At 43.1% G+C, this 144,179-nt stretch overlaps 1 protein-coding gene across 4 annotated transcripts; it reads right to left on the minus strand.

Moving 5' to 3' along the window:
- Nucleotides 1-4,113: 4,113 nt before the first annotated feature.
- On the minus strand, nt 4,114-103,885 carry glra1 (glycine receptor, alpha 1). Of its 4 annotated transcripts, XM_076739240.1 has the most exons (11): nt 102,530-103,885; nt 79,924-80,048; nt 79,621-79,632; nt 70,512-70,550; nt 50,363-50,430; nt 39,717-39,940; nt 35,023-35,105; nt 33,777-33,914; nt 25,529-25,743; nt 20,583-20,729; nt 4,114-5,285 (listed from the first exon to the last, which is right to left on the minus strand). In XM_076739240.1, the coding sequence occupies exons 1-11, from the start codon at nt 102,598-102,600 to the stop codon at nt 5,001-5,003; spliced, it is 1,407 nt and encodes a 468-aa protein (XP_076595355.1). In that variant the 5' UTR covers nt 102,601-103,885; the 3' UTR covers nt 4,114-5,000. The 4 variants fall into 4 exon arrangements, with proteins under 4 accessions (XP_076595355.1, XP_076595353.1, XP_076595351.1 ...); XM_076739238.1 differs by lacking the exons at nt 70,512-70,550; nt 79,621-79,632; XM_076739236.1 differs by lacking the exons at nt 70,512-70,550; nt 79,621-79,632 and having other exon boundaries at nt 4,114-5,309.
- Nucleotides 103,886-144,179: the final 40,294 nt, after the last annotated feature.

Below are 144,179 nucleotides of genomic sequence, written 5' to 3' on the forward strand. Positions count from 1 at the left end.
GAAAGGGTATGAATCATGTAAAATGGTAGCTGGATGATATGCTTATAGGTCCTCGTTTTTTAGTTGCATATTCAACCCCCACATGGCACGAGAGGAAATGTACGTACGCTCAAGAAAATGAACGACTGCTGTTGGCAAAGAGGCTGATGGACAAAGGTGACGTGTCCCAGATGCAGCGTCTATGGCACATTAGGAAAAACGAATAATCTGAATTAGACTGAGCCTGCTGACGAGCTCCGAGTCGGGTTGAGGCCATGATCAGAGAGGACGCATGGGGGGTCATTAATGCAGCTCTGAGGGGACTCCAGATGGTGCCGTTTTCTATTTGCAATTCTAAAGCCAACAAAATCTATATTCATTGCTTATTCAGCAATAATAATGTTATTGACGGCCTCTTGGTTTTAAACTTTTCTGTATGGGGTTTTCGGGTCTGTATGGAGCTAAGCTAAATAAAAGACTGGGACTAAGCTAAAAAGCATGTTTGCTTCTTTTTTAACTGACTGCTCCTCTCATGTTCCTACAAGACGTCTAAACGTATGTAAGCTTAAAAGTCAATATTACTGGCAATCTAATTTTAACATTAGCTTTGAGCTGCTCTTCTGAAAACCTGAGGGCTTTATCATTGGTGTCATGAGGACAGGGTGTAACTGGGCCCAAGCTAAAGCTAGCTTTTGATTGGCTAAGTATCGTGTCTATTCCGCTTACGTTTTGCTACATTTTTTTCTATGTACGTAAGCGAAAGAGCTGATGCTACTTGCCAATTTCAGCATTAGCTCTGTGCTGCGTTTTGGACAAACTACGGGCTTTTTTTTTGCAACTTTACCTGTGATGCCTGCGAGATATAAAGACCGCAAAGGAAGGGCGTAACTTGGCACAACAAAGAAATGTTGTGTGGAAGTTGCATACAGAATTCTTCGTGAGTAAATTTACTGGTTCTTGTTTGGACTCCTCAAAGCTAAGAAACGACGCCATCTAGAGTTGCTTTTGGGCAAACCAGTGTGCAGCCGACTAATTCCTTTAGCTAGCTAAAACTACTGAATAATTAACAAATTACTAAACACCAGGATGGTAAACAAACTTCAGATTTCTAAAATTCCCCATCCAAACGCTTGTTGACTTTTACAGAGAGTGGTAGAAAGCATCCGGACTGGAAATGTTACAAACTGGCATGGGATGTGCGTGGTCCAGCACAGGATGAGCGTCAGTGATATCAGTGACATGAAGTGTCTGCACGAAGCCCAAAGGATACTAAAAGACCCCAAATACCCGCCCATCCACAGCCTGTTCACCCTGCTGCCCTCTGACAAGCGATACAGAAGTATCTGCTGCTGAACCACCAACAGAGCAGCTTCAGACTCAACATTTATTCATCCATTTCTATACTTTTTGTTTTGTGAGTAGCACAAAGGAACTTCAACTAGCATTTCATCGTACAACCTCGTGCTGCAGGATGATAAGTAACTGAATCTTGTACTTTGTACCTGGTAGAGTCGCAGAGGGGATAATTATCAAATGAATCGAACACAGGAAGTTATAGATTTGTCTGTGTGCTTGTGAAAAAGAGGTTGAGTCCATCGCTAAAAGGTGTTCACCATGAAGCTCAGCAGTGGCATCCTTCATGCCAGCTGTAAATTTAACACTAAACATGAGCAAATCATGAAAAAAAATAAAAATAAAGCATCCTTGCTGATCATGGCCTCGAAAGGTTTTACGTCATTGTATCTGGGAACGATCCACTGAATAAAATGCATAGTTTTTGGGATGAAGCGAATTCTATGGCACCTCCACTTTAAAGTTAAAACATGTTGGAATGTGAACAGAAGGATGTATGTGCGTGGCATAGCCCTTCGGATCAGTCTGACACACATTTTGAAATAACTGAGTTCCAGAAAAGTAGAATTAAATTTATGAAGGGATGAAAGACATGGGAAATATCTGCTGTACGCACATGTGGACACACCGTAAGAATGATCTCCTCTCATTTAAACAAGAGTAACAAGATCAGAAATGTCTCAACGTGTCATTTTTACTTGTAAAACGTGTTTTACAAGTACAAATTGTGTAGGTATAAAGGGGAAAGGAGGTGAGGGATAGATAGGTGACAAATAAAAATAACCAGTTTTCTTTAAATATGAAGCAATTCAACAATGTAAAGGGAAAATGCAGAAATGTTTCATATCAAAATATGTATATTATAATAGTATTTGTATATCTGAAATTAATCTGGCAAACCCAATACTGCAACTGGCAGCCACATTAAAAAGACATACTGAATATAATATCACATCCTGCAACAAATTTGAACACTTGGCCCACAAACAGCAGCAAAAGGCAATGACGACTACATCAAACATGAAAAACAAAAACATATCTTTGGTTTTGCATCAAAGCCAAGTTGGACTGGGGCTTAAACATTTTGACAAGAGGAAACTTTCAATGAAATGTTATTTTCAACTTCGACTGTTCTGTATGTGACGCTCAGAGATGTCAAAATAAATCACTCCACTGTACTTTTATTGTGAAGTTAAATACTTTTAAATTCTGCTCTTCCAGGAAACACAGAAACACCATGAAACTTTTCTTTGCATTACAATTGAAGAAACATCTGCCTGAAGCGTGAAACAAAAAAAAACTCCTGACTGAATGACATTGAAGTGGCCCGCTGAACACTGCTGAGTGAATAATAATAATAGTTGTGTTTGTATTTAGCATGGAGCTGGGGGGCTGTTAGCTTAGCATAAGGCTAGAATCGGGGGGAAACAGCATTAGCACACTGTATTTCTGCTGTTTGATCAATACACAAAACCACATACAAAACCAGTCATGCTAAGCTAGGCTAATCACCCCCGGCTCCAGCTCTGCACTCACTGAACTATTCCTTCCAGAGCTGTTGGTGACGCTGTGGCAGAAAGTACTGAATGTCACGTTTTAAGTGAACAAATAGAGAAATTCAATAGTTCAATTAAAATATAATGAATCTCAAAGTCAGTATGAAACCTCTGCAATTCTGTTTTCTACAAAACTGGAAAAATTCTCTCGTTTGTTTTGCATTAAAACTTCTCTGTAAGTTTCTGTCGTTTGTAAAATAAAGAAGCACTTTGGGATTTGTTGAGTAAACGATTTAAGGTGACAGAGGAAAAACATGAAACAACCATTTGTGTAGAAAAAGAAGGAAAAGACATGAACCCACGCGAATTTCTGACTGGCTCAGAGGTTTGGCTCAATCTGCTCGTTGATGAGTTTGACTATAAAACATTTTTCCGTCCAGAAATCTGCACGCATCGGGACGAAGTACCTGCACAGGTTCCCACTTCATCGCTGAGGTTTATGATAATGAGACGGAGCTGCTAAAAGGAAGGAAAACTCATAACTGCATAAACTGATGAGTGCACAGAGAAGCCTGAAACAGAAACAAGTGATCTGATGAATCATCAATCAAATCAACTGAACTGTTAAATGATCAAACCCGTCCAACGTGGCTGTGGCAAAAGAAATCCTCTTGTTACACTGCGTGTGCACGACGATGTGGCTTTTCACAAATGAAGTTTGCAGCTACAGTTGGTGCGTGTGAATGAGATGGAAATACAGTTAATTAAGGTATAACAGGTGCTATATCTGTATAATTTACTACATATGTCCTCTCAGCTGGGGACAGGGAGGGAGGGGTGTCACATTAAGGCGGGGTCAAAGCAAGGAAGCACTAATAAGATGTAAACATATCTGTGGTTCAGTCCCAACGAACACAACGAGGAAAGCAAACGAGGATCTGCGTTTTACTCAGTCCGGGATCGATTCGCTCTTTCTCCGCTCGATGAAAACAAACGAATATCTCAGGGATCAAAAAACCCAGAAGAAGCCTGTGAGGACACGCCGGTCGCTGCAACGACCGACTTCAAACCGTTTCCCTTCCTCTTGACGAAAAGGTCAGAGCTGCAGAGCGCTGCACAGCCACAAGCGACATGTTTACTTGGCACATAAATAAACCAAAAAAACAACAAATGCAATATGAAAGAAATGGACGACAGGTAGAGGAACACGTTGCCCACAGATAAATGAGATATTTTGTCTCATAATCTTCAGCACTGCTCGTCCAGTGTTTATTTTTTTCTTTTTGTCCCGTCACATGATTGACAGCGGCAGCAGCAAACCTCATGTGTCTCACGTGTCTTTGCAGTTCGAGGTTTTCGTGGTGTTGGCGGCAGGGCAGGGAGGAAAAGGGTTGAGGAGTGCTTGCAATACACGTTTGAAGCAAATCTAGATATATAGAATGCGTGATCCTTGCATCGCTTTATTTAATGGAAGCACCGTTCCGCTTTCTTTGCTTTTTTTTGGTGAAAAATCCCTCATTTCCAGCCTTGCCTGCCTTTGGAAATAAAGTTCTTTTTTTCCCATTTATGATAGATATATGAGTATATTACACTGCTGTATGCTTCTCGCGCATCCCCCACCCCGTCCCAACATCACTTTCATATAGAATTATATATCTGTCTTCACACAAAAAAAACCTAAAATCACATACAAGACTCTCTTGTCGCCGTCTTTCTCTCCAGTCCGTCCACTCCCACAGTTTGTTGGGTGTGCTGGCAAAAGTCTGTGTTTACTTTTTCATCTTTTCATTAATATATTGCCACATTCATATATCATGCATTTTACTGCATTGCTATTGCACTGGTCCGGATAATTCAGGAGGTGTGACGAGACGGGATGGGGTTGGGATTTTGGGCAGGAGAAGAGAATAAAGGGAAAAGAAAGCAATAAACATCTCAAATAATGTCTCGTAGGTGTCAGGTGAGGTTGAGGGGGGGCGACTGCCACAAAAAGCAACTTATCCTCGACCAGAAGAGGAAGAGGATGAAGGATGAGGACGAGGAAAGGAGGCGTGGTTGGCGTGAAAAAAGGGGGCAATGATATCTCCCATCAAAGTCATCGCTGTCTGTTTCCTTCTCTGCATTCTCCTCTTCACACTGTTCTCGCCCTCCTCCTCCTCCTCCGCCTCTCGACTACTGCTTGTGGATGTCCTCGCTGCGAATGATCTTGTAAATGATCCAGTAGAAAATGTTAAAAATGAGGAAGACGAGCGGGAAGGCCACGCGGGACACCGTGTCGATGCGCTTGGCCCGGCTGATGAACAGCTTCTTCATCTCCTCGATGCTCTTCTCGGGCGCGGCCGAGGCTGGGGCGTTGTTGTTGTTGCCCTTGATGGCCATGCCGTCTTTGGCCTGCAGGCAGGCGGGGCCCATGCCGTAGCCGGGGAAGCTGAAGCGCCCCTCGCCTGTCTCATCCTCCTGCAACACAGGCCAAGACTCAGGCTGTTAGGAACCAGAGAAAGACGTTACTGTTGGCGGTGTGTGTGTGTTTGTGAACGTGTGGTGTGTGTGTGTGTGTGTGTGTGTGTGTGTGTGTGTGTGTGTGTGAATGTAAGTGTGAGGGTGTTGGAGGTAAGTACATGCAGGTGTTGGAAAGGTGTGTGTATGGGTGTGTGTGTGTGTATCAGAGGTCAGTTTCAGTCAATTTCAGTTCAGTTAATTACAAAGAGATTCAGACATGGAAACCAAATATTCCAGATGGCATGAAGTGAGGATGAAGAGTGAGGAATGGAGTCGTTTCATTACGCGTCTGTGTGCATGAATAAAACTAGAAGGTTGAATTTCTTTTCATATTCCCTCTTTTTCCTTTTTTTTTTAAAATCATTTCTGTCACATCTGCATCCTGGTTGACCATAAAAATGAGTTTGGATCCCTATAAAATAAACAGCACGAGCTGATGATGCCACGTGTCGGGTGGCATATAGGATACGTCCTCACAGCCAATTTAAGTCACTACGCTCGCCTGGAGGAGAAGGCTTTCATGCATTTTAACACCACCCAAGCACCTGCTTTGGTTCAGAAACAGCCACCTGCATCAGTCTGCGTTAGTTAGATGGAGGGAAACATGCTGCTGTTGATTCGGCTTCCATCTCCACAGCCTCCTCCTGCCCAATCAGCAGCTAACGTTAAGTATAATCCTACTTTTAGCTAATCTAAAGTCTGCCTGGAGTCATATTCAGTCAACATACCGCCTGTCTTTTCCTGTGTTCTATTTTCAGCTCATGATGGCCGTTATACTTGATGGTTTCTAACATTTGCTCTTCTGACTTGTCATTATCAGTTGCTTAAAATAGTAAAACGATGACTGACATCGGCTGCTTAAATATAATTATCTGATTGCAGGAACTGTTTGACTTCTAGAAGCTAGACTGCAACAACCACACACTAGAAGGATCTATAAGATCTAGAGATCCGTGAAGGATCATGGATCTCCAAATACAGGAAGTGAATGAAGTCCTTCAAACATATTTACAAGCAAACCACAACTGAATGCTGGAGAAAATACATGAAACACATCAGTGATGAAAACAATATAATGACAGAAATGTGGCGACGTAACAGAAATAACAGCAGCAGTTGAATATTTGTGTTCTTCTGTGTTCATTTCTCTCCTTTCAGAAACACACCTGATCTTCAGGTACATTGTTTGACATTTACAGTGTCACGCCAGCACATGAAGACTGACGTCGTGACATTTACAGCACTGCTGTTCAAACAGAGGGCCTGTTTTCCAATGGTCAGCTGTGGCTAATTGATTGGTATATGGATGAGTGGCAGTTCATTAGTCCACGAGTAATGAAAGAGCTTTGAGCTGATTGGCTTTCTTAACGTTGGCCATCCTTTCACCAGAGCTTTTGGATTCACCCAACCATTGGCTCTGCTCGCAGGCATGAGGAGAACAGGTAAACTCCACGCAGAAAGACCCCAAACAGCAGATTCATAAATTATGAGCTGAACATTGATCACACAGCTCGTATCTCCCCTTTGTAAAAGTCATCAATACGAGCTGGAGCTGAACACCGAGCGTGTTTATCTCACCCGCCAAGGAGAGTGAGGGGGGGTGAGGTGGACTGGTTGAATGGATTGGATTGATTGACATGCGCTGTACTCAAGGTTATGGCGTGTGCGTGGCGTTTTCACCCGGGCACGGTGAGATATTGAAAATCCTATCTGCACTGTCACCCTGCCTTTTCATTACAGGAGACACAATGACTTCCTTATCTGGTTCAGAGACTCCAACACAAACACTGCGATGGCCTGAGAGACACTGTGTGTGTGTGTGTGTGTGTGTGTGTGTGTGTGTGTGTGTGTGTGTGGAAACTAAACTAGGAAAATAAGAGGCGCTCCAAAGTGCCCTTCAAAGTTAAAACAACACCCGTGAAATTAAAAATTATCAGACAAAAAGCCCTCCGATGATTAGAAGTCATCTTTGTTTGGATTCACATTTCTGATAAAAGACGATGTCAAAAAATTTACGCATGAATGCGACTTGTGTCCCCCTCTGGGCCACTGTGGGAGACTGCGTGGCAGAGTATCAGCAGGGAATCTTTCCAGTGCATTCTGGGTAAGAAAAAAGGTGCTTTTTTTGTGTTATGGAAAACAAGCAGGAATGCAGCCTGAAGCAGGAGGAAGCGTTGGCAGCAGGAGAAGTTAACGACTGACGCAAAACCTCTGCAGCAACAACAAATCAAGCAGCCAGTAAAAGAAGACGGCTCGACTCCCTCCTGTTAGAGCAGCCTCGAGCTTCCAGCAGTGGGGAAAAAGGCAAAATAAATAGACAATAAACCAATAATAAGCCAATATCCATCAACAAAATGACAGACAGGAGGATAAAAATTCCCCTAAATCAGATCAGAAGCACAGGATGGACTTTTCCTACTTTTGTGTGTGTGCTGGTATGTATGGCATTCGTGTGTGTGTGTGCATGCATGTCAGTGTGTGCATCTATAGATATGTGTATGGGTGTGTGTCAGACCACCAGGTAGCGATCCATTTTTAGCACTCCATGTCCCCGTTCTGTCCTTGCATCCACAAGAACCCATCTATTACTGTTAATACATGTACACACACACACGTACACACGTACACAGGGTGTCTACACATTAGCCACGATGCTAACCGACCTCTGCCCGTCCTTCAGTGACGCTGCTAAACTATTACAGATGCTCTGCTTTATTCTCCCTGCCATGTGATTAATGTGGAGGGCGGAGGGACGTGAGAAGGAGGCGCAATGAGGAGCACAACAGAGGGAGGAGGCGTGATGAGAAAAAGAAAGAGAGAGGAGGAGAACAATAAGGGAGGTAGAAGAAAGCCCTGCAGCCTGACAGACAGTGTTCAGGGCAGAGACCCCTGACTGACACCAAACCTCCGCCCTCGGCTTGCTCAGGTGATTCATTAAATTCAAGCCTAATTAGAAATTTCCTCCATTAACACAGCGAGGACCAGGCTAGCAGTCCATGGATGGATGGGTGGATGGATGGATGGATGGATGGATGGATGGATGGGTGGATGGATGGGTGGATGGATGGGTGGAGGCAAGGACAGAGGAGATAAACAGTTGGGGGAATGAAGCTTTGCCCTTTGGTTTAGATGAGGGAGGAAATTTATGGCCTCGCTTTGGATGCAGCTCACTCGCCTCTTCTTCCCCCGTTGCTCCTCCCTCCGTACTCTCTCCACCCTTCTCCTCCTGCATTACACCACCTCACGGCTCCTTCTACACTAATTAACTTGCGCGTCATTTAAAAAACACACCACCGCGTGAAAACAACACACACACTCTTCTGTGTCCACCTGTGGTAAGCTTCAGCCAATCACAGCAAGCGGTGTCGCGTTGCTATGCAGCTTTTGCTGCACGGCGGATAACCTTATTGTTGATGTGTTGCAGCACCATGCTTGTTATGTTGATACTTGTTCATACAGATCAATGCTTATGGTCCACAAAGACGCACAGGTGATGCATCAGTCCGCAGGTAGCCTCTAACCTGTGACCACAAATACCGCCAAAAACCGGTGAGCAAAGATTTAGCACAGCAGGCCGAGACCAGGCCACCACTGAAGACAGCTGATCAGGGGTTGTTGGAGCTGCTTCAGCTTAAGAAGTCAGTATTTCTACATCCTGGTTACAGCCCTGTCTCGGGCAGCAGAGCCCGGTGGCTGTGGGTCAGGGGTCTCTCCCCTGTCACACACACAGATCATCCACTTGTCATAATGGGCACAGCTCATATCAGATTAGCTCTGCTTGTACTTCCAGGATGAATTCAAACTGTCCATTTCAAAAGATTTATTAAAATAAATAACTGGAGAACTGTCTGTGCATCAGGTAAATGTGAATACTCTGGAGCATCAATTGTACTTTTTCCCCCCACATTTGTTCCCATTTATGTAAAAGGGCCTTTAGATAGGAGAAAGAGGTAGAAAGTAGTGCATTTTAAAAAGTGATGGGAGGGAAATATGAAAAAAAGGAGAAAAGAGGAAGAAAAAAATGCAAAGGGAGAAAAACCATCTGTAAAACGGAGCCAGAGCGATGGAAGAGCGAGAAGAGGGGGACAAAGGAAGAGAGAAAGAGAGCAGGAGGACCTCTTAGCTCGCTCATCCATCATGCTTTCCTCTCCCGATTGAAGCATTTATATCTCTGCCTCCGCTGATGTGATTAATCGAGCAGATTAGCAGGAAGCAGGACGCAAACCACGTCAGGCCCGCTATCCTCCGACATCTCCTCTGCAAATATTACCCTTGGATACTTGTTTTAGAGACCCACATTTACATAAAACACGATTCGGAAAGGTGTCAGCCTCAACTAACGCCGGCATCAGTCTCTCCTGAAGGAGGCTGGAGGAGGAATTCCTCGGCTTGCGTTCCGCTTTATCATTTCCCCCCAGAAGCAATTCCAGCCGAGCAGCGGGGAAGGAAATATATTATAAATTTGCCTTTGCTGATCAATTTTCTGGTGGATTCATCTCAAACCACCCTCCACCCTTTCCCCCTGTTCTCCCCTCTGCCTCTCTGCTCGATTAAGGCCATTTGAGGCTTTTTAGGATGTTTCAGCATCAATATGTCAGCGCTGAGTGGATTCTGTGGAGCTGAGAGGAATGTCTGAGTAGATGTGGGTTTTTTTGCTCTATGGCTCTACTTAAAAAGATATTTAAAAACACTAATATTTTTCTTAGAGCTGGTTAGATTGATATCAGCTGGGATGAACACCCGGGAATACGCCTGGGATCTCTGACCACTATCTGATGACGCCTCATGTGCCTTAAAGCCAATTTAAGTCTCACTATGGCTGACCGCTTATGTTGTGTTAAAATGGGGGAGAAAACTTGGAAAGATAGTACACATGCTGTGATTGGCAGGTCCTTTACAGAAAAAAAGTAATTTAAAACAAATTTCCTATATTTCTATAACTCCTAACCTCTTGGATTAAGTCCATAAACATCCACCTGCACTTGTCTAGATTGGTTAGATTGTTCTGTATGTGGTCAGACCACCTTAAGAGCAGCACACAACATCACAATGAGCATCATCGCATGTTGACAGTGAGGTGGAAGCTTATGCCACTGTCCTATTTCCCATTGTTGCCCCGTGACGACGGTCCAGAAAAGCATGAAAGTTGATCACATTAAATGGTAAATGGACTGTATTTATATGAAGCTTTTCTAGTCTGGCAACACTGCATTCACCCATTCACACACATTCATGTGATGGCACAGCATCGGGAGCAATTTGGGGTTCAGTGTCATGCTTCAGGATATTTTGACATGTAGACTGCCGAGGCTCAGCGTGTTTTGGCTGCATGTATCTTTGTCCGGCTGCTTCTTGGCTGAAACAAGACACACTTTATTCGGTGAAGCAGTGACACTGTTGCCTTGTCAGCATCTATGGAGCTTCTTTGTATACGGACAGAAAACACCAGTGATTAAGTTTTAGCTTTTCACACAGATTGTGGTAAAACAACCTTCGGTAAATGTTTTGTCTGGCTGAGGTTAGTGGGAGGAAAACTAACCTGAAATATGGCAGGACTTCGACATCCGGGCCACAGCCCTGCAGTTCTGCTCGACCAGGTGAACCAACAACCTTGCTAATTAGCCTGTGTAGCGTTTGTATTAATGAGTCATTCTAGTGTCAAGCCAAAGTTCAGTTACTGTAAGAAGAAAGGACATAAAAGCATGAAGAAAAGGGGCAGCATGCTCTCCCCCTCCTCCATTTGTTTCCATTGGAGTCCCTGCTTGCATTAAAGCATGGTGTGTTAATGTCTCCTGCTCATCAAGCCGCTGACCTGGAATGATTATCCACATGATCTGCTGCACTGCTCCTTTCGCTGTCTCCTCTTTCAGCATTTGATCTGAATAACATTTCAGGGAAGCCACAACACCTTCAGCTTCATGCATTAAGTCTGATGTTTAAATGTCAGTTAGGGTTCACTTCAGCTTAATGTAGGGTTAAAATTAGCCTTTGATGTCAGATTCATGCTGAGCCCCCACAGAAACACCCCTAACCACAGCTTCATGTAATACTGTGTGATTTCATGATAATACTACATTCAATTTAAAGGATAAGCTCGGTGATATTCTAGCTTTGTTGCTGTTGACAAACCCTATCGTTGAAGTATTTTGGTCTTCTCACAGACATAAATCTTTAAAAATGTGTAGTCTTGGACACACAATACTTGTTAGAATGATCAGTTGACTGTTGGTTTTGGCCTTGTTGTGGGATTTGTTGACAAAAACAACATCTGTCATTAAATATAAATCTCGCAATGCACAAGAAGTATACTGAAAGCAAGTTAAATGCATATATGCACATAAACCTCCTTTTACATTCCAAACACAATATTTCTGCAAATGTTATGACGTACATCCTGTCTGGTTGCATTTTTACATGAAGCATTGCATGTAATGTAAGATCTGACGAAATGTATTTTGCATATTTGACATGTTTTTGCTGAGTGAAACTACACTCATTTATTACCATATAACTGCACACAAAATACCTTCACAGCATCTAACGGTAAACTTAACGTCTGCATGTCCATCAGAAGACATCATGACAGCATTTTTCTTATTAAGCTCTTCTTGATACTTGTTTTATTGTGGAGATATCGTTCAGTGCTGCATAGCTTTTACAGCTCAGTGCAGTTACATTTTGAATTTAGTGATATTGTCTGTTTGTACATGCTTCATAACGTGATGTTGCAGCTCCAAAATCAAGTGGAAAAGAACTGAAGTAAGTTAGTAAGTCTTCCAGTCCAAAAGGTCAAGCCTTTAGTCTTGTAAAGACACGGAGAACCTGATGAGGATTCATGTTTTAGCTAATCCAGCTGCTTTTAAGAGCATAATAAGGGCAAGGGGTCAAATCGTTGCCTCAGCCAACAGTCAGCTACATAAATATGGATATTAACATAAAGATCTGCAAGGTAATTGGTTCCAGTGAGTCATATTCAAGACATAAGTGTCATTAGTCCAAATGCAGAATACATGCTGGATGAAAACAAAGAGGGCTTCCACTCTGTCAATTACTGTAAGCGCTTCTTCTTCTAATGAGGGAACAGCGAGTGTGTTGCACGACACTTCACAGCCGACTTGTCAGTCTGAAGGTTGAGTTCAGCCCGCGGAGATCACTGATCGCTCTCCCTGCGCCTCTTCAGGCCTCTTAATCCCTGCGCTCTCTTATCTGCCGTTGTTCTCAAAGCTGCCGAACAGCCTGTGAGATCAAGGCATTTAGAGCAAACCAGCATGTAGAGCTTCCCCCCCGCCGAAAAACGCCTAATCACAGCTAACGAGCTGATTATAGCCGATCAATCAGGAAGTCGGTTTCCCTAATAAGGCGCTGTCATTGTCAAACAGCGGGACGGCGTCTGCAGTCACGGGGGGGGGGGGGGGTCACACCCCTCAGGCCACTTCTCCAAATGTACATCCCTTTTCCCAGAAGGCTGAGCGTGCCAAAAAAAGAGCCAGCTGCAGGGGAGGACGCATGTCAAGGCTCCACGGTTGCTCTTATTTCTCTCCTCATGTTGTTGAGGTGAAGGGAACTGGAAGAGGACAGTCGTCCGGCTTTAGTAGCTTTCTACCTCCAGGCTGAATGAAACAGGGTTTAATGTACGTTTTTTTCATTCCTGTGATACTGGATGGGATTTCTAATGTAGGCCAGTTATTTTTGAGGCATCTGACTGGAGTCATTGCACTCCAGAAAGGATAATTCCTCACAAATGATTTATTTTAATGAAAGCCTTCCTTGATCTAAAAATACTAATTTGCATTCTGCGGCCTGAACTTCAGAAACAGCGGCGAGGACGCGCTGACAGTCCTGATTGAAATGGAGGAGAGAGGCGGTAATGTTCGACTTCCCTTTGATTTCTAAAGGGGCTCTCTCCTTTTCAGTCTGGAGAGCTTGTCTGTGTTAAACAAGCGAGCTGCTGCCAGGCGGGCCTATCCTTCAAGGATGAGTGGCGCTATTGATCTGATCCCTCTGCAGTAGTTTGACTCACCCAGCAGGGGGGGATGTCACTCTGCCTCACCAGTCAGAGGAGCCGGCTCTTCCTCTCAACCCTCTCACTGGGCTGTGGTATCCGCCTGTTTGATACTCTGTCTTTCTAATTAGACAGCCCTCTGAAGCAGGTAGCCTCAGTGCGATTGCTCCTGCTCTTTCTCTCTCCGGACTATCAGTGTCACTAACGAATCAATAAAGCATCAGGGTAGAAACCACAGAAATCAGCACAACTGGGACTACCACAACTACTGCAGATACCTGCACTGCAACGCCAGCCTCAACTCCAGCACAGAAAGGCGAGCCCAAGTGCAGCACTGTATTCATGTCAGAGCAGGGATGGCAGTGCTGGAGTGCAGCTAACACTGACGTACATATCAACACATTTCAGCCAAGCCCTCAGGTTGATCAGGCGCTTTGCAACTGTGTTTAAATCCACGAAAAGCTCCACTATTGCTTCCAGAAATCACAGAACCCGTCGGCCATCCTGCTAGTTTCCTTTCAATCTCATATATCTGCTTCCTCTGCTTCAAAGAACACTTTCAAAGCAGCACGCATACATCGTAAGAGTTGCATAAAAGCCATAAAACCCTCAAGGACATTCTTCACTCAGATTATCGAGACTTCCAACTGTACTCAGCTGCACCTCACAGCTATTCATCACTGTTGTAGCCACAATCACAGTAAACAGATCCCTCCAGGGAAGTATTGCACTAATCCAATACATCCTACCATCCTAACACAATTACCACACATAATTGAAGATGTGTGCTAACCATGCTGGTAATTCCCATAAAACACCACTAGCTGAGCCGTAAAGTATGTTCCTGCTAATGCCAACGCAGATTGTTTGTGTTTAGATTAGATTAGTTTAGCTTCTTGTATTTTCCTTTCTTGCTAAGGAAAACTTTTCAGACAGCACATTCATTAGTAATCAGTCCATAATAAGACATAATCCCCTTGAGGAGTGATGCTGTTGCATTTGTAATGGCTGTAAACAGGCGCTCAGTGTATTATTATTGTAAGAAAATACATTCCTGGAAGCGTTCAACAGTGAAAGAGAAGGTCTGGACCCTGACCGAACTGCACATGAATCTAGACCAGACCATGTGTCTTCATTGACTTGACGAAACCTTAAGCTCGGGGCATTGGGTACTGACTGAAAGTACCCACATATGAGTGTGAATATCAGACTGTTAGCATATCTCCGGTCAGATCTCAAGAACCTTAAAGTCGTCACTGTCAGTCAGTGCTAATGTTCTCGCTAATGCTAGCAGGAAGACGTTCTCAGCGTTTTTAAAGACAACCAAAGCTGATCAACAAACATCCATCTGTTGACCCTGCTGATGTCCAACACTTAACCTGTGATGGTGCCTTTAAACACAAAACAGTTTGGCAACCAGAATCTCTCTTTGTCTTCGAAAATTGCATGAACACCGACCTCTTCTAAGGCTTCTTCACCTAACATGCTCTGTCTCTCTCTCTTGCTCTAAAAAAAGGAATTTACTCTGCACTTATGTGTTACTTGATGCACCTGCAGCCTTGCGGCACTTGTGTCAGGTGGAACATGGAAGTGAATGCTGAGGCATTTACGCTCAAAGGCTTCTGCTTGATCTACTGAGGCTTTGAATGTACCTCATTGGTATGTTGCTTGGGTCTGTCAGCTGAATACGTGTAAAAGATATGATTAGGGTTAGGCATCTGAAACAGTTGTTAAACGTTGGATGTGAACTTGTCGCTGTAAATATGACTGACTCCTACAGATACAGGGTTGGTTCTGCACGGTGTCAGTTATACTGTGATTGAGTGTGTTGCTTTTACTGCTAATGCTTCTCGTGTTATTAGCATTCGTGCTGCCTTCCTCTCCAGCTTTTGTTTTCGGTGGTGCTGGGAGGGCAGCACCCCGCTGTAGGGTAGTTTTAGTGGTAGTTTCCTCTGCAGAAACCTGACTGATAGCCCTCTCAGAGCCGTAATGGAGGGCTGAGGATCACATTAGGCTCACATTAGAAGGACTGGCCAGAGAGGTTAATTAAGAACGTGTGACGCCAGAGCACTGCCTTTCTCTCTCACTGTGTGTCAATGGGTTTTCACCATTTGCTGGATTTATTTCACAGCAGAGCAGCTGGGATTAATGGTGATGATCTCATTGAGGGTGCTCATACTTTTAATAATGAATTTTATTCTTGGGTCTTTTTATTGTGCTTGAAATAAAGTAAAAAGACCCGGGAGCCGAATTTAAAACTGCTTTACACTTTTGAATGATCCCTACATTTGGAACGTCTTATGCAAGCCTCTCTGCAAAATCCTGTTTCAAATGCAAATACTGAAAATTCCTCTCTGTGTTTTCGTAGCGTCCTTAGAAGTCCTTTTAGTTCTGCTGAGATTTCTACTGGAAAAAGAGAAAAGCTCCTTAACGTGTTGAATCTGTCAAAGGTTGTGATGAGACCAGGTTGCCGGTGCATAAGTGAAAAGTACATTTAATTGCAGTAATGAAGTACAATTTTGAAGTACTTATAATTTGCTTGAGTACCTTCATTTTATCCTTCTTTAAACTTCTAATCGACGACTTTTAAGAGGGAAATATTGTGTTTTTTTTGTGTGTGTGAGCAGCGGAGGGAGTATTCAGATGGTTGCAATCTGCACACTCACCACTAGATGTCACTAAATCCTGCACACTGGACCTTTAAAGTCATTTATTTGAAAGATGTAATTATTTCTTAATTTCTGTTTTTATTTCTACACAAAAACATGAAAAGATTATAAAATATTGTGTATCATTATAGATTAAACCACCCAACGGTCCACAAGGTGATTAAATTACCTCTATTTCAGCTTGAAAATCCTGTTTACATGTTAATGCACCAATGATATCATTCCCTGAAGTACCAATCTACAGAGTACAAATGTATTTATCTGTAAGTGAGTATTTTTACATTGTAGTATTACAAGTTTTACTTAAGTAAAGGGTGTGAATATTAACCCCATCACTGTTTTGGTCTGTCCTCTGTTGCATATTGTCTTCACCATGTGAATAAGCCTAAAGTTAAGCTTCATCTGATGAGCTGAAAAGTTGTGTTATTGTACGTTTTATCTCTTTTCCTCTTGTGGCTGAGTAACACTGAACCAAATGAAATCTAGTACCTTTAGCCAGACTAGCCAGCTGCTCTAACCATTCCTTTAATGTCTACTTTTCAAAATACAATAAAGGTTTTAAATTCATGTTTGAAGTGTGTTCAGAGCATCGGCACTAAAACGTCTGACACAGAAAGCACAAAGAACTACGTTCAATTTGGTTCGAATCTAATTAAAAACAAACTGTGTGGTGGTTGATTTATTCGTGCAGCTGCAGTTTTATGGGAATAACCAGTGATGCACACTGGAACAGAGCATATTAAAACTTCCTATAAGCTGACTCTGATATTATATTATATATTGTCTTTTTCTTATCTGTGTCTTATGCTCCTGATGTGGAGCTTAAACTCTTCATTATATTGTCATGCTTCATTAGGTGATGTTTCCACTTGCACTAACATCTCTGTCATTTGGCCGATGCTTTAATCAAATTGCCTGACAGTGCAATAAGTACATTTATTTTTTAACGTGTGGCTCGGGTGTGAAAAGGCAGAAGTAACCGGCTAAGTGTGTATTCACATGCATTTGCTTTCTGCTACATGCTATGGATAGAAAATTCCTACTAAATAAATCACACAGTGTGAAAAACAGACCGCGCAGTCACCTAAATTCACCACAGAAAGAACCATCAGACACATGTAATGACTGAAATTAAACATAAAACACAGCTCGGCTCTAGTCCTGATTTCACCTTCGGCTGCACAACATGACAGTAAGAGCCTCTCTGTCAAAAACACATCCTGTTACGTAAAAGTATGAAATCCTGAATTTTTATGATGTGAATGAAAAAAAAAAAACATCGATAAGGATTCCTCAATAACATTAATGCTGCGTCAGCCGTGAAATGATGTGACCTCAGCTGAACGAACCAGCTCCTTCGTTAACAAATTAACTCAAATTACGTAACAGGTCGATGGCCTAAATTCACCTCCTGCTTTCGTCACAGGAGCAGAAATAAACTATGTAAGAGAAAACTATGCAAAAGGTTTGGTGTACCAGATGTGGGTCAATCCTGAGCCCGCGGTGCTCTCGCTCTCTGCTGCTGCTGTCAGGGGGAGAGAGGCTCGAGAGACGCAGAGGGAGACATGCCAGCGAGCAGGAAGTCAGGGTTGTGTGTGATTTACCTGAAAGTGCAGCGGCAGCTGGACCGCTAATCTACCTCTTCACCTACCATCACAGCTCAGGGGATTGGGGATTACAACAATAGGATTTAGGATTTATAGTTTTTTTATTTTACATATCTTTTTCCCACAAACTCTGATTCGTTTTCCCGTCTCAGCTTTTATTTACTGAGCCCGATGTGGGATGTTAGAGACTGAGGACGCGTTCACAAACAGCCGGCTGTGATTTGTTCACCTGAACTCTGAAAGTTCCTCCTTTAATTTGGATTTGTCCAAAACGAGAATGATGCTGATCTAAATTTAATCCGGTATAATCACGTCTCAGTCATCGTCAATGAAAGGTGGTTTCCAACCTGGTCAGGAGGTCACATGATCTGAGGGGGCCGCAAGATGATAAGGAAAGTTACCTGAGTCATTATTTTTATTATTATTTCAAACACAAACTCAAGTGTTTGGCGAGTTAAACATCTTTAGGTTTTGAATTACTGGTGAGAGGAAAACAATTTGAGGACATCACCAGCGACTCTAATCATCCCTAAAACAGGAAAAAAGAGAAAATCTATTGCAATGTTATTATTATTTTTTACTGTCCTTATATATTATTTTTCTACTGTGTTACATATTTATATGTTATATTTAGATATCAAATATTTACATATTTTACATGTGCAATTCAAATATTCAAGGAAATATTATTTTTTATACATTTTTTTTTTATCCCTTTTTATTGTCTGTTTGTTCATTTCCTATATCTGCTTTTTATTCTTGCTATTACTGCAGTCTGTGACATCTTAATTTCCCCGGTGTGGGATCAATATACTTTTATCTTATCTTCAAAACGTGACCTTCAGCCTTCACTTCAGCCTAAACCTGATCCTGACTCCATCCTTCACCTTAAACCGTAACAATCGAATCTTGAAGTGGACTTCGTGGCACCGTGTCCTCACTTCACAGGTCCTCATAAATACAGAAACGCATGAACATGCACACACGCACTAAGACGTGTCAAACTCAATCAAGCAGCTCCAGTCATGGCAGGCACGAACACATGCCCTACAACACCAAAATGCACGACAGCACTCGTGAATGCACTCATGCATGTTCACCGGCTGTATAGATACAATCTCCCCCTCCCTCTGACACACACACACACACACACACACACACACACACACACACACACACACACATCCAGGATGTTGGGAGAGTTTACTGCAGGCTCATCGTTGCGTTTCTTGTGGGTGTTTGTGTTTTCTTGTCCTCCACCCACACAAACACACAAACCACCAGTTTCACAATCAACCAGCACTTCAATATTCCCCGCAGGCCTGACAGCTTTACTCCTTATTCAATACAGCAGCCTGGGACTGATAAATCCAGCTGGACACATAGAATTGATTGATTAAATGCTCCAAAGACAAAACTGACGAAGGAAAGCAGACGAAGGAAAAAAAGCCTGATACATCTCAATAACCCTCCAGGGAGAAATTGACATTGTGCTTTGTCATTTTTACTAAATATATCCAAAGCAGTGTTGAGAAATTAAACGAACTGACATATTTTCAGGTCTCCGCTTTATCTTCATGTCATCAAAAATAGGCTTCTTAGGCTCGGAGACAGTTTTTAAAAAAATAAGGTGGTTTTGAGGCGGACATGTTTGTTTTGGATGTCAAAAGATGGAAAGACAGAGCTTGTTGATGCGGTTGTGATGTTTAAACACTGCTGTTCTCCGTCAGCGGCGGCCAAATTAACAGGTTAGAGCATCATTTTTAACACGATGCAAAGACACAGACGCGTTTAAGCAACACAACAGTTGCTAAAAACGAGTTATTAGACATTTTGAGCCACTGTGTTCAGTTAAGTTTCACCAAAATTCACATCTCAAGGTCTCAAATTCTCAGTCATATTACATGATCTTCATCACGGCTGTCATTGAAGTGGAGATGTTCATGTTGACACTTACATCATCACAGGATGCATTTAATGGCCTTTCTGGAGCTTTTGATCATATCACATGGTCTCTCTCCACATTCAAGAATGAAGGTTGAAGCTCAGCTTTTAAGCCACCAGCTCCGTCTGCTGATGAGGATCATGCAATGTGACTGAAAGCTCCAGAACATCTACTAAATGGACCGTGTGGTGCAGGTCAGACATGAGAGGGACTGAAAAGCAGGTTGCAGCAGTCACAGCTGCAAACACGCTGTTTCTCGTAAATGATGCATTTCCACAAACAAAAGTTTCAGCGCAGAGGGAGAAGCTCGATGTTTCTTCTCCTCGTCTACATGGTGAATCCATTATGAGCCTCGTCTGTGTTTGCTCCGCGGCGCAGCTTTTAATCATGCTCAATGCTCCTCCCATGAAACATTGATGGCCTGTGTTTCTGCTGGCGACGAGCGCCGCACAAAGCTAATATCAGACACCCAGTGAATCTGTCAGAGGGCCCGAGGATGGAGGAGAGCGGGGAGTTTTATCCACACTGCATTCTGGTGTTTACAGTGCCAAACGTCACCTCAACGACCACCTAACAAGCCCAAATATTTTATTCTGTTAAAAGCTTTAGGCAGCAGAGGATTCCCACGGCAGCGCTACCACTTCTCATACCTTAAAAACAACAACTTTGTGGTTTTAAACTATTTGTTTGTCTTCTAGCTGAAGCTTGTGTGTGGACAAACCGCTGAACTGATTGTGTTTGACCGTTGGAAAACAGGGTTCGTCTGGTTCCAGCTGAAGGAAACAGTTCAAAGGACAGAAGAAGTGAAGAGTTTGATCAAAAATGGTGCTTATCATCACTAAAGCTTTGTCAGATCCTTATTATTCTTTAAAAAGCTGGTCTCATTGTCTTTTCTAACTCAGAATCATCTTTGGAGCTTTTTTGAATCTCACTCTTCAACCCAGCTGAGACTTGACAAAAAGCAGATCAGATGGAAAATGTAAATGTGGATGGAAATGTTTGACTTCATGCCAGGTGTGCCAGAGTGTTCACCTTCATGTGTCGTCGCCTCCGTCTGAAGCGCAGCAGCTCCTTGTGCTGGCGGGCGATGAAGTTGACGGCGGCGTACTCCAGCAGGGCCGAGAACACGAACAGCAGACATACGGCCATCCAGATATCGATGGCTTTTACGTAGGACACCTGCAGAGGGGGAAGACGGCGTTAGAGGCTCATCTGTCGGGTCGTGAATCTCCCAGCAGCCACGACGTCTCGCTTCATAATCCTGAGATCATCAGGATTTGAGTCTGAACAAAGCAGCTCTAACGACTAAAGTGATGATGGGAAGAAAATGAAATGTTTACGTCTTAAAGTTTCAGACTGTCAGGATAAATCGATTCCTCACACAGCAGAGCTGCAGTTTCTCATCGTGTCCTCAACTTTTGTCTTTAATGATTTTCTGCACTCTAAACACTGTATACATGCACACTTTGCTCCCTGGATTAAAGGAAATCAAATCCTCAAAATTTGAGCTCTTGATGATGAAAAATGTGTATAAAAACTATCAAACATCAAGATAAGACAACCTCATTGATGCATCTTAGTCCTGGATTAAAATCAAACTGCATTAAAGCAAAGTGGTCCAAAGCGAGAGTGAACGTGTTCATTTTAAGGAATAAATTCAGAATTTTGAGTCAGACAAACTGTGACTGAAAGGAAAAAATATTTATTTTGAGTCTAAAAATGACTTTGGAAGATGAAAACATTGATATCGACTTTGTAAACGAGTAACCTTAACTGTAATACAATCCATAAATACTAATGTGAACAATTTACATCAAACAGGCTCCAAACTGTAGGAACGTGTTCCTGTTTGCAGGCAGCAAGAGGACACTTTCTGTCTTTTGGGTTGACTTTTGTGACGTTTTCATTTTTCCATGAACCCCAATCGCAAGTATTTATGTGTGTGTGTGTGTGTGTGTATTTGTGTGTGTGTGTGTGTGTGTGTGTGTGTGAGATCAGTGAGACAGAAACCTCAAACTGCAGCCAATATCCTGCATTAATAAAAAAAATATTCCAATTATGTCTGAATGGATTAAAGCTACATACACAACAGCAAACGGCACATCAAAGTATTTCCATTTGATGCACAGAGAAGCAAAATTATATTTGTGCTCCAGAGAGTGTCGGTTTAAAGATCCCATTTTACGTCCTTCTAAATAAAATAAAGTGCTTACAGATCAGCTACAAAACGTGGCTGAATCTGTAGCAACCACACTCACACTGATGTGTGAAAATCAGTGATTCACTGAGCGAGAATCATGATGGTGAGGCAGAAACACGAGCGGTCAGCTGTGGGTTAATCCACGTTTGATGGGAAACACCGAGAAGACAACTCTCCTCTTTAAAAGTCATCTGCTGAAGAGCTCCTGACACTTCACCTCCACCGGTGAAGCTGCAGAGGGTCAGACGTTAAACCACTGCTGCGGAGACTCTGCATGAGCACAAACACGTGTGACTTCCTCTGCACATGCTAACGTTTGCTAATTGTTTAGAGCTGAGATCCCAGTTTTGTGCTGCTTTATTTGGAGATCCACCAGACTGAACGGACAGCCAAGACACAAGATACAATCAGCACAAAACCAGCCGAACGTCAGCAAGTTTTACATACAAATACTGCGGTTTGATGCATGATGGGCTAAGGACTGTCCGGATAATAAGGGCTAAATGACGTCTGGGTGGATCACTGTCTGATTGCTATCTGCCCGCCAAGTACCATTATTCAAGTGCATTCACCCCGGCCTGTCATTACAGCTCTCCATCTCCACACGCAATTACACGGAGCAGCCAGAGAGGGAGATCCCTGCTCCACCGCAGCGAGAGAAACCCCACAATCAGCCGTTTAAAATCCAATTAAACTATGACTTTAGATCACTTTCACAAACACACAGGGCTTATCATCGCCGCTCGGCCTTGTTGTCATTTGTGCTCGTTTGCGCCGAATCTGATGCCTGTGAAAACATTTATCTTCGAATGCCTGACCGCCCCCCCCGCCCCCCCGCCCCCCGCCAGAGCTGCTGAGAGCCGCTGAGGCCTGAACGGTCAACTGGTTCACTTGGTTTGATGGTCATCCAGGCAGAGAGAGAACCAGGGAGCGAGAAATGGAAACAGAAGAAGAGCAGGAAGAGGATTCTTACATTACCCCGGATTAGCATTTAAAAACAAAAAACAAAATGGGTTTTTAAAGCTGCTGCACACAGAAAAGGGGCCATATCTTCTATCATTTACCTTGAAATGAAAACCTTTTTTAAACAAACAGGAAGGAAATGTTTGGGAGATAAATGCAGCCTGATATCTGCTCACCTTTTCTCACTAGCCAACATTCAGATTTAGACGGTCGAGGATGTTATTTTGGAGTCGTTTGGATGGATTTCTAAAATTAGAACAACGCAGATCGAGAAAACGAGACAAACGCAAGCAGAATTCTGCATTTCCACGAAGCAGCTTTAAATATGTGAAACGACCTTTTAAACGCTCCTTTTATTCCTTCACATAAATACATCGGCCTCTGAAAGGTGCTTGAAAGGCTTCCTGGGAACAAAGCACTAAGTGAAGTAAATGAAGCAGATGGAGTCAGAGTGGATCCACCGAATGTTGGACGTCACGTCTCTAAACACTTTATTTCCTGGTGTCCTTTTTGTTTTATTGCCAGTTTGTGGCTTTATAACTTTCCGTAGCAACGTTTGCAATCAGCAATAAGCTGAAATAAGCTTTTTGTTCATTTTGGTGATTAAATTGCTCTTTTATTTGGTGCTTGCAAGATCTTAAAAGTCAAAAGAGAGGAAGAAAAAATGCCTCAAACTGCAATCACAGTGTGTTTGGGTGCTATAATGTTGATATTCAGAGTCGTTGATGTTGGTATTCAGATTGGTTGAAAGCAGCTGACAGATCGTTGATTTGTGAGTTTTGGTTTATCTTCATATTATGGGTAATGTTATGCGAATGTGACGTTAGAAAAGTCAGATTAGCACAGTCAGTGGTGGAAAATGAGACTTTACTTTTCGTGAAATGATGATTGATTATCTACACTGAAAAACCAAAACCTAAACGCTGAAGGAAGGCAGCTTTCGGAGGATGATGTGAAAGCTGGTTCTCACCTGTGCTATTCATTATTTCTTTCAAGGCAGGTAAGTGCTGCTTGTTGCCCTTTAAGTTCACATAACCAACCTCTGTAGCAGTGTTTTCATGTAGCGTTTTGGCTAATGGAGCTGCATGTTTCTACATTTTGTCTACCTGCAATATTAACATCATCTTCATCATCTTCGCTGAATAATTCTCAGATAAAACTTTAATATTTCCTCTCCTCATCCCTTCTCCTCTTTCCTCGTCTCCTTTCCTGCCTCGCCTGACACGGCGAAGCCCTCCTCCGTGGCATGTGAAAAGAGCCGTGTGTTTAGGCGTGTGTGTCTGCTATCAATCACACACACACACTCAGATGTACGTGTGTGTGTGAGCAGTATGCCTACCTAAGCTCAGCTGTGCTGTGTGATCATTATTGTGACAGCTGAACTGCAGAGGAATCACGGTTCACTTGTTCAATTTTTAGAGCGCATGAAGCACCTAATGTCAACAAACAGTGAGCGAGTGACTGTGTGTGTGTGTGTGTGTGTGTGTGTGTGTGTGTGTGTGTGTGTGTGTGTGCTGGGGATTACAGCTTCCCTGGACATAATTATACAATCCTACAGGCTCACGCAAAGTCTGACCGTTATGTTTTTTTTCTTTAATCTTTAAATCCCTCACAGGGAAAGATTTCTCTCGTTTTTTCCAACTTATTTTTCTCATCTTTGTTTCCTTTAACGTCTCGTTTTCATTCTTCTCCTGCCCTCCATTTCTCTCATCCCTCCTTTTTTCCTCCACTCTAACATAAATTTGTCAATGAAGAGGACATTTTCCATCTCTCCCCTTTTCCTTTTCATTCGTTAATTCCTCTCTGTTTCTATATTTACTTCATTTCCTCCTCCTCTTCAGCAGAATCTCTCTTTCTCTACCTCGATTCTCTTTCACGATCATCTGGTATGGTTTTTACCTAAATGCATCATTTCTTCGCTGTACTTTTTACTTAGACATTTGCTTCTTCTAAACCCATTTAAGCTACTCATAAAATAAAGATTACTTTATATTTATAGTACTTATATATCATTGTTTAAAAGGGGAGTAACACAATGCTGTGCACTGATGATATTATCCTATCATAGTTGAGGTTGGACAGTTAAGTAGGAAAATGGAGTCTGAAGCTAAACAACACAGACATGTTCCAACTGACGCTGCTGATTAGCCTAGCTTAGCATAAAGACTGGAATCAGGGGGAAAGCGACACATCCTCACACCTGAACAGCTGAATAGATTCACTGCCAAAGAGGCTTCGGAAGAGTTCAAAATAACTAAGTTACTGTGACGCCCGTGATGTAACTTTAACGCGTACATAACTTAATATAAATCATCGTCGACTTTCGATTTCAGACGGGACGTGAACAGCTGCTTCTGTGTGTGTTTGATTCATCCATCCACTCCACCTTCCTCCATATGAGGACTTTCTTCCTCTTTGTGCTGCGTCACCTGACTTCCTCCTTTGCTCCTGTCGTACTTGCTGTGGCCACTGGAGGCCGCCACCGAACAACACATGTAAAATGGGTCGTAATAACCTGTTTGTAAAGTCGGCCTGTTTTTTCTGGTCTGTCCGAAGCTACCGACACCTTTCAGCTCACTAATGAACGCTGTCTTTTGGAGAGGATTTGTGTGGGTAGTGCGGCTGCCAGGCAGCTACAGACACTGCTAGAAGCACAAATAGTATAAAACAGTACGACCGTGTAACTCGCCTGTTCTCCCAGATCGATCATAAAACATGACTTTCTGCTGACTCTAAAAAAATGTTTCATATATAAAATCATCGTTTTGCTCCTTATGAAAGCTGGCACTGAAAGGCGCGTTTGATTCGTCCTCACCTTGGGCAGCGAGGCTCTGGAACCGGAGCTCTGCGTGGTCATGGTCAGCACAGTGGTGATGCCCAGACCCACCCGGGCGGGCGCGGCGTCCATGTTGATCCAGAAGGAAACCCAGGACAGGATGACGATGAGCAGAGAGGGGATGTACATCTGGATCAGGTAGTAGCCCATCTGACGCTCCAGGTGGAAACGAGCCTCGATACAGGTGAATTTACCTGGAGGAGGAGATCAGGCCAGGGGGGAGGGGGAAGAAGGGGAGGAAGAAAGGATTTTTTTATTACAAGAGGAAGAATTTGGTGGTGATGAGAGGAAGTAGAGTCGATAAGAAAACAGAAAAATGTTTGTTACGGTGATGAGATTCTGGTAATTGAACAAGTCAGTTTTAGAAAGACGGCTTCTTGACTGGAGAAATAAACTTGAACAAAGCCAGAAACGGTGATAGAGGAAGAGCTGCCGATTTCAATTCTTAAAAACTTCTCTCTAAAAAAGTTAAAAGCAACTGCAGGTTCAATATGAATGAAAAAAAAACTCCCATTATTCCATTTTATTTAAATCTACTGTGATGTTGAGCATTTTAAAAGCAATAGAAAGAGCTGCACCCTCCAAAAGGTTATTATTTTGTAATGAGAAGGCTTCAAAGATATTCACCACTTAGTTATATATTCATGGAGCCAATCATTTTGTCTCAGTAGGTGTCCTGTTTTTCCACATGCATATCTCATTTGGAAATGACTGATCTGCAGAGCATCAAGCACAAGAGGTTGATTCCAGGAAAAAGAAATAATAACGCTGGTCGAGGTTTAAACTACTTTCTTTTGTTTGTCATCTTTCATCAGTTTCCCTCAGGTGGTGCCGTTCCATTAGCAGTGAAGAGCGTTTCTGAATTCCCCATTATCTTCATCTGAACAGTCACATTATCTAAACACCGACACAGTCGTGTCCTCTGGAAAAAAACTAGTGGAAATGATGAGACGGAGGGCTAAATTAAAAAGAGTGATCCAGAGAGACGAGGAGGAAGGTGAGGATGAGGAAGGAGTCGGACCGGCGGTGAAAAGGAGGATAAACCACGGAGGCAAACACAGAAGGACCGAAGGCAAAGTCGACAGCTTAGAGACAAAATGTCATCCTCCTCCAGCAGGCGCACTAAGCCAAAGTGTAAGTCATGAGCGGAAAATCAGAGAGACACAAATGCTCGGCTTCGCTAAATATCAAATGAAACCAAACATGTTAAATATTTGAACACAAACACAGGAGGTGTTTTAGGATTTTTGCTGCCAGTTACTTGTTGCAATAACAGCAAAGTGTCTGAGAGGTGCCTCGGAGCAGCGTGGCGCTGCAGGAAGTGTGATGACTCAACAGAAAACGGGGAAGTTATTGCCTCGTCCTCCCTCATAAAGCAGAGAAGACGCCTGTGTGCTGCTGCTAAATTATCAATGAGCGAAATCTTTAGTTGCAGCTTTAACCTTCGTTGGTGTAAATTTTCATCATTTAAAAAAATTAGTTTGCATTGCTGTTTGCTCCATTCAGTCTTTTTTCATATGAACCCACAGAGTGTAACACCCATCGAGTGTGTGTGAAGGTGCACTGCCAGCAGGGGGCGATAACACACACTTTCACACAGGAGTTCGATTCCCGTGTGAAGCAAATACTCACGGAAGAGAAAATGAAGATAAAGCTTAAAATGAACAAACGTTTAATAAACGAGCAGCAGCGGTCTGTGCGGCAGACAGGGGGCGACGTTTCCTGCTGCTGCAGCTTCACATTAAAAGCATTGAACTGGCGAAAGACGAGGAATGCAAGGTGTGATGCAGCCACAGTGAGCTGATGGACGAGGAGCTGCAGGCGACGGGCTGCACACCTGAAACTTCTCAGCCAGGTAACAAACTCCTTTCAGTCTCACTGTGCTCTGCTGTCCACAGCCTCACACTGTGCGCAGAACAAAACCAGATCAATTATTGTCCGACTAAATCAACAGTTTGTTTTGCTGCAGCCAGAATTCTGTGACCTGCAGCATTAAACCACGCACCACCAGGTAACCACAGGTGTCGCCAAATCAGCCTGGGCTGAAATGATATCTAACTGTAAAACCTTGACATACAGGATAACGCTGACAGCCTGATGAGCGACCTTCGGACTGGAGCGCTGACCATCGAGTAGAAACTTTATAACACAGTAAAGAATATCTGTGTCGTTTTTCCAGCTCTTAATAACTTTAACTTCCATCATCCTCCGATGAATGAAAAAAAAAACATAAACTAGATCGATAGAAAAAGACAGAAACACAGTCAAACACTGGGCAGTTTCACTGGAAATGTTCCCTCAGTGCTTTGTTTGCCTCACAGTCCAGCTGCTGCTTCCAAAGTCAAGAATGAACCTTCAAGCTGGAGAACTGACAGTCTGAACTGAACCAGATGGTGACGTTACTCATTTCACCTCATTGTGTGTTCGTTGGTAAATCAGCCGAGTTTGTCTCTTTCTCGTGACACAAACATCAGCTTTGAAATGACAGTTTTAACCCTCGTGGTGTCGCCTTCCTTTAATTTGGAATTTATTGCTTTCTTGTGGTGCAGAACTGTGTTGCTGCAGCTGAAGGTCTGGTGATGTACAGCTGCCTGTTGTGGTCTGCCAGGAGCTCTGTTAGTCCTTGTGTGGCTGTGAAGGGAAAGTAAGAGGGGATGTTTACGCTCGCAGCATGTTGCTGTAAAAGGGGAGTTGATGGATTAGGAGGAATGGGGTCAGGAATTCACCTCCTTCTCCTGATCTCTCTGCTGCTGTTTTACTACCATATGCGACACGTCTTGTAGGCAAAAATCTACAAAAGCCCAGTTTTTGGTGCTCAATCCTCATTTCTTTTGGCTTTTCTGCACCGAACCTTGCAGCGATCACCTGCCAATCAAACACTGTGGGTGGGACTGTGGCGTTTACTCTCACGACACAGTTTGACTTTCTGTAGGTGGCGCTCTTTTTCTGGTCTTTTGAACCAATAATCTAGCACTGTTAATGTCACTACATGCTTTCTTTTGGTTTGACACATTATTAAATGAATCTCTGATGTTCTCCTGAACAGGTTTGGATGAAAAAGTTTTTTAAACATATAAATACTCTGTAGAAAAAAATGCTGCGGTGTGTAAAACACGCAGAAAAAAGTGGCATTTTCTGCACAAAAAAGAAAATCTGCAATAAACATAATTAAATTAACACACACTGCTGAGGTCTTATTTACACTGCAGCACAGGAGCAACAGTAACAAATGTCCCTTCTCCTCTTTCTGTAATGTAATGAGCGCACCGGGCTTCATAATAAACCACCAGAGAGCCAGAGAGCAAAATGGCTGACGATCCATTTAATCAAAGAAGATCAATGGAAGGCGGCCTCATCAATTAGAGTTAACCCCAAAAGACGAGAGAAGAGAGGAAAGGAGAGGAGAGGTGATGGCGAGAGGAGGAGGAAGAAAGAAGGAAGGAGACAATGACAGCAGCAGCAGCAGCAGGAGGAGGAGGAGGGAGAGAGGAAGAGGAGGAGAGTCGATGAAGTCGGACTTGATTTATAGCTGTGATACACTTCAGAGCTTTTAAGTGCTGTCCATATTTTCCATCTGATAAGAAGATTGAAATTATTCAGCCGGGCTCCTATCTCACTGTGGGGGCTGAGTCTGCGTGTGTGTGTGTGTGTGTGTGTGTGTGTGTGTGTGTGTGTGTGTGTGTGTGCGCGTGTGTGCTGTACACACTTGTGTCGCTGTCTGGCATGTGCAGTCGTGTGTGTGTGAGTGTGGGTGCGCAGTACTTAACACTGCAGTGTCCTTAAAATCCATACTGTACCTTCATTCATACTCTGTGTGTGTGTGTGTGTGTGTGTGTGTGTATGTGTGTGTGTGTGTGTGTGTGTGTCTGTCTGTTCTTGTATGTCCAATTGGACTTTAAGTTAGTGGGTTGTTGGTTCACTATTTCAGTCAAGACTGAAATATCTCAACTAATACTGGATGGATCTGCCTCAGCTGCACTTTGTGTTTAATGCTAGCATGCACATGCTGTCATGCTAACATGTTAAACTATGTATTGAACAGGATGAACATTATACCTGCTGGCCGTCAGCGTGATATTATTGGTGTTGTGAGCATGGTAGCATGCCAACATTAGCATTTAGCTCAAACTGCTGCGCCTAAGTACAGCCACACAGAGCTGCTAGCATGGCTGCACACTCACTGTCAGGTGACATCACATTGCTTTATGGCAAACCCTGGTTTGGTGACGAGGTTTTCGGGTTAGGATTAGAATCAGGTTTAGGTTTGGAAATGATGACAATCGTTTCCTGTATGTGTTTGTATCAAACACACCACAAACATATCGGCAGCCAGGAAACCAAAGCACCCTGCAATGCAGCAGAAACCATAATTAGTATTTCAAACAGGGCCTTTTCTTTGTGTGTGTGTTGGCTGGATGGAGGGATGGAAAGAAATGAAAAAGACAACAGTTGGGAGAGAGAGAGAGAGAGAGAGAGAGAGAGAGAGAGAGAGAGAGAGAGATGGAGGGAAATGCTCTCTCTCTCTCGGAGTCACAACAGACTGCAGCTAATAAATCTGAGGAAAAATGACACCTTAATTCCCTCTTAATGCTTGATTGGGAAGCAGCGAGGCGTGTGCACGCTCAACCACACACACTAACACACACACACACACACACACACACACACACACACATACACACACACACACGATCGCACACATGCGCACAAACGTACGTGCACACAGTCACAGAGGAGCAGCACGGCTGCAGAGTAATAGGCCGGAGATGAGATGAGAAGGAGTCAAAAGGAGAACTACGGGAGCAGGAGAGGAGGAGCGACTCAACGGGATTGAGGTAAATTGTCCTTGAAGAAAGAAGAATGTCAGTTTTGTACTGAGGAGAGAAAGAAAAGACGACAGCAGGTTTGAATTTGTTAAAAACAGATTCAACAGGGGGCGCTCTGCAGAGCGTTTTAGCCTCTTTTAGCTCATAGTTTTGGTCTTACAGCAAGTTTACAGAGTCAGCACTCTGATCCAGCCATAATAATCTGTCCAGCACCAAACAGCAGAAAACTGGGCCCCTGTTGACCCCCCACATACAACCGTCAGTGCAGTGTGAAAGCACTCTGACGCTTCAAAGTTCCCTTCGAGTCCAGAACAACCAGCTTTGCAGGAATAACAGTAGTTTGAGTTATTTGACTAAAAACATTTTAATTGTGAATATGAACCATCTGAACACAATATGAGAATAAAAACGCTCTTAAAGCGAGAATTAAGCAGAGAGTCCCTCCACAAACCACAAACATGGCAGGATGATGTAAACTGTCTTGTCCAAACAATTAATGGATAATGTTTTGTTTGTCATTTTCAATTATTCAAACAGGAAATACAATGAAATGAATCATACATGACGTGAGACTGACTGAGAGGAAACAGAATTACATGTATTTATATAGCAAAGCTGTGGATTATCACTTCATTGTCTCTGCTCTGTGTGCATCTGCGTGTGTGTGTGAGCGCGTGTGCATGTGTGTGTGCGTGCGTGTGTGCACGCGCATTGGTGCTGAGTCGTGTCAAGGCTTTTCGTCTGGAGGTGGATCGTTCATCTCCTCAGCGGTGACAGCAGACGTCAACCTCTGTGTGAGTGATGGCTCTGAATCTGAACTAATCAGCCTGCTGCACACACACACACACACACACACACACACACACACACACACACACACACACACACACACACACACACACACACACACACACACAGCCTTTGACCAGTGGTTTGGTGTTTTGGAGATGGATTTTCCTGAAACCTGTTGTTTCCGTATTTTTGTAGAACTTCTCCTTGAAAGTTAGTTTTTAGTTTTCTGATTTATTGATTTATTGATAAATGAATTCAGGGCAGCATCAGAGCTTCTACAACTAAATAATAATTGACAGATTACATCTGATTATGATGTTCACTTCCTGGTTTATGTTTAATCCTTGAGTTAAGAACTTTGTTCTGTAACTGGACGTGTTTCCTGTTAACTGGATGCTGGATGGGACATAATGCAGGTTAGGCACCTTCAAAATAAAAGCATGTGGAGTGTCATAATCTTTTTCTGGTGTATGAAGGTTAGATCTTCGATTCTGACAACCGAGTCACAATATTTTGAGAAAGAAGCTGTGATGTTTAAAGAATAAAGAAGTTCATTTCAAAATAAAAGCACCATATTACATTATTATGTGTGAGACCTCAAAATGAGCAAAGTTTCAGCTTGTCTTTCTGCAGTGGAAAAAAAAAATCTAAATATCCAAACGTTTACAGCTCAGTTTCTGCTCCACAGCCGTCACATACATACTGTATGTAGCTGCGGATGTATCCTGTGTTTTCTCTGGAGTGTAAGAATTGTGGACTGGCGAGGTGGACTGCACAGATGGTTTTCAGCCACACTTGGAGGACCTGGAGGGAGAAACAGAGCGTGGCGGCCGTCGCCGTCCTCCCCCATCCTCTGCTGGATTCTCCTTGCTCGACTCTTATTTCTCCTCCAGATCCTTTTCATACATCTTTTCTTCTTTTCTTCCTTTGCTATTCTCAACGCTTCTCCTTTGATGTCGTCTTCTCTTCTCTTCCCTCTGATTTTTCTTTTGTCCTAATCTCTAATCTCCCTTCATTCTACTCTCCTACAATCTACCCAGAAGTCCTCAATTTTACTATAAATTCACATTTGATGTGAGCATCTACAGACACTAAAACTCTGAATCTGACAAATTCAGAAATAAATCAACAGTTATTTCTGAGTTTGTGGCTGAAACAAACTTCGCAGCCACAGTTTTCCTTCTGCGCTGCACACTGAGAGTTTCTTGACATTGGAAGGAGAGGAAAAAAATATTTGGGGGATATGAATTTCCATTTCAGTGCAGTATTCCTCTGTTATTTCCACATTTCACACTTTCAAATGAAAATGAATTTCTCTCTGACTCATGCAGCCGAGTCTCGAGGCAGACATTTTTAACATCTCCCTCTCTTAATTTCAAAGAAGACGTGCCAGGTCTGAATTTTGATATATTCTCCCTCATTAGAGAGACACATCCCTCTCTTTTGTCTTGCCTTGAGTCCTGCTTTCTGCCTTTCTCTCCTTGCTCACTCCCTTTTCCCTCGTTCTTCCTCTCTTTCTTTCCATCTTTCCTTTTACAGAGCGAAACCAGGAGGGAAACGGCGACTCGATGGAGAAGATGGAGGTACGGAAGGTTCCTTTTACTGTTCTGCTGACGAACACTTCTCATGTCGTGTTTCAAGGTTTTTCACAGAAAAACGAAGCGACGTCTGCAAACGGATTCAGAAGGTAAACTCCGGTCCACGCACATGGCCGAGTCCTCTCACTGCCACATATATCAAACGCACCCTTCTGATTACGGTGGTGTATCTGTGCTATCAGTGCTGCTGCTGTTCATAAGACATCTCATCACGTCCGCCTCCACACCAGCAGCCACCTGTAGGCTCTGAGTCTACGTGAACATATTCCACATCCAGATAAAAATCGAGCTGGCCGGCTGACATGTTATTGTGATGCACTGCAGAAAATTTCTTATGAAGTATTTTTTATTATTGTGGCCTAAAAAGCAGAATCTCCCTGTTTTATTACATCTTGGATCTTTCGTAGGTTTGGTCACCAATGCCCTCAGATAACATTGCACTCAGGAGGTTTCCCGGAAAAAACAACGTCATTTGGTTCGAGAAAACTGAGACAGTGATCAATTAGTATTGATTAATTCCAGTTATTTCCAGAGTAAAGTGTTTCAGTAGAAGCACAGCAGGTCAGTTGAACATGCAGATGTGATTTAGTTGTTTTTGTAGATTTGTCTCCAGGTAAGCTTTCAATTCAATCATTTACTGAGCAGAAGCCTTCTGGATATCAACAACTGCTGATAAACCGAGTAACTGTCTCAGATCTCTGTTCTCCCTGAACGAGCCAATCGGCAGAATAAATGTTGGCGTTGTATATTTCTGCAAACTGCGAGTATGTTTGTTATATTTTTCTGGAAAACTAATGAAGGTTGTTTGATCCGGTTTCTAATAGAAGTCACTGAAAGCTGATTTGCATTGTTGATGCATTTGTCAGGTGTTTTAGAGGAAACAAGACCTTTACGACTCTGGAAGAGAAAAAAAAATGATTGACTGAACGACAGCTGACTGAAGGAGGACAGAAAAGAGGGAACTGATCAAAGACGCTGTCAGGAGCCTCCTTCGGCCTTCGTCCCACTCACCTGTGTTGTAGTGTTTGGTGCAGTAGCGCAGGTCCTTCTCCTCTTTGAGTATGAACTGAGGTAGCGTCAGGCCGTCGGCCACCTGCACGGCTCCCTTCTCATCCCACTCGAATATGAGGTCGTTCATGGTGTAGCCGACTGCAGGGGGGAGCAGAGAGCAGGAGGTTAGACTGTTTTCATCACTGTGAGGGTCACTGCTTTCACTCCTCTTCCCCTGCAGAGGAGGAGGAGGAGGAGGAGGAGGAGGGTTTTTCTGTCTCTGGTCGGGGTGCAGGTTCACCAAGCTAGAAGTCCACCCCTGCAGGGTTCTGGGGTTAAAGGACCAGCTCAAATCAAAATTCTGTTCCATCTCTTCCACCGTGTCATGTGTTGATGATGGCTAACAGCAGCGTCCTCGGCGAGCTATTCCAGCGAATGTGTTCATTTCAGCAGTGAAACGCCTTCATGCAGCAGAAGATGCCAAAAATGTATTTAACGGTCATTTTATAACTCAAGTTTGGATGCTTTTCATGCTTTCAGATCAGCTGGAGAAACAAACATTAGGGAATAAGGAAGGAGGAAACCGAACAGAAGGGAAGTAGGGAAATAAGAAGGTGACTGTAATTTTCCTGCTCATTCTGCTCGTTCTCCTGTGCTCTTACTGAAATAGCATTTTGAATGCAGTGTGGTTCACTGAGGTATTTTTTCTTCTTTCACTGAAGTGAAAGATCTGAAGACTTCTTCCACCATTTGCTATGAGAGGCACAGGCGCTGATTTCTGGGCTGATCTGCTCCTTTAAGAGCGTTTCACCAAAGGGAAACAGTGCTAATAGTAATACTAACACTAACCCTGAGGGTAAAGATGTGCTTGTCCCAGAGTCAGACAGTGACATTATGAAGCTTTTCAGAATCTGTCGCCTGCTTTTGATACCTTCATCCGAACTGACACCGAGCGTCAGGACGGTAGCAGCCAGCCATGTATTGTTCTTTCTTTCTTTTATGATGGCTGACCCTTTGTGGAGACGCAGAACTCTTTGAACTTCAGCTGCTGTTTCTGTGATTCCTCTCACGTCTGTTCAAAGAATGAAAAGGCCACAGAGAAATCTATATCATATCTCTCATCCTGCCAGCTGCTCAGTGACTGATCGACTGATGCTCTCCACGTAGCCCTGACTCTGTGTGTGTGTGTGTGTGAGTGTGCGTGTGTGTGTGTGTGTGTGTGTGTGTGTTTTTGTGTGTTTGTGTGTGTGTGTCTGTAATTACTCACAGCTCTCCAGCTGCATGATGCAGGTCTGGACGTCCATAGGGAAGTTCTTCAGATCCATGGGACAGGCCAGGACCAGTGTTATTCTGCAAACACACACACGCACAGACACACAAACACACACACACACAGACACACAAACAGACACACACAACATCACTTAGTACTCAGAGGATTATCCAGATCTTTATCAGTTACTCAACCAGCCGGAGCCAGACCCGAAATGAGCAGCAACAGACCAGGACGTGTTTGAAATTGATAGAAATTAATACATTTATTTATTTCTTAAAAAAAAAAAAAGAGTTATTCACTGCTGTTATCGGGACTAATCGTGCAACAATAGCTTCAATTTAACAAATGGGCATCACGAGCCGCCATTTACATCATATACGCATTTAATTTTTTGCGAAGATAAAAAGCATTACAGAATATAAAAGCGTAATTACTTGAGAATGAACGAGCAAAATTCACTGAAATCCAAGATTTGAGGTTGAAAGTCAAGCGAATTAAATAATAAATGCATTAACTGACATTTTTTGTATTATTTCAAATGTAATTTATCGAGAGTAAATGCCACAGATCTGCTGCTTTGAGCTTCTAAAATGTGAGGTTTTGCTGCTTCTGTCTGCTGCGTAAATGAAATATTGATTTTAAAAAACTGAACTGTTATTGAATTGAATTGGACATCGTTTGAGGTGACTCTCATTTTCCGTATCTTTCCTTAGTCTAAACAAAAAAAAACACACACGAAAAGACCAAAATCCGCAGTGAGCTGACCCTCTTAACGTACCCAAAGCCTGATATATCTGATTAATTTGTGCCATAGAGCACTTTGACTCAGACACACACACGCCGTCCTGCTGCCCCAAATATTCACTCGAGCACCAAATGTGGATTAACCTGCTGCTGAAAATAGACCCCAACAAAAGCACCATTTCCTCCTGTTTTAAAAACTACAGCGAGCTGCTGTTGAAGGAAGTGAACGAGCCGATAAGTATACGATCTTAACCTCTTTTAAAGATTTCCATATTCAGAAGGAACCAACGGGTTTGGGGCCGAGTGACACAAACAGGAAGGGGAAGTCGTAAAGTACTGACACACGGACTGACATATTGGTGGTTTTGGTCTTTTCATGGAATTCATTGACAATAATGAAGATAAACTGTTAACTTTATCCTGTGATCCTTTCATCCAAAAGTGTATTTGACAGATATTCGCTGCAGCCTGAACTGGAGACGGATTTTTCTGAGTAACTTCCCGAATACTGATTATCACAATGGAGGGAACAAAATTCCAACAGGAAGTAGAAGTTAGAGTTTCACTGCAGAACTCTTCTTCTCTGCTGGAGGACTAACAGGGTGAAAACCTGTTGCTGGGCAGGCGTGCTGTAACATGGGAATGAATCTTGTTTCATGCAAGGCTGATCCGTGAAACTGGGAAAATTAAAACGTTCAGGGCAGCCGGTCCCGCGTCGCGGCGACACATTAGTTTTCAGAGTCTGAGGCACCGAAATTAATTACTGCTGTCACATGGAGGGAAAGTATCTCTGCAAACGCCAACTTTTCCAGGAAATTAATGGAAAAACTATTTTATAGCTGATATGATGCATTGCTGAAATTAAAGACTTCCATTTTAAATGAGATATCTGCCATTTTAAAAGTAAAACACATTTTCAGCCATTATTACTGCTCCACTCGACCCACCAGACCTCAGTATTTACTGATAGAAAATTAGCTGCCTTTGTGGAGCTGTTTATTGAAAATTAGGGACACCGGACAAGAAATGAATAAACTGAACTGAGAGATGCAACCAATGATTATTTTCAGTATCAGTCTGTTACTGTTCAGTTAACCACTATGTTGTGCAGCCTGTAAAATGTCAGTAATTATAAGGAAAATTAATGCAATAACATATGAATCTTCAAAAAATGGGTTATTCCTATCACAAGGTCCATTCAGCATCACATGACCTTAAATTTGCATGTATGAAAATTTAAACATCGACAAACTGATGAAGACCATGAGATGTGAATCTTAAGGACGTCATTTCACATCAGTCAGGATATACGATCAGTGAAAGATGCTGCTGCTAACTCCCATGGTGCTCTGACTGTAATGCTGTTTGCTGTCCTTACAGTATGTGATAAACTAAACTCCAGCTCTGCTTTCTGCAGAGCTCCAGCTGTCGGCAGGTCGTCGTGACCATCGGGAGGTGATGCCACTGCACGCGCTCAGTCCTGCTGTTCTGCAGAAGACTCTGCTGCTACAACACACGTCCAGTCGGCCTGATGTACCAAATAAACTGTGCCGCGTCTGCACATTGTTAAAAGTCCCTGACAGGATGCTGAATATGTATTACACACATGATGTAGCCTCCGCAGATGTCCCACTTTCTCAGAAAGAAGATTCAGCTCTGTGGTTTCCTGCCTGCTGCATCGTGACACCTAAATGCCAAATGCTGACAAAGACGGTGCCTTGCTTCATAGTAGTGAAGCTGTAGGTGGAGCTGAACCTGCAACTGCATTACTCCTGCAGGAGAGAGGCTGAATTTAATAACTTTGACGATGACTGACAAAATGAAATATGCAAAGTTTGGCAAAACAATAAATTTAATTTCTATAGACAATTCCCCTCTAAAAAGGAGAAATGTGCCAGCATCCAATCAACTAAAAATCTGCTGTTGGGGTAAACAAACATTACTTCATAACCTCTATGTGGAGAAAAGTAATTTTTGGGAGCACAGTTCCCATAATGCTTTGAGAGATGCAAGAAGGAAGTATAATGTTTTAATGGAGTCGGTGAGTTAGCTGTGGGCTACACCTGAGTTTGAGGGAAGCTACTGCTGCAGCTCCAACTGTGTTTGTGAGTGGACCAACTTCCTGTTCTTCTTCTTCTTCTATTAGATTTCTGGAAGGAGTGCGCGCATGCTGTGAGGCGTAACGCTGCCCTCTGCAGTCATCTGCGGCTTTACGGACGTTAGGCGAACGTAACTTCCTGTTGCTTTTAGAACGCCGTCCATTACAAATTAAAGTCTTAAACTTTGGTTCCCAACCTTCAGTATTTGGTTAAGGTTAGGAAATATAGTGTGATTGTAAACATAAGGCAAAACCAGAAAAAGAACCAATGCTGTTGCTCGAGAAACACCTGTAACATTGGTAACAGGTGACAGTGTCATGATTGGGTCTGAAAGGGGCATCCTGGAGAGGCTCAGTCGTTCACGAGCGAGGATGGAGCGAGGTTCACCACTTTTTGAACATGATTGGCTAAAGATTACTGCATGGACTCAGGAACACTTCAGAAAACTGCTGCCAGTGAACTCAGTTTGTTTGGAAATTACTGATTCTGTTTTCTGCCTTGTTGCAGTCACGGTTGTAAAATAAGGTGTCCTGCTTCTTGAATTGCTGTTTTTCCTCTTTCTTTTACAGAAAGCAAACTTTTTTCCCCAAAAAATACACGATACATTTTGTAATAGAATTCTTGAAATTCAAGTTTCATAGATTTTCCTTTTTGATATCGCTCCCCACGAGCACAGCCGGGACCACATATCAGTTCAGAGCAAGGCCTGCATTTTCTTTTGAAGTACAGCAGGAGATTGGACTACATGTGAATCTGATCGTCCAATCTCGAAAAGTTCACTTTCATCTTGGAGGAGACGCGGCCATCGGTCATGACTCCTCCTCATACTGCTCCACCGTTGAACGATAAACATCAAAAAACAGAGTAAACAACATTTACAAGACCCACTTTCCCCCCCTTCCTGCGGGACGGTTTAATATCCCGAGCCGCCTCGTCGCCTCCGAGATCAAGCTGATCAACGGCGGGTTCATTCTGACGGTGTCAAGTTAAAAAATGAAAGCGACGGAGGGGGAGCGCAGGGTTCATCCCTTTTCTGACGATATTTATAAAAGGCCAATCTCACTCCTCCTCCTGCTGGACATGAAGGTGAAAACTGAGGTTGATAATGGATAAGACTCGCTGCTGGAATACTAACAGGCTGAGTAGATTACCACGGCTGCTGCAGCGCTTTCTCATTCGCCCCTGAGCAGAGGCAATAAAAGCAGGGAAGAGGAGGAGGAGGAGACACCGGCAGGCTAAAAGGTTCGTCGGTGGAAGGCGGCCATAACTCTGACAGCCTTGAATGGGATGTCTCGGAGATACAAAAAAAGGGGTGGGGGGGTAGAAGAGCTCTGGAGGAAAAAAAACCCTCCGACTTTGATGCAATAAGAAGACTCTAAAGCGGAGGACGAAGGCCGCCGGAATGCAATAAACAGCAAGTCAGAGCAGGAGAGTCACTTTTTATCTCCTATCATGGATTTATAGCTGATTGTTTCAATATAACCTCCAAACTTACAACCTTTCACCTTCCAGCTCAGAACTTTTTCTGTTAGCGCTGCATCCGCTCACTGAGTAGTCACCAGCATCTGCACACTCAGCTTCATTTACGTTCATTCTGTTGTTAATCTGGAGGCACATAAAATAAAGATTTTTAACCTGATGATGGCACCAAATGAATCATTGGGATCAAAAAAGACGGCAGTTCATCCTGACGGGTTGTGCACGGCTTTACAATAAGGACAACAAAAAAGCACAAAGGTGCGAAGTCACAGTTTCCTGAACAACCCGAGTGAACTGATGTGTGCGTGCTGCAGTCATGAGTTTAATAAGCAGACTTTTGTCACAGCTCACACCTCCACTCACCGTATGCTGTAGAGCACGTTGCCGTTTTTAGAGATGCGCAGCAGCTTGTTGTCGGTGGTGACCTCGTGGAAGTTGGCCCCCTTCTCATTTGCAAAGAACAAGTCAGGTTTCCAGATGGAGTCCAACATAGAGGGGTCGAGGTCCAGCGAGTCATCGGGGTACTCGCTGTAGGCCAGCCGAGGGTCGTTCCACTGCTGTCTCAAGAAGATGTTCACTCTGTAGTCCTGAGAGGGGACAGAGAGGACGGACGATATGGAGAGTTAGGGAGGGAGAGATGCATCTACATCTGCAGCTATGGATGGATGGATGGATGGATGGATGGATGGATGGATGGATGGATGGGTGGATGGATGGATGGATGGATGAGCACACAGGCAGTGGTGTAGTAGTAAGACACGTTCCTGGGAATAAAGCTGCTAACAGAGCAAAGATATATTTAACAAAACAAAATAAATGGTTTGAGACTGCAAACAGCAGCCTGTGTTGTCAAAGTCACACGTCACACACTCATCTGTCCAACCTGACCTTGTCTCCAGAGGACGACGCACAGAGACGAAGTAGGACGCATGTCAGAACACCAGCACCCATTGTTTTCTATGCAAGACCACAAAGTCTTGACGTGCCTCATCGTAGGTTGTCATGCTCAGCAGGGATCTGACACTGTCCTGCTCTCCAGCATTGACGCGCATTAATTATTCAGCAAAGCAGCGAGTACAACAACAGTTGCCTCAGAGATCATCACGTCCCGACTGCTGCACCTGGATGGATTCTGCTGTCCCATGTGTACCAATAACGTCAAGTTGTGTCAAATGACACGACTGCATGGAGGCTATTATTTACATTTATTTTCAGGCGGCGACCTCGAGTGGCTGTATTAATTATGACGGAGCAAAGGAGGAAGTCAGGTGACGTAGTATAAAGAGCAAGAAAGTCTGTACATGGAGAACAAACACATGACTTTCACCCAGGAGACTGCTGTTCGAGCACTGCAGCAGCTACACAAATGACCGGTTTAGCTTTCTCTTGTCTTGTAGAATCTCTCATCTCTTAGCTCGTATTATACTGTCACTATAATCTCCACATATAACTACAGCTGCATTCTCTGGAGGTCCAAAGTCTCTCTGAAGCAGGCTGGAAGGAAATTGATTTGGCAGAGAAATTAGATTACAACAAAACGGCAGAAGTTATAAAGCATAAAGCCCAGAAACACCTTGAGCAGAAGGATGTAAAATGTGTCTGTAGGGAAAAAAAAAAAAAAAAAAGGAAAGATGAGAGAGAAGCAGGAAAAAAGGCTCGTCAAGGGTCACTGCACCGCTGACTCAAGATGCTGTAACTCCACACGGAGGAGCGGATCGACAGATACCAGCAGATGCAGAGATGGAGTGATGGGCAGGGTTTCGCGGATGGATGAGCAGGTGGTTATGGGTCTTCATCCATATGTCATTTTCTCCTTTATGTGAATGGAAGATTTTACTGATCACGACGAGTTGTGGCCTGGAGCCATGTTTGAGATCCTTTTCCCGCCTGTGAGCCTCAGATGCTCCTCAGCCTTAAAGACTGCAGTCGAGCCAGCTTTTCGCTTTCTTTCCTCTCTATTCTTATTTTTCTTGCTTGTTCTTTGAGGCTTGTGCTCGCTGCTTTTTGATTGATGAAGCTTTTTTAAGGGTTGGTTTTAAAGTGCTACTGTTATTTTTACAAAACAAACAAAAACGGTAAAACCGCACATACAGAGGAAGTTGTCAGAAAGGGAGGGACATGCAGACAGGCAGATGGATGTGTGGAGGGTTGGTACAAAGCTGAAGGTCACTGAGCTGCTCTTCCCTCTTTAGTCTTACACAGGAGATGAAGAGATACAGGATGAAGACAGTCAGAGGGAGAGATGGACAGGAGATAGAAGGCTGGAGAGCGTTTTTCAAAGGCGAGGCTGTGGGCTGGATGTATACGTTCACAAAGCCTTCAAAGAGGAGGTAATAACAAGCGCTGCTGTTGGGTTCGGGCCTTGTTGTTGAAATGAGGAGGATGGATTTCTCAGAGAGGATAAAGCCTTTGCTTCATGACTGAAAAAAGCACGTCCAAATCAACTGCAGCACCACAGTGTGTGACGACGCTTTGCTATTGGGCAATTTTACGTTCCTGCTCATGTTATTTTCTCTCTGAAATTAGTTTCCATGAACATAAGTCATCTTGTATGATGTCGTGTATCCTGCTGCACTGAGACTAAATATCAGGATGAATGATTTAAAATTGGAAATAGAAAACATTTGGTGACTGTCAGGTGTAGTTTGGCGGATCACACGCAGAATTCTTGCTTAAGACTCAAGTGTGCCGATGAATATCGATTTGCTCCATCATCAGATACCAAGAACATCCCTGGACTTACATGGTTGTGGCCACTGATGCAGAAAACATTCATGGATCCAACAAAAGCTCTTAATCCAAACCTAATTTGTGGGCGTGAAAGCCATCTGTCAATCATCCTGATTCATGCAGAAAATATTAACAAAACCAAACCCTCCGCTGAGCTTTTCTCTGCTGCCTCCAAAGTGCAAAGAGTCCATAGCTTTAACTCTTCATGTACGTCCTCTGCGAGTAAGACTGTAGTTAAATGTTTGACTTTGGACTGAAGGCGGCTGATCTGTCAAAGATTCAGAGATCCAGGTGTTCAGCTTGGGATTTCAAAGATTTCATCCAGCTGGAATCGGAGCTGGCTGGAGGTTAAATCCGGAGTGCAGCACGGAAATGAACCTCCACCAGGTGGCTTTAAGACCTTCAGCCTACGCTGCTTAACTGTAAGAGGAGGATCAATACATCTCCTACAGGTTTGACTGCATGTGTGTGCTCTGAACGTCTATCTTTGTGAGCACAGACCTGAGTTTTAGAGAATCAGAACAGTTTTGCAAGTGAGGAAATTTTTTGGAAAATCTAAATATTTCAGTCTGTGATGATTGTCAGTGTCTTCCAGAACAATTTGATCTGCCGGCACGATGATGATGTAGTGACGTGATGAAGCATATAAAACATACTTTTTAGGATTTTTAGGATCAATAAATTATCTATTTCCATCATTTTAAAAACTATTTGAATACATGTACTTCACTGCTGTTTAACAGTGAGTATGGCACACTTTGAGTTTTCTCACTGTAAATATTTAAATTACATGAATGATGAAGAGCAGTGAATGAAACTGGAAACTGTAGTGATTGTAACTTCAAATGATGAGCTGAGTAATTGGGACAAAAGTTGATTTTAGTGCCGACTTTCTGTACAGATAACAAGCTTTAAGTGAACTGGATTTAACTTGTTACCTCACATTCAATTCAGCTTTACTTCAATTAGTTTCTTCATTGTAAATTACTTAAATCTTTTAAGGCAATCAGTCAGCTTCTCCGGGTCAGCAGTGTGGTTTTCTCCTCATCATCTAAAGCTACTTTTTTGTGTTCCTGGTTCTGAAAACCTCTCAGAAACCAAAGCACACTGTTGGAAGGAAACAGGACACAAACCGGAAGTCTCTGTTCACCCGACAATCCTTTCCCAGCATCCTCCCTCAAAGGGTTTGATGGTGTAACAACTTCCCACTATTTCTGTCAGTGACAGTGAACTCAGTTTTTCCTTTGCACATTTATCATTGCTAACGTGACTGCAGAATGAGAATGACGGTGGGCGTGGTGCAGGTACGAAAGGTACTACCTGCTGAAATAAATTACTTTGAAAAGGCCACGAATAAAATGGAAAATTCATGCCCGCGTACCCATATCCTACAGATAAAACCTGACTATTTCATGAGCGGCCATGAACTGAGTTCTGGGAGGAGAGTCTCAAGAAACTACTCTCAAAACTGCAAGAGGTCACCTGTCAAGGAAGCACAAACATTTTTTATTCAAGTATTTTTTTGGTGAGAACAGACGTTTTCTCTGGTCCTCCTTCACCTCTTTCAGGGTTGTTTTGAGGGACAGAAGTACAATTAGGTTAGGCTGGAATTAGGAATCGATCCAGGCAGAAGATATTTACTGTTGCTCCCTCACAACTTTATTGTATAACCTCCACGGTGGAGGTTATATTGTTCTCTGCTCCCTGTTTCACAATCAGAGACGGCGTCTTTATTCAGCGTGGGGTGGCATTTAGCTCGCTCCTCCATCCCCCTGATTGTCAATTAGTCTCAGAATGTGGAGCTCGGCCACTGCGGCCAGGCTGCCGCCATCATTAAGCCGCGTGGCGTAGCAGAAATGCATTGCAGGGACGATGTAGGGCCACGCCAGCAGCCCCAGCAGGTGGCATTTAAAGGAGCAATCAGCCACGGTGCTGCATGTGTGTGTGAAATACAGTCACATGGCAATCAGCCCCGTCGCCATTTATTACTGTTTATTAGACTGAATATCTTACATGAAACAAATGAGCTTGACCTTTCATGAATGAGTTGCCTTTTCTTCTGCTCCAGAATATGATAAATAGCCCGAAATGGTGCAGAGAGGAGGAGCGCCTGTCGATGGAGAGAGGGATGGAGGGAATACAGAGGAGAGGTACGAGCCCAGACCGGGATCATCAGTCATGAACCTGCCTGCGGTTTGACACCGGCTCAGAAGGAGGAAAAAACAAGCCAACGTGGGCTTGATGGAGTCGCTAAAGACAAAGATAATACTGAAACACAAGTCTGATCTTTTACAGAGCTGTTGGTTCTAATGTTCCTGAACTCTTCAGCAGCTGTTTCTTTATTTTTTCTTCAACCAACTCCTCCATCCTGCAGCTGCACACACGTGTCCTGCATCACCACCAGTATCCAGCATGATAACGGCTTTAAAAACACAACGATGCATTCATGATTCATCTGTCCTGTATCAGTACAAACAAAACTGTAGTGTTTCAAGCAGCTGCAGTCACAGATTCTTTCCATTATTAAGGATTTTTACCTCCAACAGGGAGGCTTTACTACTACTTTCAAATTTAAATCCCCTGTTTTAGCTCATGCCTGCAAATTGTTCCATTTATTCCCTCAAACTACTAATGAATGGTCTACAATGTTTCCATTAATTCTGTCAAAACACTACTTTGCTCCCTCAAACTATAAATGTTTGTCAGCCCAGTATCCTGTGTATTTATTGGACCGTTCCACCCCTCAAGTAGCATGCCCACTGAGGCGGGTCTGCAATTAACTTTCGCCTTTTTATTACCCCTAACCATCATCTTTTCCGACTGTTGTAGCTGCCTTCCCTTAACTGAGGTTAATTTCTAAAAATGTTGTAGTACAAGGTTTTGCAGGACTGTCCAGTACTGATAAAGTTTCCCAAAGACCCAGTAATTCATTTTTGATCATATGTGCATATTTAATGGTAGGTTTCATACACGCAGGGCTTCACATCAGGCATTAAAAACACAAACAGGGAAAAATACAGAAACAAAGGTGCTTATTAATCTAAGGCACATCCACATAAATAACCGAAGCGTTTGAGTTATATTTCTGTTTTTATGATGTTTGAATTTTGTGTTTTAGCAATTAAAATGTCAAAATATGTATTTCTTTCACTAATTTTACAAACATAAATGCTGAGCTATAAAAAATCCTTTCATATGATTAGAAAATGCTTTGCACTCATTTAGTGATAGCAGGAGTGTTTTTAACATTTGCATCGCAGACTGTGCCTTTAATTCATATCACCCAGATCGTGATATAAGCTTTTACACCCCTTCATGTACATTCAGATCACAGATTGTGGCCCTACTCTTTCTTTTTTTGGGGGGGGAGAGCTGGTCAGCTTGCGCACGTCTTGTTGTCCATAAAAGCTCAGCTGCGTAGGTCTGAGGCTCCTCGTGGCTGCAGATGGATGCACATGAAGTGCATGGTACAGACATGAGGGGGTGGATGGTGCTGCACTCCAAGACTCAAATGAGGGGAAAGTAATTTGAGCGTGGAAGTTAATGATTTCAGGGAATGGCTTACAATTGGAGTGACTGGATGACTAATTGGAGGTTTATTAAAAAATGTTGTTGACGCTGCGGAGGCTCGGTGCTGAGCACTTCCTCCTCCTGAGGACGGAGGACGGCTGCATATGTGCAGTAAAAAGTGGGACTCCTGCGACGTCTGTAGGTTCATACTCATGGTTTAATATCCTGACATAAGGCCGTTGGACTGTTAAATGCTACCCTGAAATTACCATCCACCACCGCCACGCTGCTATGAAACCATTAGCACAGGAAATGCTGTACTTACACAATACCAAACTCATTTCAGCATGTATTAAACTCAGGCAGTAAACCACGCATGACAGACCGCAATCTTCCTCCTCCTCGTCTTCTTCTCCTTCCTCCAACAACAACAAAAAACCTACAGAAACAGCAGCAGCCATATTCTTGTTCCACGCCTGTCATAACATCCTGCCGGCTCCCTGGATGCTACTCAGGTAGGAAGAGGAGGTAGGAGGCTACGGGGGCTCACACATTATGGCAGCACATCTGCTCTGCTCAGACAACGTTGCATGGAGAAAGAGAAAGACGTTGTTTTCACCGTGTTGCCTCAAGATAAGCCGGAGCAGCAGCAGCAGCAGCAGCACTGTGGGATGTCAAATCAATTTACAACAGCAAACTTCTCCTGGATCATGAGGCGATTTTGATAAATGAAAAGTTTGACTCCTGAACAAGCGCTGATGAAATTAAGCCCGGTTTGTCGACACAGTTGCTATTATGCAAGAACATGAAGTGATGAACCCAGACTGGAAAACGATAACTGACATCTGGGGGATAAAAGCACCACTAAAAGCTACTGTGCACCAAAGGGAGACATTGAGCAGCAATTATACGTCCAAAACATGCTTCTGAGACCAAGTTCATACGAGACTAAAACAGTGCTCCATCAGGATACGGCCATGCAGTAATGAAGTCTGCAGACACACACAGCTTCAGCTTAAATAATGTTCCAATACATGCACCATTTATCAAAAATATCTCCTCCACAGCTGCTGGAGAATCGAACTGTTTCTGGAAAAAACGGTCTGAAAGCAACTTTACTGTTGTTCTTCCTTTAAGGACGACTACAGCTGCGACAGCGGCGAGGAGGGAAGGAGTGAGAGAGGGGGATGAAGCTGGAAATACCACTTTATGTAACACGGAGTAAAGCCTTTCATAGAGCTTCACGTGGAGGGCGAGAGAAGGAATGAATGAGTGAGACAATGGTGTGTGTGTGTGTGTGTGTGTGCGTGCGTGTGTGTGTGTGTGGGGTGAGAGAGGTAGAGCACTACATTCCCCACAGAGTGAAACCCTCTTTGTTGTAGATCTGTGTCTTCAGCTTAATAAGAAATATGTACATTATATCAGCCTGGTTCAGGAATCATTTGAACTGATTTAAGTAGGAATGATTATTCTTTTTATATCCTTTTATCTGCATTTAATGTCTTAATAAGCACTTTTTTTAAGCCTTTATAAATAATGGTCCAGTGGATGTGGGTGTCTTGGATCTGTCACCATGATCCATATGTGATATGTGTGTGTGTGTGTGTGTGTGTGTGTGTGTGTGTGTGTGTGTGTGTGTGCGTGTGTTAGAGAGAGACATGAAATGAGGCTGGAGTGAGTGTATGTGTGTGTTCTCAGAAAATGAGAGAAAGAGTGGGAAGAAGAGTGAGAGAAGGGGTTGCGTGTCTGTCTGTCTGAGTGTGTGTGTGTGTGTGTGTGTGTGTGTGTGTGTGTGTGTGTGTGTGTGTTTGTGAGCGAGCAGCGAGAGCGCTGAAACAGGAATAAAGCCGTGTACCGCCGGGACTTCAACGCGCACTGCGCCATTCTACTGACTCCATCTATCACTGCGCTCAGGCCCCAGCAGCACTGTGTGTGTGCATGTGTGTGTGTGTGTGTGCATGTGTGTGTGTGTGTGTGTGTGTGTGTGTGTGTGTGTCCATGTGTGTTGAAGATGGAGGGATGCTGTAGTCCAAGCTTAAAGTGAGAGCTGCACACTACAGCGAGCACTGCATTGAGAGAGCGTCCCCTGCCTCCTGCTCGCTCTGTGTTGCCTCTGGAGCTTTAAAATGGATTTTCTGGTTTGATAAAACCTGATAAATCCAATTATTTCACCACTTTCTTTTGACTTCTAATCCATCCTTCGAGAGATTAGAGCGAGAGCACTAACTGTGGTCTTCAGTGGGCGAACTCGGCATCCAGAAGTTATCCTTCGCTCAGCGCTTGAGTGACATGTTGCTCAGTCTGACAGGCTGACAGCAGGATCAGAGGCTTCAGTGACCTTTGACCTCTGAGACTTCAAAATAACAGCTGCAGCCATAATCTCACTACCTGTCATATAGCTTCACTTTGATGACTTAACGCTGTGAACAGGCTAAAGTCTGCATTCAGAAAAACATGGCTGAGAGTCTACAGCCATTTTAGCATATCAGCTCATAGCCTACACTTTGTGGCAAATGCTAATGTAAGCATGCTAGCATGCTCAAAATGGCACTGCATATGATATAATGTTTATCACGGTCCCCATCTTAATTCACCATGCTAGCATGCTAACATTTGCTCATTAGCACTGAACATAAAGCAGAGCTGAAGCTAACACTTTGACATCCCGAGGAGGACATGAAGGAAGCAAATTTCAAGATATTTTACTAAAGGACAAAAATGTCAACCTCGCGGTGGCACTAGTGATCCTGTCGAAGTCATGAGGACACGTCCGTGAATGTCTGCACAGACTGGACAGATGTGGTGGACCAACAGACCTACATTTCGTACATGCTGCTAGCATGGCTGAAACTGGCTAAAACCCTCAATAAAATGATGTCAGCTTTGATATAATCAGCTCATCCCTGTCAGATCAATTATTACTTGTAATTATTTGTAATCAATAATAGGATTATTGATATGCACTTTGATCTACAGCTACTGAGAAGTACACAAACAGCTGTGTGGAGCAGAAGCTAACAGGACGTGTTGTGGTTCCTGTGTCTGATGAAGGTTCTGCTTCCTTTCTTCCTCTTCACTTTCTGTTTCTGCTCGACATCATCATTTTCTCTTCCCTCCTCGGTTTTTCAGATTATTTGCCCCCTCCTCAACCCCCCATCTGTCATCTGACTCCCTCCTTTCATCCCTCCCTCCTCGGTTCTGACAAGGATCGATTTGGCTTCTGCAGGAGGGAAAATCTGGAATTTGTTCTGCATGACGAGGATCTGCAGTGGCTTGCAGTTTCAGTGCAGCTGTGTGTGTGTGTGTGTGTGTGTGTGTGTGTGTGTGTGTGTGTGTGTGTGTGTGTGTGTGTGTGTGTGTCAGTGTGTTCTGGGGAGGTCCAGCTTGGGATATCCTCCCTTCCTTTACAGGATTGCCTTCATTTCTGCTCCTTCATATATTCTGTTCCTCCTCTCTTTCCATGTTCCTCCCTCCCCTTGATTCTTCTTCTGTTCTTTCTTTTCTTTTCTTTTTTTTTTTTTTTTTTCAGACCATCGGCATCAGTAGGATCAACTCATTGTTAGTTTGGTGAGATTGTTTGGTACTAAGACAAATCACCAGCCCCATCCTTTAATCTTTAAACCTTCAAAGGCCCTGAAAGCCAATTCTCTCATTCAGCTTCTGAGCAGATGTCTGACAAACATGCTATAATCTGCCACATTTAAAGAGGAGCTGGTTATTATCCATGAGGCTCTGCTGTATTTGTGTATCTGTGCATCAATTAGAATCAAATAAATGAATAATCTGAATCTGACAGCAGTTGTTGGGTTGTTTGCTGCTGTTGTCAATCAAATCTGATCAAACCGCACTCAAACAGGCCTGATGACAGTTAAGCTTCTGCACTTTTGCAGCTTTCAGGCAAATCTGAAAACACTGAGTCTAAACCAGAGCAGACCCACTTCAAAAATCCACCTTGTGTATTTTTTGAATATTTGTACACAAGGCGGTTAAAATCAGACTCATCGACACAAACGCCACCGAGGACGTGACCTCCTCGTCCTTCACGGTCGCTGCAGTCCTGCGGACGGTTTATGCAGCCGACCGTCTGGATGCATCTGGTGGATGAAGACATGATTCATGTATTTTATGGAGCTTCGAGTGCAAATGTTTTCATGGAGGCCGTGGGTACTGAGATCACCTCTGCTGTCTCACACACACACACACACACACTGAGGTTCAGTGTTACCATATAACCCGTGCCTTGTTGCTCTGTGAAGGTTGATAGTTCAGTTATATTAACACTAATGGATTTTCTGTGTAATGAATAAGCATAAATTTACCCCCATCGCTTGCAAACAGGCACGACAGCAGCGCCGCCACAGCGTTGTTATGCAAATGGCCGCGGCAGCGCTGCGCTCTTTCAAATGAAGTGTTCGAAATGGGAGACAGGCTCAATGAGGCGGACACATTTCTAAACACTCAGAGGGCAGACGGCTTTTAATTTCTGAGAGGAAATAAAAATGAAACTTTGTGTGTGCTGAATATCAGCGCCGCCATCGTTTCAATTAATCGCATCTTTCAGGGCAGAATTACCCGAGTCGAAATGGAGCCGCGATGAGATGTGACGTTTTCCATTAACTACCCGCCCAACCATCCACGCACACACATGCACACACATGCACACACACACACACACACACACACACACACACACACACACACACACACACACACACACACACACATGCACACACACACACGTGACGAACATTAAGAATAACTGAGCTTACCATTGTTGTTTCAGCGATGGACCCAAAACTGTTGATAAAAATGTTGCAGGTTACGTTTACAGGCGGACCTGCAGAGAGGGAGAAGAGAGGGAAAGAGATGAAGAAGTTAGATTTCATCAGGACATTTATCCACTGAACCAAAACACCTGAACAGGTGAAACCGATCGTTAGAAACTCAGACAAACACAGATGGAGTAAGAAAAGTCACACAGACTATTTTCTGCAGGGTTTAATATTGTTAACGTTGACGGGAAGTTTTTTTTTTTTTTTTTTTTTTTTTTTTTTTAAATCAGATCTGTGAAAGAATCTTTCCTCAACTTTTAACCAAAATCAATCTTTATCATCCAAAACACGAAGACGTTTGATCTCCAGCCTGAAAACGAGGCGAAACTCATGTTTTGTCTTCTCTCCATGAATCAGTCTTTGTGTTTGTGTTGGCTGTTTGCTGAGGGGGGGGGGGGGGTCAGTTAACTTACTGTTAGTCGTGTTGATTGATCAAATATGCACATCTCAAGCTAATCAAATATTTATTCATCTTTTCTTTGACCACTTGGGCTGAAGCTGTAAACACAAACTGACATATCATCACCTGGTGTAGCCTTTGTGCTGAACATGCTAATTAGACCAGCAGTGACACAGAGCGACATCATCATCATCATCTCTGGTCTGGTATCGACCGTCTCTAGAGGAAAAATATCTGACTCTTCGCTGCTGAATTCTTCCTCAGCTACTTTGTCTCTGGACAGGGCGGACGGGAGGTGCAGAGTTGGTCCGAGTTTTCTCCTTTTATACCACAATTTGATCCGTTGTTAATATGAAAATACTGATTAACGAAGCTTTAAGATCTGATTCTCTTAGTCGACTTACAGGAACCTGAATGATCTCATCCATTCTTGTTGCCTTTTTGTGCACATTTTTCTGGCTCAAACATTCATTTCTCTTGTAAAATTTGGAGATGTGGGCACCTGGAGACCATTCGAAACGCAGATCTCTTCTTGTCGGACGATAAAGATCTGAAGTCAGGTTCAGGATTGTGTGTTTCGGTCTGTGTGTGTGACGGGATATTAAAGCAGCAGAGGAGGCTAAAGCTAAAGTGAGCTGATGACAGACTGCAGGAAGTAAACAAACAAAGTGAAAGAAAGTGCCTGGTGAGGTGGCTTCTAAGGCAGGCCGGGCTGAATAAATGAGTCTCTGCTCCGGACTTAAACACTCCGACTGCGTCCCACTGACTGAAAACGGCAGCGGGTTTGTTTCAGAGCGGCTGAGACGGAAGATGTGTAAACATCTCATTACAACTTAAGAAAACTAGAAATGAGAAAATCAATGTCACATCCCCTTTGAGACTTAAAAAGAGCTGTCAGTCAAACTGAGGCGGTATCAATAAACACAAGAGTGTCATTTCAAAGGAATTCATAATGACAAAAATAGTCCCCTTCACTCTTTTAGAGATAAGACGCCGCGTTCAAGGTTGTTTTCAGATGAGAGAGTCAAAGCGAAAGTAAATAGTGTTCGGGCCTTTTGCAGCCACTCCATCGATTCGCTGTATTACCAGGTTGTACAAACACAAATGCGATTACTTGGCGGCAGGAGGGGAGCAGCAGCGAGGAACGTGGAGGACAGCCAGGCGGACCGTCGGGCTCTCATCTCTTTCAGGCAGCGGACATGAGATTGGCTTTAAGAGCTAAATGACAGGGAGAAAAGTCCTCTTATCCGAGCCGTCGGGTGGTCGCTGGTTTGATGGTCACAGAGAATCAATCAACCCGGTAAACTGGAGAACTACAATTTTTTGAGTTTCAAAGCTGAGCCGCTGAGAGGAGGCGTCACCTTTCACACTGAGAACAGGAAGCAGCAGGAAAGACGCCGATTGGATAAAATGCCTGCGTTGTACCTTTCTGCAAACCACGGATACGTTCAATTTGTACATTTCAAACGCAGATCAGTTTCTATGACAGGTATCAGAGTGATGAAGTTCCGCACGTCAGCTGAGTTTTATCAGGAGGAGGAAGGTACGGTGAGGCGTGACAGCCGGCGAGACGACCGTCGAGCAGCAGAACACTGTTCCAGCTGTTTGTTCTGAATCCTAAACAACTGGTTTTTGTGCCAAAACATAAAATTAAAGTTTGAACATATGCACGGTTTGAAGAAATGTACGATGCCAGCATCCATTGTGGTGACTGTGTTGGCTGACTCACTTTCCTTCTCAGGGTCAGATGAGAAGATGACGACTCTCACGTCTGAGCGTTTGTAACTGTGGAGCCGGAGTCCGCAGGCGATTAGCCAATCTCAGCACAAAGGAAGCCGACACAAAGAAAACCTCTTCTCTGGACGTTAAAGAGGCCAAGTGGAAACAGCAACAACAGAAACACGGCTTTTTCTCATCTGTTGAGGTGAACCGATGCCCGCTAAATCCACTGAAGCTTCAGTGGTTAAAAATACATTAAATCATGTTCGTGCAGTATTATTGTAAACATTCAGTACTTTTCAGCTCATCCTGAAAGAGGCCGTTACAGACCAGCGCTGTAATAGCTCCTTTGCCCAAAGTGCAGCTCTGCATTTTTCACGTACAGAAAAGTATTAAAATCTGTGAAATAATTAATCACTGCCTGTAATCTGATTTTCTGTAGTCCCATTATATTTAATCCACTCTACATCAGATCAAAATGATGCTGGATTACAAAATGCATCTTTTAATAACTCAAGAGGCTGCATCGGTCGTATTCTTATACATGTTCCTGTAACTTAAGGTTAAACACACACACACACACACACACACACACACACACACACACAGAGTCCTCGGCTAAACTCAGTGTCTAATTCCACTCGCCGGCGGCTAGCTGGGAATGAAGGAAGGGGTCTGGATTATTTTGATGGCCAATTACTCTCCCTGTCACAGTCTGAGGAGTGCTGGAGGCCACTGGGGAGGAATATCATCTGAGAGTCATTCACACACACACTAAGACACAACACACACACAAGCACGCAACTGTGGTTCAGCCATAGAGTAGAATCATAGGGTTGAAGATGCACGGTTAAGAGGGAAAAAATCATTAAAGCTAGCCGAAGGCGGTCGTTCCCTACGTGACTTACATGTACAGCATCTAATTAGAACAAACAATAGATTACTCACAGGATTGCGTGAGGAAAGGAGGGTGAAGTAATGAAGACGGAAGGAAAAAAATAACTTTACGATATTAAATCAGCCAGGTTTGCTTCCAGTGCAGCAAATGAAAGTGGCTGCAGATGAAGTGGGTTCGTTCCACTGTGGCTGAACGAGGAGAAGAAGACGCTTAATCTCTAGTGAGAGCTTCAGTTACCTCAGAGGTGATAACTGAGGCTTCAGCTGTGGGAAGAACGGAGGCTGAACGTTTCAGTCAGCTGCTGTACCGTCTAAAAGCACCAGCCTGCAAAACCTGACACCGCTGGGCTTCACTCAGTTTGAAGCATGAAACTACAAACATGGAGGGTCATACATCATTACAAAGAGCTTTTTTTAACAGACTTTGTTGGACTTGTTAACCACGACAGGCCAACATTCCTCTTCTGACATATACAGCAAAAACTTTAAAAAATACAGGAAGTAGCTCCATGAACATCAGTCCAGTTTCCTGGACTCCTGAAGCACTGATCTGGGTTTGTCTTTACCCATAGTCCCGTTCTGTTCCTGTCCATGTCCCGTAGTTTATTGGCTTGTGGTTGAACTCTAACAAACTGCAGTGCCACGCAGCAGTCTGCCCTCTGAGAGCAAAAACCTCCACTTTCAGGTGCGCTGCTTTTTTTAAGGTTCATTATTTTTAGGTTCAACAAAAATACCCAGATTCTTGTAAAAGAAGCAGTTAAATCTGTGCTGAACTTGCAGCTGAACTTTTCGTGTTCCCTGTCGCAAGAAGACCATAAATCTGATTTGAAAAACTGATGAGAAAATTGGGCCCAAACACAAATTATTATTCACTCGGGTCCCTCAAAGATTTGGAATAACGCAGGTGTCAGTCTTCTAAACCAGAAACCTTCCTTACAGGCACATTTGGGAGCTGAACTGAGCACAAAAATGATTAATTTGTGTGAACAAATCACCAGTTTGCGATCAAAAATACATTCCTGTGCATGAATGATCAGAATATCAAAACAAGCTTCTTGCCAGGAATCGTGCAGACCTCAGAGATTCTGGTGGATTTTATCCAGCAGCCTTCAGACTGAACTAGACCACAAAGGAAACTGGACTATTTTCCCTGACACTCACAATATCCACATATCATCACAAGAAAGAGGTTATAAGCATCAAGAAAGGCAGAGCTCTGCTGTGAGAGATGGCACTGGCTTCATTAAAGCTCTGCGCTGAACGATGCAGCTGTATTCTGAATTAACTGTTCTGTAGAATTCATAATGAACATCTAGCATAACATCAATAACTGATTTTAATTAACCATTTTAATCATTTTGTAACAAAAAAAAAAAATCAACTTTCTGTGGCGCGCACAGAAAACTGGGTGGAAGATAAATGGACTCTAGAAGCTTCTTGGTAAATAATCACTGGGGCTGGACCACCTGACTGTCTGTGGCTGATGTGTAAAGGCTCGACAAACCCGGTGAGCACAAGCTCTGATACGTCTGAGTGCATCAGAGGGTTTATCCATAAACCAGCTGGTATTACATTATCGCTGTGTTTTTTCTCAGAATGGCTTTTCAGGCCTAACTCAAGTCCTCTGACACATTCCCTCTGCATCCTGGCTTTGTTCAAAATCCCCCCTTCAAAGTCCTCTCTCTCCGTGGCAGGAGGGAGGCGAGCGGAGGGATATCATAATTTGTCTTTTCTTGACGTCCCTCGCTGCTCGTGACGCAAAAAAACCTGAGGAGGAGGAGGAGGAGGAGAAGCTAATACCCTCTCCTCCTTCTGCTTCTCTCCCTCTTCTCTAGCACAGCAGTTCATTTAATAACCATCCAGAGGAGGAGAGAGAGACAGTTTGCTTTATAGCTTTCCAATAAAGACAAAAGACGGGGGCGCAGCAGAAAACGACAGAGAGGAGAAAGAAGGGACAGCTCATTAACTGTCATGGAGGACAGGCTGGCACTGTGACTCACACGGTGCTGTAGCTGCACACTTATATTTGCCTCAGTGTGTGTGTGTGTGTGTGTGTCTGTGCCAAATGGCCTGAGCCACACACTCAGACATGTACTTCCATACAGTAATTGTAAGGACCCTTGATGACGCAATGCATCCCTTCCTCTCATATGAAACGATGAATTCTCAGTCAAACCTCTCTATAATGAAGCTTTAGGCTGCAGCAGTTTTCAGAATTAATCTTATCCTGAAAATTACCCTTTGTTTTTTTCTATCTTTGATTCCCTTATTCCTTCTTATGAGTGCACAATGCTAAATTAATTAGCTTACTGTTGCTCCTCCTCCTAAGCTTCCTGTCCAAACCCTGTACTTATGCAGTTTGTACTTCATGACAATGGCTCCTTGATTTCAGATAAAAGTAGACAACAGCTGATTTCCTCTGCTGTAGATTCAGCTGATAAATTATCTTTGGATATTAGTTGGAAAATCTCTCCAGCTTTCTTTTCAACACACTATTTAATCCAAACATTTTGGAAAAGCCATGAAGGCTCGACCCTCCAAGCTCTTTGAAAGCAGAGTCACTCGTCACTGAGCCCAGTGCACACCTGTGCCTAGCTGCGTTCACTAAGCTATGATTGGATAATCACTGTTAGAGGGCGGGGTTTAACTAACGATCTTGAACGATGCACACCTGAATCTCTCTGATCTCTGTGGGTCCATCAGCCTCTTATCGCTGCCTCGACCTAAACCTCGTTCTAACCAGAACCCTAAAACCACCACAAAAACTCAAGCTGGTCCTCATTGATAGTGCAACAGGACACACACATACACACACACTTGCAGGTGAACATATACTGTGAGTGCACAGACATACATGCACTGAAGACACACACATGCACACACCTACACATTGACAGACAACAGGAGGTACACACAAATGATAATGAGACAAACACACAAACAGACAACCAAGCACATAAACATGGAAATACATACACACACACACACACACACACACACACACACACACACACACACACACACACACACACAGCATTTATGCTAAACTGTAGATAGATATGCAGGTGCACTCGGGCATGCATGAAACACACAGACACACACGCATGAAGGACACATACAGTATACATGGAGCTTACAGGCTGCACCGCACACACACACACAAAACACACATTAACACTCATTAACATACAGTTTTGCACGGTTACATACTGTCGACACGCCTCATTGGCTTCTAACCTTTGCATCATCACATTTAAGTATGCTAAACACAGTCCTGCTCTGTGTGGATTCACCGTTTGTCCCTGCTGGCCACCGTACATCGAATCAACACGAAGCAAATCTAATGCCAGGATGATTAAACTGATAGTGGTGAGAGTTTATTATTTTTTATGAAAAATGTATATGAATTATTTAGACTATTCTCTCCCTCTCTCTCTCTCTCTCTCTCTCTCCCACACACACACACACACACACACACTGAGGAGACCAATCAAGGCCAGCGTCTGTGCTGAAGTCCTGCTGAGGTGCGTCGGCATGAATAAATGCCCCCTTTCTTCAGCCGAACTCCACTTTCATTAAAAACAAGTGACAACAGCAATAAAGCAGGATGAAACAAACGGCCCGGCTCGGCTCGGCTCGGCCTCTCAGCACTTCTGCTAACTGCAGCCGCCGCAGCCTCTCGCTGAGGAGACAGTCCGACAGTCCCTGAGCTCTCTGGCTCCGTGTGCACGATTTCTTTCTAGAAGCTTCCAGGTTTCATGAGCTTGTTGAAAGACGTCTGAACGTCATGCTCTGACAGTGAGGGCTTAAAAGGTTTGAATCAGCATGTAATCAGTCAAAAAGACTTAATATTCTTTGTGTAAATGGCTTCAAATGAGGTCAGCTCAACTCTTTATTGCACCAAATTTACTTGAATGCTTTCCCCCGAGACTTTTTTTTTTTTATCTCTATAACTCACGAATACAAGGATTTTCTTAATTATAAATATACATAATTATGTCTTAAAGGAGAGTGTAAACCTGCTTTTCCAGGTTTTCATACATTTACCTAAATAACAGAATGTGAGAGTGCATTCAGCTGTCAACCTGCACAAAACATGGAGTACATACACAAGGTGTAGTGACACTGAGACTATTCCCTTCGCTCGCTCGCACTGATTCACCAAATTGGTTCCTCGTAGTACCTTTTAGTTCTCAGAGTGTGTCGTTCGCCGGTCATCATCATCTACTCATTTTTCACCTCGGAGCAGAGCTGACAGGGAGGAGAGAGTGTTTGGTGGTTATCCAGGAAGTAGATAGTTCTAAATAGAGATGCTATGAAGATGACAGCCTGATAAACCTGCCAGGGAAATGCCCGTAATTGCTTTTTTAAAGATTAATAGTTCGGCCGGTTTGCGCTCCTCCCTCAGCAGACTTGGAGCTTTTTTCCAGAGTTGACGTAACATCTCGCCCTCGTTGTGATTTTTAAACTAACGCTGGCACCGAGCTGCCGAGCGAGGGTGTGGATCCCAGACATGAGCCTGTGGGACGTTTTACTGTCGTCGCCGTATCAACACTACCTCGAATTAAGATTTCTCATCGCAGAGGACACGGCAGCTTGGCACAGTCTTGGTTATGTATCGCATCCCTGTTCCAAGATGCAGCGTTCCACTTCCACCAGAGCTACTCTTATTAGAAATGTCTCCACTCATGACATTGGAGGCCGTTTTGGATTAAAGCGTCTTGGAAACAGCGGGTCCACCACATGCCATATGTTAGGATGGTATAGCAGGTGCATAAAGACTGCAGGGAGCATCACTGCTGCCAATGAAGTGGTGAAAATCCAATCACGCCCAGTTGATACTTGAAGCCACTTTGTGTTATAATCTGCTGTGTTTGGAGCATTTTTCTGATTATTTCTGCTACAGTTACAAACCCAGTAAGAACTGATGCATCTGCAGCATAAAGGAAAGGACAGAGAAGCATCTTCACATTCTGAAACAACCAAATTAAAACCTACATCTGCTCATTTTTCCATTTCAGATAGGAAAGTGACACGCTTTGTTTGTTTATTAGGATGAATAAGGATGCAGCAGACGTCCACCTTCAGAAAGAAAGACCTTTGAGCTCCAGAGAACAGACGTCGCTTCACGTCTCAGACTTAAAAGTCACTTTTTGTTGGCCAGAATCCAGAGTTTGAGTCCAGACTGTCTGTGGTCAAGCACTTTGGTTAAGGTTATCTTTCTCATCACGATTTTGGATGAATGTTTCTGAAAAATCGTACTTTTTCTCTTTTAAAACAGACAATCATCTTTCCACAACATTAACTGAGTGCTTCCAGTTCCTAAACATAACCATTAAAGAGCCGGATGATGCTGCAGTCACTCTGAGTGGATGGTGTACGGCCAGATCGCACATTTTGGTGGAAAACAAGTTAATGTCAACGAACGTTAAGTATCAACATTTCTACAAAGTGATACAACATTTCGTCATTATGTTAATAGAAAACTTTTAGTTTCCTGGTTTTAGATGGATTCACAGGAAACAGAATTTAGCAGACGGGGTTGGAACTGATAAATTAACATGTGACTCGAATGCACAACAACAAAACGGTCTTTTCTGTTTGGTTTAGATTTCGAGAAACTTCTGATGAGCTCAGGAAATCAAACTGCCAGATGTTGTTGGTGGAAGAAGATAAACGATTTTGGTCTCATTTAAGGAGTCAATAGTGCTGAACTTTGATGTCTTGAATAAGAATGCAGAGTCTCGAGCATTCGTTAATGTTTTTCTACTGCTGTCACATTTTTTTTTTCATTCCAATTTTGATAATTTAATTTAAAGAATTTCGTTTTGATGAGAAAAATCCATAAGCCTTTGGGCAAATGAGAGACTTTTAAAACTCCTTCCACATTGTGGTCAACTGAAAAAGAAGTTTGTCCTCTTTCTTATCCTTCTGCGGCCCTTTAAGGTTCACAGCTTGAAGATGCAATTTTCATCCCACAGCAGAATTCCCTCTCAGGCGTTTTCACTCTTTCAGTTTCAGATCCAGAAGAGTTCAGCCAAGAACTGGACAAATGAACGTTTTCTGAATCCAGAGTCAGACCTGAACCAGGAGATCTGAGACGTGCTCCAACAAAGGAACACGAACATCCTTAGTGGCATCCTTGATTTGATAGAAAAATACCTGAAGAAATAAAACACCTCACTGATGGGTCTGAATGAGCAGAGAATGACTTTCAAGTACAACTAAATTAAATTTGTCTGCTTGGAGGATAAAAGACAACGAGCTCCACGTTTTACTTTGTCCACAGTGAGAAATCTGTCACTGTCCTTGACCGAGTCAACTGGAGCTGGTCCCAGGTGCCGCACAGTCGCTGCACACGGCTCCTGATGCTTAGGATGGGTTAAATGCAGAGGAAGGATTTCACTATTTGTCGTACTGTTGCAACAGTTGAAGCAGCCGAGAGAAGCGTTAAGCAAACCGACCACAAGTCAGAGCAGCAGTGAAGATGCTTGTACTGCCGCGTTCGTCTTCATAAAGAGGACTCAGTCTTTGCAGAATTAAACTGTCCACAAAGCAGAACGATGCCTGCGACCGTCCTGTTGATTGGCCGCCAAACATCAAGGCGGCGGGTCTTTTCTAATGTGAGTTTCAGGTGAAGCCCACCCGCACACCTCCTGCTTTCACACGAAGGAGAGAGTATATTTGGTAGAACGGGGTGCGCTCCATTACCAGGCCAGCAGGGTTGTAAAGCACAGGTATCAGGAGGATTGTGTTTGCCCTGCTCTCCGATGATTTATTTAACTCTCTCCTCTCCTGATGCCTCATTTGCACTCCTCTAAGTGACAGCTCAGCGCTGCAGCGGTGAGGCCGAATTTATTCACAGCAACAAATGGCACAGAGCAAAACAGAGCGAAGGGAGGCGAGGGCAGGAGAAAAGTCGCAGGCTACAAATGATATGAAAAATACTCTGAAGTACGCAGGAGCACCTCTTTTACAATTGAGCTGCCTTCAGCAAAAAATACTACAATGGCTGTGAGACATTAAATATTTATAGGGCGTCTTCTGTAGGCTATACGGTCCGGGGAAAGCAGTTTTACTTTTTATTGAACTAATATATATTCCCCACACATGCTCATGGAAGTTGAGGAACATGGTTCATTTTAGCAGCCGGACCGAGAGAGAGAGAGAGATGAGGGTTGTTTTTCTTTCTCAGGCGCTGTTTTTCCGCCATTATGTCCAGACACGACAGCTGAGGAGGTGATCATTTTGTTCTTATCCTCAGTGCATAAACATCAGAGCTGAAATGCCAGCGAGAGGAAAAAAAAAAATTTCCCTGGGAACTTTAAAGCCTCATAAATCTCCTGACTCAATAGTGAAACAGTGAAATAATGAACATTTTATCAAACGCTGAGAGCTTTATATTCCTGGAAGTTACTCAGCTCAACTTATAAAAGTTTGCTAAAAGCCATAAAACTGAGTCTGTAGAAGAAAAAACCTTCAAAGGGTCTTTGGCCACAAATGCAGAGGACACCTGAAGAGTGCTGCAGGTGTGTCTTTTATGCATATTGAACTTTACTTATTTACTACGTTACCTGAAACATTAAGTATCTGGTTCTGTACTGGAGTCAGAGCCAGAACGGCCAAAAGTATAAGGACGCCCAAACAAACATCTCATTCCAAAGCCATGGGCTTTAATCTGCATCTGTAACAGCCTCCACTCCTCTGGTTTTAGGGTTTTTACCACACTTTGGAACCTGGTTACAGGGATTTGCTCTCATTAAGGTGCAACAGGGTCAGTGAGGCTCAGCACTGATGCTGGGTGAAGGTCTGGATCGCAGTCAGCGTTCCAGTTCATCCAAGGTGTTGGACTGGCCTGAGGTCAGTAATCAATCAACTTCTTCAGCCCCAAACTGAGAAAACTATTTCTTTATGGATCAGGTTTTGTGCAGTGATGTGTTGAAACACAAAACCAACACAAACTGTGGCACAAAGCTGGAAGGAGACTGTAGTCTGCAGCATTACTGTGTGATGTTCCCTTCACTGGAGCGAACCACTGAAACAGGACTGGACTAAAAGTACACGAAGGTATTTGGACATGTGTACAATAAGTATATCAAGTTTGACTGCGACAGAGCTTTAAGGGGGCGGTTTTGAAAACGTGGCTAGGGTCTAACAAAAGATGCTGATATCGAGGTGCATTATGGGGAATGTAGGACCAATATCAGGGACAAAAAGTCAGGATATCTTCCCCTCTTTGGAAAATATATTTTGATCATTTTGTCAATTCAAACTTTACAGAAGAACAATCCTAATTGCGAGCGCTGCTTTAAGACTGTAGATTCTGGTCAAACACTGCTTGTGGACTCCATCCTGATGAATCTGGCAGCATTCATAATAAACATGCTGAACTGGTTTTTTCCCCTCAAATTAACAACCCTTCAAGGATTTTCCCTGACTTTCTGCACACGTCGACAAACAGGACTACAGGCGGAAAAAGAGGGAGAATATCTCTCAGTCTTCCTTCTGCTGCTGCTGTTTTGTTGATTTTTTCTCCTCTATTACATCCAGACACGACAACGGAGGAGGAGATAAACATCAAGGCTGTGAAACGTCGGGGGAAAAGAAAAGAAAATGCTCGAAGGCGGCGAAACATTAAAGCACCGTCCGTCTCCTGACTCAACAATGAAACTCTATTGAAACAGGACTTGTTTTTTCCCTCTTCCTTAAGTCTACTTTCTCTGAAGCCACATCCAACCCCTGAAAGAAGAACCTGTCTGCGTCACCATCATGTTTATTTCTGTTTTCATCCCCACGCAGATGCTGTGGCTCTTCTTCCACGCCACATCCCTCCTCATTCACACGGACGCTCTCATTATTCTCCCACATATGCAAGCGTGTGCCTCCTATAGAACAGAAAACTCTTTTGACTTTAAACGAGGAAGTAAACAGTGCAGGTGATCAGCGGTGAGGGGAAAACACACTTCCTGTCACACTTTAATTGGAGCGGTGAGATGAGGAACGACGGTTTCTCCTGCAGACATATTCAGCCATCCATCATCACCTCTTCCACAGAGTGAACTTTAGGGAAAAAACTTCATTTTCCTCCTCAGCGAGGGAGGAGAAATGCCATTACGATACGTTTTAGTCCTCCTCTTCCCCTCATCTCTCCATGAATCTGTTCTCTTCTCTGCTGCTTTTCCCTTTCTTTCCCTGTCTCATTGTCACTCTGACTCTTACTTCCCGTCTCATTCGCATTCTCTCTTTCAGCCACGGGGTATTCGAGTTTCATTATGAGATAAAATGTATTCAAAGTGGGAGGCAGCCAGAGAGGAGAGGATGGAGAGATGGATGGATGCATGGCAGCCTGGTCAGAAATCACCTGAGGCGCTCTCTTTCTAACTCTGTGTGTGTGTGTGTGTGTGTGTGTGTGTGTGTGTGTGTTTGTCTGTGCATATTTACTCAAAATTGGCATTCATGCCTGTGAGCATGATCGGTTTCTGTGACGGTGTGTGTGTGTGTGTGTGTGTGTGTGTGTGTGTGTGCGCGTGTGTGCGTGTGTACTTCCTCTCTCCCATATTCCCTCTGTTTATACATATTATTCTAACACACAGTGTGTCATCTATGTTTTAATCATGGGTCAGAGCACCCTGAAAAACATACCGCTGTATCTATGTATGTATGTATGTGTCTATCTATTTTTCAATGTCACCAAATCATATGAAAACATACACACACACACACACACACACACACACACACACACACACACACACAAAAGCACTGCTATATATCCTACTAACAAATACTGTGTGTGTGTATCTGTGTGTGATGTCTTCTTCCTCTGTGCCATAGAGCTCCATTGTTGTAGGAAATGACGGAGATTTTGAAACACTGAAACTTGAGCTACATGTGAGCTGTTTTTAAAGATGTCTCAAGGCTGAGAGTCACAGACAGGACGTTTCACTCAGGGACTTACAAATTGTTGGTCTTTTAATGGAATTTTCTATTACAATTTCTATTAATTCTATTGAATTTCATCCATTGAAGTGATGAAATAACACAGAGAACTGTTCACTCTTTACATGGCGGTGCAGTCATAAATGGATTTGAGTGTTTCAAAGTGTTATTTATTGGCCTTGAAGAACTGTAAGCCAGACATTTGAAGGAAGATTTCAGGAATAATGAAGGCATGAAACCAATTACTGGATTCAAATTGTGGATGGAGGAGCCTTTGACACATCATTTTGACCCTAAAGGTAAAGAAAAATTCCTTCAGGTGAGTTGAATGATGCTTCATTTTCCATATGTAAAAGAGCGAAACACACATTTTTCTACAATATGCGAGTGAGCTGGGCCTGCAGTGAATTAGTAAGCAGAACCCTGAAGGGCTTTCCAGGCCAGCTTTGAGTGACGGGCGGACATGACAGGCTGGCAGCTTCTTGACTGCAGAGGGACAGAAATCAATAGCAGCCATACGGCGTCAGCACGGCGACAGAGAGGAAGTGACTGGAGCTTTATTCCGCTGGATTACTGCAAGGTAGTGATGCTGCAAAGTGTGTGTGTGTGTGTGTGTGTGTGTGTGTAAAAAAGTACAAAACACAGAAATGTGGTCAGTGTCGTGTGTGTGTGTGTTTGACTGTTTGTGTGCACGAACACGAGCGTATGTGTTTGCTTGATCCTTCCTGTTTGTTGTTTGCATGTTTGTTTGCCTGAACGTGTGTTTGTGCAGATGGATTGTTTGTAGTGTGAGTGTGTGTGCGTGTGTGTGTGTGTGTGTGTGTGTGTGTGTGCGTGTGTGTGATAATCATCTGCTCAATAAATCAGTGTGTGTCGTGATGCTCTGCTGTTAGCTTGATGCTTTTAATCATCTTGAGAGGAAGGTAGGTAGTCATGTGAGATTAGTGGAGAAACACACACACACACACACACACACACACACACACACACACACACACACACACACACACAATACGCCCACTCACCTTATCCCTCAAACATTTGCATGCGCTCTCAGCCTCACTGATAAAACAGGTCGATTCAGTATCATCACGCCTCTCTTCATGTTTCAGATATTACAAACGGAAACCAAAAGGTTTCTTGATTTAAATATTGTTTTCCTGTTGCAGCACTCAGGCCACCATGAGCACAACTCGTACTTTATCTTTACTTCCATTTACACCCTGCATTATTTTGCCTCTGCGTGGGATAAGAGGATGTAATAAACAGATGGATTTTTCTTCATTTTCACTCAAAGTTTGACAAAGTACAGTGACAAATGTCCTTATATTAAGACAAAATGCTCATTATGGACGGTCAGCGCGTCGGCCTTGATCTTCAGTCAGTGATCTGAGGAACGTGACTGATCTGGACGTGTGCAGAGGGTTTTTATGCATCATGTCTTGTGCTGCGGCGTCGTTTGGACACATGTACCTGATTATCGTGTGTGGATTTGGTGTCAGATTGGTGATTTTCAGCCACCGGCTTTTTGCACCGCCTCTGAAACTGGATGTCTGGTCTGACTTTACCTCTGAGCTTTAATCAAAAGCTGTATTTCAGCTACGTAAGCATTTCACTGATTTTGTGTGTATGCTATTTAAACCCCTCCCCAAAGATTCTGAGGTGGATGTTGTGACTTCCTGCCTCCCACCGACAGTCAGCACTGGTTTCCTTTAAGCAACACTTTTCTAACCTTAACCGTGTTGATTTTCCTCATGAAACTTAACCAGACTGTAACTAAAGAGGTGCAGAGGAACATTCATATGAGCCGTGTCTGGAGGGCATTGACAAATGGCTTGTTTTGTCATGTGTGGATGAGGATTTATTGGAATTTCTTTAGCTGAGGAAAGCCCTGCAATCACGCCCAAGTGTTTCCTTTCTAAAGGCCTGTGCAGCCATATTGTACTCTTTAAAATAGGCCACTTGGATGGGCATTAATCTGTATGAGGGGATATTCTGCTTTACATTCTCTGAAACCACGCTCTGTGCTCCAGCCTGCAGTAAACATTTTGCAGTGCTGGCTTTCTGCAGCACTGTGCAATCACATTATAAAGGTGTTCTCCATGAGACAGGCCACTTGGATAAGCATAAATCTACATAGCAGCAGATTTTTTTTTTTTCGCTCTCAATATAAAAGTAAAGTAACGGCAATATGCTCCAACCTGCAGTCGTCACATTAAAGTGTCACCTCTTCAAGCACTATGCAATCATATTACAAAGCTGTCCTCCATGAAACCGGGCACTTGAATGAGCATAAATCTGCAGAGACAGATTGAATCCTCTGGCCTCTTGCACGGCACCGAGGGGGAAGGAGAGCCCGGAATCTGTTAGCAGACAAATATCCCCTGGCCTAACATTAATCTGCATAAAGCTGCGGTGCGAGGAGGTGAGTTGTGTGTAATATGTGCTGAACGTCTCACAACAGAAGGAGCAGCGCAGAGGCTCTAATCAGGAAGAACGGCTGCCGTGGACGGCGGCCGTGGCGAGGCTTCGGGCCCTGACCTGCTGACTGGATTCTGCTGAACATGCTGGAAGAGAAATCTCCTCCCTCCCTCCCTCCCTCCCCCCTCGCTCTCCTCTCTCACCTTCCTCCTACGTGTCGTCCTCAGTGTGTGCTCAGCTTCAGGTGTGTTTGATTCATTCACCTTTGTGCTGCTGTTGTTTTGTTTCCTGTCTTCATCTTTTCTCTTCCTTCTCCTTTCCTTTGCTCTCACTTGCTCCCTTTCCTTCACCTTTGCATTCTTTTGGTGTCTTATCTTTTTTTTTTTAATGTCTTTTCTTTAACATCCTTTTTCCATTTTGCTTTTCCGTTCTCCATCTTTCCTTTGATGTACTCTCATCCCCTTTACTGTCCTTTAATTGAGTTTGTTTTTTAACAACCCTTCATAATTTCATTTTCTTTGATTTCTCTTTTCTGTTTCTTCATTGCCCATTTCTTTGGTAGATTCTCCTTTCCTCGCATTTGCCTTTCCTTTGCTTTCATATCCTCCCATCCCCCCTTTTCACCGCTTGCGTATTACATCTTTCCTCTCCTCCTTCTACATTAAACTAATCTTTTTCCCTTCATGTCTCCTCTGCTGTCCTCCCCTTTTCTAAAACTGGCATTTCCACCAAAGTTGTCTGAAGCCGGCCGGCTCTGTAGATTAAAGAGATGAGCCTGCACGCTACTTTGTGCTTAAAATTAGCATTATCATTTGCGATGACAGCATGCATGTCAATAACCATCAGTACAAGTAAGTGAGGGTCCCACTGAGGATACTGGAAGCAGATCAAGTCAAAGCACAAAGAGGAAATACAATACTTTTATTACTTGCTGCGCAAAGCGAGAATCATGATCAGAACAAATCAATGAGCTTTAATCTGCAGCACGCCAAATCCTTTCTGATAAGTGGTTAGTTGTCAATAGTTCTTTCAGGTGATTTAACGCAACATCTGACGACCACACTGGAGGTTTGATTCTGTTTGTTTCTGACAGAGAAACATGATCGAATTTCATTAACATCCATCAAACTGATTTTTTTCTATTTAGATGATGTCAGACTCTCACCTAAATATTCTTTTTTATCGTAAACTACATGATTGGCATACTCGCTAAAACATCTTAACATTAGTATCAGTTTATTTTTATTTTTATTCACATTATTTTTTTTCTCTCTTTAGCTAACTGGCTAAGGTTAGCTGAACTGATTGGTATTATGTTCCAAATCTGGGAGTTTTGGAGAGTGAGAAACTGTCTGGGACAATGTGAAGACGTCAAATCTTTAAGCAGAAACCAGAGGAAACATTTACATTAAAATGGCTTAGTCTTAAATCCTTATGAGGATTTCTTAGCTCAACATATGGCAGACCTTTTCATGTTTTTAAGGAAATAGAAAGGTGCATCAAATAGAGAATACGTAATTTTACAGGATAAAGTAACAAGGCTGCTGTTGTTGAGTCTTCATGGTATTGATGGAAAGAAGTCCTGTTCATTGATTTGTAGCTCTGCCCACAATGACTTCATACACCCAGCAATGATAAAGGCGAAGCCATCTTGGTATAAATGAAGACAAAAGATTAATTTCGATTGGTATTGGTGTAGTCCAAACCCTTCATTTAATTAAATGCTCATCTGACTGTACAGCACTATTGTGCAAGTCCACTAGTTTTCCATTAGTTAACACAGTGGAATTAGATCTCTTTAAAGTCTAGCTCTAGTTTAAGTTATTAAAACAATGAAGCTGAGGCATATCACCGTAAGAAGAAATTACAAACATTCATATTTTTGCTGTCATTTCCTGATAAAGCCTCAAGTCACTACTAGAAATATTGTGTTATGACACGAAGATTGACAGTCTCTTCCCTCGAACACATCTCTGAACTTCTTCAGCTATAATTCTCCCCCTCTTATTTGAACATTAAAATGAGAAATTATTTCTTATTAGCTCTGCATTTTTTTTCCCCTCCGCTGAGCCAGTGGGTAAGTTATGCATCGCAGCAGCCTGGAGGCAGACGGGCTGCTGCCTGCTAATATAAAACGCTGTCTCCTGTGAAGCTGACAGTACCGGCCAGCAGAATAAGCTCAGGAGGTAATTGGGGTCTTTAGTCTGCAAACCAACAGAGTCTATCTCAATAGCATTAGTCACCCAGAGTAATCACACACAAAAGGATCATATCTGCAGTGCTGCGGAGAAACACGCTGCTGAAGCTGAATTTTTGTTTCACTCTTAAGGCGCCCGAGTCAACCTTTGAGCATTGGGACCACCAGTGTTTCCTCAGCATTGTTGCTATACTCACTGAGGAATATTCTTTCAGCCGGAAACATTAAAATTAGCTTTCTTAACCTGCATTTACTGTGTCTGGCAGCACGGCCCAAAAACACTGCCCAGTGCATCACCTCAGCTTTTTGCTCCGTCACCAACAGTAATTGCCTGGAAAGTCCTGCAGCACTAATTGCAGGATGAAGCACTGTGTGGAGTGTGTATGGGGGGGTTCTACCATGGCTTCCTCTCTGTGCATGTAAATTAGGGCCACATACACATTAGTAACGAATGACAGGAGCCACTGTGTAAAGGGCCTGCTGCGCTACGAGCGTTAGCATGTTAAGCTAACGGGCCAAATGGGCTGAAAGAGATTCTTCAACACAGAATAAATGGAGGAGGTGTTACAAAGCTAATCTGTACTGTAAAGTACTCTGTTATACTGTACTCGACTGTATTCTGATATACTGTATCATATTATACTTTACTGTATTCTAATGTACTGTACTTTAATGTACTGTACTACATTATATTAAACTGTATGTTAATGTACTGTACTATACTTTGCTGTACTCGACTGTATTCTAATGTAGTGTTACTGTATACCGCACTTTATAATGTACTACATTGTACTTTTACTCATTACCTCATTATACTGTATTTTATGATACTGCACTTCACTTTAGTGTTATGTACTATACTATGCTATACTTTACGACACTAATGCTGTGATAGTGTATTACATTACACTATACTTTGCTGTACTATGTTACACTATAGTATACTGTACTGTACTGTACTAGAAAAACTGCACTTTATTATGCTGTAAAATACTATTACATGCTGTACTTCTGAACCACGATGTACTACTGTTGCAGTGTACTTTACTGTTTTGTGCTATAATATTGCAATATTATATGTCATACACAGTAAATATACTATATACTGTACTGTACTGCACTGGACTACTCTACAACAACACTACCCTATCCTATTTTTGCTGTACTATACTGTACATACTGTACTGTACACCATGTGATACTACAACCCTGACTCCAAAAAAGCTGGGATGCTGTGCAAAACATCATTAACACCGAATGTGGGAACACGTTTGTATTGTGTTTTTATTGATGTTTTACACAAAGTCCCAACTTTTTGGAATCAGGGTTGAATATCTTTCTACTACACACTATACTATACTATACTATACTATACTATACTATACTATACCACAAGACATGTGTTTTATGAAAACGAAGGCCTGAGTCACTCCTTTGTGTGCTTGCAGAGTTTTGGAAAAATGCCCAAAAGCTGTTCTATGAGAAACTTTCAGCTTGTTTCGTTTCTCTCTGCAGAACACAATGAGGACCCAAATGCAATTTCGGGTGAAACAACTGAGCTTAGTAAAGGTTGTGCTGAGTCAGGATCTGTGGTAACATTAGCTCCCAGCTGTCAGGTACAGTAGCTGATAGGTGACACAGAGGGACACTGAACAACACTATACACATCTTACTACACACTCGAGCTACTTCACCCACAGTTGTCCAGTATGTTGTAATAGTAAAAATGAACTGTATGCAGCACTGTATGTACTGTCTAAATGAAATGAAAACATGATGATGGTTCAAACGCTGTAGAACAGCTTGTAAAACATCGACGCTCGGTCTGGTCATGTGTTGCACCAGGAGTTACCATATGTCACATCTAGGCTTACACATCAGCTTTAATCAAGTGCAGAAAAGGCAGTTTTTAAAGTTTTTCTGACCAGCAGAATGATGCGAGGTCACACACAAAGTTAAAAAGAGCTGAGTGTCAGCATTTGCCTTCGTGAGGGAGACAAAAACCATCACTTTCCCAGAGAAGACCTTGTTTTCCCAGACAGAACTGACAGTTTTATGGTAAGGAATCAGGTGTACTTGAGTCTGGGACAGAAAGCTTAATATCTGCTGTGTTGGAAAAAGTAACTGTTGTCACACTGAACAATTCTGTCCAACATGTTTTGCCACTAATGGAACAATTATGCGCGACATTAAGGGAGAAAAGTGTCTGTGTCAACACAATTAATTAAGTGAAGCTTGAAATATTGCTGATGTTTGACAAATACTTCTATGCTTTAATTGTCAACAGATGTTCTACAGTGATTTCTACAAAACAACATTTTTGTCATTTTTAATTGACATAACAATGCAAGGAAATCTCTACATATGCAAACCAAAAACTTCCCTAACATTCTCAGTTTTCTCAACATTTGGAAAATGCCTCATCATCGCATGAGACAAACACAAAACCAAGGTCAGGGAAGAAAAGAAGAAGAAAAAAAGAAAAGAAAGGGAAAAAAAGAAAAGGAAAGTACCTTTCTTGTGAGTAGCTTCATTTTTGGAGCCTTTGGGGTCTAATAAAAAAAAGATCAGAATTAAACACAGCATATTCTAACAACACGTTACCAACTATACGTTGTTTGTCCTCGTTAAGGAAAACAACCGCTTTGTCTACCAAGGAGCGAACAAGACAGCAAGGCTCGATTATCTAAGGTGTCGCACTGCTGCCAACACTCAGCGGGGGTGAGTGTATGGCAGTGGGGGAGACTTAGGGGGGGCAGGGAGGAGGAGGGGCAACATACTGTGAAGGCAATAGCAGGAAGGAGGGATGCACGAGTCTGTAGAGGAACAATCTACTGCCATACTGCAGCGGGCAGGAGAGGAGAGGCGATGCACTGAGATGAAGAGGTGGTGGTGGAGGAGGAGGAGGGTTGCAATGCAGTTCTGTCAAGAGGAGCTGAAGTAAGACTAGCAAAATGCACTACAGGAGATGCAAGAGGCCAGAGAGAAAGAGGAGAGAGAGGAGGAGGAGGAGGAGGAGGAGGAGGAGGAGGAGGAGGAGGAGGGCGGGGAGAATGCAAAGACTACATGTCAAACCGGCTTCGTTTAGATTTTGCCTCATTCGGCCTTTGAGGAAATTACTTTTTTTTTTTTTTTTTGTTCTTGTCTTTCGGGCAACAGGTTGGTGGTGAGTTGCATATTCCAGAATGACTTGACTGACTTCCAAATGAAATGAACCGGTCTAGTAACAAATTTCTCAAAATGGATTCTTTGTCCCTCGCAATAATTCGACTCCTGCACAAGAAATGGAGCTGTAACCCCACAGGAATGGATAAATGATCTCCAAATCTGAAATGAAACTCTACTTCGTTCTTCAAATGGGCGCCATTAATTTGAAGTCATTTGGCTGAAATGGAGCCCATCGGAATGACAAAAGGTTCTACTTCCACCCCCCAAAAATGTAAATCTTCAACTTCTTCAAAATGGGCCACATAATTTCATTCATCCTGCAGAGAGGGAACTTTTATTCTCCAAAGAGGTTGATTTATAGTAGAAAAATGCCGACCTGCTAATGTCTAGGAATTGGAAGTTAAGGCCAAATGATTCATTGTTTCACAGTGACGAGGCCTTTTCCCCTGTTCGCTCTAAGAAAGACGCCGTCTGATCCAAAAAAGACTGAGTCCGATGTATCATTGAAGATCAATGCAAAGAAAGTTCAAGCGAGTACAAGAGGCAAAGACATATTTTACTGTCCTTTGATGAGCAGATACTCAACCAACCCCACAACACCCAACCTTTCACTCTTCAGGAAAAATACACTCACACGACTCCTGCACATGTCGCTTCTTTCTGAGCTGAAACTCCTTTCTAGGATCCAGAAATGTCCTTATGTAAAGGTCGAGCAGCGCACAGCTCATTCTGACCTTCAAACTTTTAATGGTTTCGCAGCAAATGACAATCACATCTGTGTGCTTGACAGCAAATATATTTCTTTGCAATTAATTCGGAGCAGAAGTTAGAAATGTCACCACATAGCCTTTGATTGTCATCAAAATGAACAGCTTCATTTTCCTCCAAAGACTCTAAACTATGAACAGAAGCCAAAAAAATGTCCTCTCATCGCTGAGATTTGTTGATTGATGTCCTATTTTGCGTCCGAACGACACTGAACTGAGTAAACTGGGCCTGGCCTCCTTTGCTGTACTTGACAACTGCCATTGTGAGGGATTGCGACTACGCCGAGTAGAAGTCTGGGAGCGATATTGTAATCTGTCATTGTCAGCCCGAAAAAAAAGGGGAAATGGCTCCTAAGATAGATGGAAAGTATTCGTCGTGACCATGAACTGTTGTAGACAGGTGACTTAAACTCTATAATCTGCCTGAATCCATGAAAGGCAATTTTTCCTCCCTCCTCTACGCACGGCAATCTCTCTGTGTCAGGGCTAAGCCCGGGCTTAGCCCCAGCGTCAGGCAGCCTGTCGAACATCTGAGCACCTGATCCTGGCATTAAAACCACAGCAGCTTTGGTTTTTGGGCTTTGCTTTGCTGGCAGCGAGGATCTCATAACGCGAGCTAATTACTAGCACTGTGCAGAATCAATTCTCCTGGCTTTGCAGTGGAGGTGTAAAAACAAAAAAGCCTCGCCTTTATGTTGAAAACAAAGTTTAAAAAAAAAAAAAAAAAAATGAGTACAGGGATTTTCCTGTTTGCTGTACTCCCAGGCTGCATGATTACACCCGTCTATAGAGCCTGAAAACAGCAGCTTACCGCCTTCGTGATTGTGTCACAGTGGTAAACAATTATGTGTCAACCTCTTCATCAGGTCTTTTCGGCTGATAGGGTGGGCTTAAACCTTTTTCCTCAAGCTTGTAATTAGAGGTGTGATGGGATTCCACAGGAGGACTGAATGGCCTTTTATAAAGCAGTATTCCCCTCCTTATAAACTTATTAGCCATGGACCAGTGGACTGCAGAGGGGGGAGACAGAGTAATGTAGCCGTCAACCGTTCTTACACATCCCAGATTAGCTTTGTGTCGCCTCTAGCTAAAGAAGCTCCACGTTTCTTACTATCTTTAGATCAAGAAGAAACTATAATGATGTGAGGTATTTATAGCAAAGCGTGTGACTGACGAGATACGGAGTTCATTCATTTTGACAACACGGCTCATTTGGCAGGGCTTTAATTATCATCTTGTTCATTTCTCTTTCAGCTCTTGATGATATACAGATTTCAACTGCTACTTTTGGCTGCACAATGAGTGCAAACATCTTTGCTTCATTTCATTTGTCCACTCGTCTCCCCCACCCTCCTATCAGTCTCTCTTTCAGTCCGTCTGGAGTGCCCTCGTACGTTTGGCTGCCTTTTGCTATTACCCTATTCAATATTCCTCTCTTCGCTGCCCTTGCCGTTCCGCCTCCTCCCACTAGACGTTGAAGCGTGATCAATATTTTTGTCATAACTCAGGGGAGAGTCACCTCTGCGATGACATTAAAATTCCTCATTCTGTGCAATATAGTCCCCATCCAAATTTCCTGGCTTGGAAAGGATAGGGCCATTACTTAGAATACTAAAAGAGCCACGAGACCTTCCTCTGGGCAAGGATGTCCCTTCACTCCAGCAGATTTCTGTGTTTGCATCCTTGTGGAAAGTGGCTCTCGAAAACATAAAAATAAGAGGAGGGAGTAGATATCACAGTTTGTATCTCAGAGCTGCTTATTCATGTCTGCTGCAAGTGTTATACATAACTGAGCAGTACTGTAGCCCACTGGGAACTGTGTTAGCGTCAATATTCTGGCGCTAAGCTAGTGGAAACTTATTCTGTGTTTGCAGCGTGAGGCCCTGAATTGCACTTTTACTATCTGCAGTTCTTTCCAGTCTCATGTTGTAAGCAATCCAAGTCGGTTAGCCATTTGCAAGGCTACCTTCCTTGCCTCCCTTGCTTCACCTCTCCCTTGAATTCCCTCCCCCTCCCTGACCCATCCGTTCTTTCCCCACAGCCATTCCTCCATCCCACGCTCATTACCTTATGCCCATTAATCCCATTAAGTAGCCATTAAACAAGTGCTGATAACACCAAATGAACGTCAAGCTCCGACAGCTAATAACTACAGTCCCACCTCGGCACGATCAACCCTGGCAAGGAGAAAAGGAGGTGCAGAGGGGAACAGGGAGGGTGCAGTACAACACAAGTGCAGCACAGAATAGTATAGCATTGTGTAGTAACAAGTACTCCAGCTTTGGAGAAAGAGAAAGAGGAAAAGAGAGGAGGAGGAGACAGGAGGAAGCCAAACATGTAAATATACTGCCGTTCTTTGTATATTTACTCATGTCCACTAGTTCAGACCAGAAAGAGGGTGTCATTCAGCTCAGAGCCAAAGTGACACAGTGGTGGATTCTCAGCAGAGGATTTTTTACACTGATCATCACTGGGGTTTAAGAGCAGAGAGAAGGAGGGAGCTTTGCCAAACCAACCGTGGGAGCAGCATGAAATAAAGGATTGTATCTGAAGAAGCAAACCCCAGCTAAGGCAGCTACAGTGGATGTTCCAGAGAGCTGAAGAAGAAAACCTGCTGAAGTAGACCCGCACAACCAGGATGCACACTGAATTTAAGGTTGCTGATGCGTTCAGGGTCTTTCCAGCCACTGATTCCTGTCTTGTGGGGGGAAACGGAGGTGGAGGGGCGGCGGCAATAGATAGCTGGCTCATTCTGATTGAGCTCAGAACCAGAAGCTCGCTCGCGGTCGTCGTCCTCGTTGCCGCTCGGCTTGAGTGATGAGGACGGACAAGGTTATGGCGGAAAGGGAGAGGGGAGTCGCAGCTGTAGCCTGTACCATTCATCAAGTGCACACACACGCGCAAGAGCAATCACACAAACACTCTTGCAGCATGTGCAAACACACACACACAAACACACCTTTCCCTTGCTGGCTCGCTCTGTAAGTGCTATCTCTCTTTCTCATGCTCACACACTAATTTATCTCTGCAGCACCATGTGGCCATTCATTACTAGGGGCTAGTTGATCAGAACGGCCTGGTGTTGCGTGCTACTGCATCTCCCTGTCCTCACTGTTGAAGAACTGTAAAGTCTCTTCTGGCTCTATGAGCTCCACTGCCGCCTGCACGGCTGGTCAACTGAGTCAAAGTCCAATTTGTCTCACAAATCAGTGGGATCAGTAAACAAGACTGGAATACAGAGGCGGCCCGAGGAGTGGAGGAAAGTCAAAGGAGAGGGGAGGGGAGAAGATGAATGGGGTGATCACTGCACTAATGACCTTGTCTTTCATCCATGCAAGAGGAAAATGGAAAAGACTAGACAATAAAAAACACTCAGGAAGGGATGAAGGAAGGACAGCAGGGTAAAAAGGAGAAATGTAAGTTGCAAAGTTGACAGAAAAGGCGGAAGACAGGAACAAGTGAATGCATAGACTACATTTAAGGAAAGGACACAAATCAAAAATGACTTGATTACAGTGAGAAATAAGGAATATGTTGGTAAATGATGGAAGAAAGATTTATAGGAAAGAAAGAGAAGGTAAAAAGCAAATGCTGAAAGAAAATGAAAGATTGATTGGTGAAGGACGAAAAGGATAAGAATATGCAGGGTACAGAAAAAAGGGACAAAACAAACAAAAAAAGAGCAGGGAAGGAATCAAGAGAGGTATCAAAACATGAATGAATCAGTGAACGAGGGATGGAAGAGAGGAGTCAACGAACGCAAGCAGGAGGAGAGAATGAAAGAATGAATGAACTCATGGATTATAAATGGCTCGTCCCGAATGTGTCAGGAGTGTTTGCCCTCCTCTCTCACCGATGGAAGGACCTGCTAAATCAATCGGAAGCTTTTTGCCCACACAGTGGACCCCCGGTCATGATCAGTGTAATTTCCTCTCATGCTGGCACATTTGTAGCTTCCGGCAAATCTCTTCCCTCTCCTGTTTCCCTCCCCGCCCTCCATCCACTGTTGCTGCACGGCAAAATTAGCGGGGCTGGCGCTGATTTGATGAGGTGCGTGTGTGAACTGTGGAGGCGGAAGAGAAGAGAAATCATCTTGCATTTAGCAAAAACTAGCTGTACCGTTATGCTGAAGATAAAACATTCCCCATTCTGGCCGCATTCCGGTATCCTTGTCTGCCTGCAGGCCTAAACATGCCAACATTCCAGAGGGACTTCTAGAATTAGGTTTTCTGTGTTTTTGCCAGCTTGGCGTCCCATTTTTATTTTCTTATATGTTGTGATCAAAGGTTATGGTGTGGGTTCATGAAGGCTGTTTGACATCACATGATTTGTTCCAAACCCCTCAGCGCAGCATACGGACACATCATTTTCATCTCTTGTGAATTCAGAAAGAATGGCGGCACCTACACACGTTTTCTATTGAGCTAACAACATGCAAGTGGACAAACTAGCTAGCAAGCTTACTAACTAATGAGACTGGCAACGAGCAAACATGTTCACTACCCAGTATTTACAAAGGAGGGCTAACTGGCCAGTTTTCAGCTTTCAAAGCGAGAGCTGGTCTTTTCGTTGAGTAGGCTGCGTGTAGATCATGAAATCCATCAACTTTGATGGGCTAGCCTACAACACAGCTAGAAAGCAGGTCAAAGTTAGGTAAGAGCCAATGAGCATCTTCTGACTTATGTGCACGTGAGTTGACTTGGAAATCATCAGCAAGCAGGCTGACCTTGTTCTGCAGCTGCTAAGTTTGCTAGTTCATTAGCTAGTTAGTTTGTAAGCTAGTTGGTTCATTTGCTAGAGAGTAAGGCTGCTTACTAGGGAGTTACCTTGCTCACTAGCGAGCTATGTTGCAAGCTAACTACTGGCGCCACCATTATTTCTGATGTGTCAGTTGTGAATTTAAAAGACTGAATAATGATTCTGAGCAAACGCTGCGACATCAAACTGTCATTGTGAACCTCTCCGACTGATGAAGAAGAAATCTACAGTTCAGACACATTTTCAAGTGTTTTGGTGTTCTACAACTGTTCTAATACGGTATTTCATTTTCTCTTGTCCAATATCTAATCTGTTATTATTATTGATATTTTATTATTATTCTTATGCCAAACTAGGCCTCTCAAACAGGGCATCCAGGGGATTTTACTAATTACACAGCATATAGACCTAAAATGATCCGTTTTCATGGTAAGTCTGCACAATTCAGCAGTAAATTACTCTCTAAAAGTTGTCCCATAATCCAGTAGCTGTTACTATATCAGCTGACTGATAAGCATTTGAAAACTGTTGCACAAGTGCAGTCCTCCATTTTGCCTTCCCCCTCAATGACTCCCTCTCCTGCCGAACAAGAACACTTCATTGTTCCTTTTCCCCCCAGAGCTTATTATGGGGCAGAGCTGTCAAGCTGTTTATTTCATGAATGTGATTAATGCAGTGGCGTAGTTAGCTGGTAGGGGACACACACACAAAAAAAGAGAAACCGTATGAATGAGCAAGTCGCAGAGCTCACGCTATGCCGCTCTGTCGACCTGACAGCCATGACAGAGTCTGGAAATTCACATCGGGTCCTGTCTGCTAACAATGGCCCCTGACACAATTAGCTCAGCAGATTACATAAAAGATGTGCTCATCCTCCTGAGCATGTGCGTCTTCATCACAGATTGCTTTGGTACACATTAAACCAACGGACAAAAGCAAAAGAAAATATCATACCTGTTTGAGAGCATTAATTATTTTTAGAGTCATTTTCTGATGAATTTTGAAAGCTCGCTGACGTCAGCTGGAGGATTGTTATCATTATATGCATGTCTAACACACTGCCAGAGAGTACTTTCATCTACATTTAACTTTTTTATTACATCACATTAGAAGAACGGAAAAAAACATAAAAGCCATAAATTCAAATAACTGTCATGCTGGCCTGTTTAAATCCTGATTTCTAAAGGTCAATGCAGCACTAGTCGCAGTAAATCACGCTGGATTGTTGCCAACCAGAACTGAGGAGAAATCAAATTAAAAAAACAGAAATGGTCTCCAAAATTGACTCACGCCGATGCCTCACAAAACACCCGAACAAATTCTTGGCAGGTCAGGAAGGACGAGCAGTTTCAGCTGTTTTGCAGCCGCGGCAGGTTTAATAATACACACTTAGTCACGGAAAAACCCCTCCCAATTCTATCTCGCATGAGCTGAGATATCCCTCTTACAAAGATCATCATATAATGGGTTATGCCATTATGGGCTCAGCAAAAAAAGAAAAAAAGCTCCATGGCAGCATTCATAAACATAAGCTGTGGTTCACTGCTGCACATTCTCGCAGTCTGTTTCCCTGTGTGTTCAGTGTACAAAATATTAGGACACCCACTGATTTCACCGGTAAAATCTACTGTAAAGATGAAGAGGAGATGCAACAGCCAATCAGTAACAAGATACAGTACATCATCCCTCCAGGTTTCATCAGTTCCAATGTTCACAGGGACGCCGTCAGGCCACTGCGACCTCTGACCCTCTGTTTGGTTTAGCCAAAATCAGACCAGCAGTGTATGAAATTATTACATCTGAATAAGAAAACACTACAAAAAGTGCATTGAGGATCGTCAATAGTGAAGAAAATTTGCCAATCCAAAGGCCACAATTTGATATAATATTGACCTCATCTGCAACTCTAGGTAGAAATTTGACCTCACAGATACCACTGCTCTGATTTTAATAAAACTTGGAGGGAAAATACATGTACCACTCCCTGCTGATTGAACCAAAGTCCATCCCAAGAGCAACTTCAAGTGACTGCGACAGTAGATTAAGCTTTACTCCTCAGATTGAAAGGTGTCAAGAAGGTTGTCACGGGTCACTACCTGCATATAAATTATCATGTTGAACAAAGAAACGCAGGTAGGAAAAGGGGATTTTTATATTTGAAGACGAGAACTCAGAGGAAGGTGGAATATCACAACGGTGCTAATGTTTTGTACACTCAGAACACACAAATGACCTGACGAATTAAAAATACGGCAATAGAAATTACTCACATCCATTCTGGAAACTAAGATGTGTCAGTGTTTAACATGCAACAAGGCTCAAATGTAACATCAGTGATATCAGTTCATGTTAACAAAGTGAAGCTCAGGCCAATTCCACTTTTTCTTTCCATGAGATTTCCCCACGTTCCAATTGCGATGCTGTATGATTATTTTAAACTTGTTGTATTATTCATATGCGTAAATGAATATGCAGGGTTGCCCCAGTTTTCTAATGTCACACAAACTTATTAATGTCCAGACTGTGCTCCTAATGTGAGGAAGTTTAATATAGAAACCTCTGACATGTGTCTTTATGGGTGCTTCCATTCAGGGAGAGGTTACTAAATATTATAATATCATCATCACCAACATCATCATCATCATCATCATCATGAAATCAAATTTAGCAGCACGCTTGTGGGAGAGAGGCACATTACCTTGACCACCAAAACAAGCACTCAGGATACTGTGTGGACACCAAGGAATGTAGCCAACTAGCACCATGATAACTCGAGATCCTAAAATATCTTAATGGGAACTTTCTGATTGGGGCTAAATGTGCCGTTTTGTTTTGTTTTTTTTGTAGAAGAAAAACAAAAAAAGGTTGTTGGGTCTAACACTTATGGCCTAATTCTGTCTTCAGCATGTTGAGCAATGGGCAGAATTACCTTTGTTCCACACTGCAAAAGGCAAATGAAAGAGATCGACAAATTGAGAACAACAAAAAAACAATGAGATGATTAAACACAAAGCAACAGAATTTTAGTAACACACGTGTTAATCGACTTTTCTTCTTTTCTCTTTGAGAAAATAAATGGATACAAACCTTTCTGGGCGATAACCTCGGCTAAACTCTCAAAAAGGTGTTAAGAGAAGGTGATGAAATGCAGAAACACATTACCAGGATTTCTCAGGATATTCTTTGGCTACATTCCTGTCTTATCCGACTGAGTCTTGGTGGCAGCTCCTACCTTTAAAATTCGGTCGAATTCTGGCGTCGTAACCCGAAACTTTGCCCATGAGTTTGTCCAGGAACTCGGAGGGCGGCATCGGGGAGGCAGCTTTCCTCGCTGCAGCTTCTTTCGACGCTGCCAAGCTGGAAGACAGAAAGGTAAATATGATAAGACGAAGATGCAGAGAGAGAGAGTGATGACTAGAGTGCTGCGATCTGATCTTTTGACAGGCAGAAAGATGAACGTGAGATTGGACTGTAGTCACAATACATCCACAGTCTTTGTGTCAGTTGCTGAGTTTTGATTCCAAAACAGTTTATCATCTGCAATAGTGGTCTGGCAGCGTTACAAGCACCCAGGAGAGAAAAGGGCCAAGAGTTAAAGGTCACAGTCGCCCGACAACAGACGGATGGTATGAATGTACTCTCTGGACAAAACTGCTGCATTGGTCCTTTGCTTAAATGGCTCAAAACAACCTTGATTTACATTAAAGATGTCTGGAAACGAACACCTGACGTCCTGGTAATTGCATTTCATTGGTGGCCCGTTGCTGCACAATTTTTCTCAACAGTCCCGTCTTATCAAACCACCTTTCTCTCTGTAACTGATCACTGCTTCACACTTCACACCCATCCTTAATGTTTCATGTCTCATCCCCGCAGAACATGGAAACACGAGTCAGGGTGGGATGATGGCTGTACAGAGTAGAAGTGTCACCACACGGTTTGAGGGAGTAAACTTGAAAGTAAAGTAGGTCATTTGCTGATTTGTTGTGTTCATATGGCGGGAACCAATGCGGAGCTGGTGAGATCGGAGGAAGACGATGTTTGTTTTTGGAGGCTTCGGGACACCGTTTCCTTTAACCTGAGGATAAAATAGTGCAGCTCATGATCTGACAGGCGCTGAGGCAGGAACCTAAGCCACAGAGAACAGAAGCGTGGGACCACCGACACACTAAAATGCTGTCGACTTCTCTTACTCCCAGTGTTCACTTTGTGCAGAAGTCAGAATGATCTAAATGTGTTTTGAGAGCACATTTCCGCTTTAATTTGATTTCATATTAAATTCAATACCGGGACGTAACAGTAAGCTGGGATTGTTACGAAAACTACATTTTTTTATGCCACGGAACAAACAATGAGATGATAAAATCAGTGCAACTTAAAGCTGTGGTACAAAAGTTTTCCGAACTAAAAAAGACAGTTATTTTAAGCCAAATCGTAAGTTATCGTGAAATGAGACATTTAAATGCAACAGAAATGTGTGTCTGAAATCCTGATAGAGGAATTTTTCTATCAATTCTCACTAAGATGAATACTGAGAAAATGAATCCTGGAGGTTACTCCTGCACCTGGGCTTCAACTAAGATTATCTTCATTTAATTTCATTTTCTTTTATTTAATTTAATTAAGACTGAATAATTAAAAAAGTCAGCTTTAACAGTCCATGCTGACTGGAGATTCCTTCACTGGTTATTCAAACTAATGCTCTAATTCACTTAACCAGCTCCGCGTCCTGCTGGGTGCCACATTGATTTTACAATAAGCTCGTGGTATTTGCACCGTTTACTTCTTTACCTTATTAAGGACATCATGCTCATTAGATGCTCTGTGCATAATGTCAAATCCCCAGTGTGGCCCTTAGCCCACAGACATACAAATACTGCAGCGCTAACAGTCAATAACGCTCCACACACACATACACACACACACACACACACACACACGAACACACACCATGAACAGAGGTGATGGACTGTTGTCCAAACAGCTTGTGCATGTGAGAATTACTGCCATAGAAAAAAGATAAAACAATATGTGACATACATATGAATCCAAGAACGATGAGAGCTCTCTAATTGGCTCCCATGTTACCACCAGAATCAGGATGGAAGCACATGTTCGATGTATTGTTGTATACAGTGAATGTCAGTGTCAGCTCAATATTCAATACGGTTCATTACACAGGGAATCCAGGGATTTCAAGAATTCAGTATTGATTGTGTTTATTATCATCTGAGTGCATCAAGAACTGAGTGATGTACACACATGTAGCTGTGAGGAAACTCACAGTGCAATCACAGCTTTAATATGAAGCCACTCTGTGTGAAGGTGTAATGTGAAATCAGTAAAAACATACTTACAAACATGGCCTCACTTTCCCATAAATAACCTAAATTTCAAAAGGCGTCCTCACTTTGTAAAAACTTCCTTTAATTGTCCCGAATTTCCAAATTGTCCTGATTTTCTAAAAACGTCTTGTCTTTCCAAAATGTCCTCAAACTCAAGGTCTAAAACTTAAATAGGTCCTCACAAAGATAGAAGTACAACACAGACTGACAATCTCTGTCCGCGCTTCGTTTCTAACATTCAGGCCGATTTTGTTATGACTCACTCATTCATCCAGGTGAAACAGTGATTATCACTTCAGCTCTTGTGTTATAAGCTGTGCGAACGGTTTAAAGAGGCAGGACTCGGGATGTGAAATGAAAGGCTTTGCTGCTTGAAGTGAACTGACAGTGACTTCATTCTGAGCGAGGACTGAGCTGACCCGTGGCCTTACAGTGGAGCAGCATTAGCAGCCACTTGTAGTGCAGTTTGTATTTGATTGCATCATTTCCCGCTGTGCCCGGAGAAAGAGCACGGACAGCAGTGTGATCTGGGCTATAAATAAGCTGCTGGACTGACCCATTTCATCCGACCACAGCTTCACCAGGAGTTGTTTAACCAACAAGACACAGCGAGAACTTTGTGGCCTTTTACAGTCACTTTTACTCCCAGAATTAATTCCAGTGATCATTAAATATACTATATACTATAAGTTAAGTTTCCTCTTATCTACATTAAAATCCAACATTATGCAATGATTGTCATGTCGAATGGAAGTAATTTTCACATTATACCATCTTATCTGAATCAGACACTGCAGAATTTCACATTATTCCACTTCTACTGATTTATTTAAACTCTGCTGGACTCACGTGAGTGATGTCAAATTTTCTAACTATGTCAAATATGTCAGGACAAATTTCCAGGAAGATGTCTTGGTCATTATTTATGCAGGTTTTTGTGGGGGTGCAGCCACAAAACTACCCAGTATCAGTATTTTCCTTAATTTAAATATCATAGATTCAGAATTGGGGCACGTAGCCGGAGGATTTAATTCTAGCAGTTTGAAAAAAAGATTTGCGCAAATTTAAAGAAACTGAGGAGGGATTTCGGGGGAAAGAAGAGTTAGAAGTCAAACATTCAATTAATATGACAGTAAATTATGCAGATTAAAGGATGGAAAGAAGCAGAGGGACTGAAAACAACTTATTTTAAATTCAGCTGGCAAAGACGTGCTAGTCATTCACTTTGCTGATCAGAATCCTCTTTGAACATTCGAGCCTAAACATGACTCATAAAAATGCATAAATATGTATGAATTTTTTATTCTGAGCCTAATGGGAACTTTTCCTGACATGCATGTTTTATTTTGGCTCCGGCTGAGCCAAACTTTTCCAGAGTGATGAGAAGTTCTGGACTGTGTTTATGAGGAATAATTCATTTTGGTGCTGGAACATTTTCACTTTGCAGCACTCAGACGTCCAATGAAGCAGCAGTTAGTCTGAGCCGTCAGGACTTCCTCCTCTCTGCTCAGCGCAACGTATCAATGATTGAAAACAGACAAAAGTTTAATCAGAGTGGAACAACATGAACCCTGTCTGACTTTTCCTCTTTCTTTACTCAAGCTTTTAGAATTCTGAAGGTTCAGAAAGTCTGCGGAGTGACCAAAACCAGTATCTGACCTGTGTTGACCCCCATTTGAAGACTAAAACATGTTCCACAGACGCCTGTAGGAGCACACAGAGAGATGGCCGTGGTGAAGTGAGAACCAATTATTCAGCCATTAACTGTAACTACTGATGAGTTGGCGCAGGCGAGGAGAGCATCGCCGCATTAATCTCTCATAAATTAAAATGACAGATGATACAGTCGATCGCGCTTAAATTTTCACCTTCTAAATGTAAAACCACCAACCGTGACTTTCAATATGGTAAATCGTGACGCACGCCATGATAAATAGCACCATTAGCAATTCATAAACACATAATGCAGTCAGCGCTGTCGCTTTATCAGGAAACTGCTGATCAGAATCGCAGTCCGCCGGGTGAAAATGGGAATTATGGAGCGGCCGTGATCAGAAAACGAAATAAAACGGGACAAATGGCTTGTTAGGTCTCGTCTCATGATGCGTTCACGCACTTTGAATGAAAAAGCACACACACGTCGGTGCAACTTGTATGGAAAACTGCAGAAATACACACTCTCTTGCTGCTGCAAAACCTTCCACATACACACACATGAATACCCACATATGCATACACACACACACACATGCACAAGCACACACACACACCGACCGACCTTCCAAGTAACTCGCCCTCATCAGTGAAAAACATTGGAAAACAAATCATGCAGGGCACCAAGGAGACAGAGGAAGGAGGGTGAAGGAGGATGATGTGGGTGTGTGATTGTCTGTGTGTGTGTGTGTGTGTGTGTGTGTGTGTGTGAGTGAGAGAGAGAGAGAGAGAGAGAGAGAGAGAGAGAGAGAGGAGGAGGAGGAGCAGAACAATAAATGAAGTTTGGCTGCTGTCTCCGTCCACACTGCTACCAGCCGCTCGGGTCACCCTGCCTGTCAGGTCATTGGCCAAGCTGCCTCTAGTGTCACATGACCTCCTCTTCACTCACACACATGCACACACACACACCGGAGGGGAGGCAGCGACCAATGATGGACCAGCCATGCAGCCTCTGTCTGTGTGCGGCGTTAAATGGTGACGACGCTGATGATGTCATAAATCATCACACTGATAATGACATTAAAATGATGGAGGAGACTGACGGTGGCGCTGAAAACAAGTTATTATTAAATAACATAAATAACGCTGTCATGATTTACGTCCCATGAGTGATGATGGTGATACTGACGAAGGCTAACAAGCTAAATGCTGGAAGAACATCTTGATATTTTAGCCGCTAAGCTAATTAAACAGCCTTTCTCAGGGGTGGGTGGAGGCCAAAGTGGAGCTAAAAGGGGTGTAAATATTGACCAGGTGGTCAGAAAAACAACAGGTTTGCCGGAAGTGCTCAGCTTCTCTGTAGCCCCCTCTTCACAGCATTTTTGGTAAACTTGGTAAACTTCTGCTGTGTCAAACAGCAGAACGAGCTTTGCGGCAGTGGTCAGCTAAGTCCAGATTTAACAACCAAACATTGATATTATGAGCAGAATTGTTTGTATGCACACATGAATGTGTTAACTTGTTTTTCAGTCAATTGTTTTTGGGGAAAAAAGCTGAAAACATGAACATTTTGAACATGATATTCCAATGTCTTCTTCAAAATCAAGCTCACATGCTGTTTAAACGCCTGTAATTATAATTTTGTCTTAAGTGAATAAATGGTGTCTCACGCTGTGGCCACAGCTGACAGATGAGGCCGTGCTCTCTCCCTCTTTCTCTGTCTCGGCTGTAAAATGATGGCGGTGATGCTGATGATGTTGTAATGATCATAAATCATAACTCACATAATTACATTATAACTGTCATGACTGATGATGTTGATGATGAGACTGAAACATTTCAGAGAGCTCGTCATTGATCATGAGATCATAAAACCACAGCGGACGTGACTTTGATGAATGTGACTGTGATGGTTGCACGTTAGCTTGTTTGTTGTTGCTAATGCATCTTATCGACATTGAGAAACACATGCAGAAGAATCCGCATCAGGTCCAGGTCTAAATCCAGGCTTGACACACAGGACATCACAGAGAGGGGACAGACACAGTTTGAGGGACTGAATGACGAAGCGTCTTGCACTGTATGAGGGGTTTTGACTCAGTCTGCAGCCTCGTGAGTCAGTCTGAGTCCACCGGAAAACCGACGAATGTGGTCCACGTAAACACGCCGATAGAGGCTCGCTTCAGGCCAATCAGGACCGAGATCTGCCATCGTATTCTGACACTTGTGGCCTTTCAAAGTCTGAAACTTTGACCTTTAGTCGCAGACCTCCCATTTGGGGAGTGGGTAATTTCTTAAATGCCAGTGCACAGAGACAGCATTTGTCACACCTCAGCGTTTCAGCAGTCAAGCCAGAGGTGGCAGAGACGTCACATCGCAGAGTCAGATCAGACTCGAGATGACGGCACTCCACTGAAGTCCAGACGAGGACTTAGGACAGGTCAGAGTTTAAAATACAAACACATTTCTGTCTTAATGGTCAACAGAAGAGAAAACAGACCAATCCAGCGTCAAACAACGAAGGCTGCAGGTCACACGTCAGCGATGCTGGAGGAGTCACGTCAGACAGAAGCTCACAAGAGGAAAATATAAATAGTGACTCATGAGAAACGTGTTTTTTGAGCAGAGGGATGATTCAGTTCTCGTCCTTACTTCCTGTCTGACTGCGTGTCATGGCTGCATCTTTCTCTTTCTGTCATCATCACGACAAACCGAGTCACTGAACAGCAAAACAGGGTTAAACTGCAATCGCTCACACCTTCGTCCTCCGTGTCCTCAAATCAGAGATCGTTTGATTTGACTCAGATAGAAAACTGATGCCACATAAGACATTAATTATCCTATCTACAAAGACCAATAATGACTTAATAAAGACAAATAAATAAATATTGACACTATATATACTGTGTTCAGATACATGTCATCTCTACTAGAACAGCTCCGTATTAATTAACTGTGAAGACCTTTCATCATTTTTATGACTACGGTACGTTTTGTGGAGACTCCTGTGTGGTCAGCAGACAGTTGTCCTTGTTATGGTGACAGAAGGTCACATGTCTGCTGGCCCCCGCTGCTCGAAAGGAAAAACCTAACATTTTATTATTTGTTGCCCTCACATATGACACGATCTGCTGTTTGACACCAAGAACAGAATGAAAAAACTAAGTGTGAACAGATTTTCAACTCTGTGACAAAAAGTCAAACTCTGTCCTTTTTCCATGTATGTTGGACGTATATACTGTTTATATTAGACTTGTTTTACATCATGAGTGACCAGAATTTTCACTTGACAAGCACCATTTACTGTATTAGCCTGTAGCTGATTGGACTGAATGCAGATGCAAAGCAGCACAGTTCAGTCACAACCAGAAATCCCCCAAATATCTCAAAAAATGTTAATTTTCTGATGTAAAAATTAACAAATCAGTGCTGACTTGTTTTAAAAGCAATTCGCTGTATATATGCTTACATAAGAAAAATCATATTTCTCATGAATATCCTAGCTCTGTCACCATCTTCTGAGCCAAATTTAAGGCTTTAGGCCCAGCAGGCACCACTTTGGACAACCCTCAGTTACACCTACACTCAAAATTCAACATTATATATTATCAGTGCTGAGAGAAAACATTGATCTGTGATGAATTTGATGGTTTTAAAGGTAATTTTCTCCACTGTGTCTGAGTAGAAAGCATGAGATCTCAAATCTCGGCCTTCTGTAAACGGATCCTTGTCTTCTCAGGGACTCTGCAGGACTTTCACACTGAGGCTAAAGTTACTCTGAACACTCAAACGGCTCATTCGCCTCCATCGCAGTGTTCAGTCTCCCCTCGTCTGCACAAACGCTCAGTTTAAGTTTGTACTCTTGCCATACATCACCGGAAAGCTGAGGTTCTTGTGTTTTGTTTGATGCAAACATTTCAAGATACAGTCACAGCAGCAGGTACAATCAACAACAAACAAACAAACGAACGGTTATAAAACTGAGGAAACTCACTGGTGAAGTCTCACACTGATCCATCGATCGATAACAACAAAAGTTCCGACGAATGCAGCAAAACATTAAGTCCAAAACTCTTAGAATCCACAGAAAGATGTTTTCTCCGTTGTTGCTCAGGTAAGCACACGTGCACAGGTGACATGTTGATCTCAAAATGGCCGCTAGACACTGTCCTTTTGATTGACAACTCACACGACCAATTAGGTTCTTCCATGTCTTTTCCACAGCCAACAAGAGCCAATGGGAGTCCACATGGACAGGAAGTGCCTCGTTCTCTTCTTTCATGTTAAGATTGAGCCAATTGCAGACGATTGTGCAGATGACTGGCAGTTTGTACAGCCAATGAAATTCTGACAATGAGGATGTGCTTCACCGGGTCATTTACAGCCAAATCAATGAATTCAGTGCAAATAAGGACATTACACAGGGTTTGGAAAGATAAAAAGAGTAAATGGCCTCAATATAAAGATACATAACTTAAATATAAGTACAGATTGCCTAAATATAGATTCTCTAAATAAAAATATAGATATTTTTCTCAATAAAAATAGTAAAAGGACTTTTTTGGAGAATGCCTCGACATACTGTGAGAGAAACATATGTCTGATATTAATTTTCTGAGTTTTTATTGAACGTGGACTCGTGTGAGGCGTCATGCTGTCGTCGCATTGTGTTTTCCAGCTAATAAGGCCCTGATATAGACATCTGCAGGCATCTATCTGCAAAACAATTTTCCGCTGGAAATAAAAAATCTTCTACTTCAGTGTGTGAGTGTTACATTTCAATACAGACAAAAAATATACATGTACTCCAAATGGCTTTCAATTTACTTTGGGTATGTCTGAGACAGTCGTTTTTGGCTTATTTGACAGGGATTTACAGGAAATATCTCAGTTTGAAGCACAGCGTCAGCACACCCACCGCTGCCACAGATTCTTGTCCATAGAGCAGCTCTGAAACAGCCTTTTAACTAAATTACGTTTATTAAAATCATGCAGAGTGTGATTGTGTTAACTGTGGAAATGATCTAAGGTGACTGTGACCACTAAAATTAAATCAAGCACATTTCCATGAGTAACTACCTTCTTGTGATAATTGCTTGTTTAAGCGTTTCACACTGACTGCTTTCTTGTTGACGTGCTCTCGAGGTCACACGAGTGACTGATGATAGCCGGTGAAGTCAATTGATGATGATGGTGGTCAATGGCTTATCAGAGCAGAACAGCCTCAGGTGTCCCTGGAGAATCAGTGTGGACGACCTGGAGAAACACACCATCTCTAAAGCATCGATAATCAGATAATGGACCTCTGATGGCGCCTCCCAAAACTGCAGAGCTCACACGCTCAGAGTTTATGCCGATCAATGCAAAGACATCGGGTTTTTGAGGCCCATCGCACCTCATCCAATTCTTTTCTCTGCGACAGCAAATTAGGTGGATCAGAGATTATCTCGGCACCAGTAATTCCCGCCGCGACGTGACGAATCTGAGCTTAATCCTCTTTACAACGACGACAAGTGGGAGTGTGATAGGATCAAGCTCTCGCAAAAAAACAAATTTCTGTTGTTTGGGCACAGCGCTTCCCGCCGAGATGATACAATAAAGCATAAGACCCATGAGAATTGGCTTTCAAATTAGCATTGAACAAACACACTGCTGGGCTGATGATGGTGCAATCAGATTAGTCACAGAGCGGGATTACAGCAGTGTGTCCTCGACACAAAGATAATTTCCCCCGGACGCGTAGCCTGAGACAACGCTTTGGGCTGAATTACACTGACACTGTGAAATTTAGGGGGGGTTGAGCTTCTTCTCGTGGCCTTCAGACCTTTAACTGTACCCCCCGCCTTGCTGCTGAACCCCTTGGTGACCCCTGGCCTTGCCCTCGAAGTTCCCATCAAGCACAGTGTCCTCAGCAGACTACACACTACACCTTTGATGCATTTTGAGACTGAGGAAAAGGCATCAAGAAAATTGTGTCCTTTTTTTTGTAGAACTATTGACTGTGGCTGCACTGAGCAGCTCCCCAAAGCATCTACAATCCCTGAATATACAAAGGTTAAATGGATCAATGGATGATCCACAGAGAGGGGACCGCAGCATCCAGACTCTTTGTCTTCTACCAAGGGAACTGCAGTTAAAGCACTCTGTATCCAGGAGGGCTTTTGTTCCCTGATTCGTCTCAGTTTGTGTAACCCTGCCTCCCCTTCAGTGGGACTCTAAGATGCTAACAGCGTAGTCAGACCACAGCTATCGAGGCAAATGTTGCTCACACGGGTTTTAAGCATCGGCCTCTGGTGCTGGCTAACGACGCCCCTTCCTGAGTCAAACACGATGCATCTTTTATCGAACACTTTATCATCGTCCTCTACCTGTGTTCGATCTGACTGAAGCCATGCAACATATCTCTTCTTTCACAATGCTGTTCGATCAACAGTAACACAAACAATCAATACTTCTCAAACAAGAGGTCAGTGCCTCTCTGTCTCAAACTGGAGCTGCTTCAAAGGTCAAAGTTCATTTGGATTATTGAGCCTGTTGAGGACAGAACTGAGAGCTGAGGGCTGGATAACTTACTCTTGCTGCGTCTTGGCACAGGTTGCCTGTCTGTTTAATAAGCGAGCAGGTTGAAAGTCATGTGACTTTTGTTTATAAGCCCTGGCTGCATTGTAAGTGGACAGTTTGAATCTAAACCAGCCAAACACAAGCTTTCAGTTTTTCATTCAAAATAAATAATTCAGTTTTGATTCTGGTGGCCTTGAACTTGCTTCCTCTTCTGTCACGTCTGAGCCAGTTTAACACGTCATCCAAAAAGAAAAAAGGTTAAAAGGAAAGTTACATTTGAGGAATATCCACCTCTGTTTTCTCTGCTACTCCACAAAATACATATTCATTGGGTCACAGGGCCAAACGTCTGCCAGGTGTCTGTTCCATTTGCATAAATGCTTGGCTTATAGATCAGATTGGTACTTTTAAAAGCCCACCTGCTTCAATATTATTCCAAACAGTTCACATTGTAAATATGGCTGGCTCAGTTTCCATGAATAAACCAATTAACAGCATATTCCACCTCCCACTCTGACTGACTGTGGATCAGCTCTGACGCAGAAAGAAGCTGAAGCCCCCGCAGTGAGTGTTAATGTCTGTGGACGTTTCAGGTCCCAAACAGTCCGGACCACCAACAATTACCGGACAGCGTGAGGCCTCATACGGCACGCAGAGTGAAAACGGCGTTCTGCACTGTCTTTTGTCTCTTATTTCACTGGACTTCTCACCGAAAGAGACAATCTCTCCAGCTGGGACGACCCAGGAAGTGTCTTTTCCAATAACATCTTCATAATGCTGAGTGTGTGGCTTGTCCAGGTCCAGATACGGTGCGACAGCTTCAACACCCCAGCAGCTGCCATCAACAAAGGAACAGTAGAGGGAACGAACCAGTACACCTGTTTAACAGGAGACTTTTGGACTTCGTCCTCGCAGGAAAAGCTCAGGTGTCTGTAATATTTAACACACAACACAGGTCCACTGAGCAGTGTGTGAGTGTATAAAAGGATGCTTTTAGAATATATACGACAGACTTCACTTTGTGAGAGATGATGAAGAGATAAAGTGAAAGACGTTTCTGTGCCACAGTGAGCAATTTAATTTGGGTCAAATCCAGACGTCTTAAAGGTGCATGCCACTGATTCAGACCTGCATTTGTGTAAGTATGGGCAAGCGGTCAACATCAGAGCAGCCGAGGCAGCGATATCTCGACCTTTAGACCTCATAAGGGCAGTCAGGAAGCACTTCGACAATGTTAATGAGTTCTTCACCTAACATCTAATGTTTCACAGTGGCCCTTCTTATTGTATCTTTAAATGATTTTATATATTTCATCATGTGCAATTATACAGTGTAATGAGTCCAGGGAAAACCTCCCTAATACACTTTGTACCTGCAACATAAGCACTTTTTCATATGCGCTGTTTTTGCAGTTAAACTCTCAAAAATGCTTTTCAACTTGGGTGTTATTCACAGTACTTTGATTGCTATTAAATATGTAAACACACACATTTTAATTGACTGGAATGGGGCCACTGTGGATTGAAGTGTTCCACAATCGACCGACGTAACCGCAGACATAGCGCAGAGCCGTCCAGCCTTTTCTTTTGTTGATAATCTCCCCCCTGAGCATCCCGTTCTTCTGGGTTTCCATGATCAAAGTTCGGATTTGCTTTAATTATTTCAGATCAATGCTGGCCGTGGCTACTTTGGAGACCCGTGTCCAATGCTGAGGCAGCAGAGAAGAAGAAAAAACAGCTGAGTCGTCCTGTGCCAGTGTCTAATATGCACACGGCGAGCAAAGGGAAACAGAGAGTGTGGTGTGGGCTAATGGAAGGCTCCGATCATTAGTCCTAAGTGTTCCTCATTATGTTCTTAAAGCCTCTGAAGACCTGAATCCCTAATTGATCTCATCCTGGCATTTAGTAACACTCAGGAAAGCAAAGGACTGCTCGCCTCCCTGGCACTAACAGATAGGCTGCCTGGCTCGCCCAGCAAACGCTCGCTCATCACTGCAAATGAAGGCCTGATACTCGGATGGCTGAGCTGCGTCACACAGTCCGCTGCTCCAACAACACCACAGCTTCAGATTTTCACATTCGCAGGGCAAAAATCAAACTCCCTGAGCTTCACTTCTTAAAGGCATTTTGGTCCATTCAGGAGCGATTTTACAGAAGTGTTTGCAGAGAAGATTATCAGGTAAACATTCGCTCTCTGTTTGAGGCTGCGGCAGAGGTTCACTGGGCCTCTATTTATTGTTGGCTGTGTGGTGCCGACATTTCCAACACGCTGCAAACTCAGTTCTTTGCTGTTCAGTGCAGAATGAACAAGAAGGCTCACGAGACTCTTCATGAGCACATTTTCTTCATATTCATTATAAAAATCAATGAAGACATTAAACTAAAATGTACCAAAAAGTGAAGCAGGACAAAGGGACCCTCTTCAAGGATGCGTAATGAAGAAGAGTTAAACAGTTTGGGAAACAAGCAGCATTGATACCAGGCTGAGGTCTGAGTATGGAGCACACGCTTGTTCTCCAACCAATGGTTCTAGCACATAAGATCCAGTTAGAACGCACAGTTTGACCCCTGAGTCCAGCCCTGCACTGGATGTACATTCTGTACAGAAACAGTGCAGTTCAGGGGCAGTTTCCTGGCTGATAATCCAGCCTTGTTCCTGACTCTTGTACACTTTTAGCCGGGTTTGAATTACAGTGAAAGGAGGACATGTGTCACCCGGACAGAACACAGGGCTGTTGATGGATGCAGTGTTTGTTGTTGTAGCAGCGACTGAACCTGTGACCTTCCACTTACTTAAAGCACGGAGTCCTGTTGTCATCTCTAAAGGTTAAACTATCTTTCATAACGTTCAAACCTTTCCACCATTTATTCACAGATAGTAAACTCTGTGTGAACGTTAAAACTTTGATAAAAGGTGCATAAACTCAGACACATGTGTAAGTGAGCAGGACAGTTTAGGCTGGATAAGGACCTTCTACATTATGTGAATTAATGAATGTACACCTCAAACACTGCTGCTGTGCTCTGTGAGCATTTGGGCCAGGCTGAAAATGAAACTTGAAGTCTGTATTTCCATCCCTAAACAGCAGAAATTTGCAGTTTCATTCCCAGCGGGCTGCAGATCGAGACGAATTCTCAGCATGTTTCATATTAAATTGCTCATATTTTGAACTAATGAAAACATTTAATAACATCTGCAAACATCAGAGACTGTAAATACATAATCTGTCAGGAAATAGTCTCTCCCCTGTATTCCCTTTATTACCGTCACGGTTGTGATTATGAGTTGGTCTGAATTGTTTATTGGACTTAACATTTTTTTCCAGAGTCTTTGTGTTTACATTAAATTTACTTTTTCAGAGTTTGATTATTTTCAATCAACAGGTTTTCTTTAATTCTAACATGACATTTATGAAGCTGATGAGGTCAAATATATTGTCTCTGGACTGTTTTCAGCTGAGTTTATGTCCAAAAGCATTTGTTTTATTGATGTTTGATGAAAGGAAAAGCTTCGCTCTGACATCTCGAAACTGGAGCTGATCATTTCTCTGGGCTGTCTGTGAGAAAACACTTGAACTGTAATTAGAAGAAAACTTGAAATCTTTCTGCACACTCCTCCCAAACAGCTTCTGTTGAACAACAACAACAACAAAACCAAATGTACGCATCTGCCTCCTGACCAGCTCCACTTCAATTACACAAATGTACTGCGGCTCCAAACATTTCCAGGAATTCGCCGTCGCTGTAAGTGAGTTACGGCGCTGAGAGGGCATTGATAATATACTCTGTTATTTACGGTGAAAAGCTGTCTCTGTCTGCTAATCAATAATGTATTATCATACATCACATTTTGGAAATGACCCTGCCCAGAAGTTAATTATTGTGGAGAGGGTAGCGAACTCCAGCAGAGCAGTCGATTGTTTTTCATTTGAGGACTCTGGGAATTGATCACAGAAAATAAATAAATATATAAATAAATATATATGTGTTATGATTTGTTATGATTGGAAATGTGAGTGATAAATATCGGCCTGTACCTGCAGAACAAATGAAACAGCTTGAGGGCAGGTTCATAAATAACACAGCCGCTTTAATTTGGCTGAACCAGGAGTGTACGCTTCCTGACACCGGATGATTTCTGAGAGGGGCAGCTGGCAGGAGGGCCGTGCTCGGCTCTCCATCGCTCCGTAGTGTCCTTGAGCAACACAATAAATCCCAGCCAGCCTCGGAGGGTCGACTCTGCAGCTCTGACCCCTGATTTCTTGTTTATCACGGCAAGGAAAAGACAGATTTGACCCCCGAGGGATCAGAGGAGGATTACTGAAGTTTGAATAAGTGCAACCATTAAATCAAAAAAGCTTCAAATGATTTCTGTTCGCTGAGCACAAAGTAAAACTGAAGATTATTTTCCCTGCCTGTTATCGTTTATCTGTGATTCTCAATAGCCGACACTCTGAAAGCTATGATCTATTCATCTGTAACGTAATGTGTGATGACATAAGGTAACTTTATTGATGCCACGCCGGGGAAATTATGTTGAAGACAGCAACAATAGCAAGAAAAAGAAAAGAAACAGATAATAAAGAGGAATATTTACTGTTTATACGTAAAAAGTGTATTCATACCTAAAACATTAATTATTCCATGTGATTTTGCTCATATTCACTACATATAATAATATATTGATGTCATAAATACTTTATTTATATATAATTTATTCTTATGTTGATTTCACCCGTATCTCCAAATCAGAGAGATCAACTGTTGATCACCTGTTGAGGTTAATTTGTTGGATGTGGAAAGTCGCAGTACATTTTCCTGTAGCGACATGAAACTTGGAGATTTTAGTTTAAAAGCTTTTTTTCTTTAAACATAGCTGAGTCCTGTCAGGGCTGAAGCTAATAAAAAACCTCAGGTGTGCGGCCGTACAAGGCCCACCTGTCACCTTCAGTCAAACTGGACAGGATGGAGTCGAGCCAGGTCTTTTGGTGGAGTCAAATCTCGTGTTCGTCAAGTGTCACAACTTCTTAATGACGATTCTCACATCGGTCTTTTTCTGGTCTTACGACTGCCAAGAAAACTGTCTTAAAATCCCGGATATGTGAACGCAGTGATTCTGGATAAATAACCTCCTGAACAGAGTCGAGCACACAGTTGAGGTTTTGCATTCCTTATCGAGGAACATTCGAAGTTTCATATCACAGAGGAACCGAAGAGCACGGACTGTTAAATTATCTGCTGCCCGTCTGTTATAATATAAATATTTTTTTCCTTTTTGTGATCAAAAGAGTCAAGTCTGTGCCAAGTCTTGTTTCGTGACTCAAGTCTGACTCAAGTCCAAGTCTCAAGTGTGCAGCTTTGGTACTTCGAATAACTCTGATATAATATAAAAGCAGCAACAGTGCTCCATATTCCCCCGTGAAAAAAGCACCAGAGGCTTTTTTTTTTCTCATTTTGCACTTCAAGTTTGACCTTGCACTTCACAAAAACAACCAGAACAGAGACCCGCTCGTGTTCTGTATGCTCCAAGTTCTAGGTCGAAGTTAGAATCTGGTTGCAGGAAAACTGAGACGAAGCAGCGACGTGACTGTAAATACTGATGACAGGCAACACTGAGTCACAACACTTATACAGCTAATGAATGCCACGACTAGAAATGTTACACCCAAGTGAAATATCACTCAAGGTAACATGACGTTCTATTAAGTCACAGCTCTGTTTTCCTGACTGTCTACGTGCAGCCTAACCTTTTCTTTAATGAACACACTGCCAGGACATTCAGCCTTTTCTAAGTCACTCTGTTCTCTGAAAAAGTCAGTCCTGTCCCAATTTCAGTCCTGCCGGTTCAGGATAAGGACTTTTATTTAATATCAAGACTCAACAGCGCCTGACATCCAGGGCTTCTTTACTTAAAATAATTTAAGAAAGCAGGCAAATGACCTTCTCTGAATCGCCAAATTTCAACATTAATTTATTTCAAGAACTGGTGGAGTCGGATTGAGTTACCCTGTGATGTGATGACGTGTGTGTGTGTGTGTGTGTGTGTGTGTGTGTGTGTGTGTCCTGAATGGCGCTGTGGAGCGATCCCCACGTGCAGCTGCGTTTTCAAGGCCAGCTCAAGGTTACCTTCAGGCAGCAGACAGGTAAACGGCTGCAGGCACCACTGAATATTCACCCAGTGGATGGAAATTATAGATTAAATTATCCTTATAGATCGTGCATACATTCCCACCTGAACTTGAGGGTGTTGCACATAAAGATCTGTGAAAGCAGCATCCATATTTCAGCCCAGAGGTGAAATGTTTAGATTAGGTGTTTATATGGACTGCTCGCTATTTCCACTTGAGAGAATAAACAGTTTTATTGAATATAGAAATCCATAGAGGAAAAGGTCACTCTCTGCACATTTCGGCTGGGTGAAGATGAATAGTTTGCATACTGTGAGCTGTTAGATGCTTGTGTGCATAGAAACGATCTGTGCAAGCACCCGGAAATGAGAGAGGCAATCAATCTGCGTTATCACGAGGAGGCGGAGGCGAAATCAGCGAAGCGCCTGATCAGAAAGGAAAGGGACGCCGCTTTTTTCCTGCAGAGGAGCTGAGCTCTCGAAACCCGGAGATGCTTTATACGTCGCAGTGCAGCCGTAAAAACGTGCAGAGCGTCGCCGCAAATCACCTCCAACGCCGGATTCTTCCAGAAAGAAACAGGATGTAAACAGAAGAGCCAGCACGTCTCTTTTTCCACTCCTGCACAACCACGAGACAATAAATTCAGCCCATAATTGTATCTAAATCAGTGAATTCAAATTTCCCCGGAGAGGAATTTGTGGCAAACTGTACATATGCTCCAGTTTTATCATAAACCTTTTTCCTGAAACACATATTCAGTGCAAACGCACACACACACACACACCCAGCTGAAGGCTCGAACACACACATGAACACCCATCTTGAAACATCCAGGAAAACACACACAAATGTTGCCGAGGACAGCCTCCCCCAGAGCTCCCCTGCAAACCTCAGACATTCTGCTGTTCCAACAACAACCTCCTGCCTGGTAGAACAGCAATACGGCAGAGCCAACAGCTCTTCAATGGTCTGTCAGTCACTTTGACTGACTGACTGGTATTCCCTGATGGCCATGGATTGCGCGTTAGCATTCTCTAAATGCAACGCTGACTCGCTGACTTAATCCTTTCCATCTCAGCGGTCGATAAAAGTGGACGATGTGTTGGAGGCCGGAGGAACCCGCCGTGTTCACCATGTCCAGTCTGTTCCTGTGGCTGTGTGATGAGTATTATGGTTTGTCTACTGTAGCTTTGCCTGCGTCATCCATACTGGAGTTCTGAGCTCATCGGCGATGACAGAAGCTGAATTGTTTCGTGTTTAGGCAGCTTGTTAGCCGTCGAGCTGCAGCACCTGTTTAGCTAACCATCGCTGTGTATTACTGTGTCCTAAATGACTTCCCTGTTCACTCCTTCACTGCTCCTTAAAGGTGCTGTAATTTACACATGTATCAACGACAAAGCATGCATCACTGGACCGAGAGCAAAACCTAATGCACATGCTGTGGACCAACATTTCATGAGTGAACACTGTTCACGAACTTTGATGACAAACACAATGGATTTCTTGCTGCTTCACATTAAAACCCTTCTGCCCTGAGCTTTTAATGTGAAGCAACAAGAGAAACAGGAAGTGATCGCTCTTAATTAGCAGTAATGTAACACAGCTGTCCTAATACAGAGTCAATTCAGATTAGTGAAGATCAACAGATGACTTTTTAATGCAATACCATTTAAATTGAGGATGGCAGAGTTTTGCTAAATGAGCTGGTTTGTAGTTCAGGTGAACTGAATTCTCTGAGGGCTGGTGCAGAAAGACAGATCAGACTTTTTACTTCACTTCAATCACTGATACACTGAACTGATGAACATGTCATTAATCTATATCACATGACTGTTTCAGTAAAAAACACATTAATAATCAGAAATTTCTTCAAAAACAAATGATCTTGATGGGAGAACTTTGTATAATCAAGTGTTGGTGCATAAATCTGTCTTCTGTCTTTGTGAAGATGTTGTCAGCTCATTTCTAAAAATGTCTTTTCAATCATTTGTCTTGTTTTAAGAGCTGAATGTGAGACTAAATGAGAGACCCACATCCATCACAGTGGAGTGTGAACACACACTTACAACATGACAAACCTTTACGGGTCTCTCTGTGGATGATTTACATTTTTTGCTCATATTCTCATTCAGATTTGAACATGTGTGGAGAAGCTGGAGAAGCTGTGACGGCAGAAAAATTGAAAATGAAAAAGTTTATAATACGGTTCCTCTGTTCAAAAAGTTCTAGCACTTGATTAAAAAAAACTCGAGTAAATAGAAACTGAGATGTGCAACATGGGAAATTATCTCACCTTCATTTGCACTTTCTTTCATTTGTCTTGACAAAATTCACAGATTTAACCAGAATGCAAGATTAAAGCTTTTGTTGATAGAAATTTCCTGCAGGTCCAATCTGAATGGAAATTTTCAGCTCTCCTCTCCTGCTTCTTTGATGAATAATAAGAGCGGGGACAGAGAGAGAGGGGAGAGATATGTACGAGCATTAAATGTGTACTCATCAGGTCTGGCCTCGGCCATTGACAGGCTAATCAATGTTTAGTAATAAGGCTGAATGTGGAATGAGGCGTGGGGGGTCTGGGTCGGGATGGAGGGGAAAGAGATATCAATTAAGCAGGGAACTGCAGAGTCCAGGCCTGAGAAGCTGAGACGGCAATATCCCGACTCTGGTTCATTAACTAAACAGTGTGTGCTGAATGCAAAACTCCCGCGGCCGCCCCCACCAACTCCACCGCCCATGCCAGCCGTCCCGACTGTAAACGGTCGCCTCGTTCAATGGAAATGAGGGAGTCTCTGCAGCAGGTAGAAAAACGCCTTTGATAGTTCACATAATGAAATACCTCCGAGGCCGAGCGGGGAAATAATATCCACACGTGATGCAATAAAGAGAAACGTGCAGGAAGCCTGCAGGTTGGAATGCAAAGCAGCACCCAAACACATAACAAATTACACTGGGAGATATCTGCATACAATATGCATTCACTGTCAACTGGAAGGAATGGGCAGAGAAAGGTAAACAGGCTCATTCGCAGTTTGTTTCCAAAATGGAAAACAAGCAAAAAATTTTCTTTTCAAAAATTTTTGAGCCTTTGTGACTTTTTCACTGGCCAGCCAAAGTTAAATCCACCACAGGCAGAATGACTGATCTGTGTGAGTTTCTTCATATTAACAGTGTTGAACACTAAGTACAAGTTTATGGTTCTATTTCAGTTTTTTGCTTCTTTTTTCCTCCATTACACTGACTGCACTTCTTTATTTTCTGTGTTCATTCATCTGAAATCTGTCTGCAAACCAATCTCAACCTGCATTAAAGCTTTACTGGAAATCATCCATTTACTGTCGTGCTTTCAGAAAGTTTGGGAAACTGGGGACAGATTAAAAAAAGAATGACCAAAACTGATGCAGCAGACCTCCAGATATTGTGACTGTCAGTGTGCCAGCTCCTAAAACTCCCATCATGCACTTCAATAGCATCTTTTATCAGATCCTGTCAACCTGGGAAACACGTATATCTTTCAAAGTCTCCACACTCAGTTTTAACACAGAACTTCTGTCAAAACATATGAAGCCTCAAAGCTGAGAGCCGTAATGACGTCATCAGGGTTATTTTAAACAACATCCTGGAGCAGCAGCAGCTCAGTCCATTAGGACTTGGGGGGGGGGGGCTAGCATGGACTAGTCCATTCGGACGTGGTCGGGAAGCTGGAGAGGTGCCAGTTCAGGTGGTGCGCTGCGGGGACCAATCACTGACATCTCTCAACATCGAGTGCATGGATGGCTTTCTGTGTGTGTGTGTGTGTGTGTGTGTGTGTGTGTGTGTGTAATATAGTTCTAATCAGAGGATTAATGAAGGAGTTCTTCCCATGTATCCCCCATGACTACCAAGACAATTTCATGTAAAATCAACCTGTTTCAGCATTAAAATGCTTCTGACTTGTTAATGCATCAGTAATAAGAATCCAATTATGAAACATATATCATAATATAACACTCTGAGATACTGAGATTCAGTACATCTTGATATTGAGACTGCAGGACTTTCCCTTGTTCGAGTATTTTTACTGGATTGTGTTTTTGTGAGGATCTGAATGTTTGTTTCCTGACTGCATGTTAATCATGATGCAGAAACAGACGTTAGTATGAAAATGTTGACTTTAGAAAATGATTAATTCACTTGCTGCCAGAATCCCGCGACGCTCAACAAACCCCAAACCTGCTGCTTCTATTCCTGATCCCAGGAGAGCAATTCAAAGCCTTAAAGGGCAGTGACATCTGACACTTTTTCACTCTTTATTAAATGCTTTCACCTTGTTGATGATGCATTAGGCGTCCCACAGTGGCCTGAAGCCAAACACCTCCTGAATCCAGCTCCTCCTCTACTGACCGTCTCATGTATAGAGCACACAGCACGATGCACGATGCAGAAATTGCAAATTAGGGTTTAAACCTTGGCAGAATAAATGCCGCACATCTTACAATCCAGTAGGCGGCAGTGAAGTTCAGAAGTGAAGAAACAGCCAGGTGTACAAGTACGATGACCTGATATCACAACCCACATTCACGGCTGCCAGTAAGTGACGTGTAGAGCTCAAAGTGGCTATGGAGCACAGTGGCTTCATGGGAGAACCAGCACAAGTGTAACATCACCACCACTGCAACGAGGATTATTCTCAAACTAAGATGTGGCTTTGGAAATGTAAATACAAACATATCATGCAACTAGTTCTCTTACTCGCATCTAAATGTAAAATTCTAATACTTTTGGAAATAAATCCAGACATATACAGCGGCTGCTGTTGTAGATTTCACAGAAGAATGGACTACTGGCTTCCAGAACGTGCCCATCAGCCCCCTCTGGCCATGCTGGATGTGACCAGCTGCAGCTTTAACAAGCGCCACGATCACCAATCACGGGACTCATCCACGCTTTCTGAATTTTACTATCAGCACAAAACCAACAAATCTGCTCGACAGGAGTCAATTCAGAAGCACCAACAGCCACGTTTTCATCTGTCACCAACAGAATGATGGCTGCAACGTGTTGCAGGCAACAACCCCCCTGAGCGTCCAATTGCACAGCTGTGTTGTCATATGTCCCGCCTCCTGCTGTGACATCAACACCAGGATTTGGTTGCTAGGACGTTCTGCGTGTAAGAGGGCCTTGATGAATAGGCAACTTTGGAGGCAGCAGGGATGAGTAAATGTTGCTTCCAGCAGGGAGGGGAGCTGAAGATGACCTCAACGTCGGTTTACCAGGGAGGAAAAAAGAGGAAAATATGCAAAAATATGGCCGGCTGTAGCTGCTGGCAAAAGACCGACCTCAAAATATGAGTATGTGGCAACAGAAAAACAGCACCTTTGAATGCTGAAAGTAAAGAAATCCCTATTTCTTCCCGATGCTTTTCAGAATCAGCTTGATGTGCAGGCAGTGCAGCAGCAGCAGAATGAATTGCTGTTAATCAATTAATGGATTGCTTGTAATGAAAGAAGAAATTACAGCCCAGACCTCAAACAACTGATTGTCTTATCGAACCGGTGAGAGGAACGAGACAAATGAAATGAATGAGTTCAGGAAGGAAAGGCACCAGAAGCCAGAGGCGGAGACATGACTGAAAGTATTCACAGTTTCACTGTTTTGGATGAAAAAGTCACCTTCAGCCTCTACACACACACTGACATGACCCACATCTGTCTGTGTGTGTGTGCATTTGTTATGGCTATTCGCAGCTTTAGGAGTCAGAAATCAGAGCCACATCTCAACGCCAGAACATGTGCTGCCCTGACGGTCTACTTTTCTCTCCACATGCCTGTTGACATCCTGGAGAAGCGCCTCACAAACGCACACCGCCCACTAGCGGTCGCTGTTTGCCCCCCATTCAATCCCGCCTGGATTCAATGCGACTTAATTCAACTCACTCGTACGTGCAGGCTGACGTGCACATGAGCAATAACACACACAACCCAAAGGCAACTTTCGCAAGATTTCACCCGGATTCTTCCCCCCTTTACTTCTGAAGGAGGCGCAGATTTCCACGCACGTCCCAAATGGCAGCAAAGCAATAAAAATGCTAATTTCAGTGTTATCAAACCCCATAGAAATTCCACACACATCATTATTTTCACTCATGAAGTCCATTTCATGCCTCTGCTTACCTGATAAACACTACCGTTTCCCACAAATAGATCCCCAGCGCGTTTAGTCGGCACATTTTTGCCAGTCTCATTTTGTTTGGAGGGGAGGGGGGGTGAAGGTGTTGCTGAAGGGGGGGTCACACTCTTGAGAGGATGAATTCCCCTCCAGAAAAAAATCCTTTAGTGGTGGAAAAGGAGGAGGAAGAGGAGGAGAGGGGAGGGGGGTTTATGGTTTCGGTTTATGACCTCCAAGGTGAGCCGAAAATGTTCCGCTTTTTTTGTGCGTGTTTCAGATCCCGGAGCCGCCGGTGCTGCGCCGCGGGATGCTCATGACCTCACCGGCCACGAAATCATGCTTGTGTCCGCTCTCACGCCTCCAGCGCCGCCGCCACGGAGCCGGAGAAAATCCACAAAAATCCAGCCCGAAATTGTGTTCAGGACCACGGACAGAGGCAGGCAGAGATACCGGCCAGGCTGCGGGGAGGACGCTGGTCCAGGGGGAGACGGGGGAGGGGGAGGGGGGCTCGAGAGGAGGTTAGCCGCTCACAGGCTGCCGCTAATTGACACACAATTACACCCAATTATTCTTAAGTCCAGTCTGCGCGATCCACAGCGGTTAAAGGGGAAATAAGACATATTCCTTCAGAGGCGCAAACAGAATCGCGGCTGTTTTGGTTGCAGGAAGCTGCGTCTCACTGTCTCCAGAGGTCTGGCAAACTGTGCATGTGCGTTATATTCCCTAATTCCACTCACGGCACAGACCCACACAGAGGAGAGCTTCAGTCAGATCCGCAGCTCTTCTCTCACACGCATCCCGCAGGCAGCCGGAGCGTCGCTCTGGATTCGTGCGTAGCGGCTGTTGCGGGAGTCCCGGCGCCGCCGCTGCTCAGAGAGAAAGGTCCGCAGGTAGAACAAGTCTGCCTCCTTTTCTTCTTCTCCCGCTCCTTCTTCTTCACCTCCTCCTCCTCCTGCTGCTTCTCCCTCTTCCTCTCGTAGTTGTCTCCCAGGGACGAGCAGTAGTAGTAGTAGTAGTAGTACTTGGCGCTGAAGCAGCACGGCTCACCTACTCCCATTGTCTGCTGGTGGTCAAGTTGGAGACGCACCGGCGGCCGCTGCTGCGCTCCGCATCCGCTCCCATCCGGACTCCGCTTCCGTCAGACAGAAAAAAGAAATCAATCCCCACCGGAGAAGTGACAGTGTTATAATAACGTAGAAACCTGCGTATCGGACTGATGTGGACCCTCTTCCATGGCAGGAGAGCGGCAGCTACACTGGCCCCTGCCCGGCGCGCACACACGCACACACGCGCACACACACACGGAGGTACAGTATAGACAGCACAGGCAGCCTCGGTGCGCTCCGACACTGTATTTTCTTGCTGCAGTCATTTAGCAAACTTCACAAAACGCACCTCGCAGCGGACAGACACGCCCACAGGATGCTGCCATTGGCCAGCGTGGACCTGAAGTCGGTCACTGATTGGCCGGCGGATGTGTCACTAGCTGGACACGAGCTCTGCCCCTCGCGCACAGATCCGCTGAAGGTAAAATCAGTGTAATAAGAAGTTATTGATGAGTTCAGACGGATCTTACTGATAATATTCTTAAAGCGAGATGTAACGTGTCTGTGGCGCTCAGCAGGGAGCTGAAGCTGATCTTATGATGAGGGAGAAGAATTGTTTGGATGGCACTTTGCACTGCAGGGGCAACTCAAAGCGCTTCACATGACAAAAACAAAAACAAAAAAACAAAAACAAAAAAAAAAAACAAAAAAAAAAAAAAAGAAAGAGAGAGAAAACACAACAAATGGGTTCAAGTTGTTCCTGTTCCATCATCATGCTTCATGAGGTGATGATGAGGATGATGTTTTTTCTTTTATTTTCACACACATTTTCCTGTGTTTCTGTGGTGTTCAGTAATAATCCTGAAGTCATCAAGTTTCTTCACGGTTTCCATTTTTCTCAATGTTCTGTGTCTATACATAATTTATTCATATGACTAATGATTATTCTGAAATTAAAATAGAAAACAGACATTATAGTTTGTAATATGTATCACATGCTGCACATGATTCACCTGTAAGGACATCTGTGTTTATTTTGATCTTTTCTACTCCATTAGAAGGGCTGGACAGTGGTTACATCCGAAGCTTCAGTCCAGAGCAGCTAATCTCAGCGACTGCCGGCCAAAATCGACCGAATCGACACAGACAGCATGGCCTCCAGTGGATGAACCCTGATCTGGTGTTTTGTCCCACAAGAGTCCCTGAGAGATTGAATCTTAATGATTTTTGTGAGGCTTTGTACAAATTAGAATCAAATTTACTGCCCACAGTCCAGCTCCCCAGAGGATGAACCCTTTTGATTTTAATGATCCCACAAAATGTCTTTTAGCATCACTCTCTGATGAGGCTGCAGGATCAGGTCACTTCAGCTTTGCTGTTAAAGAGGTTGGCTACCTGCACGTTACCTCAGAGTGTGCGTACACTCACTGAGCAGTGATATTCTAATAATGTCTTCTGTGATATTACTGTAGCACTTCTATTTCGGCACACACACACACACACACACACACACACACACACACACACACACACACACACACTCCTCCTCAGGACCGTTTTGTCCGAAGCGTCCGCTGGAACGTGACTCTGATTCTAATGCCTGCAGGCACTGAAGGAATCACAAGGCTGAGTGATACTGGGACTGAAGAACACACACACACACACACACACACACACACACACACACACACACACACACACACTCACACACACAGAAAGACAGAGGGGGAGAGCTGCTGAATATGGATATGATGTCTTCATTAGTGTAAAGGGAAAGCTGCTCCTACCTCAGACTGAGACCTCTGGGTAAATAATGGAAATTCGTCATGTTGGTCAAGACAATTTATTTATATAAGTCAATATCACAAATCACAAATGTGCCTCAAGGGGCTTTGCAATCTGTACAGCATACAATACACGCTATCCGTAGACCCTCAGATAAGGAAGCACCCCCCCAAAAAAAACCCTTCAACAGGGAAAAAATGGTAGAGGCCTCAGGAGCAGCAGCAGAGGAGGGACCCCTCCTCCAGGAGGGGGTGGGGGGGGGAGTGGCGTGCAGTAGATATGTGTGCATGGAGAGGACTGTAAATAGACATAGTTACAAACAACAAGGGTGGAGCGTCACACTGAATATCAATGGGAACAAGAACTGTACTGACATTTGAAATACATCATGGGGGGCAAACAGAATGATGGTACCTGCATCAGGTGGAGCCGCTGGCCCCGCCTTAAAACCACTATTAAACAAACTGAGGAAAACACACATATCTGTACTTCAAAGAAGGATTTGCCTCATTTTGATGATTCAGCGTTGGACTGAACATCAATTCAATATTGTTTTGCAATAATAATGAGGTGATGATTTGACTTTCTTATGTTAGTCTTCTACTCTGGTCCAAATTAATGATTCAGAGGAAGCAACAGATTAAAACTTCAGTCTCCTGTAATTAATTACTATTCAATGATTTCACCCGTATGCTCAGCACTCCCTTACAAAGAACTTGATTAAAAGTTTTTCTCCTCAGTGTTCTTATTTCAAATTCTGCAGAAATGTGAGACATGGACGAAGATTGTACTTTATTTTCTCATCATCCTCACAGAGTTTTCTTGTTGGTCACCACAGCAGAAACAGCAAGCTTTCCAAAAGGACAATTTTCTTTTTATAATTCAGTGGGAAAAGGAAGCGTGATGAATATTTAAACCATTACACAGCCATTATAGCTCTTTATGTAAATGCAGAGTAAAGTGCTGCGCTGGTTATTTATAGTCGCAGCGGGCTGTAATTGGCTTCAGTGCTTGTTTGGAGTGGGTCGACCCACCCAGCTGACCCGTCGCCGCAGAAGGTGCTGCTCATGGAGGAGGGTGGGGCATTGTGGAGCAGCTCAGACCAGCAGCTGTGATGGAAGGTCGTGGTTCAAACCTCTGATGGAGAAATTCACAACAGACGAGAGACAAACACTTTAAACAGCTGTCATTGTGAACAGCGCGTCAGAGCAGCAGGATGTCCCCAATAAAATCGAGTTTGACGTATTTTCTAAGGCTGTCAAACTGCTTTCGAGTGCAGTGCAGTAAGAAACTCAGCTCATAAACGTGCTCCAGTGATCTGAACTACGTCACTGCGATAGACATGTTGTACATATGACACACGCAAACTGAACTTATCTGTAGAATGTATTATGGTGGCTGGTGATTGTTTGTATTCTGATATTCATGTTGTCTTCAGGATAAAGTTTCCTGTCACTGGATGTAATCTGGCTTTCATTCATTCTGACCCAACACAATAACCATGATGAGTGAAAATGTGCCTCTAACTTTTCCAACTTTTCTCAATCAACCAGCCGGCTGTATTTCTGTAAATGGATTCAATTGATTTGCTGATTGTGTTGCTCAGATTGTGTCATTACTTGGATGCCATCTGCCTGTGATTGTTCTTAATGTGATGCTTTATTGATCTCTGCAGAGGCGTTTTGTTCTCGTAGAGCAGCTCTCCTGGAAATGACATCAGTTACACACACACGGTATATCTGTACGTCTGTTTGGCTTCAGATGTATTAATTCAAGTATAGTTAAGGGTAAAGTTGGAGTTTATTTGTGTGAAATACAGCTCAAAACTTTGAGACAACAAAAGGAAATCACACAGCAACAAAAAGGAGAGAACAGAATAAAAAAGGTGACACCAAAGATCAGGATGACATCGTTTGTCAGAGCCTTCAATAATCTGATCTGAACATTACAAATATGATTAATGTGACTGTTTTCTGATCTGACAGCTCTGTGGTTAAACTTCACTTTTGTTCAGGAAACAACTTTAATGCTGAAGTTAGGGATGACTGTGGTAAAGGTTTCATTTAACTTAATTTCTTTAATAAAAAATGATGCAAAACCCCACATTGTTCAATGACAATCACTAGATAACAATATTCTTGGAAATGGGGTTTCTGGCTCACACTCTACATCTTTCTCCAAGCGCGATACGTTAAGCTACGTAACGTACGTGATACAAGAACATCACATCATTTAATTTACGTACACAACTTGAAATAAGTCAAACTTGTCCTTACAGGAAAATCAAGAGGATTATTGTGTGAGATAACGAAGGAGGAAGTGACGTAGTGTAAAGAATGAGAAAGTCGGCCTTTGGAGGAAGTTTGGGTGGATGGATGGGTCATATATCGCTGACTCAGGAGACGGCTGTCACATACATAAGAGTCACGTATTTACTTTAACTCATATTTTCCTAAACATGCCTTCCTTGCAGTGGTCTGTGGTTGTTACTCTCCAACGGTGATGTATGTCATTTTGGGAGCCACTGGCATCGACCTACTCAGTCATTTAGTTACGAGGGTGTGTTGAATAAGCCATTATTGCTGCGACCAGTTGAGCCCAACAATAAACGTAAATATGGGTCGTAATAAGCAGCAGGAAAAGAAAAGCATGTGATGCAAAGAGTTGACAGAGGAGTGCTGTGACTGACTCGCAGTCCAGGAGCTGCTCTGGTCCACTGAGGACAGCAGTGACTGAGGGTCTGACAACATGACGGTGCAATTACTTTTCTCTGTGTATTTACCCACATTTATGTTCACTGTTTGTGTTTTTGTCGCCCGCTCAGCAGCGTCATTTACCGTCTGCAAAGGCCATTCATCAGTTTAACTGCTCAGTTTGCTGCTGGAAGGCGAGCAGACGCTTCGAGTAAGGACGATGTTCAGCAGCAGGCCCTCAAGACGGATCAATAGCTCCAGTTTCCTAATGAAAGCAGTGTTTTACTAACATTTATCTATTACTAAAGGTCATCATTTCCACTCTCCCGGTCTTCAGAGCAAGACTTGAGGAAAGGCCTGAACTTGAGCATTTTTCATATCAGAGCAGATAATCGATGGCTGCTATAGGAGGCAGCGCTGTAACGGGAAGAGTGGAAGATATCTGAAATGGATCTGACACAGTGAGAAGATATAACTACAGCATGAAGACGACACAACAGGAAGCAGGTGTCTGTCTCTCTACAGAGCTGGAAACAGCAGCGTCTTTCTCTGTGATGCTCTTTTGCTGTTCAGAAATAATGTTGCCACGTCACCATGAAAACACAAACACACGTATGCACTCAGACCATATCATCATTTCATTTACAAGCAGGAGTTTATCATCACTAGATTAAATATTCATGGTTGTGTCCATCCATGCCACTGTCCAGTATCTCTAGAGATAAGATAAGATAAGATAAGATAAGATAAGATAAAACAAGATCTAACTCTTTGTTACAGACAGCAATAATAGCAGAAATCAGCGAGAAAAGCACATGAGCGAATAATAAAAGGATCGATGGCTGAAGAGCATCAGGTTTGATCCGTCACATTATTTCAGCTTCCCTGAAACATTTAGCCTAATAAATAACTTCCAGTGTTCAAAAGAAACCCTAATCATATTCTGCATTATTAAATAATGATTTCACATTCAGAAGATCAATAAAAACAGACTCAGATGAAGATAAACTCATTCTGCCTGTAGAGGTGGTTCCTGTCCTCTGAGCAGGACACAGTATGAACGCTGAACGCAGGTTGTTCTTCCCGTGCAGGTGTTTGATAAACAGGTAACAGAAACGCTGACGCTGCAGTTCATTGAAAGCCTCTGCAGAATTTACAGCCGGCTGACAGCTGATCCAGCTGTGATCAGCTGCCGCCGTCATCAGTGCTGGACGCTTGATGCTTCAGAGGAAAGGACGTCTCAGCCTGACAAAAATGTATTTCCTTGTTTCCTCTCTCCTCACGTGGTGTCCTACATCAGGACACAAGGAAAAGACACAAGTGAAGGAACCGTGGAGGCAGTTGAACAGTCTTGGGTTGACGCTGCCTGTGGTGCCTTTTGGTTGAAAAATAAGGGTTTCTTAGTCACATATATACAGTTTAAACAGCAGCACTTCAGTTCTCTCTGACTGTTTTCATGTGAATCAGGTTCAACAAAGTGAGTTTTCATCACTGAAACCATGTGCTCATAACCGACGACAACTTTTGATCTGCAAATCACCAAGTAAATGTTTGCTGGGATGACAAAATTCTTTTAAAGGCCAACTCATAAAATAAGGACACTGGTTGTTTGTTCAAACAGTAAATGAGCAGTAAGTAGATGTAAAACTGAGTTTTTGCTTAATTTGCAGTAACTGAAGTGATTTGAACTCATTAAATCCATGCAGCCCGGGGTGAACATGTGACTGTCCACATGGTGTTTTTGCATCACGGTGAGTAGAAATGCAGCGTCACTGCCTGTAGGTCCACTCGCACGGTCGGTTCAATTCACTTCAGTATCAGGAAGTGCAGTTTACGAGTCGTCTCAGTCAACATCAGCCTCCGTCAGCCGTGATGACTTTTCTAATCTTACAATGAAAATGCAGCTGCAGTGTCTGACCACGGGGGGCGCTCTCAGTCCTGACCTGTTACACACACATCATTGCAGCGAATGTAATTACCTGAATTGCATCACCTTTATTTCAAACGGCTGCGAGGACGACCGAGCGTGACAATCAGTGTTTTTGTCTTTACGTTGTGTTGAGCAGTGTCACATTGGCCGAGCCTGTGATTTAAAGAGGGAACACACGAAAAGACAAGAAAAACCACTGCAGCTAAGAATAGATTGAAGAAGGGCAGAATGAGAGAAGCCACACGTTTACTCCCTGCTCATTTGTTGATCGTGAGTGTCAGTGTGTTTCAGTCCTTTGGAGGATGCTTTTGGGAACACTGCGATCTTAAATCGGCTGTAGTTTGACAAAACAAAGTGTTTCTCCATCAAACACGAGCCAGTCGTGACCCGCTCACGCTTCTCATTACAGGCTGCTGCTGTTTTTCTCCTTGTTTTTAAGACCCTCTCCTCACGGTCAATGACAGCCTGAGCTGCTTTTCTCTGCTTTCTTCTTTAAGCGATTCAGTTTTCTTTTACACGCTAACAAGGCAGCGCCTCATCCCAGCGTTCTTTTTCTAAATGCCCTGCTCGCCATCACCTTCAATTTATCCAATAATTGCTCAAAAGAGAGAACTGCCCGAGTGACCTACCTTGTATTTTTCAGCCAATTTGGTGCATGGTTTTGCTCTTCCTGTGGATAATTGGCTGAAGATGATGTGACATTATGTCCAGATATTTTCAGCAGCTGTTTGGAGTTTGTTGGCAGAAATTGTTTCAGTGATCTACGACATCAAACAATACGGAAAACAAGCTTTGGGCTTCAGTTCCTCAGAGCAAGACTTTTTCTCTAACAGCTATTTTTACTAACATACATTATAAATTAAAGTCCACTGCACACAAAGCACCAAAGAACAGTTTCTGCACCCACACTAGCAGAAAATACAACAGAGTGTAATGAAGCCAGGCTGGGAGGAGGAGAGAGCCTCTCCATCAAGAAAACCCTCGTAATACTTTGGCCAAATGCCCTCTTGACCTCCTGCACATATGTCCATATAAAGTTCTCTCGTTTTTGAGGAATTATTGAACGACAGTTTAGAAAATGTTGCAAGTAACAACCTGAAAGAGTAAATGAAGCAGGTTAAAGGAAAGCGGTTACACCGGAAAATCATTTTCAAAGACTTGACCATGAAATTATGGCGGTGATATTTTACAGACTTCTTTCATATGCAGATATTTTGTATTTGTTGTTACTGTTGCTGCTAAAGTGTGCCTGTTGGATATTCCTAACATACACAAGGGAACTTATGTAAGATTAGTTATGTACATTAAATGTTAGAATTAACTATTACATTAAGATTACAGTGATTTTAACTTTCATTTATCTGTGACACTGATTAACATGTCGAACCTGCTAAGAGGAAAAATAAACAGGTTGATTTATTCCTATAATTTACAACTTCTGATGGCTTTTGTTTCATCTGATTTTTATGATCGCCTGAAAGCAGACGCTTGAGAATGAATTGATCATGTGATGTGCCAACTCGTTGGTGCATGTTTTATTAGGAGACACTGAGGGCGGGAAAGGATTCACCATCAGAGCGTTTCACGGTTGTATTTGCAGGAAGAGATTTGTTCGTGGAAAATGGTTTTATATGAATGTGCTGTCTGGCAGAATGTGCTGTTTGTATCACCACCGTCTGTTCAGAACAGGAGCGATAAGGTGATGAGGGCGTAATGTGCCAGTCAGACGCCTTCAGGTACACACAGTGAATGCAGCACTAGAGGCTGCAGACATCAGAGATGTCTCAGACTTTCATGCAGACATGCAGACTTGCATCGGGACCAGTTTACCTGCAGGACTTCCCCAATGGATCGCATCCAGCCCCAACCCTCTGCTTACTGCTCAGGTTTCAGGTTTATCGAGAAGTTTCCTCGGCTGATACTCATTCTGTGCTCCAGGCTCGAGGAATTCTTGAATTTCATCCAATGAGAACTTAGAAATACTGTTCATTCTTTAACATCAGCCACCATCAAAGACAAAAGTCTTCATGGTCGAGTCTGGTCAGCATTGACAGGCGAGTGTTCCCGTCTGTGACTGTGTTTAAACCTGCAGTAACCTTTTTTTTTTGGCCTTTTGGGGGCATGGCAGAGCAACATTATCATGTATGTGGAGTCGTGTTTGTAGCCCCCTGATGAATGTAAGTCTGATATTCGCTCTCTTTTAGCTCCATTTTTGGTCTCAGTTTTGGACATAGCACATACACACACGAGTTACACACTCTGTACACTCAACAGTCACATTCAGATCACACAAGGCGAACATTCACGTCTCATCCAGTCTCATGTTTCATGCCGAGCAGTATCTCAGTGTTATATTTCATTTAGCGTCAGCTGAACAGACATTTCTCGAGGCTAGCTCCTGTCTCTTAGCCGTTAGCTTGGCTCGCCGGCCTGCTCTGCGTCCGACAAGGTGAAGCAGCTCGCTGGCCTGAGTTCCGCTCTCCTTGATGCTCGCCTGGCATCATCACATTGTAAATGTCCTCGTATATTCCCCCACCCCCCACACATGCTCTCATCATCCAACCTCAACCTTGAGTTATGGCGTAGCCGCCACTGGCAATCACATTAAGAGGCACATTTCTTCATATTCACACAGGGGACCACGTTGAGCAATCTGCTTAATTTAGCCAGACTGATGAATTGTACTGCTGTTCTCTCTCTCTGCTCTCAGTCTACCTCTCAGCTCCCCTCTCTCCATCTCCATCACCAAACCTCTCCCTCCCTGTCTTTATCTTTTTGTCCCTGCTTGTCTTCCTCCCTCGCGTGCGTCCGTCCTGCTGTCCTTGAGACGGCCAGCTGGTTCCCTCCACGGTTGGCTGAAATGTCAGACAGCCAGAATAACCTGCAGCTACCTGCTTTCTGCTACCTGCTCCTCACGGGCCGACCTGGAGTTTCCACAGGTGTGGAGATCAAAATGAGCCAGTTCAGCAATCAGCTGCTTGACTTCCAGAATAAATAACAAAGATCACAAAACAAGAGACAAATTAAGATCAAACATTTAGCGGTTTGATCATTGGATTCACATCAGATAGAGGAACAGTTATCTGGATCTTTAAAGTTATCAGCATCAAAAGCAGAGAACTCAAAGGAGCTTTACTCTCTGAGATCTTTTCAGCTAAATTCTTTTGGACGGTTCATGTGGGCGTTTGTTTAATGCTGCTGTAATTCTATTAGTTGTCTTGTAGCACCAAGCGGAGCTGATTATAAAGCTTTTACGAAAAGGAAATCACAGTTCGACTGACTACTGTCACACATCATATGAGAGCAAAGCGAGCCAACAGAGTGAACTTCCTCATCAGAAAACACTGAGTCACCGTCTTGTGCTTTGGATGTTTATGCAGCATGACTGTGTATCAGGCTCTTCTGATTATGTTAGCAGATTCTTGCAATTATGATGAAGTATCAGATTTGAAAGGCTTAAGTTAAGTAGAGATAGGCATGAAAGGTAAGATTAAAAGTTCTTCGAGCCGGCAGAAAGCAGCATTTTTTTTTTCCTCGCTGAAGACGAAACAGCAGGGGAAGCGACTTCAGCCTGTTTCTGTGAAACTCAGTCAACACGTCTGCTAATGATTTCTCAGACAACAGATCCCACATTTCCCTGCATGTTTGCTGAAATATTGTGCAGCTTTTTATGTTGCATCGTTAATGTCAGCCCAGGCCAGTCTCCACAGCTTCAACAGACCATGTGCTCTGTGATTATAATCCTTTAGCTTCATTAACACACACCAAAATATCCAAAAAACAGAGCGCGGTCGACTGCTCCTCCATAAACAATGCCAAAGGGAAAAATATTCTTTTCTGTTGATCATCATGAAGCTCTGAGTAACTCGACACGCTAACATACTGCTGAGTATGCTCAAACAGTACGTGACATTTTTTAGTACGTCTGAAACTGTAGTATGTGAGCTGTGTACTACTTCCTGAATTTTCAACACAAATATCCCACAATGCAATGGGGCATTGATGACAACAACGATGGCTGAGCACATGATCACAATCACCTTTTCACACCAGCTGGATGCTACATATTAAAAAACCACTGGAGTAACGTTAGCTGCTTACCTTTTCCAGGAATTTAAAGATTATTTGGTGATGACGATGCTTCTTAGTGCATGTCAAGATGTCTTATGTGATTATTGTTATTATTATGATTACTGTTCGATAAGGGACTATTGCAAAGGCAAGAGGTGAGGTTGGCTGGCACGGGGTTACCATGATGACTCGACTCTAAGGAGGCTCTCAGTACACACTACTATTTGGATAGTACACATATTGAGTGTGTAGTACAGAGGTTACAGATTAGTCACTCATGAAGTCCAAATATGGTTATGAAAGGCTGCTGGAGATGCTGCAGATTAGCTCCAGTACGCTGGAGGAAGAGTAGTTTGTTGTCTCCTCAGGTGAGACCTTATTATAAATGAAAGTTAAATTCAGATGTTTAATGGATTTAATACTCCACATCATAAATGCACTATAATATAAAATTACATAATATTACATTCAGCAACACCAAGAGGTGAAGAAATACTAACATTTCTTCTGGTTTTGGAACGTGTGCAGTTTCCACAACCACAAAGAGTCGAGTTCCCACAGAGTCTCCTCTGAGTTCACATCATTGAAATGCTGAGAATGTCCTTTTTTAAGGTACAACAAGTACAGCAGCGACAGCCTCAGTAGCATGATCGGTCAAAACGAAATGTCCTCTGGAGGGGACAGAAATCAACGGCTGGCACTGAGGAAGACAGAACAATGTGGTCGTGCTGGATAACAGCCTGCTTCATGAGGGGACATTTTACGCTGGACTCAATGAGGGAATCAACAATGAAAGTTAATGAACCAAAAAGTGCACCTTTTCTGTTCGGTGTCAAACCAGGAAGCCCAGATGACACATACAGCTGGAAACAGCATGACTTATTCTTTTGACTGTCCGTCAGTGTCAGCGCTGCAACGTTCATGTTTACAGATCAAACTACTGGCAGCTAACGGCTCTCCATGGTGTCCGGCCACCAGTATTAAAAACCTGCTAACTGCTGCTAACTCACTGACTCCTCTGACACATCATACAGCCTGTTCACCCAAAACATGGTGGGAACTGTAGTGCCACAAACATGGGAACAGAAAGAAAAACAAGCCTAATCAACATGATTCCAAGATCTGGGACACTGACACTCTCCTGCGGATCAGTGTCCCAGTGCATAGCTAGGACATGGAAGGACTGTGCCACGAGCCAAAATCAAAACAGTCAAGTGCTCAAAGGATTGAAGCACATCTAGTTGCAGGTAAATGTCGCACCTGATACAAAGCTCCCTTTTCCAAAGCAGCACCTTTACCACATTTTTCATCTCCCACGTTCATGTCTTGAGCACTAAAAAAAAAAGAATATGTGACCTTTACTTTGGTCTGTGCCAACCTTTAAGTGCGGCTGACCCAGATTTAAAATTTTTCATCCCTAAAAAAAAAAAACATCCTTTCAGATCCTCTTCTTCACTTTAGGTTAAAGGAAGACAGGCGACCATACAGCAGCGCCAAGCTCAGCGGGAAACCATCCGTTCATTACATCAGTCAGAATCTCCATTGAGATTAATACCAACGGGTCGCGCCACTTTATTCCTGAGGAGAAAAATGCAGTTGTCAGTCGACCTAATTGCGCTCTCATGGTGCATGAGGGCCTGCTGAGTTATTGAGAGCTCTACCAGGAAAATCATGATCGACGAGCAGCAGGAGGGCCTGACATCGCACTTCACACGCTGGCTGTTCTGTCAGGATGGAGGCAGGGGAAGGAGAGAGGAACAGAGAGATGAAGGAGCAGTGCAACATCAGAGGGACAGAATCCATATATGTGTGCGGACGCAAATGAGGGCATTGCTTTTAATGCAATTCAACATGTTACGTTGTTATATGTCCAAGGATTGTGTAGCAAATGCTTCACTTACACCTGACCAATCAAATCTTTGAATGCTTTCTGGCTTCTTCTTCTTCTTCTACAGTAAAAAAAATGGTAATAAAGTGAAAATATAAGCTCAATCTTCTACAAATCATGATCAAATGCAACTTTTTTTCCCATCTGGAAAGATCTGAGTAGCAGAGCTGCAGCATATCCAAATAAGTCATTTTAATTAGGCTATTCCTGCTATATCTGCTGATGGAAACTGAATTATGGGCCATTATGAAAGAAAACTGCAATAAGAAGTGAGCATGAGTGTTTGTGCATTTGTACATGAAGATGGATGTTTCGCCTGTGAGAAGCTTCACATTTATGCATGTGCATATTTGAGACTGTTCTCACCAAAAGTTGAGTTATCGTAAATGCTGCAGCCTGCAGGGACTGCTGGTAGGGCTTTAGCTTTTTTTTGAGTCCTGGTGAAAAAATGCTTCAGTTCTAAACCGATCCTGTCAAACAGGGCACTGTATACTCTGTTTACTATGAGTGCTTGCTAGATTCAAGAGTCAAACTTGAACTGTTTGAATAATTTATTGCAGCAGGATTCAAATCTGAGACCCCACAGGAAAACCTGCTGCCCTGCCAAGCGAGCTGAAACACCAGAGCGGTGTCTGGATGGAAGAACAGGTGTTTTATCTCTGTGTCTCGCAGTGCTACATGTTCAGTGTTGTGGTTTCCGTTTTCAGCGCTGACACAGAGACGTATAGCTGCGCTGCTTGCTGCGAAGGGCTTGACAGGATTCTTATGTGCGTGAATTCACGCTGAGAGGAAGATATTCGTGTACAAGCATGTCAGCTTCAGTGTTTTTATGTTTACATGTGACAGTCTGCAGGTGTCAGAGTGTGTCAGTGAATGGATGTGAGGACGGTGCCTCTAATGATGGAAAAAAGAGTAAAAGCAGGAAAGAGTCAAAGAGTGTCTGCGGCCATGCCCTGTGAGCTGGTGCTTTGAGGTTAGCGCTAACCTCAACATGCTAACATGCTAATCTCGACATGCTAACACATGTTATGCAGGCTAAGCAGGTGTACTTTTAACCTGTCAGCCATCTTAGTCCAGTATGTCAGCTTGCTAAGATTTACATTTTTGCTAAACACAAAGTGCAAGTGACTCGCTAACATGGCTGAAAACCTCAACCCCAGTTTGAAGCTTCTCTTTTTTCACAGAGCTTTCAGTCACATCGATGTCTTCCTCAGCAGATGGAGCTGTCACAGTCGCTAACAACTGTGCAAAGATGTCAGCAAATGAGCACCACAGTCAGATGCAGACAACTGAGGGAGCTCCATCTGTTAGAAAATGCAATGAGATGAAGCTCAAAGCTCGAGGTGAAGAGTTAGTAAGTAGGCCTTGAATTAAGTTTATTTATTTATTTATTTATTTATTTATTTATTTTAGACTGCTTTTTCCAATGTCAGGAATTCAAGTCCATGTATTTGACAAATTGTCACTTTTTATTTTGCATTTTTTCTTCCAGTTATGCTGTTGAATGCAGAAAGAAAATCTTCCTTTGCTGCTGTGTCTCATCCTTGTGGGCTTGGCCTGGCCAGACTGGACAGATTAGCAGAACAGCGACCTGATGGCACTCGAACAGGAGTCAGGTCACAGAGCCATATGCTTCCAGGTGCAAATATCATGAAAGTTTTAGACAGCAAATAGAGAGGTTAGCTTTAATCCCACAAGGGAGATGACGGATATAATACACACAAACACACACAGACACATATACTACACAAACACAGCAAAGCTCGGAGATACTTATGCAGCACGTACAGCCGAGGCGCTCACACACACTCACTCAAGGATAGACACAGAAGCAGGAATGCATAAACTGATTTATGCAGCCGCATACTGTACACACTTACAAATACACAGAAGTATTTCCACACACACATGCGTCTTGTGGAGCAGGTAATTCCCACGGTGTCCTGAGCCAGAACACAGGATGACCTCTAATTTAAAAAATCCAATGCGCTATGTTAGACAGCATGAATAATGCATGAGGCCAGTCTGCTTGTATTATTGCCAGGAGGAGGATGCAATTACATTTCCCTCAGGTGCTTAAGTGCTGTAGAGTAAAGGAGAAGTGGAAGAAAAAACACATGCAGAGAGAAAAAAATAATTTTGGGATTATGTAGCAGAGGTTTGGTGGCAGTCTGGGGAGCAGATGTGGACATTGTTCTGTTATTGTGTGGCTGTTTTCTTGCTTACATACTCTTACACTGCAGGCAAAGTTATTGCACAGCTCGATAAGGAATTAATTAAAACAGATTACAAGTTTTTATTGTTCTTTACAGCTTTAAATGTTTCTGTGCTTATCTGGAACACAGTGATAATGGTGTGTTTGGCCTTTTAGCTTTGCCCCTGTGCAATACATAATCTGATTTTCAAAGTCTCCTTTTCTGTGGAGCTTTACATTTACAATCACAAGTATACGTCTTTGGATCTACTTATTCGTCGGTGTAGAAGTAAATCAAGAATATGCAGTAACTCATTAATATTGATTGTTGACTTTGACACCACTGAGGTTCACATCCTGAGTCCTGCATGCAGCTCGGTTTAGCCAACAGAAGCACTTTGGCTACTGTGATTTTAATTGATTAGTAAAAGTGTCATATCTTGTACTTCAAGTCAATTTGACCTTTTCAGTACTTAGTGAATACTGCAGTTTTCCCCTAAACTTAGCCACATGCTATGAGGGTCTAAAAATCACCAAAACACTCACTTAACACTAACTGTTACATATTTTATGTGAATATATGAATGTTAGCTGTTATGCTGAGAGTTTGATGAGAAGATCATGTCAGCAGCCAGTAAACCTAGCTTAGCACAAAGACTGGAAACAGGGGGAAACAGCTAGCGTGGCTCCGTCTGAGGACGACAAAAGAACTTCTAAATATGAATTTTAATGTATGAAACCCAAAGTGGAAAATGGCAACTTGTTTAAATATGTGTGCAGATCTGAGATTTTTCATGCCTCATCAGTATTTTCTTATCATTCTCTTGAAAATGATGAATCTTCCTTTAGTCTCATAATAATACATAACCTTGGTGTGTCATTTTAAGCCATTAATGCTGCTGAGCTGTGGTGTAACTCTTGTTGTGAGCCTGCAGCGATGACAGGAAAAATACAGCAAATAAAGATACTAAATACTAATGAACTCTTTTATGTTCCAATGCTAATGACAGGAGCTGTAAAATTAATATTTTACTGTCTTTTGAAAGCAAGAAACAATATGAAAGTCAGCCTCGGGAACATAACTGAGAGTATTTCATTCTGTGGATGGAAAATAATGACAAATGACAGAACAATGTGAAATGAACTTTGACCTTGTCAGAGTCAGAGCGGCTGCCTGTGCGCACTAACTTTCTGCCCCAGGGTTGCATGCAAACCTGCTAGTGATTGCAAACACGAAACAAGTCAGTGTTACTCACAGGCACTTTGGGTAAAAATGTAAAGCAAACAGCATATAACTGCATGAGTCACACGATGTAAAAAATCTGATTGCTCTGTTCAGATTATCTGCTTTGGCTGACCACCGGTGAGATGTTGATGAAACGTGACACGAGAGCAGAGGAACGCTGTTTATGATCTCACGTTAGCGGCTAATAATGTTAGCTACAACGTCAGGAAAAAGTGTAATAACGTGCTTCTTCTCTTCTTGTCTGTTTCTTTCAACAGGCAGGCCAGGTTTTCTTCCTTCAGGCTCATCCAAAATAGCACAGCGAGGAGTTACATCAGATCCTGTGGACTCTGCAGCGTCAGCCCAGCCACACTCAGCCACTCTGTGCATCTCTGCGACGCAGTGACCGACAACATGGGTGACAACTGTGTGGTTGTGTATGCTAACAAACTTAGTACTAATAAAGTTAATCATCTGTAGGTGAGAAGTGAGATTCTGCTGCCTGTGTGAAGCGGTGTTAGATCTTATGACCTCCTGTTAAAGGTGAATTTATGCTTCTGCATTGTGTGTTGTGGTTCTGCTGCTTCCAGTCTGATTTATAGCAGAACAGAGAATTTACCTGTTGCACACTGGATGCCTGAGGCAGTTGTGTTTACATCATTTCCTTCGGTTTGTGATATTAGAAGAATAACAGGAGGCTCCGTCCCGACTAGCTTTTGAAAATGAGACAAATTTCCTCCATTTTTGTCGTACAAAGCACCAATTATGGTGAGAGGGTGTCCAGTGGAGATGGCTTTGCTAGATATGTGTCACTGATAAGGAGAGATTACTGAGCCTTTTATCAGCTTGCTTGTTATTGTCTTCATCAATAATCTGCACCGGCACAGTTTTACTGTACGAGAATCAACTCGGAGATAACATCAAATACCTTTTGAGGGTAATGTCGCCTGGATTATGTTTTCTATTAACATAATGAGGAAATGCTAATTAACAAACAGGACAAGTGGCAAAAATGTGGTTAGGGTTCGGAAAAGGCTGAAATCTGCAGTGACCTGAAGCATTAGAGACAATGTAGTTATTAGCATTTATATTATTATGTTATTAGCATTAGCATTTAAAATCACAATCTCTTCTAACCTTAACCAGTAATTCCTAGATCACATGTACATGAGAGCTGGTTAAAACACAGACTTTTCGATGCATTTTGCAAATTTTATGAGGGACTCTTGCATCATCACTCATGAATTGAACCCCTCATGAACCGAGATATTGTTTTTGTATTAAAGACTTTAAAACTCTCCAAATCTGAACCTTAAGCATAAGCATCACTTGGATAAGTGAGAGCAGGCGCTGATACTTTGTGGAGGATTGTGGGAAGGGTGACGAGTCAAAAGTAAATTTTTGAGTCAATTTTATGCAAATGTTCAGGTGTCTGGAGCAGACAGTGACACATGGAAAGCCAGTTGTCTATTTGATGGACGTCTCTTTCTGAAACCATTTCACCAGAGTAAAATAAAATATAATGGAGGAGAAATTGATCCTTGCTGTCTTTTCATTGTCTCTTGTTTTCTCGTTATCAGTAATGCATCTTCAGCACAGAGACGGATCTGAATCTCAGCAGCATGGAAGAAAGTCCCTGAAATCACAGGAAGACATCAAAACCTGTGACGGCGCTGAACAACATGACATCAGCCGAATCACCATGAAAATTCAGGTTTAGTTTTCTGTCTTGTGCAGACTAGAGCTCTAAAATGTAGCAGCTGCTCTTGTCTGGAAGCATTTTTCTGTTCAGTTTGCTCTTTGAGTTAAAGAAAAAGTGAAGCTGTAGCCTTGATGCTTCCTCGTACAGCGATGGAAGGATAAAAGTTCATCTTTTGAAAACTCAAGAGCTTGGACTCGAGTGCCGTCCGAAGGCGACACAACTGCTCCGAGCTACACTTCAACTGTTTGAAGTGGGTCCAGTTTTTGAGAGCACTGTATCACCAGATGTCATTGTGTTTTGAAGGAGCGTCAGTTGAGACTTGCTAATAAGAAAGTTGAAATGGAGCCTTTTGAAAGACAAAAACGTTGTCACTTAACACAACCCTGCATGCAAGACATAGACTTTTCTGTTACTGGATGAGCGGCCATGAACGTATATTTCATGGAACTTGCTGCTGTTAATTTGGAGTCAAACATCTGAAACTGATGCTTTCTCAAATGTTGTATAGGAGGAAATGCTTTGCACCACAGATCAGATTGATCCTGGGTCACTTCAGTGAGTCTTCAGCCAGCTGACAGCTGCTGATGGTAGACAAACTGCAACCTCAGGGATACCAACATCGAACAGCTGACCTCAGGTTTAACACGGGTGGTGGGTCCATGTGTGTGTGCAGGCTTTTATCACCTACTGGGGACCTTGTAAATAGTGACCTTATTGGGACCAGTAGTCCTCATGGGGACCAAATCCTGGTCCTAATGAGACAAAATGTTATTTCTGATTAAGGTCAGGGTTAAGGTGTGAATTGAAGTGAGGTAAAGGATGTGGGTGTTCACCTGAGTAATGAACTGAATTGAGTAATGCACCAACCATCTTCTATGGAGCTGCTGGGGCAACAGCATCCAGACTGCTGAGGAGACTGAAGAGGAGACTTCACAGACTGGTGAAGAAGACCAGCTCTGTCCTGAGATGCTCCCTCAACCCGGTGGAGATGGTGGGAGAAAGGAGGACGACGGCTAAGCTATTCTCCCTGATGGATAACACATCCCATCCCATGCAGGACACTTACAGCACTGAGCAGCTCCTTCAGCTACAGGCTGCTTCACACACCGCGGGTGAAGCTGCAGCTCCTTCCTTCCTGCTGCTGTCAGACTTCACAGTCAACGCTGCTCCCAGTAGACCACACACACCCAAACTGACAATGTCAGTGAATTCTTAACTGTGTAATATCAATATTCTTTATATGCAATAATGTGAACTCAACCACTGTGTTGTTTTACTTATTGTATTGTTGAATTATTTATCATATCCTGCTTTTTTAATTATGCTTCATACTATTGTATTATCCTCTCTGCTGCTGTAACACTGCAGGGTTGCGTGTGTGTGTGTGTGTGTTTGTGCGTGTGTTGCATGCATTTTTTCTTTCTTTCTATCTTACAGAGAAGCCCTTCTGTCTCTTTTTATTCCATCTTTTAGATCTTAGGTTCATCTTGGGTCCTTCCACACATACTGTATATCTCAAATTATTCTAATAACGTACTTCCCTCTCCACATAAAGCCTGCATGATGAGCCATAATTCAACACGGGAAGCAGTTTGACGCTGAGATATTTACTTTCAACTCAGATGAGTCATGAAGACTTTTTATGGCTTTTAGAAACTCCTCGCTGGAAAGAGACAGAAAGGTGTGGACAGAAAAGGATGGCATGGTGAGTGCTGGATGGGTAATTCTATATATATTAAAGTGTAGCTACCCCTTTAATATTTACACCCAAATTCTATATTTCTATATTCTACCCTGAGTGAGTTTAGAGCATGAAGAGGGATTATTACTGTTTACACAACAGAACTGGGCTCTGCAGCCCCCAAAGAACACAACCGGATCAGGACCGAAGCCTCCGCAGCTGAAACTATGGGGGGCTACACTATCGGACTATCACCTCCTGAGGTATAAAGTACAAAACTGGACGGGCCACAGCTAAGTGGTTAGCATGCTAATTTCAAGTGGATATCTCTGCAACACAACACATGGACATGACATAAAATCAGAGCTGTTCTTCTTCACAGTCTGTGGATGAAGTTCATTTTTTCATGTTTTAAATTAAAATTCTGGTCATATCATATCACATGGCACCTTTAAATGCTTTGTGACAGGCCTTTAGACTTTGCACTGAACTTATCTAAATTGGAGATGTGTTTCAGAAGGAGTATCTGTTCTGGATTAATTGCCCTCGGTTTAATTTATACCGTCTTAGAACCAGCCCTTAATGTATTTAACATTCAGTTTTTGCTGCTTTGGACCCCTGTGTCGGTGTAAATGCCTCCCTCCACCCGCTCCACTACACAGCACCACAGATGTGACTGGACATTTGTAATTTTGCTTTGCATGGTTATAATTGTCCAATTACTTCTGGTTTTCTGGGTCAAACCTGTTTTTCTCTTGGTTAAAATGACAGCGGTGGACCGGGTTTATCTCAGCAAACATCTGCACGGCGGATCTGTCCGGCCCTGTGGAGCATTCATCTACATTACAACAACATTAGGCCGCTGACTTCTGGGACTGTGTGCAAGACATGTGGGGTTTATGAAAGCAGAAATGATTCTTTTTCCTCCTCCTCGTCCTCAGCTCTTCATCTTCCCTGTGTCTCTCTCTCTCATGCATTCTGCACCTCGCTCTCTCGCCTCCTCTGTATTGTCCTATGAAGGCCGAAGCCCAGCTGTATTCCCGTGGGGCAGAGTGAACAGATGTAGCCGGCGTAGAGGAAGAGGCCGAGATGAGCGACCGAAGCCCGGCTGCCTTCTGCGGATTTGACTCTCAAATATTATAAAAAAAAAAAAAGGAAAATGAGGAAACATATAAAAACAAATCCTCATTGTGCTCTGTGTGAGTCATCAGGACTAGAAAGTTTCCCTCCCCCGCTTTCTCTTCCTCTTCTTTATGCTTCACAGGATATTTTGTATGTTTTAATATTTTGTTTGATATATGAATATTTGTCCTTGTCTGTGACGTTTTCCTCTGGGGAGATGAAACTTGTTCTCACACTGATTCAACAGTAAAACTCTACTTTGTATTTTCATGTTTAATGCAGGGATGTTAATGTTAATTTGACCAGAGGCGCTTCTTGGTGGCTTTCCTCTGTAATGTATGGAAGAGGTTTTGAATAATACACAGACACACACACACACACACACACACACACACACACACACACAGACACACAAATCCGCTGTGTAAAACATTAACAAAATGTTCACCAGCATGTGCGACTGCTTGTTTGCATATGGCACGTTAATATACTTCCACGTTCAGCATTTGCATGGATATAGCTTGTAAACATTGTGTATATATTTATGTACGTCTGTGTGTGTGTGTGTGTGTGTGTGTGTGTGTGTGTGTGTGTGTGTGTGTGCAGAATAGACTAATTAATCCCTGCTCTACATTTTGAAACCTCTGCGTTAACGCTGTAATACAGCCACATATCACTGAAAATATGATTATATGCAAACTAAATGTAAAAAGAACAACTGGAATACTGAATGAAATAAGATAAGATGCAACTTTATTGATCCCAAACAAAACGCTTGTGCAGTATCTGCAAACAAAGAAAAAGGGAGCACGAAGAAACAAAATATCACCAGCACAAGATCAAACTAAAGACCTCATAGTACACACAGTACAGTAATTAATGCAGTAAACATACTCATACACGTCCACAAGAGTAAAAGTAAGAAGAGCATTAGCAACAGCTAGCATAGCGCGGTGTCCAAATTCAGTCATTGGTCCATAACAAACAGTGAAGAGTTTACTCCACATTAACAGGAAATTCATGTTTTTGACACTTATGAATAATCACAGTGTTGTGCCATCAGTGACAGGTGTGCTATCAGGGAACAGGTAATGTACCTGTCAGAGAAAGTGGAAGCACCGCTTTGTGAGAGCTGAGCGTATTCTGTGGGCGTTGTTTGGTCATTGCGTCGCTTTATGGTGTGTAAATTATAGGTGTCCAAAATCACCTCCTGGTTCCCTCAACACTTTCATTAGCAGTAACCTGATTTTTCTGGCACTTATGGATCATCATCGTCATCATTTCTTCCACTGCAGGGATTTAAAGGCGCTATATGGTGCATTAAAATCTCACTTAGAGTCTGAACACTCAGATGAAAAACTGTAAGTTCAGCAGATAACAAACAGGAAGTGACTCTGGACAAAGCTGCTGGTTTATTTTGATGAAAATGACAAACTGCTCTCAGTCACTCTGAAGTGAACGATGTCACTGCTGTGCCTTGTGTGTGTGTGTGTGTGTGTGTGTGTGTGTTTGAGTGAATTTGTATGCATGTGTGTGTGCTCTCAAAGATGCTAGCATACAGTACATGTAAGCCTCTGTGAGTGTGTCTAATTATAGTGAGTGCTTTGTGGTGCATCTCAGTGTGATCGCTCCTCACCGAGTCTGACATTCACATCAATAGAAGCCTGACGATGATGGATTCCCCTCCGCTGCAATGCCAACGCACACACACACACACACACACTTTTGCAAATGTACTGTGCACATGTGCTTCGCTCATTCTCTCACTCTCATGCACAAATAAAGACACACACTTTGTCCAAGCACACACAAGCAGCAATTTCTCTTTTCCACCTCACTCACTCACTCACTCACTCACTCACATTCCAAACACACACAAACACCTTCACAGGCATCACCTTAATTATAATTTGGTGCTGTTGTTGCACAGAGGACGGCTGATGACTGCTAACTGATCGGGGATAGCGAAAAAACAGGGCAGTCACGCAAGACACACACACACACACACACACACACACACACACACACACACACCATGTTTACAGTAGCAGGAGCAAAACTGTACAGTAAGCCTCTCGCGGGCTAAAGATAGTTTTGCTGAATGGCCTGGATGTGTTGCTGGCAGAATCGTTTTGAGTTTGTTGTCAGGTGCTCGGCGTCTCAGGCAGTTCTCGACCCCCCCACACACACACTGAAACGTTTGGTTTGTTCCACCTCCTCATCCCAGTTTCTTAGCTGCTGCTTTCGCAGCACAGCTTTGACCATGATATCTTTTGTCTCCTTTCTCTAAATTAGCTTCATTAGTCACAAACACTGCACTAGACAGCAGTTTCGATCTGCACCCAAAACATGAAATTCATCTGGAAACGCAAAGTGTCCTGAGATCCTACAAACATTTTAGTTTGGTGGCACATTTTTTGCTTTGTTCTCATTCAGGAACTAATTTGATACGATTCTTGGATTTGCCCTTTGTGTTCATATAGCAGCGTTCAAGAGCGCCCCAAAAGTTGTGAATAAATCAGAAATATTACAGGAAAATTCACTCAAAACTCGTCCTCCTCTTTCTTTTTTCTCCTTCATTACGGAGCGCTAGCACTGTGTTGATCATTGTATTCATTGGGTTTATGTGGTCAATATACCACCAATTTTCATCTACACTGTGACTCCAAAACAACTCCAGTGCATCTTATTAGAAGATGTCAAGAGTTGATGAGTTCATGAGCAGAAATCCTGATTTACAGGTAACATGAAAATCTAGCAGCTGCTTTGGCTCAGAAAAATTCAAGCTCATCACACCAAATCCACAGACAAGCAAGTGCAGACAGGTCTTTCCTCTTCGTAGAGACGAAAGTGATTATCTTTATCACAAATGCAACAAGATCTGAAGGTGTCCTGTATTTTACTTTGTTAATGTCCACTTGGATGAGAGCGCTGTGACTAACGGCTGTTATCTCAAACCTGGAGCTCGTCTTCAGAGGAGAGCTGCCAGCAGAGGATGACCGAGCCATTTGTTAGCACAGATTATTAAATCCACTCCGCTTGTTAAATACAGCTGTCAGGGGCAAAAGTTGGGACACATTACAGCTTACCAGCGTCTTATATGTCCTTTTTAAATATGAACAAGGCCCCCTGTGTATACAGCTCTGTGGATATAGCATTAAATAAAACACACGCACACAACTAGAAACAGTGAGTAAACCTGTTATGTAATTCTTGCTGTCTGCTCAGCCTAAGCAGAGGAAGGTTTTGACTAATAGCCATATGTTGCTCAGAGAAAGATGAGGCGTGCTTACAGAGAAATGCACTCTGTGGCTCCTCGCAGGGAAAACAGAAAAAATAAAACAGATTTTCTCTTGACCTGAAAACACTGAAAGCTCTCTGTCATCTGGTGCAGATAATTTATTTTAGAGGTAAAGAAAGATGTAACGCTGCGTGATTTCCAATGTTGAGCCGCCCACGTGATGATGCTGATGACAGATGACGGATGATGTGGACTCGCATTAAATGTTGCCGTTCAGGTGCCCTTGAGCAACGTGTTCAGCCTTGTGGGTCTCATGAAACACACTGTGGCATTTTTTCATGTCCATCACAACATTATAATAACTGCATGTCAGTCACAGAAACAGTGATTCCCTTGAAACACAATAAAGAGCCTCATCTGACTGTTCATGTGAGTGATGTGCATCAGGAGAAAGAAATCTATTTACGTTCACATTACATTTACTTTAAAGGCATCTAACTGCTCCAGGATGATTTACGGACAAGCAGCTGGAGAAATTCATCTCGAATGACTCAATTTTTCTCAGTGTTCTCAAGGAAGGTCGTGGAACCACAAGGTTAAAGCTACTTCATATTTTTATAATGGATCAAATGACTAAATGTCATGTGAAAGCAGCTGATTGAATCCAGTGAGAATTTACATTCAACTCTGCAGCTCTGCAGAGCTTTTTAGACTCTCTTAGCTCATTTCTCAAACATGAATTGGTGCACATTTCCATGAGAACGTGAAAGGTTTATGTATGTTTAAACGTGTGAACTCGTTTGGATGCCATCCGATCGTCACATGCTCTGCTAGTTCTTCCTCTCCTTCCTGGTCAGGAAACTCTTCCTCTCTCTGTTTGTCTGTTGTGCTCTGATGACACGAGTGGGATCAGGTGTGCAGGTGTTTGGCAGCCAGCTTCTTATCATGGCCAATCTTCTCTGCTGTTACTCCACCAGGACGCCATATAATTAACTCTGCTGCACAGTCTCAGTCCGGCCTTTATGAAGCTCTTTGCTTGCTGATCGCTGGCTAATTTTCATCTTCCTCCGCCTGCAGCTTCCTCCATCCTACTCCTGCTCTGTCTGTAGTAGATGTGGATCAGCTCCACTCCTCCTGGTTCCCTGAACTCCTCTCTGCCAGGTTTTCCAGCTCCGTTCCTCAGCCTCAGCTCTCCTCTGGCCAAACAAACTCTGTGCTCTGCATTTGGGTCCACTCGACTAGTCTGCATAACACAGATGCATTACACAGAAGGAAGAAATCGTGAAAGAACAATAACCACGATGTGATGATTAATTGGGGGGGACAAAGTTTCTGCTTTCCTGAAACATTACTGCAGGTTGACATTGGGAAATAAGATGGTGGTGTATCCTGATGCAGTGACACGTATTAACTGAGGATGATGTGCATGGAAATGGTGCCAGTGTGCAGGCTTAAGTGGAAAACAATTGGGTGTGGGTGTTGTGATGCAGTTATTATGCCACCAGTCTGTATTGCCCTTTATGAATTATACATATTTGCTGCTTCTTAGGCCATGTTCAGGACGGCAGCAGCTCTGCGCGAAAAAACATCGCCCTTTTCATTTAAATGAGACCAATCCAACCGTGCGGTGAAGGCATCAACATGGCAAAAAAAGAAGGTTCAAACAGCAAAAATGTTGAACCTGGCTGAACTTTCCAGCAGCTCCAGCCTTCAGAAGCTGATTACATACATGCAAGGACACATTAGAAATTACTTTCTAAAGTGAACATTGTATTTCGAGGCTCCTGTTTACTTTGTGGTCGCTGTGATGAAAGATAAAATGACTGCTGCTGTGATCAAATTAACAATCCTGGATCGAGTTTCATGTCTCACCAGTGCCACCACCAACAGAGCCTCCTGCATTGTTTTAATGCAGGGCTGATTTCAGGACATGAGCACCGGCCAGGAGGTTTATTTTCTAACAGAAACGAACAAGCTGACATGCAAAAAACAGACAAAATCAGACATTTAAAGGACGGCTGCACGTGAATTTACTGACAAGACTGATTCTCTTTCATTCTTATCAATACACTTTTACAGTGAATTACACTACAATCAGCTCTGCCAAGTGTGCGCCCTGTTAGCCTCCGCTGTGGCTGTGACTTGTCTGCTGGAAAATTGTACATTGTACAAGCAGCTGTCTGCACCCACGTACCATGACATAGAGTTAGCCTCTAAAACTCAAAGAGAGATGTCAAGATGAGGACGCTTCTCCTTGTGCTGTAAAACCCAGGACAGAAGCAAAGAGTCAGCGTGAGGGAGGGCAGGAGTGAAGCATGCATCAGTTTTATGGAAAATATGCTGGAAATGCTAATTGAATTAAGCATGCTGAGCGGATTTGCTGAAGAAAAATATGTTTAAAGATATTAGTAAACATGAAGCATCTCCCGGACCCTCACCCTCTCAGTTTGTTATGAATACTGGATGTGTTACAATAGTCCCTTTGCAACCTCAGCGGAATATTCATAAGATGTTGAGGCTGGAAGAAGCAGTCGAGCATGGAGTCAGAACCAAAATGAGGCAAAATGCACAAGATTGTTCAGAGAGACGGAGTTTCAGTTAGAAGATATGAGCCTCCTGCAAGAAACACTCGCTTAAATGAGGCTCAAACATTTATTTTGATTCTCCTCAAGCACTGAGTGTCCAGTCGTATTAAGTTGGCCATGTTCACCATTTTAGTTCAGTGTGTTAGCATGCTAACATTTGCTAATTAGCACAAATCAAAGTACTGGACAAATACAGTTTTGACGTGAAGCTCGCAAAAAGTCCATCAAATAGTTGAGTTGAGAAAATATCAGTGTGCATGGATGCCTGCTTGTCATCTCTGGAGCCATACTGCTAGCATGGCTAAAAATGGGAGGATTTACTACCTCAGTGGTAGTGGGGATTCATATGATGTGAAAAAGTGACACTGATTCTCTACTAGAGGACGAGGAAGCTGCATTCAGGTAGCAGCTTGTAGGAACATGATTGAAGACGCAACCAACGAGTAGTTTAAGCCAATAACTGTGTTCAAGGTGCGTTTTTCATTGTGCGTGGAGATAATTAATCATATGCTCACAGTTTGTGACTCTTATGTGTCGACGGTGCTTTTCCTCGCCTCACGTCTGTCACAGCCACATTACAGAACATCTCACCGTGTCAGCAGGAGCTCTGTAAACGGAGCCATCACACTCTTAAGTGTCGGATCTCTGAAATGTGCCTCCTCATTTGTTTGCCAGGCAGCGAGTGATGGACAGAATGACGCTGCAGAGTTGCTGCGCTCAGAGCTGCCAAATGAGGACGCATCCCAGGAACACAGTGACATCTGCTGCGTTGTAAAATGCTGTTATTGCTCTCTTTTATGGTGCTGGATTTGCTTTTCAGAGGACATAAAGGCAGGGATAGAGGGCTGGCAGCATCAAGGGGCGAAAGGAGAAGAAGGTGAGAGAAATGATAGCGCATAAGGCCATATTGTTGACAATCCCTGCGAACGACTTAGCCACAACACCTCGAAGGGATTTGACTTCATTCCCTCTCTAAGTATCTCTGCCAGAGCGGCCTCGCAGATGCAACTTTGCACTCAGCATTTCTATTTTTTCCCCTCTTCTACTTCCATCTGACACCGCTGGCAACAACAGCAACCGTGGTCACATGCTTCCAGTGTTTGTCCTTTATTACTACTGCAGGGAACTCTTACGTGCACGTTGGGATGGTTAAAAGACAGGATTCATGTTTGGGACATTGTGAAGTGAAGTTAGTTTCAAGCTGCACACCTGAACTGTTCACGTACCTGTGATTTAAACACATTTAAATGTTCTTTCAGATGTTCAGACTTCTGCTCTTGTGTTTCTCTTAAGGATATGAAGATGTTTATGTTTGTCTGGCAGACACAGTGTTTGACAATGTCTCTATCACAGAAACGGGACTCATTTGGTGCTTGGGTAAAAATGCTAATTAACAAAGCAATGTTTGTTACCATGGCAACACCATCATTTGGCTCCCAACTTTGGCATCAGTTTGGTGATTAAACCTCCAACACTTTTGTTTCTCTGTCTCTTTCTGTTTTACGTCCATCTGCTGTCATTGTGGAAACAACTGTTCATGAGACACACAAACACACACGAGCAGACGCTGTTTATGCGTGTCTGGTTCATGCTGTGTTTCAGGATAAGACAGAGAAAGAAAACATGAAGGAAAGAGAAATTTGATGCATAAAGTGAATGAAAAATGCAGCGACAAAGTCGTGAAAAAGGACGAAGAGGCTTCGTTAATGTCATCATCAGTCTACACCAAACTGGGTTAGAGAGAGTAATCAGTTACCCTGAGGCTGAAACTCCACTCCATTACACAGAGACGCATCAGTTTCACACTGCGGACAGAAGATAAAAATGGATGCAGCAGAAATATAAAGTCCTTTTTGCATGCATTCCTCGTCTTTGCAAAAAACTGGTGCCTACATTACCCACAATGCAACTCGATGTGCAGTGAGAGATTGCAGTGTGTTTGTTGGTAGCAGCTGATGTGACCTCGAGCGAGCTCAGGCAGAGATGAGGAGCAGCTGAAGAGGTCAGCTTCTTTCTAACTCCACACCTCCAGATGTTTGCAAACTTGTTGTCTTTCAGCCCCAAACGGCACGAGTGGCATCACCTGAGGAACATCTGCAGAGGGTGCTACGGCTAACACTCACTGTGCAAACCTGTTAGGTCGAATGAACTCCCGTCGAGAAGCCAGTCAGAAACAGATGAAGACACATAAACATTATCCAAATTCTACGTATGAATACGACGGCACAAACTTTAACAGAACATCATTCGCTGAGTTTTCTTTTCCTCCTTCAAATCGATGAATCGCCTTTGTGTACCAGGCAGCAAACTGTCTTTGGTCATCAACGCAATGAAGTAACCTGCTGTGAGAGATGTCCGAAAAACGAGAGACGTTTAGCAGAAACTTCAGCGATGTGGTATTTTTTCATCTCATAAAACCAAGTCAAAGCTGGATTAATCCTTTACAGGAAAAGACTCTGAAAGAAGAATGTGCAGAGCAGCACTTTGCTGGTTGACCATTTATTGATTTCTTGGATTGCTTTGAGAGACTCTGGTGCACAATTAGCAGCTCATCTGCATTTTCTCCACATTTTTCTCTTCACTTAGCAATGCTCAATGCAACTGGACCTCATTTATTGCAGACTGTGGGGACCGTCTGACAGCAGCGTCTCTGCTGTGGTGTTGTTTTAAGGTGGATTCAATTGCAGGACACAGCATTCAGATTAAATCATGAAGGTTTATTGGACGGCAGTGGGGAATGGAGGTGAAGTGGAGAGAAGATGATGGCTGGCAGGGGCTGGGGACAGATGGGTGATGGGAGATGGCAGAGTGGAGCTGAGCAGAGCAGGGGGAAAGGGTGTGAGCATGGCTGGCTGGAGAAGTGCAGGGATGGCAGGCAGGCAGGCAGCTGTGACGCAATTACACCAGTTGAGGAAATGATCTGGCACAGAATGGGTGAAGTGCCGGGGTTGAAACACTGCCAGGCTGATGAGCTGATGGACGGCATCAGCAGCGATCCAGTGGGCAGGAGAGTCAGTGAGGGATTTCCACGCCCACACCACAGTTCAAAATCACATGCCAACATACTGCCTACTGCATACTCAGCCCTGCACACCGCCCACTACATGAACCACTGAGCACCATCACCGGCAGAGTGTTCACACTGAAGTGCACACATTTCACCTCTGCATCACATTATCTGTCTGTGAAAGTCAGGAGAGCCAGGAGGAGCAGGAGGTGCCATCTTAGCGTTTGTCTCTGGTTATGTACGTTATCCTATCTAAGCCAGCACTTTAACAGCTTTAACAGCAGAGTAATATGATTCAGTGGACAAATATGTTGCTGAAGTCGTCGTCTGTGTTGGCTGCAGTCTGTGTGACTGTGGGGTCAGCAGGATTGCAATTGGCTGGCTGGCGAGCCACCCGGGCAAGCACTTACAGAGCTTCTCGACTCCAAAACATTGGAGCTTATTTTTAATTGGTCGTCAGTTTTCATAAAACTGCCAATGTTTTAAAACTGCATCGCTGATTTCTCACCTCAAAAATACTCAGAAGGGAACTTAGGAGACAGAAGCAGAGGACACAGATGAAGGGAATATACTCAGGACAATCTGGGGCCGTTGAGACATACAAAAAAAAATACTGCGTGAAGAAAGTGAACATTAAATGAGAAGCGCATTGGTTGGTTCTGTTAGTGTAATGACTGTGAACAAGTGTAAGCATCAGTCTGAGGAATGCAGCCTGCAGCAGCGTGAAGCCAGAACATAAAGCCAGCTGAAAAACACGTTTCACTGATGAGAGTCTGTCATATTAAAGAAGACAAGGGCTCCTCTCGTCTTTTCTCATCGTCTTTATTCGATCTGATCACACGGACTTCCCTGAAGTGGAACAACAAAGTGCAGCTAAACTTTGACTTTAACCTTGAGACGAAGCGGCAGCACTGAACGCTGAATCCGACCGCGCTCCTTTGATTTGTGATTGTGGGCGTGCTTGTACTTCCTCTTCTCAATATGTTTCTCTCTGAGCAATGCTTTGCTTGAGGTTTTGTGGGTCATCCTGCCTGTGATTAATAAGCAGCGTCTGTCACATTTTGGCGTCTCACTGTTTCATTCACACACACTTTAACGTACGAGCACAGTGCAGATCCACATTCTCACACTGACAGCGAGTGCTGGCTGCAATTCACTCTTCAGCTCAGATACAAAGCTTTGATTTCCACTTATGAGTTCATCACAGAGGATGTGTTTAGCCTAGCTTAGCACAAAGTGGAGGCAAGTAGAAACTGCTAGCCTAGCTCCTTAAAAACCTTCTAAAGCTGCCCTATTTTGTACCTAATTTATTGAAAGCTGAAAACATGATGTAAATTGTTGTTACTGTATACGTAATTGTGGTTTTAGGACCAACATGTCCTCATACTGACTCAATGTCAACTACCAGTGACTCCCAAAACGATATATATGAACGTTGGAGAGAACCAGCGACAGGCGGACCCGACCTTCGTTGTCATGTGGTTAACATGTGAAACGGTTGCAGGACTGTGGACCACTGCACCACAGAGGACAAACCCTCCTGTTTGCACCCCCTGAAACCAGCCATTATAAAACTGATAAATTTGCTTTTCTTACTGGGATACATGTTATCAGTAAGCAGGCATTTGTAGTGAGAAAGAGATTAGATTCCTTGTGATGCAGGTCAGAGCTTTCTACAGCGTTAAGACATTGAGGTGTTTAAAAGGATGTTTTTCAAGTGTCTCACTGAATCAAATCAATGAAAGACTGCAGGGCACCGATCGTCCCGTCAGATTGACTCTGGGACAGAGTTCAATCCGGTCAGATACAGCTAGACTACATGAGGTGACTGAGATTACTGCGGCTGCACAGTGACACTTTTAGCATTTTGTACTATAGGATACAGTACGTGATCCGACTAAAGCTCTTGATTATAAATAGATCTGGCAACGAGAGGCTGCGCTGAATTTGGAGGTTTGGCAGATTATCAATTTAATCATGTTTAAACTCACTGTTGCTGAGGGGTGGGACCGTGAGAGAGGGGAGCATGCGAATGTGGACAGAAGTGTAGGCGTGATGTAAAACCTGTCGGACTGTCTTTGATCATAAAGCATGATGTTACCTCACAGCTCAGTGGTTATCAGTGACGTGTATGAGCTGCATGTCTCTGTCAGACTGACAGCTGTCTCATATGGACACAGGTTGACTGCACATCGATAGCTCTGCGCTGTGCATGTCGTCTCCTGTAAGAAACGTCTGTATCCTGGAGGCTCTGCAGTCTTATATACTGTGATGAGCTAGTCGCGGGTCACGTCTCTCACCTGCGTCTCCAGGCTCGTCTTCATCTCCCTGCAGTTTTCAGGCTTTAGTTCAGTGTCGTTGCTGTCTGCTGGAGTGTAAAACCTCCTCAAAATTGTTGTAAATCTTTTTTAATAAGCACCAGATATAAATTATCCTGGACATTGAAATTAACACACAAAATCCACAAATGATAATTTGATCTTACATCATGATACAGACTATTGAACCAAACAGGCAGCGTCAGGTTCACCAGAGTAGCTACAGGTCAGAGGTGGTTGGTCAGATGGTCAGATGGTCTCCTTAAATCCTCTAACTGATCCTGGAGAGTCCATCACTGAACGTCTCCCATCTCTCCTTAAGTGCTCTGGTAGCAGTTATCTCCTGCTCCCAGTCTTTGTGCTAAGCTAGGCTAACATCTCAACCCTGCCTGTGCTGGATGCACAGAGATGAAAATGATAATGATGTTTTTCTCATGAGAAATCGAACGAGGACGTTCCCCCAAACTATTGCGCTGCCTTGAAAGTCCCTCTCAAACTCTGTATCCACATCGCCTCCTTTTTAATTATTAGAGGTTTAATGAGAGAAATCTATTAGGAATAATGGCCCATACCTGAATCTCCGTCATCAGTACATTTAATGAACTAAGTGTCTCTAATATTTTATACGGCTTTAAATCATCTTTAGCGTCACAGTGTTTTATATTAAGGCCTTCATATTTTATATCCCTGCAGATTTATTAAGCGAAATCAATAAAGTGATGATGGCTTTTATGTGGACTCACCTCAGCGGTGTCAGAAAGTACTTTTCACATTTTATACTTTGGGGTCATTAGCACACACACATGCACACACACACACACACACACACACACACACACACACATAGCAACATGCTGTCGACAGATGAAAGTGCTACGTCAGCAGACTGGATGGGAAACATCTCTCCTTGTATTTGAGGCCTTAAATCTGGGCTCCTGCAGTGTATGAAGTCTAATACGTGAGTGGACGCCTGAGAGTGTTAATGTAACCTTGTACAGGGTGATAGTTGGCTGATGATTTGGCTCAGGTTGAAGGCGAGGCGAGGCTCGGCGTGGCGCAGGCGCCTCGCTGCCCCAGCCCTGCAGGGGGAAGAGCAGGAAGCACATATTAAGATGGTGCTTTTGGCTGCTGACCAGTTCATCTCCAAACACACACATACACACACATATACACACACACACACACACACACACACACAGTCTATCACACACACACACACACGCGTGTGCACACTCACAAAACGCCATAGGTAGCTCTTAATCATATTATCCCTGCGAACGGGGCGAGCAGCGTGATGTCTTAAGTACACTTCGGTGAGGTGTGTTGCAATCAGACACACAGCATGTCAGGCCACACACACACATACACACACACACACACACACACACACACACACACACACACACACCTGCATGCAACAAATACAAACACACTCAGGTTTAAACAGACACACAATGGAAGAACTAAAGGCGTTAATAGATAAGAGTCCACGCACACAGCGGAAGCCGAGAGGTGCAGTCACGGTCAAGGTGCCCTCTGTGTGCGATACAGACAGTGTCTGTCCCACCTGTGGACACTGTGGAAACCTGTCGCTTTGTTTGTCATTCATTCATAGATTACTTTATCCAAATGACAAAAATGCATAGTTTTACATGTATTCATGCAGATTTGATGAAATAGCTCTCATGATGATTGTTGATATCTGTGGACTTTAAAGATGAAGGACGTTGTTGTAAAAAAAGAAAAGCTGCTGTTGAAGCTTCTGAACATGATTTTTTCCTGCTGTGAGCACAGCAAAGGCAGTTCTGTTTGCTTCCAGTGTAATGAGGTGGAAGCAGGCAGGCAGACATCTCAAAACTTGGAGAAATAAAGCCAAACTCACTTGCATGGGTGGAAGTCATTAGCAGTCAGGGAGAAAATAGATCTTTTTGTAATGTGGATGGAGAAGCCTTTGAAACAAGCAGAAAACTGGGATGATTGGAATTTAAACTAGATGATTTTTATTTTAAAGTGGTTCTTCAGAGTAAAACTACAGACTGAAACAATCCAAAAATGATTTTCTGTCTGACTGTTCAATGAATCGACTAATCCTTTGATGTATTATCCGTTCATCTCATGTTACCTTATAGATATATAATGAGAATGCCTGATTAAAATGTAATAATGGTAATAAACCAGGATTATCCTTTAACTAGCGAATGCACACGCTCCACCGATGGGTTTCATGTTATTGAGAAGCAGCGGCTTCGGGCAGGACTTTCCCCAGAGGTTAAATCACACATACAAACAATGTAGGTGTTAAATATTGTTGAAAGTGCGACAACCTGAAAGATGCCAGCAGACAGCTTGCGTATGTGGAGGAGAACAGCAGGAATTCGATCATCACTTCAGGGAGAAAACTCAATAGTCAATTCACCAGCTCAGCCTATTCCCCTGTCCCCCGTCCACACTGTGAAATCAATACGTAATTTATCGGCGATAAAGCCGAGCATTGCCTTGGGCTGGTTAGTGCCTGTTTGTACGTGTGTTTTTGTGTGTGTGTGTCACTGGAGAGCACACACACACACACACACACACACACACACACACACACACACACACACACACACACACTGTGACCTGGTTAGCAGTGTGATGCCCTGTAATCCTGGCCGGCTGAAGGCTCAGCCACCTGAACTGAGCCTTGTTGTGTTTTGTTGTAATTTAGTTCTTCTGAGATTTTGCAGTCGCAGATGAAAAATTGAAAATTTGTCAGATCCTCACAGACTTTCTGTAAAACAGTCAGGTTCCCGAACTTTAAAGTACCTTTAATTCAGGCCAGAGAGTCACATTCAACATCCAAAGCGTTCACTCTGCACTGACCAGCAGTTTACTGGTGCTAACATTGTTTTTTTGGATGCACACTAATTTGCATTGATTGGTTTGACTGAAGAACCTCAACAGCTGCTGGAGAGATCGACACTGAATTTGTGCAGATGTTCAAGGTCACCAGAGGATGGATCCTAATCGTTTTGGCGATACACTGACTGAATTTGAATGTTCATGTTTTAAAGGTATAATATGTTTAATGCTGTGTACATGTTGGCATTATTATTAGTATTTTGCTCAAAGCAGCGCCGTGGACGGAGTTCACTCAGCTCTCATGTCCTCTGACAGAGTCACAGGTTGCGATTTCCACCGTGACAACTCAACAGACTCCAACTGCTGATGAGGACTGTAAGTGTTAGAGGTCAAAAATGAACTTTCGTGCTCAGAGAAACTGTTACAGAGAAGTTGTGTTGCTCTGGTTCACCTGAAAATTCAGTGATCTCCCAGTGGAACTCGTCACTGTCATTTGCTCCAGTTATAAACCTGCATTTTCTGTCAGTTTGTTTATGATTGTGTTTTCATTCTGAAATGATTAACATCTTGTTCTCAGACACTTTTAAGCCTGTTTGTTTGCAGAGATGCTTGTACGCACACGTTCTGAGCCTCTGTATGTGGATCGCTTGGGTTCTTGTAGCATCTTCCATCTTGGCAGAGTTCAGAATCAGAAGTCTCTCCTCTAATTACATATTTTCAGCTCTGACACTTTTCTGCAAGACAAAGCAGAAAACACCCAAACATGCCAGTATTTCTCCCTCTCACTCTGAATTTTTCCCCTCTGTTCCCGCGAAGCAGCCAAACTCTATCAAGCTGTTTGTTGTGACTGTATTACGGGAGGAACCCATCTCACCTCAGCACTGGGCTGGGCTGTGTGGTGTGTGCCATGGCGACCCGCCGGGCAGCGCGTGATTGATCGCACCGTCGCGAGGAGGATTACTATGCCATGATGCAGAGGCAAATTAATCATTCTGACGCTGTGGCTGACATGTAATTTCTCTGCTGCGCGTAAGCAGAGTGAAACCTCCAGCAGGTGGAAGGCGCAAATATGAGCAATGTTTACTCTGGAGGTGGACTTCAGGCCGTTGTTATTTACATGTATTAAATTATTAAATGAACTCATTTGTACAGGAGATGCTTCCATAGGCACACCTCTCATTCTCCAGCCGCCATGAGACTAACGACGTGTTATCAGGAACTCAGTTAACTTTACTTGTCTTGCTTTGAAAAGGCAGAGAGAAGCTGAAAGAGAAATAATTCATCCAAACAGTTAGATATTAGACCATAGAGGAACACATATGCAGCATTGGGTTGAATCTTTTAGCATTTCAGCTGCACTCTGCCCTCCTCAGTGCTTTTTTTGAGCGTCCAAGCTACATAACAGTTACCAAGATATATTTAATATTAAATGCTGTGTGTCTTGTTGCATTACGAAACATTTAAAAAATGAAATGTTGGCTTCAGTTCAGCTCTGTAGAGCTTCACATGGGTAATAAACAGATATTCTAATTTAACATTCAAATGTGATGGCCAAATAATAATAATAACAATAAAAATCCATTTCTGGTGCCACAGATTTTAGGGCCATGGACTTTGTGTATGAGTTTGTTTTCATTGCAGCCCTGGTTGTTGCAACAATCTTCATGATTTACAGTGTGAAGTACCGTTTAAACTCTAATATTAAATATCAAATAGTTTGCATAATTGTGGAGCAAACCATACTGCTAGTGTCAACACTGTGACTGTCCTTCCACATCGCACACAGGCTTATCAGATTAAAGATTTGTGCTTTTATTTTGAAGGTTTGACCACATCAGAGGTCTCCATTTCTAGTGAGTGAAGTGGCATTTTGATTTTGTGACTTTAAAGCAATCAAGGACATTGCATAGCATACACATGATTCTTGGGTTCATGTTCATAAAAAAGGAAAAACCCATCAGTGCTGATAGATGCTGGCAGGGCCGAAGGGCGTTTTTAGACCAGTCAAAAATCATTTTTTTCTTGTGTCTGCCAAAGACTGCAGAGGACCAGCTGTAGTGGCTCCACTCCATGGATTTTATTACAAATTGAACAAATATCCTGATGTTTCTCCTCTGATGTGGGGATGACATCCGTGTTTATGTCAGTCAACCTAATTGCGACTAAAATGTAAACATATAAAATGACATCAGTCCCAAAGCACAAAGCGCACTTTCAAAGGACTCCCAGGGTCACTGGAGAAATCTGTGGCATCTTCAGAAAACTGTCTCCTGTCCTTTATCAGGATGTCCCTGGCAGTCAGCTGCAGTATGATAAAGTGTCCCTTGCTTTCATCAGCCTGTCACAGAGTTCCTGATACAGACTAACAAGGCCAAAGGCCACGTTCAGACCAATCCAAACCTATTTTGCTTGTTGTCTGTTAGATGGGAGACTGCTTGGATTGGTTGGTATTGTGCCTTGGTACGGCTGGTCCGCTCTCGAGTGAAAAAACACTGTCATTTTTCACTGAGATCTTTTGCCCGAAGCCCTCGGCAGCGCTTGTTCTTCAGTTTGTCTTCTTGTGGAATGAGGACAGTACAGGGAGAGCTGATCCTGAGAGACAGCAGTAGACAGTAAGGACAAGAGAAGGTAGGCGCTGAGACGATGCTCCATCTCGGACACCCTCAGGTGAAGGATACTATATAAATCAGTGACATTTCTCTTACATGTTTGTAACATGGCAGCTTCCATAGTCGGAAGTAACTGGAGGCGAGACGAACAAGTTTGTGTAAAGCCAACAAATAAAGCAACGGCCAGTAAAACAGAGAATCCAAGAAACAAATCAGTCAACCAACCAAAGAGCGAATAACCATCTTCCACACAGCCGAACAGGCACCAAACCAATCAGCCTGCCAGATAACCTCACCAACAAACTGGCATCTAACCAATCAATACATTTTCCAATAAGCAGGCCAATCAAGGAACCTGGAACTCTTCACAATGTGTAATTAACAACTCAGCTAAACCAACAATCCGCCCTGAAACCAGCCGCCCTCTTTTAACGTAGCTTGGATGTTTTAGAGAGTTTTAATTGAAAAGACCAGAGGCAGAGGCCCTGGTCGTAACAATCATTGAATAAAACAATCATTTAATAGTTCCGTTTCTGTTTAGCTTTACTTTTCAGGTTTCTCTACAGGAAGGCCGGGTATAAAATGTGCTTCCTTCTGCCTCAGGAGAATGAAACACTATAAGAAATCTACCTGTCAGCTTTACTGGTTGGCTTTTCACCCTCTCCAGAAGTGTCACAATTTATATCAACCTCGAGAAACCAATTTTTATGAGCGCCAAACAAGGTGAAGTCCAGAGATAAAGGAAGAAGAAAGAAGGAGAGGACAGCAAAATAAAGAGGGAGAGGCTGAAATTTAAGAAAGAGGAAAGAAAAAGGAACAAGATGTGAAAGGAGACAAGATGGGGAGGAGGAGGAGGCTCAACGCACAACAACATACCGATACACAAACACACATTCAGGCATTGCTGCTCTTCCATTTTGTTCTTCTTGCACTGATGCACACAGTCACAGCCATGCACACACAAACAGCGACAGACGCACACACCGTTACACAAACACACAATAATATAGAGCCATTTTCGGTCACACATCCGCATTTAGACACGTTATATAATACTGTGTGTGTATATGAGCATTTGTGCTGCTGCAGCAACAGTAACGAGGAGCCCGGAAACCAAGACTTAATTGGTGGAGTAAAAAGCACTTTCCTGAGTTCAAAGATCATATAAAGAGGTACAGATGATCAGGCCAAGCAAAGTAATCAGCATGCAGGGAGGACTATCAGACAATCATTAAAAAGTAATCAGAACTAGTAATAGGCTACAGGCACATTCAGTAAATGGCCTGCTCGCTGCAGGCAACGCTGACAGAGAACGGCAGGCTGAAACGTGGGCTTCACATGCACTCAGAGAGAGAGTCAGGCAGGCAAAGACACACTGAGGCTCAGCTTTAGGCCTGGGCTCTGACTGAGGAGGTTCAGGAGACAGACAGGCTCACGCTCAGGCACAAAGTCAAGACCAGGTTCAGGCTCGGACGGAGAGACAAACCCAGAAAGACAAGAAAAATAAACTAAATCTGGCAAACTATAAGATTCATAAACACCCTCTGGCCAAGAGGCAGAAACTGGCTTCAGCAAAGAGGCAGTTTGCAGTCTGACTGAGGACCAGGGACAATACTTGAGTACATTTTCTATGCAAATTGATGCTTGCAGATGACTAAATCTGGGTCTTATTAGCTGGAAAACACAATGGGACCACAGCCTGAAGCCTCATACAGTCCAAGTTAGTCCAAGATCAATAATTACTGATACACAGAAAAAAACAGAAACAGAATATTTATGTTTTCTCTAATGGTATATCTATGTGTTATTATATTTATGTGCACAAATATCCATATTTACATTAATAAAATCCAAATTTCAGCCATCTATATTCACATTTAAGGTATCTATATCTGTATTTTGGCTGTATATATTGAGTTATATCCCTTTAATGACTGACATCCTTGATCAGAGATGTCTGGATCTGTAAATAACCCACTGAAGTGGCTTATCGGCATGTACAGATTTTCATTGGCTTCTGGAACCATCCGACATCTGCAAAATTGTTTGTAACTGGCTCGATCGTCACACATATGGCAGTTCGTGATTGGTCAAAGGAGGAACCGTGTTTGTTTCCAGAACTTCTAAAGCGGAAAAACACAGGAGACAAATCACCAGCTAATTTGAGAGGATAAAACATCTTTCTGTGGATTATTATCTTATTTTGGACAAAATATTTTTACTGCAGTGGATCGCCGGGACTATTGGTGATTCGATCTATGGATCACTGAGAAATTGTTGTTGTTGTTGATTGTTGAGGGTGAAAAATGCACCAAAAACGCCGGAAAAAATGTCTTTTTAACTGTCTGCAGTCGGAGGAGCCGAGTTGACTAAAGGAGGGAATGGGAATGGGGTAACTTTAGCTACAAGCAACACGACTAATACTTATTAAATCAGCGTTTACGGTGAGACAGGTGAACGTAAATAAGGTACCCTGTCTTATTTCATGATGTGTCTTATTTCATCATTCAGCACTGCGGTGTTGAACGTTTGCTGCGCGGTTAATCCACAGGACAGTAAAACCTACACACCATTAAAAAAACCAACACACATCCAACACATGTTCTGATTTTCCTCCATCTCGTCCACTGAGGTTTTCACTTCCTGCCCTCCATCTGAATTTAACGTCACGTCATCTGAAGTTTGCCTTGTTCTTCAAGTGATGACATCTTATCAATCATATGAAAGGATCTGATATTTAACTTTATGTTCACCATGTCACATGTGCAATATCCTTCTTATCAATCTCATTAAGAAGAAAAGGTGTGTGACGTTCAGTGACATCAGTCCGTGGAGGTTCTGCCATCACTGCCAGCATATTTTAAAAAGAGCAGTCGAAGTGGTTGCATCAATTCAAAACGTGTTGGAGTAGTTCGATTAGTAGTTCCCTCTCTTATCTGTTTTCTCATTTTCCCCATTTATCTCTCCTGTCTCTCTGTTTGACTGTCTTTCATTTTCTCTATTCTCTATTTTATCTCAGAAGATTTTCTCAACACAAACACTCAGATTATCTTTCTCTGGCTGTCTGTCTCCGTGATGCATCATCATCCCTGAGAGAGGCAGCAGAGCCCCCAAAGTAATTTATAGATGCATAGAGTCCTTCCTGCAAGCGCTACATATTTCCCTCATAAACAGACCACCATTAGCATACTGTTACAGTATTTCTTACTTTTTCTTTTCATTCAAATCTTAATTTGGCTGCACGGACAGCAGCGGAATTGCAAATGAGCGTCCCCCGCACACACATATACACACAGACACACACATATGCATGCAGTCCTGCACACGTATGCAACACATATGAATGCATGGAGCATAAATATGCAAATGCATGCATAAAGGGTTCACTCAGTCAGGAATACTCACACACAAGTCAAACATCCACACAAACACTCATCAATAAATAATTACACTGCAACAAGATTTTCTTCTTTGCATGAGACCATAATTCAATCCATCCTTTCTAATATGCAACCCGGTTTGTGTACGAATGCGAAGTCTCATAAAAATGGATTGTTCAGCGAGACGACCTGCATGGACAAACCGACGCTCTGCCTCAGGGGTTGGTGGGGTTGAAGGGGTGATGGATAAACATCACAAAGAGATGAGCACCATCGCAGTCTGCTGGTCTCAATCAGATTCGCAACTAAAATCCAATCCCCATTTTTCAAAGGGTCC

Source organism: Chaetodon auriga, chromosome 9, assembly GCF_051107435.1.
Source record: "Chaetodon auriga isolate fChaAug3 chromosome 9, fChaAug3.hap1, whole genome shotgun sequence".
In the NCBI taxonomy this organism is placed as follows: Eukaryota; Metazoa; Chordata; class Actinopteri; order Chaetodontiformes; family Chaetodontidae; genus Chaetodon; species Chaetodon auriga.

Coding starts and splice junctions, on each gene's coding strand:
- glra1 (XM_076739240.1), bottom strand. CDS start 102,600: ATGAGACTGGCAAAAATGTGCCGACTAAACGCGCTGGGGATCTATTTG. Junction 80,049..102,529: donor GAAACGGTAGTGTTTATCAG/GTAAGCAGAGGC, acceptor TCTGTCTTCCAG/CTTGGCAGCGTCGAAAGAAG. Junction 50,431..70,511: donor TGAAGCTACTCACAAGAAAG/GTACTTTCCTTT, acceptor CCCTCTCTGCAG/GTCCGCCTGTAAACGTAACC.